The sequence below is a fragment of the Schistocerca americana genome, chromosome X (assembly GCF_021461395.2).
Source record: "Schistocerca americana isolate TAMUIC-IGC-003095 chromosome X, iqSchAmer2.1, whole genome shotgun sequence".
In the NCBI taxonomy this organism is placed as follows: Eukaryota; Metazoa; Arthropoda; class Insecta; order Orthoptera; family Acrididae; genus Schistocerca; species Schistocerca americana.
The window spans coordinates 17,065,279-17,209,457 of record NC_060130.1 but is presented as its reverse complement, the minus strand read 5'-3'; positions in this window follow the sequence as shown (position 1 = coordinate 17,209,457).

Sequence of the window (144,179 nt, the reverse complement as noted above, 5' to 3'; positions counted from 1 at the left end):
AGCATCGGAATCTATAACTAGTGTCACAGGGATGGTTCAAAACATAGACAGTAAGAAGAGTCAGTATTCTTGTACTTAGGTGGGCATTGTGCCTTTTGTATTTAATTCTGAAGCAACTACTGTGTTTCATCTTCAATAAGAAGGTCCAAGGGATACAACAAACCTGAAGTGAAGCATCAGAGTCTATAGCTAGTGTCACAGGAATGGTTCAAAACATAGTCAGTAAGAAAAGTCAGTCTTCTTGTACATAAGTCGGCATTGTGCCTTTTGTATTTAATTCCGATGCAATTTCTGTGTTTCATCGTCAATAAGAAGGTCCAAGGGATACAGTAAACCTGAAGTGAAGCATCGGAATCAATAACTAGTGTAACAGGAATGGTTCAAAACATAGACAGTGGGAAGAGTCAGTCTTCTTGTACTTAAGTCGGCAATGTGACTTTTGTATTTAATTCCGATGCAAATTCTGTGTTTCATCGTCAATACGAAGGTCAGAGGGATACAGTAAACCTGAACTGAAGCACCGGAATCTATAACTAGTGTCACAGGAATGGTTCAAAACATAGACAGTAGGAAGAGTCAGTCTGCTTGTACTTAAGTCGGCATTGTGCCTTTCCTATTTAATTCCTATGCAATTTCTGTGTTTACACGTCAATAAGAAGGTCCAAGGGATACAGTAAACATGAAGTGAAGCATCGGAATCTATAGCTAGTGTCACAGAAATGGTTCAAAACATAGATAGTAAGATGAGTCAGTCTTCTTGTACATAAGTCGGCATTGTTCCTTTTGTATTTAATTCCGATGCAATTTCTGTGTTTCATCGTCAATAAGATGGTCCAAAGGATACAGTGAACCTGAAGTGAAGCATCGGAATCTATAACTAGTGTCACATGAATGGTTCAAAACATAGACAGTAAGAAGAGTCAGTCTTCTTGTACGTAATTCGGAATTGTGCCTTTTGTACTTAATTCCGATGCAATTTCTGTGTTTCATCGTCAATAAGAAGGTCAGAGGGATACAGTAAACCTGGAGTGAAGCATCGAAATCTATAACTAGTGTCACAGGAATGGTTCAAAACATAGTCAGTAAGAAGAGTCAGTCTTCTTGTACTTAAGTCGGCATTGCGCCTTTTGTATTTAATTCCGATTCAATTTCTGTGTTTCATCGTCAATAAGAAGGTCCAAGGGATACAGTAAACCTGGAGTAAAGCATCGGAATCTATAACTAGTGACACAGGAATGGTTCAAAACATAGACAGTAGGAAGAGTCAGTCGTCTTGCACCTAAGTCGGCATTGTGCCTTTTCTATTTAATTCCGATGCAATTGCTGTTTTTCATCGTCAATAAGAAGGTCAGAGGGATACATTAAACCTGAACTGAAGCACCGGAATCTATAACTAGTGTCACTATAATGGTTAAAAGCATAGACAGTAGGAAGAGTCAGTCTTCTTGTACTTAAGTCGGCATTGTGCCTTTTCTATTTAATTCCTATGCAATTTCTGTGTTTCATCGTCAATAAGAAGGTACTAATGATATAGTAAACCTGGAGAGGAGCATCGGAATCTATAACTAGTGTCACAGGAATGGTTCAAAACATAGACAGTAAGTAGCGTCAGTCTTCTTGTACTTAAGTCGGCATTGTGCCTTTTTTATTTAATTCCGATGCAATTTCTGTGTTTCATCGTCAATAAGAAGGTCCAAGGGATACAGTAAACCTGAAGTAAAGCATCGGAATCTATTACTAATGTCACAGGAATGGTTCAAAACATCGAAAGTAAGAAGAGTCAGTCTTCTTGTACTTAATTTGGCATTGTGCCTTTAGTATTTAATTCCGATGCCATTTCTGTGTTTCATCGTGAATAAGAAGGTCAGAGGGATATAGTAAATCTGAAGTCAGGCATCGGAATCTGTAACTAGTGTCACAGGAATGGTTTAAAACATAGTCAGTAGGAAGAGTCAGTCTTCTTGTACTTAAGTCGGCTTTGTGCCTTTTGTATTTAATTCCGATGCAATTTCTGTGTTTTATCGTCAATAAGAAGGTCCAAGGGATACAGTAAACCTGAAGTGAAGCATCAGAATCTATAATTAGTGTCACAGGAATGGTTCAAAACATAGTCAGTAAGAAGAGTCAGTCTTCTTGTACTTAAGTCGGCATTGTGCCTTTTGTATTTATTTCCGATGCAATTTCTGTATTTCATCGTCAACAAGAAGGTCAAAGGGATACAGTAAACCTGAAGTGAAGCACCGGAATTTATAACTAGTGTCACATGAATGGTTCAAATCATAGTCAGTAAGAAGTGTCTGACATCTTGTACTTAAGTCGCCATTGTTCTTTTTGTATTTAATTCCGATGCAATTCCTGTGTTTTATCGTCAATAAGAAGGTCCAAGGGATACAGTAAACCTGGAGTGAAACATCGGAATCTATAACTAGTGCCACATGAATGGTTCAAAACATAGACAGTAAGAAGAGTAGGTCTTCTTGTACTTAATTCGGAATTGTGCCTTTTGTATTTAATTCCGATGCAATTTCTGTGCTTCATCGTCAATAAGAAGGTCAGAGGGATACAGTAAACCTGAAGTGAAGCATCGGAATCTATAACTAGTGTCACAGGAATGGTTCAAAACATAGTCAGTAAGAAGAGTCAGTCTTCTTGTACTTAAGTCGGCATTGTGCCTTTTGTATTGATTTCCGATGCAACTACTATGTTTCATCGTCAGTAAGAAGGTCCAAGGGATACAGTAAACCTGGAGTGAAGCATCGGAATCTATAACTAGTGTCACAGGAATGAATCAAAACATAGTCAGTAAGAAGAGTCAGTCTTCTTGTACTAAAGTCGGCATTGTGCCTTTTGTATTTAATTCCGATGCAATTTCAGTGTTTCATCGTCAATAAGATAGTCCAAGGGATACAGTAAACCAGAAGTGAAGCATCGGAATCTATAACTAGTGTCACAGGGATGGTTCAAAACATAGACAGTAAGAAGAGTCAGTATTCTTGTACTTAGGGGGGCATTGTGCCTTTTGTATTTAATTCTGAAGCAACTACTGTGTTTCATCTTCAATAAGAAGGTCCAAGGGATACAACAAACCTGAAGTGAAGCATCAGAGTCTATAGCTAGTGTCACAGGAATGGTTCAAAACATAGTCAGTAAGAAAAGTCAGTCTTCTTGTACATAAGTCGGCATTGTGCCTTTTGTATTTAATTCCGATGCAATTTCTGTGTTTCATCGTCAATAAGAAGGTCCAAGGGATACAGTAAACCTGAAGTGAAGCACCGGAATCTATAACTAGTGTCACAGGAATGGTTCAAAACATAGACAGTAGGAAGAGTCAGTCTGCTTGTACTTAAGTCGGCATTGTGCCTTTTCTATTTAATTCCTATGCAATTTCTGTGTTTACACGTCAATAAGAAGGTCCAAGGGATACAGTAAACCTGAAGTGAAGCATCGGAATCTATAGCTAGTGTCACAGAAATTGTTCAAAATATAGATAGTGAGATGAGTCAGTCTTCTTGTACATAAGTCGGCATTGTTCCTTTTGAATTTAATTCCGATGCAATTTCTGTGTTTCATCGTCAATAAGATGGTCCAAAGGATACAGTGAACCTGAAGTGAAGCATCGGAATCTATAACTAGTGTCACAGGGATGGTTCAAAACATAGTCAGTAAGAAGTGTCAGTCTTGTTGTACTTAAGTCGGCTTTGTGCCTTTTGTATATATTTCCGATGCAATTTCTGTTTTTCATTGTCAATAAGAAGGTCCAAGGGATACAGTAAACCTGAAGTGAAGCACCGGAATCTATAACTAGTGTCACTATAATAGTTCAAAACATAGACAGTAGGAAGAGTCAGTCTTCTTGTACTTAAATAGGCATTGTGCCTTTTCTATTTAATTCCTATGCAATTTCTGTGTTTCATCGTCAATAAGAAGGTCCTAGGGATATAGTAAACCTGGAGTGAAGCATCGGAATCTATAACTAGAGTCACAGGAATGGTACAAACCATAGACAGTAAGTAGCGTCAGTCTTCTTGTACTTAAGTCGGCATTGTGCCTTTTTTATTTAATTCCGATGCAATTTCTGTGTTTCATCGTCAATAAGAAGGTCCAAGGGATACAGTAAACCTGGAGTGAAGCATCGGAATCTATAACAAGTGTCACAGGAATGGTTCAAAACATCGACATCAAGAAGAGTCAGTCTTCTTGTACTTAATTCGGCATTGTGCCTTTAGTATTATATTCCGATGCCATTTCTGTGTTTCATCGTGAATAAAAAGGTCAGAGGGATACAGTAAATCTGAAGTCAAGCATCGGAATCTATAACTAGTGTCACAGGAATGTTCAAAACATAGTCAGTAAGAAGAGTCAGTCTTCTTGTACTTAAGTCGGCTTTGTGCCTTTTGTATTTAATTCCGATGCAATTTCTGTGTTTCATCGTCAATTAGAAGGTCCAAGGGATACAGTAAACCATAAGTGAAGCATCAGAATCTATAACTAGTGTCACAGGAATGGTTCAAAACATAGTCAGTAAGAAGAGTCAGTCTTCTTGTACTTAAGTCGGCTTTGTGCCTTTTGTATATATTTCCGATGCAATTTCTGTGTTTCATCGTCAATAAGAAGGTCCAAGGGATACAGTAAACCTGAAGTGAAGCACCGGAATCTATAACTAGTGTCACGTGAATGGTTCAAATCATAGTCAGTAAGAAGAGTCAGACATCTTGTACTTAAGGCGCCATTGTGCCTTTTGTATTTAATTCCGATGCAATTTCTGTGTTTCATCATCAATAAGAAGGTCCAAGGGATACAGTAAACCTGGAGTGAAGCATCGGAATCTATAACTAGTGTCACATGAACGATTCAAAACATTGACAGTAAGAAGAGTCAGTCTTCTTGTACTTAATTCGGAATTGTGCCTTTTGTATTTAATTCCGATGCAATTTCTGTGTTTCATCGTCAATAAGAAGGTCAGAGGGATACAGTAAACCTGAAGTGAAGCATCGGAATCTATAACTAGTGTCACAGGAATGGTTCAAAACATAGTAAGTAAGAAGAGTCAGTCTTCTTGTATTTAAGTCGGCATTGTGGCTTTTGTATTTAATTCCGATGCAATTTCTGTGTTTCATCGTCAACAAGAAGGTCCAAGGGATACAGTAAACCTGGAGTGAAGCATCGGAATCTATAACTAGTGACACAGGAATGGTTCTAAACATAGACAGTAGGAAGAGTCAGTCTTCTTGCACTTAAGTCGGCATTGTGCCTTTTGTATTTAATTCTGATGCAATTTCAGTGTTTCATCGTCAATAAGAAGGTCCAAGGGATACAGTAATCCAGAAGTGAAGCATCGGAATCTATAGCTAGTGTCACAGGGATGGTTCAAAGCATTGACAGTAAGAAGAGTCAGTATTCTTGTACTCAAGTGGGCATTGTGCCTATTGTATTTCATTCCGAAGCAATTTCCGTTATTCATCTTCAATAAAAAGGTCCAAGGGATACAATAAACCTGAAGTGAAGCATCAGAGTCTATAACTAGTGACACAGGAATGGTTCAAGACATAGACAGTAGGAAGTGTCAGTCTTCTTGCACTTAAGTCGGCATTGTGCCTTTTCTATTTAATTCCGATGCAATTGCTGTGTTTCCTCGTCAATAAGAAGGTCCAAGGGATACATTAAACCTGAAGTGAAACATCGGAATCTATAACTAGTGTCACAGGAATGGTCCAAACGTAGTCAGTAAGAAGAGTCAGTCTTCTTGTACTTAAGTCGGCATTGTGCCTTTTGTATTTAATTCCGATGCAATTTCTATGTTCCATCGTCAATAAGAAGGTCAGAGGGATACAGTTAACGTGAAGTGAAGCATCGGAATCTATAGCTAGTGTCACAGGAATGGTTCAAAACATTGTCAGTAAGAAGAGTTAGTCTTCTTGTACATAAGTAGGCATTGTGCCTTTTGTATTTAATTCCGATGCAATCTCTGTGTTTCATCGTCAATAAGAAGGTCCAAGGGATACAGTAAGCCTGAAGTGAAGCATCGGCATCTATAACTAGTGTAACAGGAATGGTTTAAGACATAGACAGTGGGAAGAGTCAGTCTTCTTGTACTTAAGTCGGCATTGTGACTTTTGTATTTAATTCCGATGCAATTTCTGTGTTTCATCGTCAATAGAAGGTCAGAGGGATACAGTAAACCTGAAGTGAAGCATCGGAATCTATAACTAATGTCACAGGAATGGTTCAAAACATAGACAGTAGGAAGAGTCAGTCTTCTTGTACTTAATTCGGCATTGTGCCTTTTCTATTTAATTCCTATGCAATTTCTATGTTTCATCGTCAATACGAAGGTCCAAGGGATATAGTGAACCTGGAGTGAAGCATCGGAATCTGTAACTAGTGACACAGGAATGGTTCAAAACATAGATAGTAGGAAGAGTCAGTCTTCTTGCACTTAAGTCGGCATTGTGCTTTTTCTATTTAATTCCGATGCAATTTTTGTGTTTCATCGTTAATAAGAAGGTCCAAGGGATACAGTAAACCGGGAGTGAAGCACCGGAATCTATAACTAGTGTCACAAAGGTGGTTCAAAACGTAGTCAGTAAGAAGAGTCAGTCTTCTTGTACTTAAGTCGGCATTGTGCCTTTTGTATGTAATTCCGATGCAATTTCTATGTTTCATCGTCAATAAGAAGGTCCAAGGGATATAGAAAACCTGGAGTGAAGCATCGGAATCTATAACTAGTGTCACAGGAATGGTTCAAACATAGACAGTAAGCAGCGTCTGTCTTCTTGTACTTATGTCGGCATTGTGCCTTTTTTATTTAATTCCGATGCAATTTCTGTGTTTCATCGTCAATAAGATGGTCCAAGGGATACAGTAAACCTGGAGTGAGGCATCGGAATCTATAACTAGTGTCACAGGAATGGTTCAAAGCATCGACAGTAAGAAGAGTCAGTCTACTTGTACTTAAGTCGGCATTGTGCCTTTTGTATTTATTTCCAATGGAATTTCTGTGTTCCATCGTCAACAAAAAGGTCAGAGGGATGCAGTAAACCTGAAGTGAAGCATCGGAATCTATAACTAGTGTCACAGGAATGGTTCAAAGCATAGACAGTAGGAAGTGTCAGTCTATTTGTACCTAAGTCGGCATTCTGCCTTTTCTATTTAACTCCGATGCAATTTCTGTGTTTCATCGTCAATAAGAAGGTTTAAGGGATACAGTATACCTGGACTGAAGCATCGGAATCTAGAACTAGTGACACAGGGATGGGTCAGAACATAGTCAGTAAGAAGAGTCAGTAATCATGTACTTAAGTCGGCAATGTGCCCTTTGTATTTAATTCCGATGAAATTTTTGTTTCTTCGTCAATAAGAAGGTCCAAGGGATACAGTAAACCTGAAGTGATGCACCGGAATCTATAACTAGTGTCACAGGAATGGTTCAAAACATCGTCAGTAAGAAGAGTCAGTCTTCTTGTACTTAAGTCGGAATTGTGCCTTTTGTATTTAATTCCAATGCAATTTCTGTGTTTCATCGTCAATTAGGAGGTCCAAGAGATACAGCAAACCTGAAGTGAAGCATCGGAATCTAAAATTAGTGTCACAGGAATGGTTCAAAGCATAGTCAGTAAGAAGAGTCAGTCCTCTTGTACTTAAGTCGGCATTGTGCCTTTTGTATTTAATTCCGATGCAATTTGTGTGTTTCATCGTCAATAAGAAGGTCCAAGGGATACAGTAAACCTGGAGTGAAGCATCGGAATCTATAATTAGTGTCACAGGAATGGTTCAAAACATAGACAGTAGGAAGAGTCAGTCTTCTTGCACTTAAATCGGCATTGTGCCTTTTCTATTTAATTCCGATGCAATTTCTATGTTTCCATGTCAATAAGAAGGTCCAAGGGATATAGAAAACCTGGAGTGAAGCATCGGAATCTATAACTAGTGTCACAGGAATGGTTCAAACATAGACAGTAAGTAGCGTCAGTCTTCTTGTACTTAAGTCGGCATTGTGCCTTTTTTATTTAATTCCGATGCAATTTCTGTGTTTCATCGTCAATAAGAAGGTCCAAGGGATACAGTAAACCTGGAGTGAGGCATCGGAATCTATAACTAGTGTCACAGGAATGGTTCAAACATCGACAGTAAGAAGAGTCAGTCTTCTTGTACTTAATTCGGCATTGTGCCATTAGTATTTAATTCCGATGCAATTTCAGTGTTTCATCGTCAATGAGACGGTCCATGGGATACAGTAAACCTGAAGTGAAGCATCGGAATCTATAACTAGTGTCACATGAATGGTTCAAATCATAGTCAGTGAGAAGAGTCAGACTTCTTGTACTTATGTCGCCATTGTGCCATTTGAATTTAATCCCGATTCAATTTCTGTGTTTCATCGTCAATAAGGAGGTCCAAGGGATACAGTAAACCTGGAGTGAAGCATCGGAATCTACAACTAGTGTCACAGGAATGGTTCAAAACATCGACAGTAAGATGGGTCAGTCTTCTTGTACTTAATTCGGCATTGTGCCATTAGTATTTAATTCCGATGCAATTTCAGTGTTTCATCGTCAATATGAAGGTCCATGGGGTACAGTAAACCTGGAGTGAAGCATCGGAATCTATAACTAGTATCACAGGAATGGTTCAAAACATAGTCAGTAAGAAGAGTCAGTCCTCTTGTACTTAAGTCGGCATTGTGCCTTTTGTATTTAATTCCGATGCAACTTGTGTGTTTCATCGTCAATAAGAAGGTCCAAGGGATACAGTAAACCTGGAGTGAAGCATCGGAATCTATAACTAGTGACACAGGAATGGTTCAGAACATAGACAGTAGGAATAGTCAGTCTTCATGCACTTAAGCCGGCATTGTGCCTTTTCTATTTAATTTCGATGCAATTGCTGTGTTTCATCGTCAATAAGAAGGTCCAAGGGATACAGTAAACCTGAAGTGAAGCATCGGCATCTATAACTAGTGTCACGGAAATGGTTCAAAGCATAGTCAGTAAGAAGAGTCAGTCTTCATGTACTTAAGTCGGCATTGTGCCTTTTGTATTCAATTCCGATGCAATTTCTGTGTTTCATCGTCAATAAGAAGGTCCAAGAGATACAGTAAGCCTGATGTGAAGCATCGGAATCAATAACTAGTGTCACAGGAATGGTTTAAAGCATAGACAGTGGGAAGAATCAGTCTTCCTGTACTTAAGTCGGCATTGTGCCTTTTGTATTTAATTCCGATGCAATTTCTGTGTTCCATCGTCAACAAAAAGGTCAGAGGGATGCAGTAAACCTGAAGTGAAGCATCGGAATCTATAACTAGTGTCACAGGAATGGTTCAAAGCATAGACAGTAGGCAGAGTCAGTCTATTTGTACTTATGTCGGCATTCTGCCTTTTCTATTTAACTCCGATGCAATTTCTGTGTTTCATCGTCAATAAGAAGGTCCAAGGGATATAGTAAACCTGGAGTGAAGCATCGGAATCCATAACTAGTGTCACAGGAATGGTTCAAGACATAGGCAGTAAGATGAGTCAGTCTTCTTGTACTAGAATCGGCATTGTGCCTTTTTTATTTAATTCCGTTGCAATTTCTGTATTTCATCGTCAATAAGAAGGTTTAAGGGATACAGTAAACCTGGAGTGAAGCATCGGAATCTATAACTAGTGTCACAGGAATGGTTCAAAACATCGGCAGTATGAAGAGACAGTCTTCTTGTACTTGATTCGGCATTGTGCCTTTAGTATTTAATTCTGATGCAATTTCTGTGTTTCATCGTCAATAAGAGGGCCAGAGGGATACAGTAAATCTGATGTGAAGCATCGGAATCTATAACTAGTGTCACAGGAATGGTTCAAAACATAGTCACTAAGAAGAGTCCGTCTTCTTGTACTTAAGTCGGCATTGCGCATTTTGTATTCAATTCCGATGCAATTTCTGTGTTACATCGCCAATAAGAAGGTCTGGGGGATACAGTAAACCTGAAGTGAAGCAACAGAATCTATAACTAGTGTCACAGAAATGGTTCAGAACATACTCAGTAAGAAGAGTTAGTTTTCTTGTACTTAAGTCGGCATTGTGCCTTTTGTTTTTAATTCCGATGCTATTTCTGTGTTTCATCGTCAATAAGAAGGTCCAAGGGATACAGTAAACCTGAAGTGAAGCATCGGAATCTATAACTAGTGTTACATGAGTGGTTCAAAACATAGTCAGTTAGAAGAGTCAGTCTTCTTGTACATAAGTCGGCATTGTGCATTTTGTATTTAATTCCGATGCAATTTCTGCCTTTCGTCGTCAAAAAGAAGGTCCAAGGGATACAGTAAACCTAGACTGAAGCATCGGAATCTAGAACTAGTGACACAGGGATGGGTCAGAACATACACAGTAAGAAGAGTCAGTAATCTTGTTCTTAAGTCGGCATGGTGCCCTTTGTATTTAACTCCGATGAAATTTTTGTTTCTTCGTCAATAAGAAGGTCCAAGGGATACAGTAAACCTGAAGTGATGCACCGGAATCTATAACTAGTGTCACAGGAATGGTTCAAAACATAGTCAGTAAGAAGAGTCAGTCTTCTTGTACTTAAGTCGGAATTGTGCCTTTTGTATTTAATTCCGATGCAATTTCTGTGTTTCATCGTCAATAAGGAGGTCCAAGAGATACAGCAAACCTGAAGTGAAGCATCGGAATCTATAATTACTGTCACAGGAATGGTTCAAAGCATAGTCAGTAAGAAGAGTCAGTCCTCATGTACTTAAGTCGGCATTGTGCCTTTTGTATTTAATTCCGATGCAATTTGTGTGTTTCATCGTCAATAAGAAGGTCCAAGGGATACAGTAAACCTGGAGCGAAGCATCGGAATCAATAATTAGTGTCACAGGAATGGTTCAAAACATAGTCAGTAAGAAGAGTCAGTCCTCTTGCACTTAAGTCGGCATTGTGCCTTTTGTATTTAATTCCGATGCAATTTCTGTGTTTCATCGTCAATAAGAAGGTCCATGGGATACAGTAAACCTGGAGTGAAGCATCGGAATCTATAACTAGTGACACAGGAATGGTTCAGACCATAAACAGTAGGAAGAGTCAGTCTTCTTGCACTTAAATCGGCATTGTGCCTTTTCTATTTAATTCCGATGCAATTGCTGTGTTTCATCGTCAATAAGAAGGTCCAAGGGATACAGTGGACCTGAAGTGAAGCATCGGCATCTATAACTAGTGTCACGGAAATGGTTCAAAGCATAGTCAGTAAGAAAACTCAGTCTTCATGTACTTAAGTCGGCATTGTGCCTTTTGTATTTAATTCCGGTGCAATTTCTGTGTTTCATCGTGAATAAGAAGGTCCACGAGATACAGTAAGCATGATGTGAAGCAAGGGAATCAATAACTAGTGTCACAGGAATGTTTTAAAACATAGACAGTGGGAAGAATCAGTTCTCTTGTACTTAAGTCGGCATTGTGCCTTTTGTATTTAATTCCGATGCAATATCTGTGTTCCATCGTCAACAAAAAGGTCAGAGGGATGCAGTAAACCTGAAGTGAAGCATCGGAATCTATAACTAGTGCCACAGGAATGGTTCAAAGCATAGACAGTAGGAAGAGTCAGTCTATTTGTACTTATGTCGGCATTCTGCCTTTTCAATTTAACTCCGATGCAATTTCTGTATTTCATCGTCAATAAGAAGGTTCAAGGGATACAGTAAACCTGGAGTGAAGCATCGGAATCTATAACTAGTGTCACAGGAATGGTTCAAAACATCGACAGTATGAAGAGACAGTCTTCTTGTACTTAATTCGGCATTGTGCCTTTAGTATTTAATTCCGATGCAATTTCTGTGTTTCATCATCAATAAGAAGGTCAGAGGGATACGGTAACTCTGATGTGAAGCATCGGAATCTATAACTAGTGTCACAGGAATGGTTCAAAACATAGTCAGTAAGAAGAGTCAGTCTTCTTGTACTTAAGTCGGCATTGCGCATTTCATATTCAATTCCGATGCAATTTCTGTGTTTCATCGTCAATAAGAAAGTCTAGGGGATACAGTAAACCTGAAGTGAAGCAACAGAATCTATAACAAGTGTCACAGGAATGGTTCAAAACATAGTCAGTAAGAAGAGTCAGTCTTCTTGTACTTAAGTCGGCATTGTGCCTTTTGTATTTAATTCCGATGCAATTTCTGTGTTTCATCGTCAATTAGAAGGTCCAAGGGATACAGTAAACCTGAAGTGAAGCATCGGAATCTATAACTAGTGATACATGAATGGTTCAAAACATAGTCAGTAAGAAGAGTCAGTCTTCTTGTACTTAAGTCGGCATTGTGCCTTTTGTATTTAATTCCGATGCAATTTCTGTCTTTCGTCGTCAATAAGAAGGTCCAAGGGATACAGTAAACCTTCAGTGAACCATCGGAATCTAGAACTAGTGACTCAGGGATGGTTCAAAACATAGACAGTAAGAAGAGTCAGTATTCTTGTACTTAAGTCGGCATTGTGCCCTTTGTATTTAATTCCGATGAAATTTTTGTTTCTTCGTCAATAAGAAGGTCCAAGGGATACAGTAAACCTGAAGTGATGCACCGGAATCTATAACTAGTGCCACAGGAATGGTTCAAACATAGTCAGTAAGAAGAGTCAGTCTTCTTGTACTTAAGTCGGCATTGTGCCTTTTGTATTTAATTCCGATGCAATTTCTGTGTTTCATCGTCAATAAGGAGGTCCAGGGGATACAGAAAACCTGGAGTGAAGCATCGGAATCTATAATTAGTGTCACAGGAATGGTTCAAGGCACAGTCAGTAAGAAGAGTCAGGCTTCTTGTACTTAAGTCGGCATTGTGCCTTTTGTATTTAATTCCGATGCAATTTTTGTGTTTCATCGTTAATAAGAAGGTCCAAGGGATACAGTAAACTTGGAGTGAAGCATCGGAATCTATAACTAGTGTCACATGAATGGTTCAAAGCATAGTCAGTAAGAAGAGTCAGTCTTCTTGTACTTAAGTCGGCATTGTGTCTTTTGTATTTAATTCCGAAGCAATTTCTGTGATTCATCGTCAATAAGAAGGTCCAAGGGATACAGTAAACCTGGAGTGAAGCATCGGAATCTATAACTAGTGTCACAGGAATGAATCAAAACATAGTCCGTGAGATGAGTCAGTCTTCTTGTACTAAAGTCGGCATTCTGCCTTTTGTATTTAATTCCGATGCAATTTCAGTGTTTCATCGTCAATAAGAAGGTCAAAGGGATACAGTAAACCCGGAGTGAAGCATCGGAATCTATAACTAGTGTCACAGGGATGGTTCAAAACATAGACAGTAAGAAGAGTCAGTATTCTTGTACTTAAGTCGGCAATGTGCCTTTTATATTTAATTCCGATGCAATTTCTGTGTTTCATCGTCAATAAGGAGGTCCAAGGGATACAGTAAACCTGGAGTGAAGCATCGGAATCTATGATTAGTGTCACAGGAATGGTTCAAAACATAGTCAGTAAGAAGAGTCAGTCTTCTTGTACTGAAGTCGGCATTGTGGCTTTTGTATTTAATTCCGATGCAATTTTTGTAATTCATTGTTAATAAGTAGGTCCAAGTTATACAGTATACCGGGAGTGAAGCATCGGAATCTATAACTAGTGTCACAAAAATGGTTCAAAGCATAGTCAGTAAGAAGAGTCAGTCTTCTTGTACTTAAGTCGGCATTGTGTCCTTTGTATTTAATTCCGAAGCAATTTCTGTGTTTCATCGTCAATAAGAAGGTCCAAGGGATACAGTAAACCTGGAGTGAAGCATCGGAATCTATAACTAGTGTCACAGGAATGAATCAAAAGCATAGTCAGTAAGAAGAGTCAGTCTTCTTGTACTAAAGTCGGCATTGTGCTTCTTGTATTTAATTCCGATGCATTTTCAGTGTTTCATCGTCAATAAGAAGGTCCAAGGGATACAGTAAACCTGAAGTGAAGCATCAGAATCTATAACTAGTGTCACAGGAATGGTTCAAAACATAGACAGTGTGCTCCCTGCCGCCGTTGGATAAGCAGCTGCAGCAGCAAGTCGTATACTCCTAGCTCACTCATTTGCTACATAGTTTAATTTTTAATTTCTTTGCGTGTTTTTGGTACTTGCATTGTTTAATTCATAAATTTCGGGCGTATTATAGTATTTGAGAGTGTAGCATCGTGTTTTAGTACCTGAATAGTGTTATTTCGCTTAGTCTCTTTCCGCCGCCGAGCAGTGTCAGCAGTGCGCTAGTAGCAGCATTACTGCATTAACTAGGCAATCTTGTATTTTAATAACCATTTAAATTTTGTCGATTTGTTTGAGCTCTCTGTAGATTAGTTCAGACGTTCTTTGCAAAACTGTTTTTAGCATAGATAGGGACTGCAACTGCTGTGTTCGGATGCAGGCTGAGTTGGCATCCCTTCGCTCCCTGCTTCAGGCAGTGTTGGCTTCGGTCACACAGCTTGAGGCTGTGGCCAATGGGCATCACTGTGGGGGACCGGATGGGGGTTTGTCGGGGACGGCCAGCTCGTCCCACGCATCCCCTGATCGGACTAAGACTGTGGTTGCCCGGGATACTGCCTGCATTGAGGCTGATCCCTCACCTGTGGTAGAGTGGGAGGTCGTTTCAAGGTGTGGCAGGGGGCGAAAGACATTCCGGAGGGCTGAACGGAAAGCCTCTCCAGTTTGTCTGACGAACCGGTTTCAGGCTCTGTCTCAGGCTGATACTGATCTTCGGCCTGACATGGCTGCTTGTCCTGTTCCAGAGGTTGCCCCTCAGTCTGCAAGATCCGGGCAGTCGCAGAGGGTGGGCTTACTGGTAGTTGGGAGCTCCAACGTCAGGCGCGTAATGGGGCCCCTTAGGGAAATGGCAGCAAGAGAGGGGAAGAAAACCAATGTGCACTCCGTGTGCATACCGGGGGGAGTCATTCCACATGTGGAAAGGGTCCTTCCGGATGCCATGGAGGGTACAGGGTGCACCCATCTGCAGGTGGTCGCTCATGTCGGCACCAATGATGTGTGTCGCTATGGATCGGAGGAAATCCTCTCTGGCTTCTGGCGGCTATCTGATTTGGTGAAGACTGCCAGTCTCGCTAGTGGGATGAAAGCAGAGCTCACCATCTGCAGCATCGTCGGCAGGACTGACTGCGGACCTTTGGTACAGAGCCGAGTGGAGGGTCTGAATCAGAGGCTGAGACGGTTCTGCGACCGTGTGGGCTGCAGATTCCTCGACTTGCACCATAGGGTGGTGGGGTTTCGGGTTCCGCTGGATAGGTCAGGAGTCCACTACACGCAACAAGTGGCTACACGGGTAGCAGGGGTTGTGTGGCGTGGGCTGGGCGGTTTTTTAGGTTAGATGGCCTTGGGCAAGTACAGAAAGGGGAACAGCCTCAGCGGGTGTGGGGCAAAGTCAGGACATGCGGGGACCAAGCAGCAATCGGTATTGTAATTGTCAACTGTCGAAGCTGCGTTGGTAAAGTACCGGAACTTCAAGCGCTGATAGAAAGCACCGAAGCTGAAATCGTTATAGGTACAGAAAGCTGGCTTAAGCCAGAGATAAATTCTGCCGAAATTTTTACAAAGGTACAGACGGTGTTTAGGAAGGATAGATTGCATGCAACCGGTGGTGGAGTGTTCGTCGCTGTTAGTAGTAGTTTATCCTGTAGTGAAGTAGAAGTGGATAGTTCCTGTGAATTATTATGGGTGGAGGTTACACTAAACAACCGAACTAGGTTAATAATTGGCTCCTTTTACCGACCTCCCGACTCAGCAGCATTAGTGGCAGAACAACTGAGAGAAAATTTGGAATATATTTCACATAAATTTTCTCAGCATGTTATAGTCTTAGGTGGAGATATCAATTTACCAGATATAGACTGGGACACTCAGATGTTTAGGACGGGTGGTAGGGACAGAGCATCGAGTGACATTATACTGAGTGCACTATCCGAAAATTACCTCGAGCAATTAAACAGAGAACCGACTCGTGGAGATAACATCTTGGACCTACTGATAACAAACAGACCCGAACTTTTCGACTCTGTATGTACAGAACAGGGAATCAGTGATCATAAGGCCGTTGCAGCATCCCTGAATATGGAAGTTAATAGGAATATAAAAAAAGGGAGGAAGGTTTATCTGTTTAGCAAGAGTAATAGAAGGCAGATTTCAGACTACCTAACAGATCAAAACGAAAATTTCTGTTCCGACTCTGACAATGTTGAGTGTTTATGGAAAAAGTTCAAGGCAATCGTAAAATGCGTTTTAGACAGGTACGTGCCGAGTAAAACTGTGAGGGACGGGAAAAACCCACCGTGGTACAACAACAAAGTTAGGAAACTACTGCGAAAGCAAAGAGAGCTCCACTCCAAGTTTAAACGCAGCCAAAACCTCTCAGACAAACAGAAGCTAAACGATGTGAAAGTTAGCGTAAGGAGGGCTATGCGTGAAGCGTTCATTGAATTCGAAAGTAAAATTTTATGTACCGACTTGACAGAAAATCCTAGGAAGTTCTGGTATTACGTTAAATCAGTAAGTGGCTCGAAACAGCATATCCAGACACTACGGGATGATGATGGCATTGAAACAGAGGAAGACACGCGTAAACCTGAAATACTAAACACCTTTCTCCAAAGCTGTTTCACAGAGGAAGACCGCACTGGAGTTCCTTCTCTAAATCCTCGCACAAACGAAAAAATGGCTGACATCGAAATAAGTGTCCAAGGAATAGAAAAGCAACTGGAATCACTCAATAGAGGAAAGTCCACTGGACCTGACGGGATACCAATTCGATTCTACACAGAGTACGCGAAAGAACTTGCCCCCCTTCTAACAGCCGTGTACCGCAAGTCTCTAGAGGAACGGAGGGTTCCAAATGATTGGAAAAGAGCACAGATAGTCCCAGTCTTCAAGAAGGGTCGTCGAGCAGATGCGCAAAACTATAGACCTATATCTCTTACGTCCATCTCTTGTAGAATTTTAGAACATGTTTTTTGCTCGCGTATCATGTCATTTCTGGAAACCCAGAATCTACTATGTAGGAATCAACATGGATTCCGGAAACAGCGATCGTGTGAGACCCAACTCGCCTTATTTGTTCATGAGACCCAGAAAATATTAGATACAGGCTCCCAGGTAGATGCTATTTTTCTTGACTTCCGGAAGGCGTTCGATACAGTTCCGCACTGTCGCCTGATAAACAAAGTAAGAGCCTACGGAATATCAGACCAGCTGTGTGGCTGGATTGAAGAGTTTTTAGCAAACAGAACACAGCATGTTGTTATCAATGGAGAGACGTCTACAGACGTTAAAGTAACCTCTGGCGTGCCACAGGGGAGTGTTATGGGACCATTGCTTTTCACAATATATATAAATGACTTAGTAGATAGTGTCGGAAGTTCCATGCGGCTTTTCGCGGATGATGCTGTAGTATACAGAGAAGTTGCTGCATTAGAAAATTGTAGCGAAATACAGGAAGATCTGCAGCGGATAGGCACTTGGTGCAGGGAGTGGCAACTGACCCTTAACATAGACAAATGTAATGTATTGCGAATACATAGAAAGAAGGATCCTTTATTGTATGATTATATGGTAGCGGAACAAACACTGGTAGCAGTTACTTCTGTAAAATATCTGGGAGTATGCGTACGGAACGATTTGAAGTGGAATGATCATATAAAATTAATTGTTGGTAAGGCGGGTACCAGGTTGAGATTCCTTGGGAGAGTGCTTAGAAAATGTAGTCCATCAACAAAGGAGGTGGCTTACAAAACACTTGTTCGACCTATACTTGAGTATTGCTCATCAGTGTGGGATCCGTACCAGGTCGGGTTGACGGAGGAGATAGAAAAGATCCAAAGAAGAGCGGCGCGTTTCGTCACCGGGTTATTTGGTAACCGTGATAGCGTTACGGAGATGTTTAATAAACTCAAGTGGCAGACTCTGCAAGAGAGGCGCTCTGCATTGCGGTGTAGCTTGCTGTCCAGGTTTCGAGAGGGTGCGTTTCTGGATGAGGTATCGAATATATTGCTTCCCCCTACTTATACCTCCCGAGGAGATCACGAATGTAAAATTAGAGAGATTAGAGCGCGCACGGAGGCTTTCAGACAGTCGTTCTTCCCGCGAACCATACGCGACTGGAACAGGAAAGGGAGGTAATGACAGTGGCACGTAAAGTGCCCTCCGCCGCACACCGTTGGGTGGCTTGCGGAGTATCAATGTAGATGTAGATGTAGACAGTAAGTAGCGTCAGTTTTCTTGTACTTAAGTCGGCATTGTGCCTTTTGTATCTAATTCCGATGCAATTTCTGTGTTTCATCGTCAATAAGAAGGTCCAAGGGATACAGAAAACCTGAAGTAAAGCATCGGATCTATAACTAGTGTAACAGGAATGGTTCAAAACAAAGACTGTGGGAAGAGTCAGTCCTCTTGTACTTAAGTCAGCATTGTGACTTTCGTATTTAATTCCGATGCAATTTCTGTGTTTCATCGTCAATAAGCAGGTCAGAGGGATACAGTAAACCTGAAGTGAAGCATCGGAATCTATAACTAGTGTCACAGGAATGATTCAAAACATAGACAGTAGGAAGAGTCAGTCTTCTTGTATTAAGTCGGCATTGTGCCTTTTGTATTTAATTCCGATGCAATTTCTGTGTTTCATCGTCAATAAGAAGGTCCAAGAGATACAGTAAACCTGAAGTAAAGCATCGGATCTATAACTAGTGTAACAGGAATGGTTCAAAACAAAGACAGTGGGAAGAGTCAGTCTTCTTGTACTTAAGTCGGCATTGTGACTTTCGTATTTAATTCCGATGCAATTTCTGTGTTTCATCGTCAACAAGCAGGTCAGAGTGATACAGTAAACCTGAAGTGAAGCATCGGCATCTATTACTAGTGTCACAGGAATGGTTCAAAACATAGACAGTAGAAGAGTCAGTCTTCTTGTCCTTAAGTCGGCATTGTGCCTTTTCTATTTAATTCCTATGCAATTTCTGTGTTTCATCGTCAATAAGAAGGTCCAAGGGATATAGTAAACCTGGAGTGAAGCATCGGAATCTATAACTAGTGCCACAGGAATGGTTCAAAACATAGGCAGTAAGTAGCGTCAGTCTTCTTGTACGTAAGTCAGCATTGTGCCTTTTTTATTTAATTCCGATGCAATTTCTGTGTTTCATCGTCTATAAGAAGGTCCAAGGGATACAGTAAACCTGGAGTGAAGCATCGGAATCTATAACTAGTGTCACAGGAATGGTTCAAAAACATCGACAGTAAGAAGAGTCAGTCTTCTTGTACTTAATTCGGCATTGTGCTTTTAGTATTTAATTCCGATGCAATTTCTGTGTTTCATCGTCAATAAGAAGGTCCAAGGGATACAGTAAACCTGAAGTGAAGCATCAGAATCTATAACTAGTGTCACAGGAATGGTTCAAAACTTAGGCAGTAAGCAGCGTCAGTCTTCTCGTACTTAAGTCGGCATTGTGCCTTTTTTATTTAATTCCGATGCAATTTGTGTGTTTCATCGTCTATAAGAAGGTCCAAGGGATACAGTAAACCTGGAGTGAAGCATCGGAATCTATAACTAGTGTCACAGGAATGGTTCAAAAAAATCGACAGTAAGAAGAGTCAGTCTTCTTGTACATAATTCGGCATTGTGCTTTTAGTATTTAATTCCGATGCAATTTCTGTGTTTCATCGACAATAAGAAGGTCAGAGGGATACAGTAAACCTGAAGTCAAGCATCGGAATCTATAACTAGTGTCACAGGAATGGTTCAAAACATAGTCAGTAAGAAGAGTCAGTCTTCTTGCACTTAAGACGGCATTGTGCCTTTTGTATTTATTTCCCATGCAATTTCTGTGTTTAATCGTCAATAAGAAGGTCCAAGGGATACAGTAAACCTGAAGTGAAGCATCGGAATCTATAACTAGTGTCTGATGAATGGTTCAAATCATAGTCAGTAAGAAGAATCAGTCTTCTTGTGCTTCAGTAGGCATTGTGCCTTTTGTATTTAATTCCGATGCAATTTCTGTGTTTCATCGTCAATATGAAGGGCTAAGGGATACAGTAAACCTGGAGTGAAGCATCGGAATCTATAAGTAGTGTCACAGAATTGTTTCAAAACATAGACAGTAAGATGAGTCAGTCTTCTTGTACTTAAGTCGGCATTGTGCCTTTTGTATTTCTTTCCGATGCAATTTCTGTGTTTCATCGCCAATAAGAAGGTCCAAAGGATACAGTAAACCTGAAGTGAAGCATCAGAATCTATAACTAGTGTCACAGGAATGGTTGAAAACATAGTCAGTAAGAAGAGTCAGTCTTCTTGTACTTAATCTGGCATTGTGGCTTTTGTATTTATTTACGATGCAATTTCTGTGTTTCATCGTCAATAAGAAGGTCCAAGGGATACAATAAACCTGAAGTGAAGCATCGGAATCTATAACTAGTGTCACATGAATGGTTCAAATTATAGTCAGTAAGAAGAATCAGTCTTCTTGTACATAAGTCGGCATTGTGCCGTTTGTATTTAATTCCGATGTAATTTCTGTGTTTTATCGTCAATAAGAAGGTCAGAGGGATACAGTAAACCTGAAGTGAAGCATTGGAATCTATAACTATTGTCACAGGAATGGTTCAAAACATAGTCAGTAAGAAGAGTCAGTCTTCTTGTACTTCAGTAGGCATTGTGCCTTTTGTATTTAATTCCGATGCAATTTGTGTGTTTCATCGTCAATAAGAAGGTCCAAGGGATACAGTAAACCTGAAGTGAAGCATCGGAATCTATAACTAGGGTCACAGGAATGGTTCAAAACATAGACATTAGGAAGAGTCAGTCTTCTTGTACTTAAGTCGGTATTGTGCCTTTTCTATTTAACTCCGATGAAATTTCTGTGTTTCATTGTCAATACGAAGGTCAGAGGGATACAGTAAACCTGAAGTGAAGCATCGAAATCGGAACGAGTGTCACAGGAATGGTTCAAAACATACAGACTTGGAAGAGTCAGTCTACTTGTACATAAGTCGGCATTGTGCCTTTTGTATTTCATTCCGATGCAATTTCTGTGTTTCGTCGTCCATAAGAAGGTCCGAGGGATACAGTAAACCTCAAGTGAATCATCGGAATAAACAACTAGTGTCACAGGAAAGGTTAAAAACGTAGAGAGTAGGAAGAGTCAGTATTCTTGTTCTTAAGTCGGCATTGTACTTTTTCTATTTAATTCCGATGCGATTTCTGTGTCTCATCGTCAATAGGAAGGTCCAAGGGATACAGTAAACCTGAAGTGAAGCATCGGAATAAAAAACTAGTGTCACAGTTAAGGTTCAAAACATAGAGAGTAGGATGAGTCAGTCTTCTTGTACTTAAGTCGGCATTGTGCTTTTTCTATTTAATTCCGATGCGATTTCTGTGTCTCATCGTCAATAGGAAGGTCTAAGGGATACAGTAAACCTGAAGTGAAGCATCGGAATTTGTAACTAGTGTCACCGGAATGGTTCAAAACATAGTCAGTAAGAAGAGTCAGTCTTCTTGTGCGTAAGTCGGCATTTTGAATTTTGTAATTAATTCCGATACAATTTCTGTGTTTCATCGTCAATAAGAAGGTCCAAGAGATACAGTAAACCTGGAGTGAAGCATCGGAATCTATAACTAGTGTCACAGGGTTGGTTCAAAACATAGACAGTAAGAAGAGTCAGTCTTCTTGTACGTAAGTCGGCATTGTGCCTTTTGTATTTAATTCCGATGCAATTTCTGTGTTTCATCGTCAATAAGAAAGTCAGAGGGATACAGTAATCCTGAAGTTAAGCATCGGAATCTATGACTAGTGTCAATGGAATGGTTCAAAACATAGACAGTAGGAAGAGTCAGTCTTCTTGTACTTAAGTCATCATTGTGCATTTTCTATTTAATTCTGAAGCAATTTCTGTGATTCATCGTCAATAAGAGGGTCCAAGGGATACAGTAAACCTGGAGTGAAGTATCGGAATCTATAACTAGTTTCACAGGAATGGTTCAAAAGCACAGACAGTAAGATGAGTCAGACTTCTTTTACTTAAGTCGGCATTGTGCCTTTTGTATTTAATTCCGATGCAATTTCTGTGTTTCATCGTCAATAAGAAGGTCCAAGGGATACAGTAAACCTGGAGTGAAGCATCAGAGTCTACAACTATTGTCACAGGAATGGTTCAAAACATAGACAGTAAGAAGAGTCAGTCTTCTTGTACTTAATTCGGCATTGTGCCTTTTGTATTTAATTCCGATGCAATTTCTGTGTTTCATCGTCAATAAGAAGGTCCAAGGGATACAGTAAACCTGGAGTGAAGCATCGGAAACTATAACTAGTGTCAGAGGGACAGTTCAAAACATAGACGGTAACATGAGTCAGTATCCTTGTACTTAAGTCGGCATTGTGCTTTTTGTATTTAATTCCGATGCAATTTCTGTGTTTCATCGTCACTAAGAAGGTCAGTGGGATACTGTAATCCTGAAGTTAAGTATCGGAATATATAACTAGTGTCTCAGGAATGGTTCAAAACATAGTCAGTAAGAAGAGTCAGTCTTCCTGTAGTTAGGTCGGCATTATTCCTTCTCTATTTAATTCCGATGCAATTTCTGTGTTTCATCGTCAATAATAAGGTCAGAGGGATACAGTAAAGCTGAAGTGAAGCATCGGAATCTATAACTAGTGTCACAGGAATGGTTCAAAACATAGACAGTAGGTAGAGTCAGTCGTCTTGTACTTAAGTCGGCATTGTGCTTTTTTTATTTAATTCAGGTGCGATTTCTGTGTCTCATCGTCAATAGGAAGGTCCAAGGGATACAGTAAAGTTGAAGTGAAGCATCGGAATTTATAACTAGTGTCACAGGAATGGTTCAAAACATAGTCAGTATGAAGTGTCAGTCTTCTTGTACGTAAGTCGGCATTGTGAATTTTGTATTTAATTCCGATACAATTTCTGCCTTTCATCCTCAATAAGAAGGTCCAAGGGATACAGTAGACCTGGAGTGAAGCATCTGAATCTATAACTAGTGTCACAGGGATGGATCAAAACATAGACAGTAAGAAGAGTCAGTCTTCTTGTAGTTAAGTCGGCATTGTGCCTTTTGTATTTAATTCCGATGCAATTTCTGTGTTTCATCTTCACTAAGAAGGTCAGTGGGATACAGTAATCCTGAAGTTAATCTTCAGAATCTATAACTAGTTTCACAGGAATGGTTCAAAGCATAGTCAGTAAGAAGAGTCAGTCTTCTTGTACTTAAGTCGGCATTGTGCCTTTTGTATTTAATTCCGATGCAATTTGTGTGTCTCATCGTCAATAAGAAGGTCCAAGGGATACAGTAAACCTGAAGTGAAGCATCGGAATCTATAACTAGGGTCACAGAAATGGTTCAAAACATAGACATTAGGAAGAGTCAGTCTTCTTGTACTTACGTCGGTATTGTGCCTTTTCTATTTATTTCCGATGCAATTTCTGTGTTTCATTATCAATACGAAGGTCAGAGGGATACAGTAAACCTGAAGTGAAGCATCGGAATCTATAACTAGTGTCACAGGAATGGTTCAAAGCATAGAGACTTGGAAGAGTCAGTCTACTTGTACATAAGTCGGCATTGTGCCGTTTGTATTTCATTCCGATGCAATTTCTGTGTTTCATCGTCCATAAGAAGGTCCGAGGGATACAGTAAACCTCAAGTGAACCATCGAAAAAAAAACTAGTTTCACAGGAAAGGTTAAAAACATAGCGAGTAGGAAGAGTCAGTCTTCTTGTAGTTAAGTCGGCATTGTGCTTTTTCTATTTAATTCCGATGCGATTTCTGTGTCTCATCGTCAATAGGAAGGTCTAAGGGATACAGTAAACCTGAAGTGAAGCATCGGAATTTATAACTAGTGTCACAGGAATGGTTCAAAACATAGTCAGTAAGAAGAGTCAGTCTTCTTGTGCGTAAGTCGGCATTTTGAATTTTGTATTTAATTCCGATACAATTTCTGTGTTTCATCGTCAATAAGAAGGTCCAAGGGATACAGTAAACCTGGAGTGAAGCATCGGAATCAATAACTAGTGTCACAGGGTTGGTTCAAAACATAGGCAGTAAGAAGAGTCAGTCTTCTTGTACTTAAGTCGGCATTGTGCCTTTTGTATTTGATTCCGATGCAATTTCTGTGTTTCATCGTCAATAAGTAGGTAAGAGGCATTCAGTAATCCTGAAGTTAAGTATCGGAATCTAAGACTAGTATCAATGGAATGGTTCAAAACATAGACAGTAGGTAGAGTCAGTCGTCTTGTACTTAAGTCGGCATTGTGCTTTTTTTATTTAATTCCCGTGCGATTTCTGTGTCTCATCGTCAATAGGAAGGTCCAAGGGATACAGTAAAGCTGAAGTGAAGCATCGGAATTTATAACTAGTGTCACAGGAATGGTTCAAAACATAGTCAGTATGAAGTGTCAGTCTTCTTGTACGTAAGTCGGCATTGTGAATTTTGTATTTAATTCCGATACAATTTCTGCCTTTCATCGTCAATAAGAAGGTCCAAGGGATACAGTAGACCTGGAGTGAAGCATCTGAATCTATAACTAGTGTCACAGGGATGGATCAAAACATAGACAGTAAGAAGAGTCAGTCTTCTTGTAGTTAAGTCGGCATTGTGCCTTTTGTATTTAATTCCGATGCAATTTCTGTGTTTCATCTTCACTAAGAAGGTCAGTGGGATACAGTAATCCTGAAGTTAATCTTCAGAATCTATAACTAGTTTCACAGGAATGGTTCAAAGCATAGTCAGTAAGAAGAGTCAGTCTTCTTGTACTTAAGTCGGCATTGTGCCTTTTGTATTTAATTCCGATGCAATTTGTGTGTTTCATCGTCAATAAGAAGGTCCAAGGGATACAGTAAACCTGGAGTGAAGCATCGGAATCTATAACTAGTGTCAGAGGGACGGTTCAAAGCATAGACAGTTACATGAGTCAGTATTCTTGTACTTTAGTCGGCATTGTGCTTTTTGTATTTAATTCGGATGCAATTTCTGTGTTTCGTCGTCACTAAGAAGGTCAGTGGGATACAGTAATCCTGTAGTTAAGCTATCGGAATCTAGAACTAGTGTCACAGGAATGGTTCAAAACATAGTCAGTAAGAATAGTCAGTCTTCTTGTAGTTAAGTCGGCATTGTTCCTAATCTATTTAATTCCGATGCAATTTCTGTGTTTCATGGTCAATAAGAAGGTCAGAGGGATACAGTAAACCTGAAGTGAAGCATCGGAATATATAACTAGTGTCACACGAATGGTTCAAAACATAGACAGTAGGAAAAGTCAGTCTACATATACTTAAGTCGGCATTGTGGATTTCGTATTTAATTCCGATGCAACTTCTGTGTTTCATCGTCAATAAGAAGGTCAGAGGGATACAGTAAACCTGAAGTGAAGCATCGGAATCTATAACTAGTGTCACAGGAATGGTTTAAAACATAGTCAGTCTTCTTGTACTTACGTTGGCATTGTGCCTTTTGTAGTTGATTCCGATGCAATTAGTGTGTTTCATCGTCTATCAGAAGGTCCAAGGGATACAGTAATCCTGATGTGAAGCATCGGAATCTATAACTAGTGTCACAGGAATGGTTCAAATCATAGAGAGTTGGAATATTTAGTCTTCTTGTACTTAAGTCGGCATTGTGCCTCTTGTATTTCATTCCGATGCAATTTCTGTGTTTCATCGTCCATAAGAAGGTCCGAGGGAGACTGTAAACCTCAAGTGAAGCTTCGGAATAAAAAACTAGTGTCACAGGAATGGTTCAAACATAGAGAGTAGGAAGAGTCAGTCTTCTTGTACTTGAGTCTTCATTGTGCTCTTTCTATTTAATACCGATGCGATTTCTGTGTCTCATCGTCAATAGGAAGGTCCAAGGGATACAGTAAACCTGAAGTGAAGCATCGGAATCTATAACTAGTGTCACAGGAATGGTTCAAAACATGGTCAGTAAGAAGAGTCAGTCTTCTTGTAGTTAAGTCGGTATTGTGCCTTTTCTATTTAATTCCGATGCAATTTCTGTGTTTCATCGACAATAAGAAGGTCAGAGGGATACAGTAAACCTGAAGTGAAGCATCGGAATCTATAACTAGTGTCACAGGAATGGTTCAAAACATAGTCAGTAAGAAGAGTCAGCCTTCTTGTACTTAAGTCGGCATTGTGCCTTTTGTATTTAATTCCAATGCAATTTCTGTGTTTCATCGTCAATAAGAAGGTCCAAAGGATACAGTAAACCTGAAATGTACCATGGGAATCTATAACTAGTGTCACAGGAATGGTTCATAACATAGACAGTAGGAAATGTCAGTCTACACGTACTTAAGTCGGCATTGTGACTTTTGTATTTATTTCCCATGCAATTTCTGTGTTTCATCGTCAATAAGAAGGTCAGAATGATACAGTAAACCTCAAGTGAAGCATCGGAATCTATAACTAGTGTAACAGGAATGGTTCAAACATAGTCAGTAAGAAGAGTCAGTCCTCTTGTGCTTAAGTAGGCATTGTGCCTTTTCTATTTAATTCCGATGCAATTTCTGTGTTTCAACGTCAATATGAAGGTCCACGGGATATAGTAAACCTGGAGTGAAGCATCGGAATCTATAACTAGTGTCACCGGAATTGTTCAAAACAAAGTCAGTAAGAAGAGTCAATCTTCTTGTACTTATGTCGGCATTGTGCCTTTTGTATTTAATTCCGAAGCAATTTCTGTATGTTATCGTCAATAAGAAGGTCCGAGGGATACAGTAAACCTGAAGTGAAGCATCGGAATCTATAACTAGTGTCACAGGAATGGTTCAAAACATAGTCAGTAAGAAGAGTCCGTCTTCTTGTACTTAAGTCGGCATTGTGCTTTTGTATTTAATTCCGATGCAATTTTTTTGTTTCATCGTCTATAAGTAGGTCCAAGGTATACAGTAAACCTGGAGTGAAGCATTGGAGTCTATAACTAGTGTCACAGGAATGGTTCAAAACATAGACAGTAAGATGAGTCAGTCAACTTGTAGTTAAGTCGGCATTGTGCCTTTTGTATTTAATTCCAATGCAATTTCTGTGCTTCGTCGTCAATAAGAAGGTCCATGGGATACAGTAAACCTGAAGTGGAGCATCGAAATCTATAATTAGTATCATAGGAATGGTTCAAAACATAGACAATTAGCAGAGTCAGTCTTCTTGTACTTAAGTCGGCATTGTGCTTTTTTCATTTCATTCCCACGCAATGTCTGTGTTTAATCGTCAATAAGAAGGGCCAAGGGATACAGTAAACCTGGAGTGAAGCATCGGAATCTATAACTAGTGTCACAGGAATGGTTCGAAACATAGTCAGTAAGAAGAGTCAGTCTTCTTGTACTTCAGTCGGCATTGTGCCTTTTGTATTTAATTCCGATGCAATTTCCGTGTTTCATCGTCACTAAGAAGGTCAGTGGGATACAGTAATCCTGAAGTTAAGCATCGGAATCTATAACTAGTGTCACAGGAATGGTTCAAAGCATGGTCAGTAAGAAGTGTCAGTCTTCTTGTAGTTAAGTCTGTATTGTGCCTTTTCTATTTAATTCCGATGCAATTTCTGTGTTTCATCGTCAATAAGAAGGTCAGAGGGATACAGTAAACCTGAAGAGAAGCATCGGAATCTATAAACAGTGTCACAGGATAGGTTCAATACATAGTCAGTAAGAAGAGTCAGTCTTCTTGTACTTAAGTCGGCATTGTGCCTTTTGTATTTAATTCCGATGCAATTTCTGTGTTTCATCGTCAATATGAAGGTCCAAGGGATACAGCAAACCTGGAGTGAAGCATCGGAATCTAATACTAGTGTCACAGGAACGGTTCAAAACAAGGTCAGTAAGAAGAGTCAGTCATCTTGTAGTTAAGTCGGTATTGTGCCTTTTCTATTTAATTCCGATGTATTTTCTGTGTTTCATCGTCAATAAGAAGGTCAGAGGGATACCGTAAACCTGAAGTGAAGCATCGGAATCTATAACTAGTGTCATAGGAATGGTTCAAAGCATAGTCAGTAAGAAGAGTCAGTCTTCTTGTACTTAAGTCGGCATTGTGCTTTTTGTATTTAATTCCGATGCAATTTGTGTGTTTCATCGTCAATAAAAAGGTCCAAGGGATGCAGTAAACCTGAAGTGAAGCATCGTAATCTATAATTAGTGTCCCAGGAATGGTTCAAAACATAGACAGAAGGAAGAGTCTGTCTTCTTGTACTTATGTCGGTATTGTGCCTTTTCTATTTAATTCCGATGCAAATTCTGTGTTTCTTCGTCAATAAGGTCAGAGGGATACAGTAAACCTGATGTGAAGCATCGGAATCGAAACTAGTGTCACAGGAATGGTTCAAACCATAGAGAGATGGAAGAGTCAGTCTTCTTGTACTTAAGTCGGCATTGTGACTTTTATATTCCATTCCGATGCAATTTCTGTGTTTCTCCGTCCATAAGAAGGTCCGAAGGATATAATTAACCTCAAGTGAAGCATCGGAATAAAAAACTAGTGTCACAGGAATGGTTCAAAACATAGAGAGTAGGAAGAGTCAGTCTTCTTGTACTTAATTCGGCATTGTGCCTTTTGTATTTAATTCCGATGCAATTTCTGTGTTTCATCGTCAATAAGAAGGTCAGAGGGATACAGTAAACCTCAAGTGAAGCATCGGAATCTAGAACTAGTGTCACAGGAATGGATCAAACATAGTCAGTAAGAAGAGTCAGTCTTCTTGTATTTAAGTCGGCATTGTGCCTTTTGTATTTAATTCCGATGCAATTTCTGTGTTTCATCGTCAATAAGAAGGTCCAAGGGATACAGTAAACCTGGAGTGAAGCATCGGAATCTGTAACTAGTGTCACAGGAATGGTTCAAAACATAGACAGTAAGAAGAGTCAGTCTTCTTGTACTTAAGTCGGCATTGTGCATTTTGTATTTAATTCCGATGCAATTTCTGTGTTTCATCGGCAATAAGAAGGTCTAAGGGATACAGTAAACCTGAAGTGAAGCATCAGAATCTATAACTAGTGTCACAGGAATGGTTCAAAACATAGTCAGTAAGAAGAGTCAGTCTTCTTGTACTTAAGTCGGCATTGTGCCTTTTGTATTTAATTCCGATGCAATTTCTGTGTTTCATAGTCAATACGATGGTCCAAGGGATACAGTAAACCAGAAGTGAAGCACCGGAATCTATAATTAGTGTCACATGAATGGTTCAAAACATAGCCAGTAAGAAGAGCAGTCTTCTTGTACTTAAGTCGCCATTGTGCCTTTTGTATTTAATTCCGATGCAATTTCTGTGTATCATCGTCAATAAGAAGGTCCAAGGGATACAGTAAACCTGGAGTGATGCATCGGAATCTGTAACTAGTGTCACATGAATGGTTCAAATCATAGACAGTAAGAAGAATCAGACTTCTTGTACTTAATCCGGCATTGTGCCTTTTGTATTTAATTCCGATGCAATTTCTGTGTATCATCGTCCACACGAAGGTCAGAGGGATACAGTAAAGCTGAAGTGAAGCATCGGAATCTATAACTAGTGTCACAGGAATGGTTCAAAACATAGTCAGTAAGAAGAGTCAGTCTTGTTGTACTTAAGTCGGCAGTGTGCCATTTGTATTTAATTCCGATGCAATTTTTGTGTTTCATCGTCAATAAGAAGGTCCAAGGGATACAGTAAACCGGGAGTGAAGCATCGGAATCTCTAACTAGTGTCAAAAAAATGGTTCAAACATAGTCTGTAAGAGGAGTCAGTCTTCTTGTACATAAGTCTGCATTGTGCCTTTTGTATTTAATTCCGATGCAATTTCTGTGTTTCATCGTCAATAAGAAGGTCCAAGGGATACAGTAAACCTGGAGTGAAGCATCGGAATCTAGAACTAGTGTCATAGGAATGAATCATAACATAGTCTGTAAGAAGAGTCTGTCTTCTTGTACTACAGTCGGCATTGTGCCTTTTGTATTTAATTCCGATGCAATTTCAGTGTTTCATCGACAATAAGAAGGTCCAAGGGATACAGTAAACCAGAAGTGAAGCATCGGAATCTATAACTAGTGTCACAGGGATGGTTCAAAACATAGACAGTAAGAAGAGTCAGTATTCTTATACTTAATGCGGCATTGTGCCTTTTGTATTTAATTCCGATGCAATTTCTGTGTTTAATCGTCTATATGAAGGTCCAAGGGATACAGTAAACCTCGAGTGAAGCGTCGGAATCTATAACTACTGTGACAGGAATGGTTCAAATCATAGACAGTAAGATGAGTCACTCTTGTTGTAGTTAAGTCGGTATTGTGCCTTTTGTATTTAATTCCGATGCAATATATATGTTTCATCGCCAATAAGATGGTCCAAGGGATACAGTAAACCTGAAGCGAAGTATCAGAATCTATAACTAGTGTCACAGGAATCGTTCAAAACATAGTCAGTAAGAAGAGTCTGTCTTCTTGTACTTAAGTCGGCCTTGTGCCCTTTGTATTTAATTCCGATGCAATTTCTGTGCTTCATCGTCAATAAGAAGGTCCAAGGGACACAGTAAACCTGAAGTGACGCATCGAAATCTATAACTAGTGTCACATGAATGGTTCAAAACATAGACTGAAGAGGAGTGTGTCTTCTTGTACTTAAGTCGGCTTTGTGCCTTTTGTATTTAATTCCGATGCAATTGCTGTGTTTCATCGTCAATAAGAAGGTCTAAGGGATACATTAAACCTGAAGTGAAGCATCGGAATCTATAACTAGTGTCACAGGAATCGTTCAAAACATAGTCAGTAAGAAGAGTCTGACTTATTGTACTTAAGTCGGCCTTGTGCCCTTTGTATTTAATTCCCATGCAATTGCTGTGTTTCATCGTCAATAAGAAGGTCTAAGGGATACAGTAAACCTGAAGTGAAGCATCGGAATCTATAACTAGTGTCACAGGAATGGTTCAAAGCATAGTCAATAAGAAGAGTCAGTCTTCTTGTACTTAAATCGGTATTGTGCCTTTTGTTTTTAATTCCGATGCAATTGCTGTGTTTCATCGCCAATAAGAAGGTCCAAGGGATACAGTAAACCTGGAGTGAAGCATCGGAATCTGTAACTAGTGTCACAGGAATGGTTCAAAACATAGACAGTAAGCAGAGTCAGTCTTCTTGTACATAAGTCGGCATTGTGTCTTTTTTATTTAATTCCGATGCAATTTCTGTGTTTCAGCGTCAATATGAAGGTCCAAGGGATACAGTAAACCTAGAGTGAGCATCGGAAACTATAACTAGTGTTACAGGAATGGTTCAAAATATAGACAGTAAGAAGAGTCAGTCATCATGTACTTAATTCGGCATTGTGCGTTTTGTATTTAATTCCGTCGGAATTTCTGTGTTTCATCGTCAATAAGAACGTCACAGAGATACAGTAAACCTGGAGTGAAGCATCGGAAACCATAACTATGTCACAGGGATGGTTCAAAGCATAGACAGTAAGAAGAGTCAGTATTCTTGTACTTAATTCGGCACTGTGCCTTTTGGATTTAATTCCGATGCAATTTCTGGGTTTCATCGTCAATAAGGTCAGTGGGATACAGTAAACCTGAAGTGAAGTATCGGAATCTATAACTAGTGTCACAGGAATGGTTCAAAACATAGTCAGTAAGAAGAGTCAGTCTTCTTGTCCTTAAGTCGGCATTGTGCCTTTTGTATTTAATTCCGATGCAATTTCTGTGTTTCATCGTCAATAAGAAGGTCCAAGGGATACAGTAAACCTGAAGTGAAGGTTGTTGTTGTTGTTGTGGTCTTCAGTCCTGAGACTGGTTTGATGCAGCTCTCCATGCTACTCTATCCTGTGCAAGCTTTTTCATCTCCCAGTACCTACTGCAACCTACATCCGTCTGAATCTGCTTAGTGTATTCATCTCTTGGTCTCCCTCTACGATTTTTACCCTCCACGCTGCCCTCCAATACTAAATTGGTGATCCCTTGATGCCTCAGAACAAGTCCTACCAACCGATCCCTTCTTCTGGTCAAGTTGTGCCACAAACTTCTCTTCTCCCCAATCCTATTCAATACTTCCTCATTACTTATGTGATCTACCCATCTAATCTTCAGCATTCTTCTGTAGCACCACATTTCGAAAGCTTCTATTCTCTTCTTGTCCAAACTATTTATCGTCCATGTTTCACTTCCATACATGGCTACACTCCATACGAATACTTTCAGAAATGACTTCCTGACACTTAAATCTATACTGGATGTTAACAAATTTCTCTTCTTCAGAAACGCTTTCCTTGCCATTGCCAGCCTACATTTTATATCCTCTCTACTTCGACCATCATCAGTTATTTTGCTCCCCAAGTAGCAAAACTCCTTTACTACTTTAAGTGCCTCATTTCCTAATCTAATTCCCTCAGCATCACCCGACTTAATTAGACTACATTCCATTATCCTTGTTTTGCTTTTGTTGATGTTCATCTTATATCCTCCTTTCAAGACACTGTCCATTCCATTCAACTGCTCTTCCAAGTCCTTTGCTGTCTCTGACAGAATTACAATGTCATCGGCGAACCTCAAAGTTTTTATTTCTTCTCCATGAATTTTAATACCTACTCCGAATTTTTCTTTTGTTTCCTTTACTGCTTGCTCAATATACAGATTGAACAACATCGGGGAGAGGCTACAACCCTGTCTTACTCCCTTCCCAACCACTGCTTCCCTTTCATGTCCCTCGACTCTTATAACTGCCATCTGGTTTCTGTACAAATTGTAAATAGCCTTTCGCTCCCTGTATTTTACCCCTGCCACCTTTAGAATTTGAAAGAGAGTATTCCAATCAAGTGAAGCATAGGAATCTATAAATAGTGTCACAGGAATGGTTCAAACATAGACAGTGGGAAGAATCAGTCTTCTTGTACTTAAGTCGGTATTGTGCCTTTTGTATTTAATTCCAATGCAATTTCTTTGTTTCATCGTCAATAAGAAGGTCAGAGGGATGCAGCAAACCTGAAATGAAGCATCGGAATCTATAACTAGTGCCACAAAAATGATTCAAAACATAGACAGTAGGAAGAGTCAGTCTTCTAGTACTTAAGTCGGCATTGTGCCTTTTCTATTTATCTCCGATGCAATTTCTGTGTTTCATCGTCAATAAGAAGGTCCAAGGGATATAGTAAACCTGGAGTGAAGCATCCGAATCTATAACTAGTGTAACAGGAATGGTTCAAAACATAGGCAGTAAGAAGAGTCAGTCTTCTTGTACTTAAGTCGGCATTGTGCCTTTAATATTTACGTCCCATGCAATTTCGGTGTTTCATCGTCAATAAGAAGGTCAGAGGGATACAGTAAATCTCAAGTGAAGCATCGGAATCTATAACTAGCGTCACTGGAATGGTTCAAAACATAGTCAGTAAGAAGAGTCAGTCTTCTTGTACTTAAGTCGGCATTGTGCATTTTGTATTTAATTCCGATGCAATTTCTGTGTTTCATCGTCAATAAGAAGGTCTAAGGGATACAGTAAAAATGAAGTGTAGCATCAGAATCTATAACTAGTGTCACAGGAATGGTTCAAAACATAGTCAGTGAGAAGAGTCAGTCTTCTTGTACTTAAGTGGGCATTGTGCGATTTGTATTTAATTCCGATGCAATTTCTGTGTTTCATCGTCAATACGATGGTCCAAGGGATACAGTAAACCTGAAGTGAAGCACCGGAATCTATAATTAGTGTCACATGAATGGTTCAAAGCATAACCAGTAAGAAGAGGCAGTCTTCTTGTACTTAAGTCGGCATTGTGATTTTTGTATTTAATTCCGATGCAATTTCTGTGTATCGTCGTCAATAAGAAGGTCCAAGGGATACAGTAAACCTGGAGTGAAGCATCGGAATCTGTAACTAGTGTCACATGAATGGTTTAAATCATAGACAGTAAGAAGAGTCAGTCTTCTTGTACTTAATCCGGCATTGTGCCGTTTGTATTTAATTCCCATGCAATTTCTGTGTTTCATCGTCTATAAGAAGGTCAGAGGGATACAGTAAAGCTGAAGTGAAGCATCGGAATCAATAACTAGTGTCACAGGAATGGTTCAAAACATAGTCAGTAAGAAGAGTCAGTCTTCTTGTACTTAAGTCGGCAGTGTGCCATTTGTATTTAATTCCGATGCAATCTCTGTGTTTCATCGTCAATAAGTAGGTCCAAGGGATACAGTAAACCTGGAGTGAAGCATCGGAATCTATAACTAGTGACACAGGGTTGGTTCAAAACATAGACAGTAAGAAGAGTCAGTATTCTTGTACTTAACTCGGCATTGTGCCTTTTGTATTTAATTCCGATGCAAATTTTGTGTTTCATCGTTAATAAAAAGGTCCAAGGGATACAGTAAACCGGGAGTGAAGCATCGGAATCTATAACTAGTGTCACAAAAATGGTTCAAACATAGTCAGAAAGAAGAGTCAGTCTTCTTGTACCTAAGTCTGCATCGGGCCTTTTATATTTAATTCCGATGCAATTTCTGTGTTTCATCGTCAGTAAGAAGGTCCAAGGTATACAGTAAACCTGGAGTGAAGCATCGGAATCTATAACTAGAGTCATAGGAATGAATCATATCATAGTCTGTAAGAAGAGTCAGTCTTCTTGTACTAAAGTCGGCATTGTGCCTTTTGTATTTAATTCCGATGCAATTTCAGTGTTTCATCGTCAATAAGAAGGTCCAAGGGATACAGTAAACCAGAAGTGAAGCATCGGACTCTATAACTAGTGTCACAGGGATGGTTCAAACATAGACAGTAAGAAGTGTCAGTATTATTGTACTTAAGTCGACATTGTGCCTTTTGTTTTTAATTCCAATGCAATTTCTGTGTTTCATCGTCAATAATAAGGTCAGAGGGATACAGTAAACCTGAACTGAAGCACCAGAATCTATAACTAGTGTCAGTATAATGGTTCAAAACATAGACAGTAGGATGAGTCAGTCTTCTTGTACGTAAGTCGGCATTGTGCCTTTTCTATTTCATTCCCATGCAATTTCTGTGTTTCATCGCAAATAAGAAGGTCCTAGGGATATTGTAAACCTGGAGTGAAGCATCGGAATCTATAACTAGTGTCACAGGAATGGTTCAAAACATAGACAGTAAGTAGCGGCCGTCTTCTTGTACTTAAGTCGGCATTGTGCCTTTTTTATTTAATTCCGATGCAATTTCTGTGTTTCATCGTCAATAAGAAGGTCCAAGGGATACAGCAAACCGGGAGTGAAGCATCGGTATCTATGACTAGTGTCACAGGAATGGTTCAAAACATCGCCAGTAAGAAGAGTCAGTCTTCTTGTACTTAATTCGGCATTGTGCCTTTAGTATTTAATTCCGATGCAATTTCTGTGTTTCATCGTGAATAAGAAGGTCAGAGGGATACAGTAAATCTGAAGTCAAGCATCGGAATCTATAACTAGTGTCACAGGAATGGTTCAAAACATAGTCAGTAAGAAGAGTCAGTCTTCTTGTACTTAAGTCGGCTTTGTGCATTTTGTATTTCATTCCGATGCAATTTCTGTGTTTCATCGTCAATAAGAAGGTCCAAGGGATACAGTAAACCTGAAGTGAAGCATCAGAATCTATAACTAGTGTCACAGGAATGGTTCAAAACATAGTCAGTAAGAAGAGTCAGTCTTCTTGTACTTAAGTCGGCATTGTGCCTTTTGTATTTATTTCCGATGCAATTTCTGTGTTTCATCGTCAATAAGAAGGTCCAAGGGATACAGTATACCTAGAGTGAAGCATCGGAATCTATAACTAGTGTCATAGGAGAGGTTCAATACATAGACAGTAAGAAGAGTCAGTCTTCTTGTACTTCATTCGGCATTGTGCCTTTTGTATTTAATTCCGACGTAATTTCTGTGTTTCATCGTCAATAAGAACGTCAGAGGGATACAGTAAATCTGAAGTGAAGCATCGGAATCTATAACTAGTGTCACAGGAATGGTTCAAAACATAGACAGTAAGAAGAGTCGGTCTTCTTGTACTTAAGTCGGCATTGTGCCTTTTGAATTTAATTCCGATGTAATTTCTGTGTTTTATCGACATTACGAAGGTCAGAGGGATACAGTAAACCTGAAATGAAGCATCGGATTCTATAACTAGTGCCACAGGAATGATTCAAAACATGGACAGTAGGAAGAGTCAGTCTTCTTGTACTTAAGTCGGCATTGTGACTTTTCTATTTTTCTCCGATGCAATTTCTGTGTTTCATCGTCAATAAGAAGGTCGAAGGGATATAGTAAACCGGGAGTGAAGCATCCGAATCTATAACTAGTGTAACAGGAATGGTTCAAAACATAGGCAGTAAGAAGAGTCAGTCTTCTTGTACTTAAGTCGGCATTGTGCCTTTAGTATTTACTTCCCTTGCAATTTCTGTGTTTCACCGTCAATAAGAATGTCAGAGGGATACAGTAAATCAAAGTGAAGCATCGGAATCTGTAACTAGCGTCACAGGAATGGTTCAAAAAATTGTCAGTAAGAAGAGTCAGTCTTCTTGTACTTAAGTCGGCATTGTGCATGTTGTATTTAATTCCGATGCAATTTCTGTGTTTCATCGTCAATAAGAAGGTCTGAGGGATACAGTAAAAATTAAGTGAAGCATCAGAATCTATAACTAGTGTCACTATAATGGTTCAAAACATAGACAGTAGGAAGAGTCAGTCTTCTTGTACGTAAGTCGACATTGTGCCTTTTCTATTTAATTCCCATGCAATTTCTGTGTTTCATCGCAAATAAGAAGGTCCTAGGGATATAGTAAACCTGGAGTGAAGCATCGGAATCTATAACTACTGTGACAGGAATGGTTCAAATCATAGACAGTAAGATGAGTCACTCATGTTGTACTTAAGTCGGTATTGTGCCTTATGTATTTAATTCCGATGCAATTTCTGTGTTTCATCGTCAATAAGAAGGGCAGAGGGATACAGTAGACCTGGAGTGAAGCATCGGAATCTGTAACTAGTGCCACAGGATAGGTTCAAAACATAGACAGTAAGCAGTGTCAGTCTTCTTGTACTTAAGTCGGCATTGTGTCTTTTTTATTTAATTCCGATGCAATTTCTGTGTTTCATCGTCAATATGAAGGTCCAAGGGATACAGTAAACCTAGAGTGAGCATCGGAATCTATAACTAGTGTCACAGGAATGGTTCAAAATATAGACAGGAAGAATAGTCAATCTTCATGTACTTAATTCGGCATTGTGCGTTTTGTATTTAATTCCGTCGGAATTTCTGTGTATCATCGTCAATAAGAACGTCACAGGGATACAGTAAACCTGGAGTGAAGCATCGGATTTCATAACTAGTGTCACAGGGATGGTTCAAAGCATAGACAGTAAGAAGAGTCAGTATTCTTTTACTTAATTGGGCACTGTGCCTTTTGGATTTAATTCCGATGCAATTTCTGTGTTTCATCGTCAATATGGTCAGTGGGATACAGTAAACCTGAAGTGAAGTATCGGAATCTATAACTAGTGTCACAGGAATGATTTAAAACATAGTCAGTAAGAAGAGTCAGTCTTCTTGTTCTTAAGTCGGCATTGTGCCTTTTGTATTTAATTCCGATGCTATTTCTGTGTTTCATCGTCAATAAGAAGGTCCAAGGGATACAGTAAACCTGCAGTGAAGCATCGGAATCTATAAATAGTGTCACAGGAATGGTTCAAAACATAGACAGTGGGAAGAGTCAGTCTTCTTGTACTTAAATCGGTATTGTGCCTTTTGTATTTAATTCCGATGCAATTTCTTTGTTTCATCGTCAATAAGAAGGTCAGAGGGATGCAGCAAACCTGAAATGAAGCATCGGAATCTATAACTAGTGCCACAGGAATGATTCAAAACATAGACAGTAGGAAGAGTCAGTCTTCTTGTACTTAAGTCGGCATTGTGCCTTTTCTATTTATCTCCGATGCAATTTCTATGTTTCATCGTCAATAAGAAGGTCCAAGGGATATAGTAAACCTGGAGTGAAGCATCGGAATCTATAACTAGTGTCACAGGAATGGTTCAAAACATAGGCAGTAAGAAGAGTCAGTCTTCTTGTGCTTAAGTCGGCATTGTGCCTTTAGTATTTACTTCCCATGCAATATCTGTGTCTCATCGTCAATAAGAAGGTCAGAGGGATACAGTAAATCTCAAGTGAAGCATCGGAATCTATAACTAGCGTCACATGAATGGTTCAAAACATAGGCAGTAAGAAGAGTCAGTCTTCTTGTACTTAAGTCGGCATTGTGCATTTTGTATTTAATTCCGATGCAATTTCTGTGTTTCGCTGTCAATAAGATGGTCAGAGGGATACAGTAAACCTGAACTGAAGCACCGGAATCTATAACTAGTGTCACAGGAATGGTTCAAATCATAGACAGTAAGTAGCGGCAGTCTTCTTGTACTTAAGTCGGCATTGTGCCTTTTCTATTTAATTCCGATGTAATTTCTGTGTTTCATCGTCAATAATAAGGTCCAAGGGATACAGTAAACCTGGAGTGAAGAATCGGAGTCCTTAATTAGTGTCACAGGAATGGTTCAAAGCATCGACAGTAAGAGGAGTCAGTCTTCTTGTACGTAATTCGGCATTGTGCCTTTAGTATTTAATTCCGATGCAATTTCTGAGTTTCATCGTGAATAAGAAGGTCAGAGGGATATAGAAAATCTGAAGTCAGGCATCGGAATCTATAACTAGTGTCACAGGAATGGTTCAAACATAGTCAGTAAGATGAGTCAGTCTTCTTGTACTTAAGTCGGCTTTGTGCCTTTTGTATTTAATTCCGATGCAATTTCTGTGTTTCATCGTCAATAAGAAGGAACAAGGGGTACAGTAAACCTGAAGTGAAGCATCAGAATCTATAACTAGTGTCACAGGAATGGTTCAAAACATAGTCAGTAAGAAGAGCCAGTCTTCTTGTACTTAAGTCGGCATTGTGCCTTTTGCATTTATTTCCGATGCAATTTCTGTGCTTCATCGTCAATAAGAAGGTGCAAGGGATACAGTAAACCTGAAGTCAAGCACCGGAATCTATAACTAGTGTCACATGAATGGTTCAAATCACAGTAAGTAAGAAGAGTCAGACTTCTTGTACTTAAGTCGCCATTGTGCCGTTTGTATTTAATTCCGATGCAATTTCTGTGTTTCATCGTCAATAAGAAGGTCCAAGGGATACAATAAACCTGGAGTGAAGCATTGGAATCTATAACTAGTGTCACATGAATGGTTCCAATCATAGACAGTAAGAAGAGTCAGTCTTCTTGTACTTAATTCGGAATTGTGCCTTTTGTATTTAATTCCGATGCAATTTCTGTGTTTCATCGTCAGTAAGAATGTCAGAGGGATACAGTAAACCTGAAGTGAAGCATCGGAATCTATAACTAGTGTCACAGGAATGGTTCAAAACATAGTCAGTAAGAAGTGCCAGTGTTCCTGTACTTAAGTCGGCATTGTGACTTTTGTATTTAATTCCGATGCAATTTCTGTGTTTCATCGTCAATATGAACGTCCAAGGGATACAGTTAACCTGGAGTGAAGCATCGGAATCTATAAGTAGTGCCACAGGAATGGTTCAAAACATAGACGGTAGGAAGAGTCAGTCTTCTTGCACTTAAGTCGGCATTGTGCCTTTTCTATTAAATTCCGATCCAATTGCTGTGTTTCATCGTCAATAAGAAGATCCAAGGGATACAGTAAACCTGAAGTGAAGCATCCGAATCTATAACTAGTTCCACAGGAATGGTTCAAAGCATAGTCAGTAAGAAGAGTCAGTCTTCTTGTACTTAAGTCGGCATTGTGCCTTTTGTATTTAATTCCGATGCAATTTCTATGTTTCATCGTCAATAAGAAGGTCCAAGGGATACAGTAAACCTGAAGTGAAGCAGCGGAATCTATAACTAGTGTCACAGGAATGAATCAAACATACTCAGTAAGAAGAGTCAGTTTTCTTGTACTAAAGTCGGCATTGTGCCTTTTGTATTTAATTCCGATGCAATTTCAGTGTTTCATCGTCAATAAGAAGGTCCGAGGGATACAGTAAACCTGAAGTGAAGCAACGGAATCTATAACTAGTGTCACAGGGATGGTTCAAAACATAGACAGTAAGATGAGTCAGTATTCTTGTACTTAAGTCGGCATTGTGCCTTTTGTATTTAATTCCGAAGCAATTTCTGTGTTTCATCTTCAATAAGATGGTCCAAGGGAAACAATAAACCGAAAGTGAAGCATCAGAGTCTATAGCTAGTGTCACACGAATGGTTCAAAACATAGTCAGTAAGAAGAGTCAGTCTTCTTGTACATAAGTCGGAATTGTGCCTTTTGTATTTAATTCCGTTGCAATTTCTGTGTTTCATCGTCAATAAGAAGGTCCAAGGGATACAGTAAACCTGAAGTGAAGCATCGGAATCTATAACTAGTGTAACAGGAATGGTTCAAAACATAGACAGTGGGAAGAGTCAGTCTTCATGTACTTAAGTCGACATTGTGCTTTTTGTATTTAATTCCGATGCAATTTCTATGTTTCATCGTCAATAAAAAGGTCCGAGGGATACAGTAAACCTGCAGTGAAGCAGCGGAATCTATAACTAGTGTCACAGGAATGAATCAAAACATAGTCAGTAAGAAGAGTCAGTCTTCTTGTACTGAAATCGGCATTGTGCCTTTTGTATTTAATTCCGATGCAATTTCAGTGTTTCATCGTCAATAAGAAGGTCCAAGGGATACAGTAAACCTGAAGTGAAGCATCGGAATCTATAACTAGTGTCACAGGGATGGTTCAAAACATAGACAGTGAGAAGAGTCAGTATTCTTGTACTTAAGTCGGCATTGTGCCTTTTGTATTTAATTCCGAAGCAATTTCTGTGTTTCATCTTCAATAAGAAGGTTCAAGGGATACAATAAACCAAAAGTGAAGCATCAGAATCTATAACTAGTGTCACAGGAATGAATCAAAGCATAGTCAGTAAGAACAGTAAGTCTTCTTGTACTAAAGTTGGCATTGTGCCTTTTGTATTTAATTCCGATGCAATTTCAGTGTTACATCGTCAATAAGAAGGTCAGAGAGATACAGTAAACCTGAAGTGAAGCATCGGAATCTATAACTAGTGTCACAGGAATGGTTCAAAACATAGACAGTAGGAAGAGTCAGTCTTCTTGTACTCAAGTCGGCATTGTGCCTTTTCTATTTAATTCCTATGCAATTTCTGTGTTTCATCGTCAATAAGAAGGTCCAAGGGATATAGTAAACCTGGAGTGACGCATCGGAATCTGTAACTAGTGACACAGGAATGGTTCAAAACATAGACAGTAGGAAGAGTCAGTCTTCCAGCACTTAAGTCGGCATTGTGCCTTTTGTATTTAATTCCGAAGCAATTTCTGTGTTTCATCTTCAATAAGAAGGTTCAAGGGATACAATAAACCTAAAGTGAAGCATCAGAGTCTATAGCTAGTGTCACAGGAATGGTTCAAAACATGGTCAGTAAGAAGAGTCAGTCTTCTTGTACATAAGTCGGAATTGTGCCCTTTGTATTTAATTCCGATGCAATTTCTGTATTACATCGTCAATAAGAAGGTCCGAGGGATATAGTAAACCTGAAGTGAAGCATCGGAATCTATAACTAGTGTCACAGGAATGGTTCAAAACATGGTCAGTAAGAAGAGTCAGTCTTCTTGTAATTAAGTCGGCATTGTGCCTTTTGTATTTAATTCCGATGCAATTTCTATGTTTCATCGTTAATAAGAAGGTCCAAGGGATATAGTAAACTGGGAGTGAAGCATCGGAATCTATAACTAGTGTCACAAAAATGGTTCAAAACATAGTCAGTAAGTAGCGTCAGTCTTCTTGTACTTAAGTCGGCATTGTGCCTTTTTCATTTAATTCCGATGCAATTTCTGTGTTTCATCGTCAATACGAAGGTCAAAGGGATACAGTAAACCTCGAGTGAAGCATCGGAATCTATAACTAGTGTCACAGGAATGGTTCAAAACATCGACAGTAAGAAGAGTCAGTCTTCTTGTACTTATTTCGGCACTGTGCCTTTAATATTTACTTCCGATGCAATTTCAGTGTTTCATCGTCAATAAGAAGGTCGATGGGATACAGTAAACCTGAAGTGAAGCATCAGAATCTATAACTAGTGTCACTGGAATGGTTCAAAACATAGTCAGTAAGAAGAGCCAGTCTTCTTGTACTTAAGTCGGCATTGTGCCTTTTGTATTTATTTCCGATGCAATTTCTGTGTTTCATCGTCAATAAGAAGGTCCACGGGATACAGTAAACCTGAAGTCAAGCACCGGAATCTATAACTAGTGTCACAAGAATGGTTCAAATCATAGTAAGTAAGAAGAGTCAGAGTTCTTGTACTTAAGTCGCCATTGTGCCTTTTGTATTTAATTCCGATGCAATTTCTGTGTTTCATCGTCAATAAGAAGGTCCAAGGTATACAGTAAACCTGGAGTGAAGCATTTGATTATATAACTAGTGTCACATGAATGGTTCAAATCATATACAGTAAGAAGAGTCAGTCTTCTTGTACTTAATTCGGAATTGTGCCTTTTGTATTTAATTCCGATGCAATTTCTGTGTTTCATCGTCAGTAAGAAGGTCAGAGGGATACAGTAAACCTGAAGTGAAGCATCGGAATCTATAACTAGTGTCACAGGAATGGTTCAAAACATAGTCAGTAAGAAGAGTCAGTCTTCTTGTACTTAAGTCGGCATTGTGACCTTTGTATTTAATTCCGATGCAATTTCTGTGTTTCATCGTCAATAAGAAGGTCCAAGGGATACAGTTAACCTGGAGTGAAGCATTGGAATCTATAAGTAGTGCCACAGGAATGGTTCAAAACATAGACAGTAGGAAGAGTCAGTCTTCTTGCACTTAAGTCGGCATTGTGCCTTTTCTATTTAATTCCGATGCAATTGCTGTGTTTCATCGTCAATAAGAAGATCCAAGGGATACAGTTAACCTGAAGTGAAGCATCGGAATCTATACCTAGTGCCACAGGAATGGTTCAAAACTTAGTCAGTAAGAAGAGTCAGTCTTCTTGTACTTAAGTCGGCATTGTGCCTTTTGTATTTAATTCCGATGCAATTTCTATGTTTCATCGTCAATTAGAAGGTCCAAGGGATACAGTAAACGTGAAGTGAAGCAGCGGAATCTATAACTAGTGTCACAGGAATGAATCAAACATACTCAGTAAGAAGAGTCAGTCTTCTTGTACTAAAGTCGGCATTGTGCCTTTTGTATTTAATTCCGATGCAATTTCAGTGTTTCATCGTCAATAAGAAGGTCCAAGGGATACAGTAAACCTGAAGTGAAGCAACGGAATCTATAACTAGTGTCACAGGGATGGTGCAAAACATAGACAGTAAGAAGAGTCAGTATTCTTGTACTTAAGTCGGCATTGTGCCTTTTGTATTTAATTCCGAAGCAATTTCTGTGTTTCATCTTCAATAAGAAGGTCCAAGGGAGACAATAAACCTAATGTGAAGCATCAGAGTGTATAGCTAGTGTCACAGGAATGGTTCAAAGTATAGTCAGTAAGAAGAGTCAGTCTTCTTGTACATAAGTCGGAATTGTGCCTTTTGTATTTAATTCCGATGCAATTTCTGTGTTTCATCGTCAATATGAAGGTCCAAGGGATACAGTAAACCTGAAGTGAAGCATCGGAATCTATAACAAGTGTAACAGGAATGGTTCAAAACATAGACAGTGGGAAGAGTCAGTCTTCTAGTACTTAAGTCGGCATTGTGCCTTTTGTATTTAATTCCGATGCAATTTCTATGTTTCATCGTCAATACGAAGGTACAAGGGATACAGTAAATCTGAAGTGAAGCAGCGGAATCTATAACTAGTGTCACAGGAATGAATCAAAACATAGTCAGTAAGAAGAGTCAGTCTTCTTGTACTAAAATCGGCATTGTGCCTCTTGTATTTAATTCCGATGCAATTTCAGTGTTTCATCGTCAATAAGAAGGTCAGAGGGATACAGTAAACCTGAACTGAAGCACTGGAATCTATAAGTAGTGTCACAGGAATGGTTCAAAACAGAGACATTAGGAAGAGTCAGTCTTCTTGTACTTAAGTCGGCATTGTGCCTTTTCTATTTATTTCCTATGCAATTTCTGTGTTTCATCGTCAATAAGAAGGTCCAAGGGATACAGTAAACCAGGAGTAAAGCTCGGAATCTATAACTAGTGTCACAGGAATGGTTCAAAACATCGACAGTAAGAAGAGTCAGTCTTCTTGTACTTAATTCGTCATTGTGCCTTTAGTATTTAATTCCGATGCAATTTCTGTGTTTCATCGTGTATAAGATGGTCAGAGGCATACAGTAAATCTGAAGTCAAGCATCGGAATCTATAACTAGTGTCACAGGAATGGTTCAAAACATAGTCAGTAAGAAGAGTCAGTCTTATTGTACTTAAGTCGGCTTTGTGCCTTTTGTATTTAATTCCGATGCAATTTCTGTGTTTCATCGTCAATAAGAAGGTCCAAGGGACACAGTAAACCTGAAGTGAAGCATCAGAATCTATAACTAGTGTCACAGGAATGGTTCAAAACATAGTCAGTAAGAAGAGTCAGTCTTCTTGTACTTCAGTCGGCATTGTGCCTTTTGTATTTATTTCCGATGCAATTTCTGTGTTTCATCGTCAATAAGAAGGTCCAAGGGATACAGTAAACCTGAAGGGAAGCACCGGAATCTATAACTAGTGTCACATGAATGGTTCAAATCATAGTCAGTAAGAAGGGTCAGACTTCTTGTCCTAAAGTCGCCATTGTGCCTTTTGTATTTAATTCCGATGCAATTTCTGTGTTTCATCGTCAATAAGAAAGTCCAAGGGATACAGTAAACCTGGAGTGAAGCATCGGAATCTATAACTAGCGTCACATGAATGGTTCAAAACATAGACAGTAAGAAGAGTCAGTCATCTTGTACTTAATTCGGAATTGTGAACTTTGTATTTAATTCCGATGCAATTTCTGTGTTTCATCGTCAATAAGAAGGTCAGAGGGATACAGTAAACCTGAACTGAAGCACCGGAATCTATAACTAGAGTCACAGAAATGGTTCAAAACATAGACAGTAGGAAGAGTCAGTTTTCTTGTACTGAAGTCGGCATTGTGCCTTTTCTATTCAATTCCTATGCAATTTCTGTGTTTCATCGTCAATAAGAAGGTCCGAGGGATATAGTAAACCTGAAGTGAAGCATCGGAATCTATAACTAGTGTCACAGGAATGGTTCAAAACATGGTCAGTAAGAAGAGTCAGTCTTCTTGTATTTAAGTCGGCATTGTGCTTTTTGTTTTAAATTCCGATGCAATTTCTATGTTTCATCGTCAATAAGAAGGTCCATGGGATACAGTAAACCTGAAGTGAAGCATCAGAATCTATAACTAGTGTCACTGGAATGGTTCAAAACATAGTCAGTAAGAAGAGCCAGTCTTCTTGTACTCAAGTCGGCATTGAGCCTAGTGTATTTATTTCCGATGAAATTTCTGTGTTTCATCGTCAATAAGAAGGTCCACGGGATACAGTAAACCTGAAGTCAAGCACCGGAATCTATAACTAGTGTCACATGAATGGTTCAAATCATAGTAAGTAAGAAGAGTCAGACTTCTTGTACTTAAGTCGCCATTGTGCCTTTTGTATTTAATTCCGATGCAATTTCTGTGTTTCATCGTCAATAAGAAGGTCCAAGGGATACAGTAAACCTGGAGTGAAGCATTGGAATATATAACTAGTGTCACATGAATGGTTCAAATCATAGACAGTAAGAAGAGTCAGTCTTCTTGTACTTAATTCGGAATTGTGCCTTTTGCATTTAATTCCGATGCAATTTCTGTGTTTCATCGTCAATAAGAAGGTCAGAGGGATACAGTAAACCTGAACTGAAGCACCGGAATCTATAACTAGAGTCACAGAAATGGTTCAAAACATAGACAGTAGGAAGAGTCAGTCTTCTTGTACTTAAGTCGGCATTGTGCCTTTTCTATTTAATTCCTATGCAATTTCTGTGTTTCATCGTCAATAAGAAGGTCCGAGGGATATAGTAAACCTGAAGTGAAGCATCGGAATCTATAACTAGTGTCACAGGAATGGTTCAAAACATGGTCAGTAAGAAGAGTCAGTCTTCTTGTAATTAAGTCGGCATTGTGCTTTTTGTTTTAAATTCCGATGCAATTTCTATGTTTCATCGTCAATAAGAAGGTCCAAGGGATACAGTAAACCTGAAGTGAAGCATCGGAATCTATAACTAGTGTCACAGGAATGGTTCAAAACATAGTCAGTAAGAAGAGTCAGTCTTCTTGTACTTAAGTCGGCATTGTGACCTTTGTATTTAATTCCGATGCAATTTCTGTGTTTCATCGTCAATAAGAAGGTCCAAGGGATACAGTTAACCTGGAGTGAAGCATTGGAATCTATAAGTAGTGCCACAGGAATGGTTCAAAACATAGACAGTAGGAAGAGTCAGTCTTCTTGCACTTAAGTCGGCATTGTGCCTTTTCTATTTAATTCCGATGCAATTGCTGTGTTTCATCGTCAATAAGAAGATCCAAGGGATACAGTTAACCTGAAGTGAAGCATCGGAATCTATACCTAGTGCCACAGGAATGGTTCAAAACTTAGTCAGTAAGAAGAGTCAGTCTTCTTGTACTTAAGTCGGCATTGTGCCTTTTGTATTTAATTCCGAAGCAATTTCTGTGTTTCATCTTCAATAAGAAGGTCCAAGGGAGACAATAAACCTAATGTGAAGCATCAGAGTGTATAGCTAGTGTCACAGGAATGGTTCAAAGTATAGTCAGTAAGAAGAGTCAGTCTTCTTGTACATAAGTCGGCATTGTGCCTATTCTATTTAATTCCGATGCAATTTCTGTGTTTCATCGTCAATATGAAGGTCCAAGGGATACAGTAAACCTGAAGTGAAGCATCGGAATCTATAACAAGTGTAACAGGAATGGTTCAAAACATAGACAGTGGGAAGAGTCAGTCTTCTAGTACTTAAGTCGGCATTGTGCCTTTTGTATTTAATTCCGATGCAATTTCAGTGTTTCATCGTCAATAAGAAGGTCAGAGGGATACAGTAAACCTGAACTGAAGCACTGGAATCTATAAGTAGTGTCACAGGAATGGTTCAAAACAGAGACATTAGGAAGAGTCAGTCTTCTTGTACTTAAGTCGGCATTGTGCCTTTTCTATTTATTTCCTATGCAATTTCTGTGTTTCATCGTCAATAAGAAGGTCCAAGGGATACAGTAAACCAGGAGTAAAGCTCGGAATCTATAACTAGTGTCACAGGAATGGTTCAAAACATCGACAGTAAGAAGAGTCAGTCTTCTTGTACTTAATTCGTCATTGTGCCTTTAGTATTTAATTCCGATGCAATTTCTGTGTTTCATCGTGTATAAGATGGTCAGAGGCATACAGTAAATCTGAAGTCAAGCATCGGAATCTATAACTAGTGTCACAGGAATGGTTCAAAACATAGTCAGTAAGAAGAGTCAGTCTTATTGTACTTAAGTCGGCTTTGTGCCTTTTGTATTTAATTCCGATGCAATTTCTGTGTTTCATCGTCAATAAGAAGGTCCAAGGGACACAGTAAACCTGACGTGAAGCATCAGAATCTATAACTAGTGTCACAGGAATGGTTCAAAACATAGTCAGTAAGAAGAGTCAGTCTTCTTGTACTTCAGTCGGCATTGTGCCTTTTGTATTTATTTCCGATGCAATTTCTGTGTTTCATCGTCAATAAGAAGGTCCAAGGGATACAGTAAACCTGAAGGGAAGCACCGGAATCTATAACTAGTGTCACATGAATGGTTCAAATCATAGTCAGTAAGAAGAGTCAGACTTCTTGTCCTAAAGTCGCCATTGTGCCTTTTGTATTTAATTCCGATGCAATTTCTGTGTTTCATCGTCAATAAGAAAGTCCAAGGGATACAGTAAACCTGGAGTGAAGCATCGGAATCTATAACTAGCGTCACATGAATGGTTCAAAACATAGACAGTAAGAAGAGTCAGTCATCTTGTACTTAATTCGGAATTGTGAACTTTGTATTTAATTCCGATGCAATTTCTGTGTTTCATCGTCAATAAGAAGGTCAGAGGGATACAGTAAACCTGAACTGAAGCACCGGAATCTATAACTAGAGTCACAGAAATGGTTCAAAACATAGACAGTAGGAAGAGTCAGTTTTCTTGTACTTAAGTCGGCATTGTGCCTTTTCTATTTAATTCCTATGCAATTTCTGTGTTTCATCGTCAATAAGAAGGTCCGAGGGATATAGTAAACCTGAAGTGAAGCATCGGAATCTATAACTAGTGTCACAGGAATGGTTCAAAACATGGTCAGTAAGAAGAGTCAGTCTTCTTGTAATTAAGTCGGCATTGTGCTTTTTGTTTTAAATTCCGATGCAATTTCTATGTTTCATCGTCAATAAGAAAGTCCATGGGATACAGTAAACCTGAAGTGAAGCATCAGAATCTATAACTAGTGTCACTGGAATGGTTCAAAACATAGTCAGTAAGAAGAGCCAGTCTTCTTGTACTCAAGTCGGCATTGAGCCTTGTGTATTTATTTCCGATGCAATTTCTGTGTTTCATCGTCAATAAGAAGGTCCACGGGATACAGTAAACCTGAAGTCAAGCACCGGAATCTATAACTAGTGTCACATGAATGGTTCAAATCATAGTAAGTAAGAAGAGTCAGACTTCTTGTACTTATGTCGCCATTGTGCCTTTTGTATTTAATTCCGATGCAATTTCTGTGTTTCATCGTCAATAAGAAAGTCCAAGGGATACAGTAAACCTGGAGTGAAGCATTGGAATATATAACTAGTGTCACATGAATGGTTCAAATCATAGACAGTTAGAAGAGTCAGTCTTCTTGTACTTAATTCGGAATTGTGCCTTTTGCATTTAATTCCGATGCAATTTCTGTGTTTCATCGTCAATAAGAAGGTCAGAGGGATACAGTAAACCTGAACTGAAGCACCGGAATCTATAACTAGAGTCACAGAAATGGTTCAAAACATAGACAGTAGGAAGAGTCAGTCTTCTTGTACTTAAGTCGGCATTGTGCCTTTTCTATTTAATTCCTATGCAATTTCTGTGTTTCATCGTCAATAAGAAGGTCCGAGGGATATAGTAAACCTGAAGTGAAGCATCGGAATCTATAACTAGTGTCACAGGAATGGTTCAAAACATGGTCAGTAAGAAGAGTCAGTCTTCTTGTAATTAAGTCGGCATTGTGCTTTTTGTTTTAAATTCCGATGCAATTTCTATGTTTCATCGTCAATAAGAAGGTCCAAGGGATACAGTAAACCTGGAGTGAAGCAGCGGAATCTATATCTAGTGTCACAGGAATGAATCAAAACATAGTCAGTAAGAAGAGTCAGTCTCCTTGCACTAAAATCGGCATTGTGCCTTTTGTATTTAATTCCGATGCAATTTCAGTGTTTCATCGTCAATAAGAAGGACCAAGGGATACAGTAAACCTGATGTGAAGCATCGGAATCTATAACTAGTGTCACAGGGATGGTTCAAAACATAGACAGTAAGAAGGGTCAGTATTCTTGTACTTAAGTCGGCATTGTGCCTTTTGTATTTAATTCCGAAGCAATTTCTGTGTTTCATCCTCAATAAGAAGGTTCAAGGGATACAATAAATTTAAAGTGAAGCATCAGAGACTATAGCTAGTGTCACAGGAATGGTTCAAAGCATGGTCAGTAAGAAGAGTCAGTCTTCTTGTACATAAGTCGGAATTGTGTTTTTTCTATTTAATTCCGATGTAATTTTTGTGTTTCATCGTTAATAAGAAGGTCAAAGCGATACAGTAAACCCGGAGTGAAGCATCGGAATCTATAACTAGTGTCACAGGTATGGTTCAAAACTTAGACAGTAAGTAGCGTCAGTCTTCTTGTACTTAAGTCGGCATTGTGCCTTTTTTATTTAATTCCGATGCAATTTCTGTGTTTCATCGTCAATAAGAAGGTCAAAAGGATACAGTAAACATGGAGTGAAGCATCGGAATCTATAACTAGTGTCACAGGAATGGTTCAAAACATCGACAGTAACAAGAGTCAGTCTTCTTGTACTTAATTCGGCACTGTGCCTTTAATATTTAATTCCGATGCAATTTCAGTGTTTCATCGTCAATAAGAAGGTCCATGGGATACAGCAAACCTGAAGTGAAGCATCAGAATCTATAACTAGTGTCACTGGAATGGTTCAAAACATAGTCAGTAAGAAGAGCCAGTCTTCTTGTACTCAAGTCGGCATTGAGCCTTGTGTATTTATTTCCGATGCAATTTCTGTGTTTCATCGTCAATAAGAAGGTCCACGGGATACAGTAAACCTGAAGTCAAGCACCGGAATCTATAACTAGTGTCACATGAATGGTTCAAATCATAGTAAGTAAGAAGAGTCAGACTTCTTGTACTTATGTCGCCATTGTGCCTTTTGTATTTAATTCCGATGCAATTTCTGTGTTTCATCTTCAATAAGAAGTTTCAAGGGATACAATAAACCTAAAGTGAAGCATTAGAGTCTATAGCTAGTGTCACAGGAATGGTTCAAAGCATGGTCAGTAAGAAGAGTCAGTCTTCTTGTACATAAGTCGGAATTGTGCTTTTGTATTTAATTCCGATGCAATTTCTGGGTTTCATCGTCAATAAGAAGGTCCAAGGGACACAGTAAACCTGAAGTGAAGCATCGGAATCAATAACTAGTGTAACAGGAATGGTTCAAAACATAGACAGTGGGAAGAGTCAGTTTTCTTGTACTTAAGTCGGCATTGTGACTTTTGTATTTAATTCCGACGCAATTTCTGTGTTTCATCGTCAATAAGAAGGTCAGAGGGATACAGTAAACCTGAACTGAGGCACCGGAATCTATAACTAGTGTCACAGGAATGGTTCAAAACATAGACAGTAGGAAGAGTCAGTCTTCTTGTACTTAAGTCGGCATTGTGCTTTTTCTATTTATTTCCTATGCAATTTCTGTGTTTCATCGTCAATAAGAAGGTCCAAGGGATACAGTAAACCTGGAGTAAAGCTCGGAATCTATAACTAGTGTCACAGGAATGGTTCAAAACATCGACAGTAAGAAGAGTCAGTCTTCTTGTACTTAATTCAGCATTGTGCCTTTAGTATTTAATTCCGAAGCAATTTCTGTGTTTCATCGTGTATAAGATGGTCAGAGGCATACAGTAAATCTGAAGTCAAGCATCGGAATCTATAAGTAGTGTCACAGGAATGGTGCAAAACATAGTCAGTAAGAAGAGTCAGTCTTCTTGTACTTAAGTAGGCTTTGTGCCGTTTGTATTTAATTCCGATGCAATTTCTGTGTTTCATCGTCAATAAGAAGGTCCAAGGGACACAGTAAACCTGAAGTGAAGCATCAGAATCTATAACTAGTGTCACAGGAATGGTTCAAAACATAGTCAGTAAGAAGAGTCAGTCTTCTTGTACTTCAGACGGCATTGTGCCTTTTGTATTTATTTCCGATGCAATTTCTGTGTTTCATCGTCAATAAGAAGGTCCAAGGGATACAGTAAACCTGAAGTGAAGCACCGGAATCTATAACTAGTGTCACATGAATGGTTCAAATCATAGTCAGTAAGAAGAGTCAGACTTCTTGTACTTATGTCGCCATTGTGCCTTTTGTATTTAATTCCGATGCAATTTCTGTGTTTCATCGTCAATAAGAAGGTCCAAGGGATACAGTAAACCTGGAGTGAAGCATCGGAATCTATAACTAGCGTCACATGAATGGTTCAAAACATAGACAGTAAGAAGAGTACGTCATCTTGTACTTAATTCGGAATTGTGAATTTTGTATTTATTTCCGATGCAAATTCAGTGTTTCATCGTCAATAAGAAGGACCAAGGGATACAGTAAACCTGAAGTGAAGCATCGGAATCTATAACTAGTGTCACAGGGATGGTTCAAAACATAGACAGTAAGAAGAGTCAGTATTCTTGTACTTAAGTCGGCATTGTGACTTTTGTAGTTAATTCCGAAGCAATTTCTGTGTTTCATCTTCAATAAGAAGGTTCAAGGGATACAATAAACCTAAAGTGAAGCATCAGAGTCTATAGCTAGTGTCACAGGAATGGTTCAAAGAATGGTCAGTAAGAAGAGTCAGTCTTCTTGTACATAAGTCGGAATTGTGCCTTTTGTATTTAATTCCGATGCAATTTCTGTGTTTCATTGTCAATAAGAAGGTCCAAGGGATACAGTAAACCTGAAGTGAAGCATCGGAATCTGTAACTAGTATAACAGGAATGGTTCAAAACGTAGACAGTGGGAAGAGTCAGTCTTCTTGTACTTAAGTCGGCATTGTGACTTTTGTATTTAATTCCGACGCAATTTCTGTGTTTCATCGTCAATAAGAAGGTCAGAGGGATACAGTAAACCTGAACTGAAGCACCGGAATCTATAACTAGTGTCACAGGAATGGTTCAAAACATAGACAGTAGGAAGAGTCAGTCATCTTGTACTTAAGTCGGCATTGTGCCTTTTGTATTTAATTCCGATGCAAATTCAGTGTTACATCGTCAATAAGAAGGTCAGAGGGATACAGTAAACCTGAAGTGAAGCATCGTAATCTATAACTAGTGTCACAGGAATGGTTCAAAACATAGACAGTAGGAAGAGTCAGTCCTCTTGTACTTAAGTCGGCATTGTGCCTTTTCTATTTAATTCCGATGCAATTATTGTGTTTCATCGTTAATAAGAAGGTCCAAGGGATATAGTAAACCTGGAGTGACGCATCGGAATCTATAACTAGTGACACAGGATTGGTTCAAAACATAGACAGTAGGATGAGTCAGTCTTCTTGCACTTAAGTCGGCATTGTGCCTTTTCTATTTAATTCCGATGCAATTGCTGTGTTTCATCGTCAATAAGAAGATCCAAGGCATACAGTAAACCTGAAGTGAAGCATCGGAATCTATAACTAGTGCCACAGGATGGTTCAAAACACAGTCAGTAAGAAGAGTCAGTCTTCTTGTACTTAAGTCGTAATTGTGCCTTTTGTATTTAATTCCGATGTGATTTCTATGTTTCATCGTCAATAAGAAGGGCCAAGGGATACAGTAAACCTGAAGTGAAGCAGCGGAATCTATAACTAGTGTCACAGGAATGAATCAAACATACTCAGTAAGAAGAGTCAGTGTTCTTGTTCTAAAGTCGGCATTGGGCTTTTTGTATTTAATTCCGATGCAATTTCAGTGTTTCATTGTCAATAAGAAGGTCCAAGGGATACAGTAAACCTGAAGTGTAGCAACGGAATCTATAACTAGTGTCACAGGGATGGTTCAAAACATAGACAGTAAGAAGAGTCAGTATTCTTGTACTTAAGTCGGCATTGTGCATTTTGTATTTAATTCCGAAGCAATTTCTGTGTTTCATCTTCAATTAGAAGGTCCAAGGCATACAATAAACCTAAAGTGAAGCATCAGACTCTATAGCTAGTGTCACAGGAATGGTTCAAAACATAGTCAGTATGAAGAGTCAGGCTTCTTGTACATAAGTCGGAATTGTGCCTTTTGTATTTAATTCCGATGCAATATCTGTGTTTCATCGTCAAAAAGAAGGTCCAAGGGATACAGTAAACCTGAAGTGAAGCATCGGAATCTATAACTAGTGTAACAGGAATGGTTCACAACATAGACAGTGGGAAGAGTTAGTCTTCTTGTACTTAAGTCGGCATTGTGCCTTTTATATTTGATTCCGATGCAATTTCTATGTTTCATCGTCAATAAGAAGGTCCAAGGGATACAGTAAACCTGAAGTGAAGCAGCGGAATCTATAACTAGTGTCACAGGAATGAATCAAAACATAGTCAGTAAGAAGAGTCAGTCTTCTTGTACTAAAATCGGCATTGTGCCTTTTGTATTTAATTCCGATGCAATTTCAGTGTTTCATCGTCAACAAGAAGGACCAAGGGATACAGTAAACCTGAAGTGAAGCATCGGAATCTATAACTAGTGTCACAGGGATGGTTCAAAACATAGACAGTAAGAAGAGTCAGTATTCTTGTACTTAAGTCGGCATTGTGCCTTTTGTATTTAATTCCGAAGCAATTTCTGTGTTTCATCTTCAATAAGAAGGTTCAAGGGATACAATAAACCTAAAGTGAAGCATCAGAGTCTCTAGCTAGTGTCACAAGAATGGTTCAAAACATAGTCAGTAAGAAGAGTCAGTCTTCTTGTACATAAGTCGGGATTGTGCCTTTTGTATTTAATTCCGATGCAATTTCTGTGTTTCATCGGCAATAAGAAGGTCCAAGGGATACAGTAAACCTGAAGTGAAGCATCGGAATCTACAGGGCGTTTCAAAAAGAAAGAGCAGATTTCAAACATTTATTTCTCAAAAACTACAAATGATAGAAACACAATTCCAACGGTCCTTCACTCAATATGAGTACCAAATGTTACACAACAAATATCAAAACTGTACCTCAATATGAGCACCATTTGTTACACGACAAATATCAAACCGGTATCTCATTTCTTGCCACACACGACGCAACTGGTCTTTAGTTACCGAATTCACGGCCGCAACAATTCGATGTCGTACCTCTTGAAGAGTAGCGGGCATAGGTGGGACATAAACACAGTCCTTTATGTACCCCCACAAATAAAAATCGCAGGGAGTAAGGTCTGGTGACCTGGGAGGCCACAGACGATGACATTGATCTTGTGCTCCTGCTCTTCCAATCCACCGTCCTGGAATGGTGTTATTTAGGTACCGTCGTACAGGTTCAGAGAAGTGTGGTGGGGCGCCATCTTGCATGAAGATGAAGTGATTTGAATCTTCCTGAAGTTGAGGAAATAGCCAGTTTTCTAACATGTCCAGGTAAATGGTTCCTGTGATAGTTTTCTCCATGAAAAAGAAAGGTCCATAAACTTTGTTTACCGAAATTGCACAAAAGACGTTAACCTTTGGTGAGTCTCTTTCATGTTGAATAACGTCCCTCGGAGTTTCACTCGCCCAAATTCGTACGTTATGCCGATTAACTTTACCAGAAATGTGAAACGTTGATTCATCTGAAAAAATTAATCGTTCGGCAAAATTGTCCTCTTCCATGTCCTGTAGAATTGCAATTGAAAATTCGAACCTTTTGTTGTGGTCGTCAGGACGCAATGCTTGCAATAACTGCAGTTTGTACGGCTTCATGTGCAGACGCTTACTCAGAACGCGCCATACCGTTGTTTTAGACATGTTTAGTTCGTGACTTGCCCGTGTCGTGGATTTTCTAGGGCTCCTTTCGTAAGCTGCACGGACACGCTCGACATTTTCATCCGATGTGCGTGGACGACCCGTGCTTTTTCGCTTGCAGATGCAACCATCTTCTACGAATCTGTGATGCCACTCATAAATTTGCTTATGACGAGGCGGCTGTTTGTTGAATTGACGGCGGAATGCACGTTGCACACCAACAATGGATTCTAACTTTGCAAATTGCAGCACACAAAATGATCGTTCCAGTGGTGTCGTCGCCATTTTCCTACAAACAAACGCCAGCGCCACTGCGGATTTGCATGGAACTTCTGCGCGGACCATTGAAAAACTTTGAACCTTTCTCTGACAAGAAACGTTTGAATTGTGTTTCCATCATTTGTAGTTTTTGAGAAATAAATGTTTGAAATCTGCTCTTTCTTTTTGAAACGCCCTGTATAACTAGTGTAACAGGAATGGTTCAAAACATAGACAGTGGGAAGAGTCAGTCTTCTTGTACTTAAGTCGGCATTGTGCCTTTTGTATTTAATTCCGATGCAATTTCTATGTCTCATCGTCAATAAGAAGGTCCAAGGGATACAGTAAACCTGAAGTGAAGCAGCGGAATCTATAACTAGTGTCACAGGAATGAATCAAAACATAGTCAGTAAGAAGAGTCAGTCTTCTTGTACTAATATCGGCATTGTGCCTTTTGTATTTAATTCCGATGCAATTTCAGTGTTTCATCGTCAATAAGAAGGACCAAGGGATACAGTAAGCCTGAAGTGAAGCATCGGAATCTATAACTAGTGTCACAGGGATGGTTCAAAACATAGACAGTAAGAAGAGTCAGTATTCTTGTACTTATGTCGGCATTGTGCCTTTTTAATTTAATTCCGAAGCAATTTCTGTGTTTCATCTTCAATAAGAAGGTTCAAGGGATACAATAAACCTAAGGTGAAGCATCAGAGTCTATAGCTAGTGTCACAGGAATGGTTCAAAACATAGACAGTAGGAAGACTCAGTCTTCTTGTACTTAAGTCGGCATTGTGCCTTTTCTATATATTTCCTATGCTATTTCTGTGTTTCATCGTCAATAAGAAGGTCCAAGGGATACAGTAAACCTGGAGTAAAGCTCGGAATCTATAACTAGTGTCACAGGAATGGTTCAAAACATCGACAGTAAGAAGAGTCAGACTTCTTGTACTTAATTCGGCATTGTGCCTTTAGTATTTAATTCCGATGCAATTTCTGTGTTTCATCGTGTATAAGATGGTCAGAGGCATACAGTAAATCTGAAGTCAAGCATCGGAATCTATAACTAGTGTCACAGGAATGGTTCAAAACATAGTCAGTAAGAAGAGTCAGTCTTCTTGTACTTAAGTCGGCTTTGTGCCTTTTGTATTTAATACCGATGCAATTTCTGTGTTTCATCGTCAATAAGAAGGTCCAAGGGACACAGTAAACCTGAAGTGAAGCATCAGAATCTATAACTAGTGTCACAGGAATGGTTCAAAAGATAGTCAGTAAGAAGAGTCAGTCTTCTTGTACTTCAGTCGGCATTGTGCCTTTTGTATTTATTTCCGATGCAATTTCTGTGTTTCATCGTCAATAAGAAGGTCCAAGGGATACAGTAAACCTGAAGTGAAGCACCGGAATCTATAACTAGTGTCACATGAATGGTTCAAATCATAGTCAGTAAGAAGAGTCAATCTTCTTGACTAAAGTCGGCATTGTGCCTTTTGTATTTAATTCCGATGCAATTTCAGTGTTACATCGTCAATAAGAAGGTCAGAGGGATACAGTAAACCTTAAGTGAAGCATCGGAATCTATAACTAGTGTCACAGGAATGGTTCAAAACATAGACAGTAGGAAGAGTCAGTCTTCTTGTACTCAAGTCGGCATTGTGCCTATTCTATTTAATTCCTATGCAATTTCTGTGTTTCATCGTCAATAAGAAGGTCCAAGGCATATAGTAAACCTGGAGTGACGCATCGGAATCTATAACTAGTGACACAGGAATGGTTCAAAACATAGACAGTAGGAAAAGTCAGTCTTTTTGCATGTAAGTCGGCATTGTGCCTTTTCTATTTAATTCCGATGCAATTTTTGTGTTTCATCGTTAATAAGAAGGTCCAAGGGATACAGTAAACTGGGAGTGAAGCATCGGAATCTATAACTAGTGTCACAAAAATGGTTCAAAACATAGTCAGTAAGAAGAGTCAGTCCTCTTGTACTTAAGTCGGCATTGTGCCTTTTGTATTTAATTCCGTTGCAATTTCTATGTTTCATCGTCAATACGAAGGTCCAAGGGATATAGTAAACCTGGAGTGAAGCATCGGAATCTATAACTAGTGTCACAGGAATGGTTCAAAACTTAGACAGTAAGTAGCGTCAGTCTTCTTGTACTTAAGTCGGCATTGTGCCATTTTTTTTTAATTCCGATGCAATTTCTGTGTTTCATCGTCAATAAGAAGGTCAAAGGGATACAGTAAACCTGGAGTGAAGCATTGGAATCTCTAACTAGTGTCACAGGCATTTTTCAAAACATCGACAGTAAGAAGAGTCAGTCTTCTTGTACTTAATTCGGCATTGTGCAATTTTTATTTAATTCCGATGCAATTTCTGTTTTTCATTGTCAATAAGAAGGTCCAAGGGATACAGTAAACTTGGAGTGAAGCATCGGAATCTATAACTAGTGTCACAGGAATGGTTCAAACCATCGACAGTAAGTAGCGTCAGTCTTCTCGTACTTAAGTCGGCATTGTGCCATTTTTATTTAATTCCGATGCAATTTCTGTGTTTCATCGTCAATGAGAAGGTCAAAGGGATACAGTAAACCTGAAGTGAAGCATCGGAATCTATAACTAGTGTCACATGAATGGTTCAAATCATAGTCAGTAAGAAGAGTCAGACTTCTTGTACTTAAGTCACCATTGTGCCATTTGTATTTAATTCCGATGCAATTTCTGTGTTTCATCGTCAATAAGAAGGTCCAAGGGATACAGTAAACCTGAATTGAAGCAGCGGAATCTATAACTAGTGACACAGGAATGAATCAAACATACTCAGTAAGAAGAGTCAGTCCTCTTGTACTAAAGTAGGCATTGTGCCTTTTGTGTTTAATTCCGATGCAATTTCAGTGTTTCATCGTCAATAAGAAGGTCCAAGGGATACAGTAAACCTGAAGTGAAGCAACGGAATCTATTACTAGTGTCACAGGGATGATTCAAAACATAGACAGTAAGAAGAGTCAGTATTCTTGTACTTAAGTCGGCATTGTGCCTTTTGTATTTAATTCCGATGCAATTTCTGTGTTTCATCTTCAATAAGAAGGTTCAAGGGATGCAATAAGCCCAAAGTGAAGCATCAGAGTCTATAGCTAGTGTCACAGGAATGGTTCAAAACATAGACAGTAGGAAGAGTCAGTCTTCTTGTACTTAAGTCGGCATTGTGCCTTTTCTATTTATTTCCTATGCAATTTCTGTGTTTCATCGTCAATAAGAAGGTCCAAGGGATACAGTAAACCTGGAGTAAAGCTCGGAATCTATAACTAGTGTCACAGGAATGGTTCAAAACATCGACAGTAAGAAGAGTCAGACTTCTTGTACTTAATTCGGCATTGTGCCTTTAGTATTTCGTTCCGATGCAATTTCTGTGTTTCATCGTGTATAAGATGGTCAGAGGCATACAGTAAATCTGAAGTGAAGCATCGGAATCAATAACTAGTGTCACAGGAATGGTTCAAAACATAGACAGTAGGAAGAGTCAGCCTTCTTGTACTCAAATCGGCATTGTGCCTTTTCTATTTAATTCCTATGCAATTTCTGTGTTTCATCGTCAATAAGAAGGGCCAAGGGATACAGTAAACCTGGAGTGAAGCATTGGAATCTATAACTAGTGTCACATGAATGGTTCAAATCATAGACAGTAAGAAGAGTCAGTCTTCTTGTACTTAATTCTTAGTTGTGCCTTTTGTATTTAATTCCGATGGAATTTCTGTGTTTCATCGTCAATAAGAAGGGCCAAGGGATACAGTTAACCTGGAGTGAAGCATCGGAATCTATAAGTAGTGCCACAGGAATGGTTCAAATCATAGACAGTAGGAAGAGTCAGTCTTCTTGCACTTAAGTCGGCATTGTGCCTTTTCTATTTAATTCCGATGCAATTGCTGTGTTTCATCGTCAATAAGAAGATCCAAGGGATACAGTAAACCTGAAGTGAAGCATCGGAATCTATAACTAGTGCCACAGGAATGGTTCAAAGCATAGTCAGTAAGAAGAGTCAGTCTTCTTGTACTTAAGTCGGCATTGTGCCTTTTGTATTTAATTCCGATGCAATTTCTATGTTTCATCGTCAATAAGAAGGTCCGAGGGATACAGTATACCTGAAGTGAAGCAGCGGAATCTATAACTAGTGTCACAGGAATGAATCAAACATACTCAGTAAGAAGAGTCAGTCTTCTAGTACTAAAGTCTGCATTGTGCCTTTTGTATTTATTTCCGATGCAATTTCAGTGTTTCATCGTCAATAAGAAGGTCCAAGGGATACAGTAAACCTGAAGTGAAGCAGCGGAATCTATAACTAGTGTCACAGGAATGAATCAAAACATAGACAGTGGGAAGAGTCAGTCTTCTTGTACTTAAGTCGGCATTGTGCCTTTTGTATTTAATTCCGATGCAATTTCTATGTCTCATCGTCAATAAGAAGGTCCAAGGGATACAGTAAACCTGAAGTGAAGCAGCGGAATCTATAACTAGTGTCACAGGAATGAATCAAGACATAGACAGTGGGAAGAGTCAGTCTTCTTGTACTTAAGTCGGCATTGTGCCTTTTGTATTTAATTCCGATGCAATTTCTATGTCTCATCGTCAATAAGAAGGTCCAAGGGATACAGTAAACCTGAAGTGAAGCAGCGGAATCTATAACTAGTGTCACAGGAATGAATCAAAACATAGTCAGTAAGAAGAGTCACTCTTCTTGTACTACAATCGGCATTGTGCCTTTTGTATTTAATTCCGATGCAATTTCAGTGTTTCATCGTCAATAAGAAGGACCAAGGGATACAGTAAACCTGAAGTGAAGCATCGGAATCTATAACTAGTGTCACAGGGATGGTTCAAAGCATAGACAGTAAGAAGAGTCAGTATTCTTGTACTTAAGTCTGCAATGTGCCCTTTGTATTTAATTCCGACGCAATTTCTGTGTTTCATCTTCAATAAGAAGGTTCAGGGGATACAATAAACCTAAAGTGAAGCATCAGAGTCTATAGCTAGTGTCACAGGAATGGTTCAAAACATAGACAGTAGGAAGAGTCAGTCTCCTTGTACTTAAGTCGGCATTGTGCCTTTTCTATTTATTTCCTATGCAATTTCTGTGTTTCATCGTCAATAAGAAGGTCCAAGGGATACAGTAAACCTGGAGTAAAGCTCGGAATCTATAACTAGTGTCACAGGAATGGTTCAAAACATCGACAGTAAGAAGAGTCAGTATTCTTGTACTTCAGTCGGCATTGTGCCTTTTGTATTTATTTCCGATGCAATTTCTGTGTTTCATTGTCAATAAGAAGGTCCAAGGGATACAGTAAACCTGAAGTGAAACACCGGAATCTATAACTAGTGTCACATGATTGGTTCAAAACATAGTCAGTAAGAAGAGTCAGACTTCTTGTACTTAAGTCGCCATTGTGCCTTTTGTATTTAATTCCGATGCAATTTCTGTGTTTCATCGTCAATAAGAAGGTCCAAGAGATACAGTAAACCTGACGTGAAGCATCGGAATCTATAACTATCTTAACAGGAATGGTTCAAAACATAGACAGTGGGAAGAGTCAGTCTTCCTGTACTTAAGTCGGCATTGTGCCTTTTGTATTTAATTCCGATGCAATTTCTATGTCTCATCGTCAATAAGAAGGTCCAAGGGATACAGTAAACCTGAAGTGAAGCAGCGGAATCTATAACTAGTGTCACAGGAATGAATCAAAACATAGTCAGTAAGAAGAGTCAGTCTCTTTGTACTAAAATCGGCATTGTGCCTTTTGTATTTAATTCCGATGCAATTTCTGTGTTTCATCGTCAATAAGAAGGACCAAGGGATACAGTAAACCTGAAGTGAAGCATCGGAATCTACAACTAGTGTCACAGGGATGGTTCAAAACATAGACAGTAAGAAGAGTCAGTATTCTTGTACTTAAGTCGGCATTGTGCCATTTGTATTTAATTCCGAAGCAATTTCTGTGATCCATCTTCAATAAGGAGGTTCAAGGGATACAATAAACCTTAGGTGAAGCATCAGAGTCTATAGCTAGTGTCAAAGGAATGGTACAAAACATAGACAGTAGGAAGAGTCAGTCTTCTTGTACTTAAGTCGGCATCGTGCCTTTTCTATTTATTTCCTATGCTACTTCTGTGTTTCATCGTCAATAAGAAGGTCCAAGGGATACAGTAAACCTGGAGTAAAGCTCGGAATCTATAACTAGTGTCACAGGAATGGTTCAAAACATCGACAGTAAGAAGAGTCAGACTTCTTGTACTTAATTTGGCATTGTGCCTTTAGTATTTAATTCCGATGCAATTTCTGTGTTTCATCGTGTATAAGATGGTCAGAGGCATACAGTAAATCTGAAGTCAAGCATCGGAATCTATAACTAGTGTCACAGGAATGGTTCAAAACATAGTCAGTAAGAAGAGTCAGTCTTCTTGTACTTAAGTCGGCTTTGTGCCTTTTGTATTTAATACCGATGCAATTTCTGTGTTTCATCGTCAATAAGAAGGTCCAAGGGACACAGTAAACCTGAAGTGAAGCATCAGAATCTATAACTAGTGTCACAGGAATGGTTCAAAAGATAGTCAGTAAGAAGAGTCAGTCTTCTTGTACTTCAGTCGGCATTGTGCCTTTGTATTTATTTCCGATGCAATTTCTGTGTTTCATCGTCAATAAGAAGGTCCAAGGGATACAGTAAACCTGAAGTGAAGCACCGGAACCTATAACTAGTGTCACATGAGTGGTTCAAATCATAGACAGTAAGGAGAGTCAATCTTCTTGTACTAAAGTCGGCATTGTGCCTTTTGTATTTAATTCCGATCCAATTTCAGTGTTACATCGTCAATAAGAAGGTCAGAGGGATACAGTAAACCTGAAGTGAAGCATCGGAATCTATAACTAGTGTCACAGGAATGGTTCAAAACATAGACAGTAGGAAGAGTCAGTCTTCTTGTACTCAAGTCGGCAATGTGCCTATTCTATTTAATTCCTATGCAATTTCTGTGTTTCATCGTCAATAAGAAGGTCCAAGGCATATAGTAAACCTGGAGTGACGCATCGGAATATATAACTAGTGACACAGGAATGGTTCAAGTCATAGACAGTAGGAAGAGTCAGTCTTTTTGCATTTAAGTCGGCATTGTGCCTTTTCTATTTAATTCCGATGCAATTTTTGTGTTTCATCGTTAATAAGAAGGTCCAAGGGATACAGTAAACTGGGAGTGAAGCATCGAAATCTATAACTAGTGTCACAAAAATGGTTCAAAACATAGTCAGTAAGAAGAGTCAGTCCTCTTGTACTTAAGTCGGCATTGTGCCTTTTGTATTTACTTCCGTTGCAATTTCTATGTTTCATCGTCAATAAGAAGGTCCAAGGGATATAGTAAACCTGGAGTGAAGCATCGGAATCTATAACTAGTGTCACAGGAATGGTTCAAAACTTAGACAGTAAGTAGCGTCAGTCTTCTTGTACTTAAGTGGGCATTGTGCCATTTTTATTTAATTCCGATGCAATTTCTGTGTTTCATCGTCAATAAGAAGGTCAAAGGGATACAGTAAACCTGGAGTGAAGCATTGGAATCTCTAACTAGTGTCACAGGCATTTTTCAAAACATCGACAGTAAGAAGAGTAAGTCTTCTTGTACTTAATTCGGCATTGTGCCTTTAATATTTAATTCCGATGCAATTTCAGTGTTTCATCGTCAATAAGAAGGTCCATGGGATACAGTAAACCTGAAGTGAAGCATCGGAATCTATAACTAGTGTCACATGAATGGTTCAAATCATAGTCAGTAAGAAGAGTCAGACTTCTTGTACTTAAGTCACCATTGTGCCATTTGTATTTAATTCCGATGCAATTTCTTTGTTTCATCGTCAATAAGAAGGTCCAAGGGATACAGTAAACCTGGAGTGAAGCATCGGAATCTATAACTAGTGTCACAAGAATGGCTCAAAACATAGTCAGTAAGAAGAGTCAGTCTTCTTGTACTTAAGTCGGCATTCTGCCTTTTGTATTTAATTCCGATGCAATTTCTGTAGTTCATCGTCGATAAGAAGGTCCAAGTTATACAGTAAACCTGAAGTGAAGGATCAGAATCTATAACTAGTGTCACAGGAATAGTTCAAAACATAGTCAGTAAGAAGAGCCAGTCTTCTTGTACTTAAGTCGGCTTTGTGCCTTTTGTATTTATTTCCGATGCAATTTCTGTGTTTCATCGTCAATAAGAAGGTCCAAGGGATACAGTAAACCCGAAGTCAAGCACCGGAATCTATAACTAGTGTCACATGAATGGTTCAAATCATAGTAAGTAAGAAGAGTCAGACTTCTTGTACTTAAGTCGCCATTGTGCCTTTTGTATTTAATTCCGATGCAATTTCTGTGTTTCATCGTCAATAAGAAGGTCCAAGGGATACAGTAAACCTGGAGTGAAGCATTGGAATCTGTAACTAGTGTCACATGAATGGTTCAAATCATAGACAGTAAGAAGAGTCAGTCTTCTTGTACTTAATTCGGAATTGTGCCTTTTGTATTTAATTCCGATGCAATTTCTGTGTTTCATCGTCAGTAAGAAGGTCAGAGGGATACAGTAAACCTGAAGTGAAGCATCGGAATCTATAACTAGTGTCACAGGAATGGTTCAGAACATAGTCAGTAAGAAGAGTCAGTCTTCTTGTACTTAAGTCGGCTTTGTGACTTTTGTATTTAATTCCGATGCAATTTTTGTGTTTCATCGTCAATAAGAAGGTCCAAGGGATACAGTAAACCTGAAGTGAAGCAACTGAATCTATAACTAGTGTCACAGGGATGGTTCAAAACATAGACAGTAAGAAGAGTCAGTATTCTTGTACTTAAGTCGGCATTGTGCCTTTTGTATTTAATTCCGATGCAATTTCTGTGTTTCACCTTCAATAAGAAGGTTCAAAGGATACAATAAGCCCAAAGTGAAGCATCAGAGTCTATAGCTAGTGTCACAGGAATGGTTCAAAACATAGACAGTAGGAAGAGTCAGTCTTCTTGTACTTAAGTCGGCATTGTGCCTTTTCTATTTATTTCCTATGCAATTTCTGTGTTTCATCGTCAATAAGAAGGTCCAAGGGATACAGTAAACCTGGAGTAAAGCTCGGAATCTATAACTACTGTCACAGGAATGGTTCAAAACATCGACAGTAAGAAGAGTCAGACTTCTTGTACTTAATTCGGCATTGTGCCTTTAGTATTTCGTTCCGATGCAATTTCTGTGTTTCATCGTGTATAAGATGGTCAGAGGCATACAGTAAATCTGAAGTGAAGCATCGGAATCAATAACTAGTGTCACAGGAATGGTTCAAAACATAGACAGTAGGAAGAGTCAGCCTTCTTGTACTCAAGTCGGCATTGTGCCTTTTCTATTTAATTCCTATGCAATTTCTGTGTTTCATCGACAATAAGAAGGTCCAAGGGATATAGTAAACCTGGAGTGACGCATCGGAGTCTATTACTAGTGACACAGGAGTGGTTCAAAACATAGACAGTAGGAAGAGTCAGTCTTCTTGCACTTAAGTCGGCATTGTGCCTTTTCTATTTAATTCCGATGCAATTTTTGTGTTTCATCGTTAATAAGAAGGTCCAAGGGATACAGTAAACTGGGACTGAAGCATCGGAATTTATAACTAGTGTCACAAAAATGGTTCAAAACATAGTCAGTAAGAAGAGTCAGTCCTCTTGTACTTAAGTCGGAATTGTGCCTTTTGTATTTAATTCCGATGCAATTTCTATGTTTAATCGTCAATAAGAAGGTCCAAGGGATATAGTAAACCTGGAGTGAAGCATCGGAATCTATAACTAGTGTCACAGGAATGGTTCAAAACTTAGACAGTAAGTAGCGTCAGTCTTCTTGTACTTAAGACGGCATTGTGCCATTTGTATTTAATTCCGATGCAATTTCTGTGTTTCATCGTCAATAAGAAGGTCAAAGGGATACAGTAAACCTGGAGTGAAGCATCGGAATCTATAACTAGTGTCACAGGAATTTTTCAAAACATCGACAGTAAGAATAGTCAGTCTTCTTGTTCTTAATTCGGCATTGTGCCTTTAATATTTAATTCCGATGCAATTTCAGTGTTTCATCGTCAATAAGAAGGTCCATGGGATACAGTGAACCTGAAGTGAAGCATCGGAATCTATAACTAGTGTCACATGAATGGTTCAAATCATAGTCAGTAAGAAGAGTCAGACTTCTTGTACTTAAGTCACCATTGTGCCATTTGTATTTAATTCCGATGCAACTTCTGTGTTTCATCGTCAATAAGAAGGTCCAAGGGATACAGTAAACCTGGCGTGAAGCATCGGAATCTATAACTAGTGTCACAAGAATGGCTCAAAACATAGTCAGTAAGAAGAGTCAGTCTTCTTGTACTTAAGTCGGCTATGTGCCTTTTGTATTTAATTCCGATGCAAATTCTGTCTTTCATCTTTAATAAAATGGTCCAAGGGATACAGTAAACCTGAAGTGAAGCATCAGACTCTATAACTAGTGCCACAGGAATGGTTCAAAACATAGTCAGTAAGATGAGCCAGTCTTCTTGTACTTAAGTCGGCATTGTGCATTTTTGTATTTATTTCCGATGCAATTTCTGTGTTTCATCGTCAATAAGAAGGTCCAAGGGATACAGTAAACCTGAAGTCAAGCACCGGAAACTATAACTAGTGTCACATGAATGGTTCAAATCATAGTAAGGAAGAAGAGTCAGACTTCTTGTACTTATGTCGCCATTGTGCCTTTTGTATTTAATTCCGATGCAATTTCTGTGTTTCATCGTCAATAAGAAGGGCCAAGGGATACAGTAAACCTGGAATGAAGCATTGGAATCTATAACTAGTGTCACATGAATGGTTCAAATCATAGACAGTAAGAAGAGTCAGTCTTCTTGTACTTAATTCGGAGTTGTGCCTTTTGTATTTAATTCCGATGCAATTTCTGTGTTTCATCGTCAGTAAGAAGGTCAGAGGGATACAGTAAACCTGAAGTGAAGCATCGGAATCTATAACTAGTGTCACAGGAATGGTTCAAAACATAGTCAGTAAGAAGAGTCAGTCTTCTTGTACTTAAGTCGGCATTGTGACTTTTGTATTTAATTCCGATGCAATTTCTGTGTTTCATCGTCAATAAGAAGGTCCAAGGGATACGGTTAACCTGGAGTGAAGCATCGGAATCTATAAGTAGTGCCACAGGAATGGTTCAAAACATAGACAGTAGGAAGAGTCAGTCTTCTTGCACTTAAGTCGGCATTGTGCCTTTTCTATTTAATTCCGATGCAATTGCTGTGTTTCATCGTCAATAAGAAGATCCAAGGGATACAGTAAACCTGAAGTGAAGCATCGGAATCTATAACTAGTGCCACAGGAATGGTTCAAAACATAGTCAGTAAGAAGAGTCAGTCTTCTTGTACTTAAGTCGGCATTGTGCCTTTTGTATTTAATTCCGATGCAATTTCTATGTTTCATCGTCAATAAGAAGGTCCAAGGGATACAGTAAACCTGAAGTGAAGCAGCGGAATCTATAAATATTGTCACAGGAATGAATCAATCATTCTCAGTAAGGAGAGTCAGTCTTCTAGTACTAAAGTCGGCATTGTGCCTTTTGTAATTAATTCCGATGCAATTTCAGTGTTTCATCGTCAATAAGAAGGTCCAAGGGATACAGTAAACCTGAAGTGAAGCAACGGAATCTATAACTAGTGTAACAGGAATGGTTCAAAACATAGACAGTGGGAAGAGTCAGTCTTCTTGTACTTAAGTCGGCATTGTGCCTTTTGTATTTAATTCCGATGCAATTTCTATGTCTCATCGTCAATAAGAAGGTCCCAGGGATACAGTAAACCTGAAGTGAAGCAGCGGAATCTATAACTAGTGTCACAGGAATGAATCAAAACATAGACAGTCGGAAGAGTCAGTCTTCTTGTACTTAAGTCGGCATTGTGCCTTTTGTATTTAATTCCGATGCAATTTCAGTGTTTCATCGTCAATAAGAAGGACCAAGGGATACAGTAATCCTGAAGTGAAGCATCGGAATCTATAACTAGTGTCACAGGGATGGTTCAAAGCATAGACAGTAAGAAGAGTCAGTATTCTTGTACTCAAGTCGGCAATGTGCCTTTTGTATTTAATTCCGAAGCAATTTCTGTGTTTCATCTTCAATAAGAAGGTTCAGGGGATACAATAAACCTAAAGTGAAGCATCAGAGTCTATAGCTAGTGTCACAGGAATGGTTCAAAACATAGCCAGTAGGAAGAGTCAGTCTCCTTGTACTTAAGTCGGCATTGTGCCTTTTCTATTTATTTCCTATGCAATTTCTGTGTTTCATCGTCAATAAGAAGGTCCAAGGGATACAGTAAACCTGGAGTAAAGCTCGGAATCTATAACTAGTGTCACAGGAATGGTACAAAACATCGACAGTAAGAAGAGTCAGACTTCTTATACTTAATTCGGCATTGTGCCTTTAGTATTTAATTCCGATGCAATTTCTGTGTTTCATCGTGTATAAGATGGTCAGAGGCATACAGTAAATCTGAAGTCAAGCATCGGAATCTATAACTAGTGTCACAAGAATGGCTCAAAACATAGTCAGTAAGAAGAGTCAGTCTTCTTGTACTTAAGTCGGCATTCTGCCTTTTGTATTTAATTCCGATGCAATTTCTGTAGTTCATCGTCAATAAGAAGGTCCAAGTTATACAGTAAACCTGAAGTGAAGGATCAGAATCTATAACTAGTGTCACAGGAATAGTTCAAAACATAGTCAGTAAGAAGAGCCAGTCTTCTTGTACTTAAGTCGGCTTTGTGCCTTTTGTATTTATTTCCGATGCAATTTCTGTGTTTCATCGTCAATAAGAAGGTCCAAGGGATACAGTAAACCCGAAGTCAAGCACCGGAATCTATAACTAGTGTCACATGAATGGTTCAAATCATAGTAAGTAAGAAGAGTCAGACTTCTTGTACTTAAGTCGCCATTGTGCCTTTTGTATTTAATTCCGATGCAATTTCTGTGTTTCATCGTCAATAAGAAGGTCCAAGGGATACAGTAAACCTGGAGTGAAGCATTGGAATCTGTAACTAGTGTCACATGAATGGTTCAAATCATAGACAGTAAGAAGAGTCAGTCTTCTTGTACTTAATTCGGAATTGTGCCTTTTGTATTTAATTCCGATGCAATTTCTGTGTTTCATCGTCAGTAAGAAGGTCAGAGGGATACAGTAAACCTGAAGTGAAGCATCGGAATCTATAACTAGTGTCACAGGAATGGTTCAGAACATAGTCAGTAAGAAGAGTCAGTCTTCTTGTACTTAAGTCGGCTTTGTGACTTTTGTATTTAATTCCGATGCAATTTTTGTGTTTCATCGTCAATAAGAAGGTCCAAGGGATACAGTAAACCTGAAGTGAAGCAACTGAATCTATAACTAGTGTCACAGGGATGGTTCAAATCATAGACAGTAAGAAGAGTCAGTATTCTTGTACTTAAGTCGGCATTGTGCTTTTGTATTTAATTCCGATGCAATTTCTGTGTTTCACCTTCAATAAGAAGGTTCAAGGGATACAATAAGCCCAAAGTGAAGCATCAGAGTCTATAGCTAGTGTCACAGGAATGGTTCAAAACATAGACAGTAGGAAGAGTCAGTCTTCTTGTACTTAAGTCGGCATTGTGCCTTTTCTATTTATTTCCTATGCAATTTCTGTGTTTCATCGTCAATAAGAAGGTCCAAGGGATACAGTAAACCTGGAGTAAAGCTCGGAATCTATAACTACTGTCACAGGAATGGTTCAAAACATCGACAGTAAGAAGAGTCAGACTTCTTGTACTTAATTCGGCATTGTGCCTTTAGTATTTCGTTCCGATGCAATTTCTGTGTTTCATCGTGTATAAGATGGTCAGAGGCATACAGTAAATCTGAAGTGAAGCATCGGAATCAATAACTAGTGTCACAGGAATGGTTCAAAACATAGACAGTAGGAAGAGTCAGCCTTCTTGTACTCAAGTCGGCATTGTGCCTTTTCTATTTAATTCCTATGCAATTTCTGTGTTTCATCGACAATAAGAAGGTCCAAGGGATATAGTAAACCTGGAGTGACGCATCGGAGTCTATTACTAGTGACACAGGAGTGGTTCAAAACATAGACAGTAGGAAGAGTCAGTCTTCTTGCACTTAAGTCGGCATTGTGCCTTTTCTATTTAATTCCGATGCAATTTTTGTGTTTCATCGTTAATAAGAAGGTCCAAGGGATACAGTAAACTGGGACTGAAGCATCGGAATTTATAACTAATGTCACAAAAATGGTTCAAAACATAGTCAGTAAGAAGAGTCAGTCCTCTTGTACTTAAGTCGGCATTGTGCCTTTTGTATTTAATTCCGATGCAATTTCTATGTTTCATCGTCAATAAGAAGGTCCAAGGGATATAGTAAACCTGGAGTGAAGCATCGGAATCTATAACTAGTGTCACAGGAATGGTTCAAAACTTAGACAGTAAGTAGCGTCAGTCTTCTTGTACTTAAGACGGCATTGTGCCATTTGTATTTAATTCCGATGCAATTTCTGTGTTTCATCGTCAATAAGAAGGTCAAAGGGATACAGTAAACCTGGAGTGAAGCATCGGAATCTATAACTAGTGTCACAGGAATTTTTCAAAACATCGACAGTAAGAATAGTCAGTCTTCTTGTACTTAATTCGGCATTGTGCCTTTAATATTTAATTCCGATGCAATTTCAGTGTTTCATCGTCAATAAGAAGGTCCATGGGATACAGTGAACCTGAAGTGAAGCATCGGAATCTATAACTAGTGTCACATGAATGGTTCAAATCATAGTCAGTAAGAAGAGTCAGACTTCTTGTACTTAAGTCACCATTGTGCCATTTGTATTTAATTCCGATGCAATTTCTGTGTTTCATCGTCAATAAGAAGGTCCAAGGGATACAGTAAACCTGGCGTGAAGCATCGGAATCTATAACTAGTGTCACAAGAATGGCTCAAAACATAGTCAGGAAGAAGCGTCAGTCTTCTTGTACTTAAGTCGGCTTTGTGCCTTTTGTATTTAATTCCGATGCAAATTCTGTCTTTCATCTTTAATAAAATGGTCCAAGGGATACAGTAAACCTGAAGTGAAGCATCAGACTCTATAACTAGTGCCACAGGAATGGTTCAAAACATAGTCAGTAAGATGAGCCAGTCTTCTTGTACTTAAGTCGGCATTGTGCATTTTTGTATTTATTTCCGATGCAATTTCTGTGTTTCATCGTCAATAAGAAGGTCCAAGGGATACAGTAAACCTGAAGTCAAGCACCGGAATCTATAACTAGTGTCACATGAATGGTTCAAATCATAGTAAGGAAGAAGAGTCAGACTTCTTGTACTTATGTCGCCATTGTGCCTTTTGTATTTAATTCCGATGCAATTTCTGTGTTTCATCGTCAATAAGAAGGGCCAAGGGATACAGTAAACCTGGAATGAAGCATTGGAATCTATAACTAGTGTCACATGAATGGTTCAAATCATAGACAGTAAGAAGAGTCAGTCTTCTTGTACTTAATTCGGAGTTGTGCCTTTTGTATTTAATTCCGATGCAATTTCTGTGTTTCATCGTCAGTAAGAAGGTCAGAGGGATACAGTAAACCTGAAGTGAAGCATCGGAATCTATAACTAGTGTCACAGGAATGGTTCAAAACATAGTCAGTAAGAAGAGTCAGTCTTCTTGTACTTAAGTCGGCATTGTGACTTTTGTATTTAATTCCGATGCAATTTCTGTGTTTCATCGTCAATAAGAAGTTCCAAGGGATACGGTTAACCTGGAGTGAAGCATCGGAATCTATAAGTAGTGCCACAGGAATGGTTCAAAACATAGACGGTAGGAAGAGTCAGTCTTCTTGCACTTAAGTCGGCATTGTGCCTTTTCTATTTAATTCCGATGCAATTGCTGTGTTTCATCGTCAATAAGAAGATCCAAGGGATACAGTAAACCTGAAGTGAAGCATCGGAATCTATAGCTAGTGCCACAGGAATGGTTCAAAACATAGTCAGTAAGAAGAGTCAGTCTTCTTGTACTTAAGTCGGCATTGTGCCTTTTGTATTTAATTCCGATGCAATTTCTATGTTTCATCGTCAATAAGAAGGTCCAAGGGATACAGTAAACCTGAAGTGAAGCAACGGAATCTATAACTAGTGTAACAGGAATGGTTCAAAACATAGACAGTGGGAAGAGTCAGTCTTCTTGTACTTAAGTCGGCATTGTGCCTTTTGTATTTAATTCCGATGCAATTTCTATGTCTCATCGTCAATAAGAAGGTCCCAGGGATACAGTAAACCTGAAGTGAAGCAGCGGAATCTATAACTAGTGTCACAGGAATGAATCAAAACATAGACAGTCGGAAGAGTCAGTCTTCTTGTACTTAAGTCGGCATTGTGCCTTTTGTATTTAATTCCGATGCAATTTCAGTGTTTCATCGTCAATAAGAAGGACCAAGGGATACAGTAATCCTGAAGTGAAGCATCGGAATCTATAACTAGTGTCACAGGGATGGTTCAAAGCATAGACAGTAAGAAGAGTCAGTATTCTTGTACTCAAGTCGGCAATGTGCCTTTTGTATTTAATTCCGAAGCAATTTCTGTGTTTCATCTTCAATAAGAAGGTTCAGGGGATACAATAAACCTAAAGTGAAGCATCAGAGTCTATAGCTAGTGTCACAGGAATGGTTCAAAACATAGCCAGTAGGAAGAGTCAGTCTCCTTGTACTTAAGTCGGCATTGTGCCTTTTCTATTTATTTCCTATGCAATTTCTGTGTTTCATCGTCAATAAGAAGGTCCAAGGGATACAGTAAACCTGGAGTAAAGCTCGGAATCTATAACTAGTGTCACAGGAATGGTACAAAACATCGACAGTAAGAAGAGTCAGACTTCTTATACTTAATTCGGCATTGTGCCTTTAGTATTTAATTCCGATGCAATTTCTGTGTTTCATCGTGTATAAGATGGTCAGAGGCATACAGTAAATCTGAAGTCAAGCATCGGAATCTATAACTAGTGTCACAGGAATGGTTCAAAACATAGTCAGTAAGAAGTGTCAGTCTTCTTGTACTTAAGTCGGCTTTGTGCCTTTTGTATTTAATTCCGATGCAATTTCTGTGTTTCATCGTCAATAAGAAGGTCCAAGGGACACAGTAAAAGTGAAGTGAAGCATCAGAGTCTATAACTAGTGTCACAGGAATGGTTCAAAACATAGTCAGTAAGAAGAGTCAGTATTCTTGTACTTCAGTCGGCATTGTGCCTTTTGTATTTATTTCCGATGCAATATCTGTGTTTCATCGTCAATAAGAAGGTCCAAGGGATACAGTAAACCTGAAGTGAAGCACCGGAATCTATAACTAGTGTCACATGATTGGTTCAAAACATAGTCAGTAAGAAGAGTCAGACTTCTTGTACTTAAGTCGCCATTGTGCCTTTTGTATTTACTTCCGATGCAATTTCTGTGTTTCATCGTCAATAAGAAGGTCCAAGGGATACAGTAAACCTGGAGTGAAGCATCGGAATCTATAACTAGCGTCACATGAATGGTTCAAAACATAGACAGTAAGAAGAGTCAGTCTTCTTGTACTTAATTCCGAATTGTGAATTTTGTATTTAATTCCGATGCAATTTCTGTGTTTCATCGTCAATAAGAAGGTCAGAGGGATACAGTAAACCTGAACTGAAGCACCGGAATCTATAACTAGAGTCACAGAAATGGTTCGAAACATAGACAGTAGGAAGAGTCAGTCTTCTTGTACTTAAGTCGGCATTGTGCCTTTTGTATTTAATTCCGATGCAATTTCTGTGTTTCATCGTCAATAAGAAGGTCCGAGGGATATAGTAAACCTGAAGTGAAGCATCGGAATCTATAACTAGTGTCACAGGAATTTTTCAAAACATCGACAGTAAGAAGAGTCAGTCTTTTTGTACATAATTCGGCATTGTGCCTTTAATATTTAATTCCGATGCAATTTCAGTGTTTCATCGTCAATAAGAAGGTCCAAGGGATACGGTTAACCTGGAGTGAAGCATCGGAATCTATAAGTAGTGCCACAGGAATGGTTCAAAACATAGACAGTAGGAAGAGTCAGTCTTCTTGCACTTAAGTCGGCATTGTGCCTTTTCTATTTAATTACGATGCAATTGCTGTGTTTCATCGTCAATAAGAAGATCCAAGGGATACAGTAAACCTGAAGTGAAGCATCGGAATCTATAACTAGTGCCACAGGAATGGTTCAAAACATAGTCAGTAAGAAGAGTCAGTCTTCTTGTACTTAAGTCGGCATTGTGCCTTTTGTATTTAATTCCGATGCAATTTCTATGTTTCATCGTCAATAAGAAGGTCCAAGGGATACAGTAAACCTGAAGTGAAGCAGCGGAATCTATAACTATTGTCACAGGAATGAATCAATCATACTCAGTAAGAAGAGTCAGTCTTCTAGTACTAAAGTCGGCATTGTGCCTTTTGTATTTAATTCCGATGCAATTTCAGTGTTTCATCGTCAATAAGAAGGTCCAAGGGATACAGTAAACCTGGAGTAAAGCTCGGAATCTATAACTAGTGTCACAGGAATGGTTAAAAACATCGACAGTAAGAAGAGTCAGACTTCTTATACTTAATTCGGCATTGTGCCTTTAGTATTTAATTCCGATGCAATTTCTGTGTTTCATCGTGTATAAGATGGTCAGAGGCATACAGTAAATCTGAAGTCAAGCATCGGAATCTATAACTAGTGTCACAGGAATGGTTCAAAACATAGTCATTAAGAAGTGTCAGTCTTCTTGTACTTAAGTCGGCTTTGTGCCTTTTGTATTTAATTCCGATGCAATTTCTGTGTTTCATCGTCAATAAGAAGGTCCAAGGGACACAGTAAACCTGAAGTGAAGCATCAGAGTCTATAACTAGTGTCACAGGAATGGTTCAAAACATAGTCAGTAAGAAGAGTCAGTATTCTTGTACTTCAGTCGGCATTGTGCCTTTTGTATTTATTTCCGATGCAATATCTGTGTTTCATCGTCAATAAGAAGGTCCAAGGGATACAGTAAACCTGAAGTGAAGCACCGGAATCTATAACTAGTGTCACATGATTGGTTCAAAACATAGTCAGTAAGAAGAGTCAGACTTCTTGTACTTAAGTCGCCATTGTGCCTTTTGTATTTAATTCCGATGCAATTTCTGTGTTTCATCGTCAATAAGAAGGTCCAAGGGATACAGTAAACCTGGAGTGAAGCATCGGAATCTATAACTAGCGTCACATGAATGGTTCAAAACATAGACAGTAAGAAGAGTCAGTCTTCTTGTACTTAATTCCGATTTGTGAATTTTGTATTTAATTCCGATGCAATTTCTGTGTTTTATCGTCAATAAGAAGGTCAGAGGGATACAGTAAACCTGAACTGAAGCACCGGAATCTATAACTAGAGTCACAGAAATGGTTCAAAACATAGACAGTAGGAAGAGTCAGTCTTCTTGTACTTAAGTCGGCATTGTGCCTTTTGTATTTAATTCCGATGCAATTTCTGTGTTTCATCGTCAATAAGAAGGTCCGAGGGATATAGTAAACCTGAAGTGAAGCATCGGAATCTATAACTAGTGTCACAGGAATGGTTCAAACATGGTCAGTAGGAAGAGTCAGTCTTCTCGTACTCAAATCGGCATTGTGCGTTTTCTATTTAATTCCTATGCAATTTCTGTGTTTCACCGTCAATAAGAAGGTCCAAGGGATATAGTAAACTTGGAGTGACGCATCGGAATCTATAACTAGTGACACAGGAATGGTTCAAAACATAGACAGTAGGAAGAGTCAGTCTTCTTGCCCTTAAGTCGGCATTGTGCCTTTTCTATTTAATTCCGATGCAATTTTTGTGTTTCATCGTTAATAAGAAGGTCCAAGGGATACAGTAAACTGGGAGTGAAGCATCGGAATCTATAACTAGTGTCACAAAAATGGTTCAAAACATTGTCAGTAAGAAGAGTGAGTCCTCTTGTACTTAAGTCGGCATTGTACCTTTTGTATTAAATTCCGATGCAATTTCTATGTTTCATCGTCAATAAGAAGGTCCAAGGGATATAGTAAACCTGGAGTGAAGCATCGGAATCTATAACTAGTGTCACAGGAATGGTTCAAAACTTAGACAGTAAGTAGCGTCAGTCTTCTTGTACTTAAGTCGGCATTGTGCATCTTTTATTTAATTCCGATGCAATTTCTGTGTTTCATCGTCAATAAGAAGGTCAAAGTGTTACAGTAAACCTGGAGTGAAGCATCGGAATCTATAAATAGTGTCACATGAATGGTTCAAATCATTGTCAATAAGAAAAGTCAGACTTCTTGTACTTAAGTCACCACTGTGCCATTTGTATTTAATTCCGATGCAATTTCTGTGTATCATCGTCAATAAGAAGGTCCAAGGGATACAGTTAACCTGGAGTGAAGCATCGGAATCTATAACTAGTGTCACAAGAATGGCTCAAAACATAGTCAGTAAGAAGAGTCAGTCTTCTTGTACTTAAGTCGGCTTTGTGCCTTTTGTATTTAATTCCGATGCAATTTCTATGTCTCATCGTCAATAAGAAGGTCCAAGGGATACAGTAAACCTGAAGTGAAGCAGCGGAATCTATAACTAGTGTCACAGGGATGGTTCAAAGCATAGACAGTAAGAAGAGTCAGTATGCTTGTACTTAGGTCGGCAATGTGCCTTTTGTATTTAATTCCGAAGCAATTTCTGTGTTTCATCTTCAATAAGAAGGTTCAGGGGATACAATCAACCTAAAGTGAAGCATCAGAGTCTATAGCTAGTGTCACAGGAATGGTTCAAAACATAGACAGTAGGAAGAGTCAGTCTCCTTGTACTTAAGTCGGCATTGTGCCTTTTCTATTTATTTCCTATGCAATTACTGTGTTTCATCGTCAATAAGAAGGTCCAAGGGATACAGTAAACCTGGAGTAAAGCTCGGAATCTATAACTAGTGTCACAGGAATGGTTCAAAACATCGACAGTAAGAAGAGTCAGACTTCTTATACTTAATTCGGCATTGTGCCTTTAGTATTTAATTCCGATGCAATTTCTGTGTTTCATCGTGTATAAGATGGTCAGAGGCATACAGTAAATCTGAAGTCAAGCATCGGAATCTATAACTAGTGTCACAGGAATGGTTCAAAACATAGTCAGTAAGAAGTGTCAGTCTTCTTGTACTTAAGTCGGCTTTGTGCCTTTTGTATTTAATTCCGATGCAATTTCTGTGTTTCATCGTCAATAAGAAGGTCCAAGGGACACAGTAAACCTGAAGTGAAGCATCAGAGTCTATAACTAGTGTCACAGGAATGGTTCAAAACATAGTCAGTAAGAATGGTCAGTATTCTTGTACTTCAGTCGGCATTGTGCCTTTTGTATTTATTTCCGATGCAATATCTGTGTTTCATCGTCAATAAGAAGGTCCAAGGGATACAGTAAACCTGAAGTGAAGCACCGGAATCTATAACTAGTGTCACATGATTGGTTCAAAACATAGTCAGTAAGAAGAGTCAGACTTCTTGTACTTAAGTCGCCATTGTGCCTTTTGTATTTAATTCCGATGCAATTTCTGTGTTTCATCGTCAATAAGAAGGTCCAAGGGATACAGTAAACCTGGAGTGAAGCATCGGAATCTATAACTAGCGTCACATGAATGGTTCAAAACATAGACAGTAAGAAGAGTCAGTCTTCTTGTACTTAATTCCGAATTGTGAATTTTGTATTTAATTCCGATGCAATTTCTGTGTTTCATCGTCAATAAGAAGGTCAGAGGGATACAGTAAACCTGAACTGAAGCACCGGAATCTATAACTAGAGTCACAGAAATGGTTCAAAACATAGACAGTAGGAAGAGTCAGTCTTCTTGTACTTAAGTCGGCATTGTGCCTTTTGTATTTAATTCCGATGCAATTTCTGTGTTTCATCGTCAATAAGAAGGTCCGAGGGATATAGTAAACCTGAAGTGAAGCATCGGAATCTATAACTAGTGTCACAGGAATGGTTCAAAACATGGTCAGTAGGAAGAGTCAGTCTTCTTGTACTCAAATCGGCATTGTGCGTTTTCTATTTAATTCCTATGCAATTTCTGTGTTTCACCGTCAATAAGAAGGTCCAAGGGATATAGTAAACTTGGAGTGACGCATCGGAATCTATAACTAGTGACACAGGAATGGTTCAAAACATAGACAGTAGGAAGAGTCAGTCTTCTTGCCCTTAAGTCGGCATTGTGCCTTTTCTATTTAATTCCGATGCAATTTTTGTGTTTCATCGTTAATAAGAAGGTCCAAGGGATACAGTAAACTGGGAGTGAAGCATCGGAATCTATAACTAGTGTCACAAAAATGGTTCAAAACATTGTCAGTAAGAAGAGTGAGTCCTCTTGTACTTAAGTCGGCATTGTACCTTTTGTATTTAATTCCGATGCAATTTCTATGTTTCATCGTCAATAAGAAGGTCCAAGGGATATAGTAAACCTGGAGTGAAGTATCGGAATCTATAACTAGTGTCACAGGAATGGTTCAAAACTTAGACAGTAAGTAGCGTCAGTCTTCTTGTACTTAAGTCGGCATTGTGCATCTTTTATTTAATTCCGATGCAATTTCTGTGTTTCATCGTCAATAAGAAGGTCAAAGTGATACAGTAAACCTGGAGTGAAGCATCGGAATCTATAAATAGTGTCACATGAATGGTTCAAATCATTGTCAATAAGAAAAGTCAGACTTCTTGTACTTAAGTCACCACTGTGCCATTTGTATTTAATTCCGATGCAATTTCTGTGTATCATCGTCAATAAGAAGGTCCAAGGGATACAGTTAACCTGGAGTGAAGCATCGGAATCTATAACTAGTGTCACAAGAATGGCTCAAAACATAGTCAGTAAGAAGAGTCAGTCTTCTTGTACTTAAGTCGGCTTTGTGCCTTTTGTATTTAATTCCGATGCAATTTCTGTGTTTCATCGTCAATAAGAAGATCCAAGGGATACAGTAAACCTGAAGTAAAGCATCGGAATCTATAACTAGTGCCACAGGAATGGTTCAAAACATATTCAGTAAGAAGAGTCAGTCTTCTTGTACTTAAGTCGGCATTGTGCCTTTTGTATTTAATTCCGATGCAATTTCTATGTTTCATCGTCAATAAGAAGGTCCAAGGGATACAGTAAACCTGAAGTGAAGCAGCGGAATCTATAACTAGTGTCACAGGAATGAATCAAAACATAGTCAGTAAGATGAGTCAGTCTCCTTGTACTAAAATCGGCATTGTGCCTTTTGTATTTAATTCCGACGCAATTTCTGTGTTTCATCGTCAATAAGAAGGTCCAAGGGATACAGTAAAACTGAAGTGAAGCATCGGAATCTATAACTAGTGTCACAGGGATGGTTCAAAACATAGACAGTAAGAAGAGTCAGTATTCTTGTACTGAAGTCGGCATTGTGCCTTTTGTATTTAATTCCGAAGCAATTTCTGTGTTTCATCTTCAATAAGAAGGTTCAAGGGATACAATAAACCTAAAGTGAAGCATCAGAGTCTATAGCTAGTGTCACAGGAATGGTTCAAAACATGGTCAGTAAGAAGAGTCAGTCTTCTTGTACATAAGTCGGAATTGTGCCTTTTGTATTTAATTCCGATGCAATTTCTGTGTTTCATCGTCAATAAGAAGGTCCAAGGGATACAGTAAACCTGAAGTGAAGCATCGGAATCTATAACTAGTGTAACAGGAATGGTTCAAAACATAGACAGTGGGAAGAGTCAGTCTTCTTGTACTTAAGTCGGCATTGTGACTTTTGTATTTAATTCCGACGCAATTTCTGTGTTTCATCCTCAATAAGAAGGTCAGAGGGATACAGTAAACCTGAACTGAAGCACCGGAATCTATAACTAGTGTCACAGGAATGTTTCAAAACATAGACAGTAGGAAGAGTCAGTCTTCTTGAACTTAAGCCGCGCATTGTGCCTTTTCTAATTATTTCCTATTCAATTTCTGTGTTTCATCGTCAATAAGAAGGTCCAAGGGATACAGCAAACCTGGAGTAAAGCTCGGAATCTATAACTAGTGCCACAGGAATGGTTCAAAACATCGACAGTAAGAAGAGTCAGTCTTCTTGTATTTAAGTCGGCTTTGTGCCTTTTGTATTTAATTCCGATGCAATTTCTGTGTTTCATCGTCAATAAGAAGGTCCAAGGGACACAGTAAACCTGAAGTGAAGCATCAGAATCTGTAACTAGTGTCACAGGAATGGCTCAAAACATAGTCAGTAAGAAGAGTCAGTCTTCTTGTACTTCAGTCGGCATTGTGGCTTTTGTATTTATTTCCGATGCAATTTCTGTGTTTCATCGTCAATAAGATGGTCCAAGGGATGCAGTAAACCTGAAGTGAAGCACCAGAATCTATAACTAGTGTCACATGAATGGTTCAAATCATAGTCAGTAAGAAGAGTCAGTCTTCTTGTACTTAAGTCGGCATTGTGCCTTTTCTATTTAATTCCTATGCAATTTCTGTGTTTCATCGTCAATAAGAAGGTCCGAGGGATATAGTAAACCTGAAGTGAAGCATCGGAATCTATAACTAGTGTCACAGGAATGGTTCAAAACATGGTCAGTAAGAAGAGTCAGTCTTCTTGTAATTAAATCGGCAATGTGCCTTTTGTATTTAATTCCGATGCAATTTCTATGTTTCATCGTCAATAAGAAGGTCCAAGGGATACAGTAAACCTGGAGTGAAGCAGCGGAATCTATAACTAGTGTCACACGAATGAATCAAAACATAGTCAGTAAGAAGAGTCAGTCTTCTTGTATTAAAGTCGGCATTGTGCCTTTTGTATTTAATTCCGATGCAATTTCAGTGTTACATCGTCAATAAGAAGGTCAGAGGGATACAGTAAACCTGAAGTGAAGCATCGGAATCTATAACTAGTGTTACAGGAATGGTTCAAAACATAGTCAGTAGGAAGAGTCAGTCTTCTTTTACTCAAGTCGGCATTGTGCCTTTTCTATTTAATTACTAAGCAATTTCTGTGTTTCATCGTTAATAAGAAGGTCCAAGGGATATAGTAAACCTGGAGTGACGCATCGGAATCTATAACTAGTGTCACAGGAATGGTTGAAAACTTAGACAGTAAGTAGCGTCAGTCTTCTTGTACTTAAGTCGGCATTGTGCCTTTTTTATTTAATTCCGATGCAATTTCTGTGTTTCATCGTCAATAAGTAGGTCAAAGGGATACAGTAAACCTGGAGTGAAGCATCGGAATCTATAACTAGTGTCACAGGAATGGTTCAAAACATCGACAGTAAGAAGAGTCAGTCTTCTTGTACTTAATTCGGCATTGTGCCTTTAATATTTAATTCCGATGCAATTTCAGTGTTTCATCGTCAATACGAAGGTCCATGGGAACAGTAAACCTGAAGTGAAGCATCGCAATCTATAACTTGTGTCACATGAATGGTTCAAATCATAGTCAGTAAGAAGAGTCAGACTTCTTGTACTTAAGTCACCATTGTGCCATTTGTATTTAATTCCTATGCAATTTCCGTGTTTCATCGTCAATAAGAAGGTCCAAGGGATACAGTAAACCTGGAGTGAAGCATCGGAATCTATAACTAGTGTCACAAGAATGGATCAAAACATAGTCAGTAAGAAGAGTCAGTCTTCTTGCACTTAAGTCGGCATTGTGCCATTTCTATTTACTTCCGATGCAATTGCTGTGTTTCATCGTCAACAAGAAGGTCAGAGGGATACAGTAAACCTGAAGTGAAGCATTGGAATCCATAACTAGTGTCACAGGAATGGTTCAAAACATAGACAGTAGGAAGAGTCAGTCTATTTGTACTTAAGTCGGCAATCTGAATTTTCTATTTAACTCCGATGCAATTTCTGTGTTTCATCGTCAATAAGAAGGTCCAAGGGATATAGTAAACCTGGAGTGAAGCATCGGAATCTATAATTAGTGTCACAGGAATGGTTCAAGTCATAGGCAGTAAGATGAGTCAGTCTTCTTGTACTTAAGTCGGCCTTGTGTCTTTTTTATTTAATTCCGATGCAATTTCTGTATTTCATGGCCAATAAGAAGGTCTAGGGGATATAGTAAACCTGAAGTGAAGCATCAGAATCTATAACTAGTGTCACAGGAATGGTTCAAAACATAGTCAGTAAGAAGAGACAGTCTTCTTGTACTTATGTCGGCATTGTGCCTTTTGTATTAAATTCCGATGCAATTTCTGTGTTTCATCGTCAATAAGAAGGTCCAAGGGATACAGTAATTCTGACGTGAAGCATCGGAATCTATAATTAGTGTCACATGAATGGTTCAAAACATAGTCAGTAAGAAGAGTCAGTCTTCTTGTACTTAAGTCGGCATTGTGACTTTTGTATTTAATTCCGATGCAATTTCTGTCTTTCATCGTCAATAAGAAGGTCCAAGGGATACAGTAAACCTGGAGTGAAGCATCGGAATCTATAACTAGTGTCACAGGAATGAATCAAAACATAGTCAGTAAGAAGAGTCAGTCTTCCTGTACTTAAGTCGGCATTGTGCCTTTTGTATTTAATTCCGATGCAATTTCTGTGTTTCATCGTCAACAAGAAGGTCAGAGGGATACAGTAAACCTGAAGTGAAGCATCGGAATCTATAACTAGTGTCACAGGAATTTTTCAAAACATAGTCAGTAAGAAGAGTCAGTCTTCTTGTACTTAAGTCGGCATTGTGCCTTTTGTATTACATTCCGATGCAATTTCTGTGCTTCTTCGTCAATAAGAAGGTCCAAGGGATACAGTAAACCTGGAGTGAAGCATCGGAATCTATAACCAGTGTCACATGAAAGGTTCAAAACATAGACAGTAAGAAGGGTCAATCTTCTTGTACTTAATTTGGCATTGTGCCGTTTGTATTTAATTCCGATGCAAATTGTGTGTTTCATCGTCAAAAAGATGATCAGAGGGATACAGTAAACCTCAAGTGAAGCATCGGAATCTATAATTAGTGTCACATGAATGGTTCAAAACATAGTCAGTAAGAAGAGTCAGTCTTCTTGTACTTAAGTCGGCATTGTGCCCTTTGTATTTAATTCCGATGCAATTTCTGTCTTTCATCGTCAATAAGAAGGTCCAAGGGATACAGTAAACCTGGAGTGAAGCATCGGAATCTATAACTAGTGTCACAGGAATGAATCAAAACATAGCCAGTAAGAAGAGTCAGTCTTCCTGTACTTAATTCGGCATTGTGCCTTTTGTATTTAATTCCGGTGCAATTTCTGTGTTTCGTTGTCAATAAGAAGATCAGAGGGATACAGTAAACCTGAACTCAAGCACCGTAATCTATAACTAGCGTCACAGGAATGGTTCAAAACATGGACGGTAAGTAGCGGCAGTCTTCTTGTACTTAAGTCGGCATTGTCCCTTTTTTATTTAATTCCGATGCAATTTCTGTGTTTCATCGTCAATAACAAGGTCCAAGGGATACAGTAAAGCTGGAGTGAAGAATCGGAATCCATAACTAGTGTCACAGGAATGGTTCAAAGCATCGACAGTAAGAAGAGTCAGTCTTCTTGTATGTAATTCGGCATTGTGCATTTAGTATTTAATTCCGATGCAATTTCTGAGTTTCATCGTGAATAAGAAGGTCAGAGGGATACAGTAAATCTGAAGTCAGGCATCGGAATCTATAACTAGTGTCACAGGAATGGTTCAAAACATAGTCAATAAGATGAGTCAGTCTTCTTGTACTTAAGTCGGCTTTGTGCCTTTTGTATTTAATTCCGATGCAATTTCTGTGTTTCATCGTCAATAAGAAGGTCCAAGGGATACAGTAAACCTGAAGTGAAGCATCAGAATCTATAACTAGTGTCACAGGAATGGTTCAAAACATAGTCAGTAAGAAGAGCCAGTCTTCTTGTACTTAAGTCGGCATTGTGCCTTTTGTATTTATTTCCGATGCAATTTCTGTGTTTCATCGTCAATAAGAAGGTCCAAGGGATACAGAAAACCTGAAGTCAAGCATCGGAATCTATAAGTAGTGCCACAGGAATGGTTCAAAACATAGATAGTAGGAAGAGTCAGTCTTCTTGCACTTAAGTCGGCATTGTGCCTTTTCCATTTAATTCCGATGCAATTGCTGTGTTTCATCGTCAATAAGAAGATCCAAGGGATACAGTAAACCTGAAGTGAAGCATCGGAATCTATAACTAGTGCCACAGGAATGGTTCAAAACATAGTCAGTAAGAAGAGTCAGTCTTCTTGTACTTAAGTCGGCATTGTGCCTTTTGTATTTAATTCCGATGCAATTTCTATGTTTCATCGTCAATAAGAAGGACCAAGGGATACAGTAAACCTGAAGTGAAGCTGCGGAATCTATAACTAGTGTCACAGGAATGATTCAAACATACTTAGTAAGAAGAGTCAGTCTTCTTGTACTAAAGTCGGCATTGTGCCTTTTGTATTTAATTCCGATGCAATTTCTATGTTTCATCGTCAATAAGAAGGTCCAAGGGATACAGAAAACCTGAAGTCAAGCACCGGAATCTATAACTAGTGTCACATGAATGGTTCAAATCATAGTAAGTAAGAAGAGTCAGACTTCTTGTACTTAAGTCGCCATTGTGCCTTTTGTATTTAATTCCGTTGCAATTTCTGTGTTTCATCGTCAATAAGAAGGTCCAAGTGATACAGTAAACCTGGAGTGAAGCATTGAAATCTATAACTAGTGTCACATGAATAGTTCAAATCATAGACAGTAAGAAGAGTCAGTCTTCTTGTACTTAATTCGGAATTGTGCCTTTTGTATTTAATTCCGATGCAGTTTCTGTGTTTCATCGTCAGTAAGAAGGTCAGAGGGATACAGTAAACCTGAAGTGAAGCATCGGAATCTATAACTAGTGTCACAGGAATGGTTCAAAACATAGTCAGTAAGAAGAGTCAGTCTTCTTGTACTTAAGTCGGCATTGTGACTTTTGCATTTAATTCCGATGCAATTTCTGTGTTTCATCGTCAATAAGAAAGTCCAAGGGATACAGTTAACGTGGAGTGAAGCATCGGAATCTATAAGTAGTGCCACAGGAATGGTTCAAAACATAGAAAGTAGGAAGAGTCAGTCTTCTTGCACTTAAGTCGGCATTGTGCCTTTTCCATTTAATTCCGATGCAATTGCTGTGTTTCATCGTCAATAAGAAGTTCCAAGGGATACAGTAAACCTGAAGTGAAGCATCGGAATCTATAACTAGTGCCACTGGAATGGTTCAAAACATAGTCAGTAAGAAGAGTCAGTCTTCTTGTACTTAAGTCGGCATTGTGCCTTTTGTGTTTAATTCCGATGCAATTTCTATGTTTCATCGTCAATAAGAAGGTCCAAGGGATACAGTAAACCTGAAGTGAAGCAGCGGAATCTATAACTAGTGTCACAGGAATGAATCAAACACACTCAGTAAGAAGAGTCAGTCTTCTTGCACTAAAGTCGGCATTGTGATTTTTGTATTTAATTCCGATGCAATTTCAGTGTTTCATCGTCAATAAGAAGGTCCAAGGGATACAGTAAACCTGAAGTGAAGCAACGGAATCTATAACTAGTGTCACAGGGATGGTTCAAAACATAGACAGTAAGAAGAGTCAGTCTTCTTGTACTTAAGTCGGCATTGTGCCTTTTGTATTTGATTCCGAAGCAATGTCTGTGTTTCATCTTCAATAAGAAGGTCCAAGGGATACAATAAACCTAAAGTGAAGCATCAGAGTCTATAGCTAGTGTCACAGGAATGGTTCAAAACATAGTCAGTAAGAAGAGTCAGTCTTCTTGTACATAAGTCGGAGTTGTGCCTTTTGTATTTAATTCCGATGCAATTTCTGTGTTTCATCGTCAATAAGAAGGTCCAAGGGATACAGTAAACCTGAAGTGAAGCATCGGAATCTATAACTAGTGTAACAGGAATTGTTCAAAACATAGACAGTGGGAAGAGTCAGTCTTCTTGTACTTAATTCGGCATTGTGCTTTTGTATTTAATTCCGATGCAATATCTATGTTTCATCGTCAATAAGAAGGTCCAAGGGATACAGTAAACCTGAAGTGAAGCAGCGGAATCTATAACTAGTGTCACAGGAATGAATCAAAACATAGTCAGTGAGAAGAGTCAGTCTTCTTGTACTAAAATTGGCATTGTGCCCTTTGTGTTTAATTCCGATGCTATTTCAGTGTTTCATCGTCAAAAAGAAGGTCCAAATGATACAGTAAACCTGAAGTGAAGCATCGGAATCTATAACTAGTGTCACATGGATGGTTCAAAACATAGACAGTAAGAAGAGTCAGTATTCTTGTACTTAAGTCGGCATTGTGCCTTTTGTATTTAATTCCGAAGCAATTTCTGTGTTTCATCTTCAATAAGAAGGTTCAAGGGATACAATAAACCTAAAGAGAAGCATCAGAGTCTATAGCTAGTGTCACAGGAATGGTTCATAACATGGTCAGTAAGAAGAGTCAGTCTTCTTGTACATAAGTCGGAATTGTGCCTTTTGTATTTAATTCCGATGCAATTTCTGATTTTCATCGTCAATAAGAAGGTCCAAGGGATACAGTAAACCTGAAGTGAAGCAGCGGAATCTATAACTAGTGTCACAGGGATGGTTCAAAACATAGACAGTAAGAAGAGTCAGTATTCTTGTACTTAAGTCGGCATTGTGCCTTTTGTATTTGATTCCGAAGCAATGTCTGTGTTTCATCTTCAATAACGAGGTCCAAGGGATACAATAAACCTAAAGTGAAGCATCAGAGTCTATAGCTAGTGTCACAGGAATGGTTCAAAACATAGTCAGTAAGAAGAGTCAGTCTTCTTGTACATAAGTCGGAATTGTGCCTTTTGTATTTAATTCCGATTCAATTTCTGTGTTTCATCGTCAATAAGAAGGTCCAAGGGATACAGTAAACCTGAAGTAAAGCATCGGAATCTATAACTAGTGTAACAGGAATGGTTTAAAACATAGACAGTGGGAAGAGTCAGTCTTCTTGTACTTATGTCGGCATTGTGCCTTTTGTATTTAACTCCGATGCAATTTCTATGTTTCATCGTCAATAAGAAGGTCAGAGGGATACAGTAATCCTGAAGTGAAGCATCGGAATCTATAACTAGTGTAACAGGAATGGTTCAAAACATAGACAGTGGGAAGAGACAGTCTTCTTGTACTTAAGTCGGCATTGTGCCTTTTGTATTTAATTCCGATGCAATTTCTATGTTTCATCGTCAATAAGAAGGTCCAAGGGATACAGAAAACCTGAAGTCAAGCACCGGAATCTATAACTAGTGTCACATGAATGGTTCAAATCATAGTAAGTAAGAAGAGTCAGACTTCTTGTACTTAAGTCGCCATTGTGCCTTTTGTATTTAATTCCGATGCAATTTCTGTGTTTCATCGTCAATAAGAAGGTCCAAGTGATACAGTAAACCTGGAGTGAAGCATTGGAATCTATAACTAGTGTCACATGAATGGTTCAAATCATAGACAGTAAGAAGAGTCAGTCTTCTTGTACTTAATTCGGAATTGTGCCTTTTGTATTTAATTCCGATGCAGTTTCTGTGTTTCATCGTCAGTAAGAAGGTCAGAGGGATACAGTAAACCTGAAGTGAAGCATCGGAATCTATAACTAGTGTCACAGGAATGGTTCAAAACACAGTCAGTAAGAAGAGTCAGTCTTCTTGTACTTAAGTCGGCATTGTGACTTTTGTATTTAATTCCGATGCAATTTCTGTGTTTCATCGTCAATAAGAAAGTCCAAGGGATACAGTTAACCTGGAGTGAAGCATCGGAATCTATAAGTAGTGCCACAGGAATGGTTCAAAACATAGACAGTAGGAAGAGTCAGTCTTCTTGCACTTAAGTCGGCATTGTGCCTTTTCCATTTAATTCCGATGCAATTGCTGTGTTTCATCGTCAATAAGAAGATCCAAGGGATACAGTAAACCTGAAGTGAAGCATCGGAATCTATAACTAGTGCCACTGGAATGGTTCAAAACATAGTCAGTAAGAAGAGTCAGTCTTCTTGTACTTAAGTCGGCATTGTGCCTTTTGTATTTAATTCCGATGCAATTTCTATGTTTCATCGTCAATAAGAAGGTCCAAGGGATACAGTAAACCTGAAGTGAAGCAGCGGAATCCATAACTAGTGTCACAGGAATGAATCAAACATACTCAGTAAGAAGAGTCAGTCTTCTTGCACTAAAGTCGGCATTGTGCCTTTTGTATTTAATTCCGATGCAATTTCAGTTTTTCATCGTCAATAAGAAGGTCCAAGGGATACAGTAAACCTGAAGTGAAGCAACGGAATCTATAACTAGTGTCACAGGGATGGTTCAAAACATAGACAGTAAGAAGAGTCAGTATTCTTGTACTTAAGTCGGCATTGTGCCTTTTGTATTTGATTCCGAAGCAATGTCTGTGTTTCATCTTCAATAAGAAGGTCCAAGGGATATAATAAACCTAAAGTGAAGCATCAGAGTCTATAGCTAGTGTCACAGGAATGGTTCAAAACATAGTCAGTAAGAAGAGTCAGTCTTCTTGTACATAAGTCGGAGTTGTGACTTTTGTATTTAATTCCGATGCAATTTCTGTGTTTCATCGTCAATAAGAAGGTCCAAGGGATACAGTAAACCTGAAGTGAAGCATCGGAATCTATAACTAGTGTAACAGGAATTGTTCAAAACATAGACAGTGGGAAGAGTCAGTCTTCTTGTACTTAAGTCGGCATTGTGCCTTTTGTATTTAATTCCGATGCAATTTCTATGTTTCATCGTCAATAAGAAGGTCCAAGGGATACAGTAAACCTGAAGTGAAGCAGCGGAATCTATAACTAGTGTCACAGGAATGAATCAAAACATAGTCAGTAAGAAGAGTCAGTCTTCTTGTACTAAAATTGGCATTGTGCCCTTTGTGTTTAATTCCGATGCTATTTCAGTGTTTCATCGTCAAAAAGAAGGTCCAAATGATACAGTAAACCTGAAGTGAAGCATCGGAATCTATAACTAGTGTCACAGGGATGGTTCAAAACATAGACAGTAAGAAGAGTCAGTATTCTTGTACTTAAGTCGGCATTGTGCCTTTTGTATTTAATTCCGAAGCAATTTCTGTGTTTCATCTTCAATAAGAAGGTTCAAGGGATACAATAAACCTAAAGTGAAGCATCAGAGTCTATAGCTAGTGTCACAGGAATGGTTCATAACATGGTCAGTAAGAAGAGTCAGTCTTCTTGTACATAAGTCGGAATTGTGCCTTTTGTATTTAATTCCGATGCAATTTCTGATTTTCATCGTCAATAAGAAGGTCCAAGGGATACAGTAAACCTGAAGTGAGGCAGCGGAATCTATAACTAGTGTCACAGGGATGGTTCAAAACATAGACAGTAAGAAGAGTCAGTATTCTTGTACTTAAGTCGGCATTGTGCCTTTTGTATTTGATTCCGAAGCAATGTCTGTGTTTCATCTTCAATAAGGAGGTCCAAGGGATACAATAAACCTAAAGTGAAGCATCAGAGTCTATAGCTAGTGTCACAGGAATGGTTCAAAACATAGTCAGTAAGAAGAGTCAGTCTTCTTGTACATAAGTTGGAATTGTGCCTTTTGTATTTAATTCCGATTCAATTTCTGTGTTTCATCGTCAATAAGAAGGTCCAAGGGATACAGTAAACCTGAAGTAAAGCATCGGAATCTATAACTAGTGTAACAGGAATGGTTCAAAACATAGACAGTGGGAAGAGTCAGTCTTCTAGTACTTATGTCGGCATTGTGCCTTTTGTATTTAACTCCGATGCAATTTCTATGTTTCATCGTCAATAAGAAGGTCAGAGGGATACAGTAATCCTGAAGTGAAGCATCGGAATCTATAACTAGTGTAACAGGAATGGTTCAAAACATAGACAGTGGGAAGAGTCAGTCTTCTTGTACTTAAGTCGGCATTGTGCCTTTTGTATTTAATTCCGATGCAATTTCTATGTTTCATCGTCAATAAGAAGGTCCAAGGGATACAGAAAACCTGAAGTCAAGCACCGGAATCTATAACTAGTGTCACATGAATGGTTCAAATCATAGTAAGTAAGAAGAGTCAGACTTCTTGTACTTAAGTCGCCATTGTTCCTTTTGTATTTAATTCCGATGCAATTTCTGTGTTTCATCGTCAATAAGAAGGTCCAAGTGATACAGTAAACCTGGAGTGAAGCATTGGAATCTATAACTAGTGTCACATGAATGGTTCAAATCATAGACAGTAAGAAGAGTCAGTCTTCTTGTACTTAATTCGGAATTGTGCCTTTTGTATTTAATTCCGATGCAGTTTCTGTGTTTCATCGTCAGTAAGAAGGTCAGAGGGATACAGTAAACCTGAAGTGAAGCATCGGAATCTATAACTAGTGTCACAGGAATGGTTCAAAACATAGTCAGTAAGAAGAGTCAGTCTTCTTGTACTTAAGTCGGAATTGTGACTGTTGTATTTAATTCCGATGCAATTTCTGTGTTTCATCGTCAATAAGAAAGTCCAAGGGATACAGTTAACCTGGAGTGAAGCATCGGAATCTATAAGTAGTGCCACGGGAATGGTTCAAAACATAGACAGTAGGAAGAGTCAGTCTTCTTGCACTTAAGTCGGCATTGTGCCTTTTCCATTTAATTCCGATGCAATTTCTATGTTTCATCGTCAATAAGAAGGTCCAAGGGATACAGTAAACCTGAAGTGAAGCAGCGGAATCTATAACTAGTGTCACAGGAATGAATCAAACATACTCAGTAAGAAGAGTCAGTCTTCTTGCACTAAAGTCGGCATTGTGCCTTTTGTATTTAATTCCGATGCAATTTCAGTGTTTCATCGTCAATAAGAAGGTCCAAGGGATACAGTAAACCTGAAGTGAAGCAACGGAATCTATACCTAGTGTCACAGGGATGGTTCAAAACATAGACAGTAAGAAGAGTCAGTATTCTTGTACTTAAGTCGGCATTGTGCCTTTTGTATTTGATTCCGAAGCAATGTCTGTGTTTCATCGTCAATAAGAAGGTCCAAGGGATACAGTAAACCTGAAGTGAAGCAGCGGAATCTATAACTAGTGTAACAGGAATTGTTCAAAACATAGACAGTGGGAAGAGTCAGTCTTCTTGTACTTAAGTCGGCATTGTGCCTTTTGTATCTAATTCCGATGCAATTTATATGTTTCATCGTCAATAAGAAGGTCCAAGGGATACAGTAAACCTGAAGTGAAGCAGCGGAATCTATAACTAGTGTCACAGGAATGAATCAAAACATAGTCAGTAAGAAGAGTCAGTCTTCTTGTACTAAAATTGGCATTGTGCCCTTTGTGTTTAATTCCGATGCTATTTCAGTGTTTCATCGTCAAAAAGAAGGTCCAAATGATACAGTAAACCTGAAGTGAAGCATCGGAATCTATAACTAGTGTCACAGGGATGGTTCAAATCATAGACAGTAAGAAGAGTCAGTATTCTTGTACTTAAGTCGGCATTGTGCCTTTTGTATTTAATTCCGAAGCAATTTCTGTGTTTCATCTTCAATAAGATGGTTCAAGGGATACAATAAACCTGAAGTGAAGCATCAGAGTCTATAGCTAGTGTCACAGGAATGGTTCATGACATGGTCAGTAAGAAGAGTCAGTCTTCTTGTACATAAGTCGGAATTGTGCCTTTTGTATTTAATTCCGATGCAATTTCTGTGTTTCATCGTCAATAAGAAGGTCCAAGGGATACAGTAAACCTGAAGTGAAGCATCGGAATCTATAACTAGTGTAACAGGAATGGTTCAAGACATAGACAGTGGCAAGAGTCAGTCTTCTTGTACTTAAGTCGGCATTGTGACTTTTGTATTTAATTCCGACGCAATTTCTGTCTTTCATCGTCAATAAGAAGGTCAGAGGGATACAGTAAACCTGAACTGAAGCACCGGAATCTATAACTAGTGTCACAGGAGTGGTTCAAAACATAGACAGTAGGAAGAGTCAGTCTTCTTGTACTTAAGTCGGCATTGTGCCTTTTCTATTTATTTCCTATGCAATTTCTGTGTTTCATCACCAATAAGAAGGTCCAAGGGATGCAGTAAACCTGGAGTAAAGCTCGGAATCTATAACTAGTGTCACAGGAATGGTTCAAAACATCGACAGTAAGAAGAGTCAGTCTTCTTGTACTTAATTCGGCATTGTGCCTTTAGTATTTAATTCCGATGCAATTTCTATGTTTCATCGTGTATAAGAAGGTCAGAGGCATACAGTAAATCTGAAGTCAAGCATCGGAATCTATAACTAGTGTCACAGGAATGGTTCAAAACATAGTCAGTAAGAAGAGTCAGTCTTCTTGTACTTAAGTCGGCTTTGTGCCTTTTGTATTTAATTCCGATGCAAATTCTGTGTTTCATCGTCAATAAGCAGGACATAGGGATACAGTAAACGTGAAGTGAAGCATCGGAATCTATAACTACTGTCACAGGAATGGTTCAAACATAGTCAGTAGGAAGAGTCAGTCTTTTTGTACTTAAGTCGGTATTGTGCCTTTACTATTTAATTCCTATGCAATTTCTGTGTTTCTTCGTCAATAAGAAGGTCCAATTGATACAGTAAACCTGGAGTGAAGCATCGGAATCTATAACTAGTGTCACAGGAATGGTTCAAAAACATCGACAGTAAGAAGAGTCAGTCTTCTTGTACTTAATTCGGCATTGTGCCTTTAGTATTTAATTCCGATGCAATTTCTGTGTTTCATCGTCAATAAGAAGGTCAGAGGAATACAGTAAATCTGAAGTCAAGCGTCTGAATCTATAACTAGTGTCACAGGAATGGTTCAAAGCATAGTCAGTAAGAAGAGTCAGTCCTCTTGTACTTAAGTCGGCATTGTGCCTTTTGTATTTAATTCCGATGCAATTTCTATGTTTCATCGTCAATAAGAAGGTCCAAGGGATATAGTAAACCCGGAGTGAAGCATCGGAATCTATAACTAGTGTCACAGGAATGGTTCAAAACTTAGACAGTAAGTAGCGTCAGTCTTCTTGTACTTAAGACGGCATTGTGCCTTTAGTATTTAATTCCGATGCAATTTATGTGTTTCATCGTTAAAATGAAGGTCAGAGGGATACAGTAAATCTGAAGTCAAGCATCGGAAACTATAACTAGTGTCACAGGAATGGTTCAAAACATAGTCAGTAAGAAGAGTCAGTCTTCTTGTACTGAAGTCGGCATTGTGCCTTTTGTATTTAATTCCGATGCAATTTCAGTGTTACATCGTCAATAAGAAGGTCAGAGGGATAGAGTAAATCTGACGTGAAGCATCGGAAACTATAACTAGTGTCACAGGAATGGTTCAAAACATAGACAGTAGGAAGAGTCAGTCTTCTTGTACTCGAGTCGACATTGTGCCTTTTCTATTTAATTCCTATGCAATTTCTGTGTTACATCGTCAATAAGAAGGTCCAAGGGATATAGTAAACCTGGAGTGACGCATCGGAATCTATAACTAGTGACACAGGAATGGTTCAAAACATAGACAGTAGAAAGAGTCAGTCTTCTTGCAATTATGTCGGCATTGTGCCTTTTCTATTTAATTCCGATGCAATTTTTGTGTTTCATCGTTAATAAGAAGGTCCAAGGGATACAGTAAACTGGGAGTGAAGCATCGCAATCTATAACTAGTGTCACATGAATGGTTCAAATCATAGTCAGTAAGAAGAGTCAGACTTCTTGTACTTAAGTCACCATTGTGCCATTTGTATTTAATTCCGATGCAATTTCTGTGTTTCATCGTCAATAAGAAGGTCCATGGGATACAGTAAAACTGGAGTGAAGCATCGGAATCAATAACTAGTGTCACAAGAATGGCTCAAAACATAGTCAGTAAGAAGAGTCAGTCTTCATGTACTTAATTCGGCATTGTGCCTTTTGTATTTAATTCCGATGCAATGTCTGTGTTTCATCGTCAATAAGAAGGTCAGAGGGATACAGTAAACCTGAAGTGAAGCATCGGAATCTATAACTAGTGTAACAGGAATGGTTCAAAACATAGTCAGTAAGAAGAGTCAGTCATATTGTACTTAAGTCGGCATTGAGCATTTTGTATTTAATTCCGATGCAATTTGTGTGTTTCATCCTCAATAAGAAGGTCCAAGGGATACAGTAAACCTGGAGTGAAGCATCGGAATCTATAACTAGTGACACTGGAATGGTTCAGCACATAGACAGTAGGAAGAGTCAGTCTTCTTGCACTTAAGTCGGCATTGTGCCTTTTCTATTTACTTCCGATGCAATTGCTGTGTTTCATCGTCAACAAGAAGGTCAGAGAGATACAGTAAACCCGAAGTGAAGCATCGGAATCTATAACTAGTGTCACAGGAATGGTTCAAACATAGTCAGTAGGAAGAGTCAGTCTTCTTTTACTTAAGTCGGTATTGTGCCTTTACTATTTAATTCCGATGCAATTTCTATGATTCATCGTCAATAAGAAGGTCCAAGGGATATAGTAAACCTGGAGTGAAGCATCGGAATCTATAACTAGTGTCACAGGAATGGAACAGAACATAGACAGTAGGAAGAGTCAGTCTTCTTGCACTTAAGTCGGCATTGTGCCTTTTCTATTTACTTCCGATGCAATTGCTGTGTTTCATCGTCAACAAGAAGGTCAGAGAGATACAGTAAACCTGAAGTGATGCATCGGAATCTATAACTAGTGTCACAGGAAAGGTTCAAAACATAGACAGTAGGAAGAGTCAGTCTATTTGTACTTAAATCGTCATTCTGAATTTTCTATTTAACTCCGATGCAATTTTTTTGTTTCATCGTCATTAAGAAGGTCCAAGGGATACAGTAAACCTGAAGTGAAGCATCGGAATCTATAACTAGTGTCACAGGAATGGTTCAAAGCATAGTCAGTAAGAAGAGTAAGTCTTCTTGTACTTAAGTCGGCATTGTGCCTTTTGTATTTAATTCCGATGCAATTACTGTGTTTCATCGTGAATACGAAGGTCCAAGGGATACAGTAAACCTGATGTGAAGCATCAGAATCTATGACTAGTGTCACAGGAATGGTTCAAAACATAGTCAGTAAGAAGAGTCAGTCTTCTTGTACTTAAGCCGGCATTGTGCCTTTTGTATTTATTTACGATGCAATTTCTGTGTTTCATCGTCAATAAGAAGGTCCAAGGGATACTGTAAACCTGAAGTGAAGCATCGGAATGTATAACTAGTGTCACATGAATGGTTCAAGTCATAGTCAGTAAGAAGAATCAGTTTTCTTGTACTTAAGACGCCATTGTGCCTTTTGTATTTAATTCCAATGCAATTTCTGTGTTTCATCGTCAATAAGAAGATCCATGGGATACAGTAAACCTGGAGTGAAGCATCGGAATCTATAACCAGTGTCACATGAAAGGTTCAAAACATAGACAGTAAGAAGGGTCAATCTTCTTGTACTTACTTTGGCATTGGGCCTTTTGTATTTAATTCCGATGCAATTTCTGTCTTTCATCGTCAATAAGTAGGTCCAAGGGATACAGTAAACCTGGAGTGAAGCAGCGGAATCTATAACTAGTGTCACAGGAATGAATCAAAACATAGTCAGTAAGAAGAGTCAGTCTTCCTGTACTTAATTCGGCATTGTGCCTTTTGTATTTTATTCCGATGCAATTTCTGTGTTTCATCGTCAACAAGAAGGTCAGAGGGATACAGTAAACCTGAAGTGAAGCATCGGAATCTATATCTAGTGTCACAGGAATGTTTCAAAACATAGTCAGTAAGAAGAGTCAGTCTTCTTGTACTTATGTTGGCATTGTGCTTTTTGTATTAAATTCCGATACAATTTCTGTGTTTCTTCGTCAATAAGAAGGTCCAAGGGATACAGTTAACCTGGAGTGAAGCATCGGAATCTATAACTAGTGCCACTAGAATGGTTCAAATACAACGACAGCAAGAAGAGTCAGTCTTCTTGTACTTAAGTCGGTATTGTGACTTTCGTATTTAATTCCGATGCAATTTCTGTGTTTCATCGTCAATAAGCAGGTCAGAGGGATACAGTAAACCAGAAGTGAAGCATCGGAATCTATAACTAGTGTCACAGGAATGGTTCAAAACATAATCAGTAGGAAGAGTCAGTCTTCTTGTACTTAAGTCGGTATTGTGCCTTTTCTATTTAATTCCTATGCAATTTCTGTGTTTCATCGTCAATAAGAAGGTCCAATTGATATAGTAAACCTGGAGTGAAGCATCGGAATCTATAACTAGTGTCACAGCAATGGTTCAAAACATAGACAGTAAGTAGCGTCAGTCTTCTTGTACTTAAGTCGGCATTGTGACTTTTGTATTTAATTCCGATGCAATTTCTGTCTTTCATCGTCAATAAGAAGGTCCAAGGGATACAGTAAACCTGGAGTGAAGCATCGGAATCTGTAACTAGTATTACAGGAATGGTTCAAATCATAGACAGTAAGATGAGTCAGTCTTCTTGTACTGAAGTCGGAATTGTGCCTTTTTTATTTAATTCCGATGCCATTTCTGTGTTTTATCGTCAATAAGAAGGTCCGAGGGATACAATAAACCTAGAGTGAAGCATCGGAATCTATAACTAGTGTCACAGGGATGGTTCAAAGCATAGACAGTAAGAAGAGTCATTATTCTTTTACTTAAGTCGGCATTGTGCCTTATGTATTTAATTCCGATGCAATTTCTGTGTTTCATCTTCAATAAGAAGGTCCAAGGAATACAGTAAACCTGAAGTGAAGCATCAGAGTCTATAACTAGTTTCACAGGAGTGGTTCAAAACATAGTCAGTAAGAAGAGTCAGTCTTTATGTACATAAGTGGGCATTGTGCCTTTTGTATATAATTCCGATGCAATTTCTGTCTTTCATCGTCAATAAGAAGGTCCAAGGGATACAGTAAACCTGGAGTGAAGCATCGGAATCTGTAACTAGCGTCACAGGAATGAATCAAAACATAGTCAGTAAGAAGAGTCAGTCTTCCTGTACTTAATTCGGCATTGTGCCTTTTGTATTTTATTCCGATGCAATTTCTGTGTTTCATCGTCAACAAGAAGGTCAGAGGGATACAGTAAACCTGAAGTGAAGCATCGGAATCTATAACTAGTGTCACAGGAATTTTTCATAACATAGTCTGTAAGAAGAGTCAGTCATCTTGTACTTATGTCGGCATTGTGCTTTTTGTATTAAATTCCGATGCAATTTCTGTGTTTCTTCGTCAATAAGAAGGTCCAAGGGATACAGTAAACCTGGAGTGAAGCATCGGAATCTATAACTAGTGCCACAGGAATGGTTCAAATACAACGACAGTAAGAAGAGTCAGTCTTCTTGTACTTATGTTGGCATTGTGACTTTCGTATTTAATTCCGATGCTATTTCTGTGTTTCATCGTCAATAAGCAGGTCAGAGGGATACAGTAAACCAGAAGTGAAGCATCGGAATCTATAACTAGTGTCACAGGAATGGTTCAAAACATAATCAGTAGGAAGAGTCAGTCTTCTTGTACTTAAGTCGGTATTGTGCCTTTTCTATTTAATTCCTATGCAATTTCTGTGTTTCAGTGTCAATAAGAAGGTCCAATTGATCTAGTAAACCTGGAGTGAAGCATCGGAATCTATAACTAGTGTCACAGGAATGGTTCAAAACATAGACAGTAAGTAGCGTCAGTCTTCTTGTACTTAAGTCGGCATTGTGCCTTTTTTATTTAATTCCGATGCAATTTCTTTGTTTCATAGTCTATAAGAAAGCCCAAGAGATGCAGTAAACCTGGAGTGAAGCATCGGAATCTATAACTAGTGTCACAGGAATGGTTCAAAAACATCGACAGTAAGAAGAGTCAGTCTTCTTGTACTTAATTCGGCATTGTGCCGTTAGTATTTAATTCCGATGCAATTTCTGTGTTTCATCGTCAATAAGAAGGTCAGAGGGATACAGTAAATCTGAAGTCAAGCATCGGAATCTATAACTAGTGTCACAGGAATGGTTCAAAGCATAGTCAGTAAGAAGAGTAAGTCTTCTTGTACTTAAGTCGGCATTGTGCCTTTTGTATTTAATTCCGATGCAATTTCTGTGTTTCATCGTGAATATGAAGGTCCAAGGGATACAGTAAACCTGATGTGAAGCATCAGAATCTATAACTAGTGACACAGGAATGGTTCAAAACATAGTCAGTAAGAAGAGTCAGTCTTCTTGTACTTAAGCCGGCATTGTGCCTTTTGTATTTATTTACGATGCAATTTCTGTGTTTCATCGTCAATAAGAAGGTCCAAGGGATACTGTAAACCTGAAGTGAAGCATCGGAATGTATAACTAGTGTCACATGAATGGTTCAAGTCATAGTCAGTAAGAAGAATCAGTCTTCCTGTACTTAAGACGCCATTGTGCCTTTTGTATTTAATTCCAATGCAATTTCTGTGTTTCATCGTCAATAAGAAGGTGCATGGGATACAGTAAACCTGGAGTGAAGCATCGGAATCTATAACCAGTGTCACACGAAAGGTTCAAAACATAGACAGTAAGAAGGGTCAATCTTCTTGTACTTAATTTGGCATTGGGCCTTTTGTATTTAATTCCGATGCAATTTCTGTCTTTCATCGTCAATAAGATGGTCCAAGGGATACAGTAAACCTGGAGTGAAGCATCGGAATCTATAACTAGTTTCACAGAAATGAATCAAAGCATAGTCAGTAAGAAGAGTCAGTCTTCTTGTACTTATGTCGGCATTGTGCTTTTTGTATTAAATTCCGATGCAATTTCTGTGTTTCTTCGTCAATAAGAAGGTCCAAGGGATACAGTAAACCTGGAGTGAAGCATCGGAATCTATAACTAGTGCCACAGGAATGGTTCAAATACAACGACAGTAAGAAGAGTCAGTCTTCTTGTACTTAAGTCGGCATTGTGACTTTCGTATTTAATTCCGATGCTATTTCTGTGTTTCATCGTCAATAAGCAGGTCAGAGGGATACAGTAAACCAGAAGTGAAGCATCGGAATCTATAACTAGTGTCACAGGAATGGTTCAAAACATAATCAGTAGGAAGAGTCAGTCTTCTTGTACTTAAGTCGGTATTGTGCCTTTTCTATTTAATTCCTATGCAATTTCTGTGTTTCATCGTCAATAAGAAGGTCCAATTGATATAGTAAACCTGGAGTGAAGCATCGGAATCTATAACTAGTGTCACAGCAATGGTTCAAAACATAGACAGTAAGTAGCGTCAGTCTTCTTGTACTTAAGTCCTGATTGTGCCTTTTTTATTTAATTCCGATGCAATTTCTTTGTTTCATCGTCTATAAGAAGGCCCAAGAGATACAGTAAACCTGGAGTGAAGCATCGGAATCTATAACTAGTGCCACAGGAATGGTTCAAAAACAACGACAGTAAGAAGAGTCAGTCTTCTTGTACTTAATTCGGCATTGTGCCTTTAGTATTTAATTCCGATGCAATTTCTGTGTTTCATCGTCAATAAGAAGGTCCAAGGGATACAGTAAACCTGAAGTGAAGCATCGGAATCTATAACTAGTGTCACATAAATGGTTCAAAGCATAGTCAGTGAGAAGAGTCAGTCTTCTTGTACTTAAGTCGGCATTTTGCCGTTTCTATTTATTTCCCATGCAATTTCTGTGTTTCATCGTCAATAAGAAGGTCCAAGGGATACAGTAAACCTGGAGTGAAGCATCGGAATCTGTAACTAGTATTACAGGAATGGTTCAAATCATAGACAGTAAGATGAGTCAGTCTTCTTGTACTTAAGTCGGAATTGTGCCTTTTTTATTTAATTCCGATGCCATTTCTGTGTTTTATTGTCAATAAGAAGGTCCGAGGGATACAATAAACCGAGAGTGAAGCATCGGAATCTATAACTAGTGTCACAGGGATGGTTCCAAACATAGACAGTAAGAAGAGTCATTATTCTTTTACTTAAGTCGGCATTGTGCCTTATGTATTTAATTCCGATGCAATTTCTGTGTTTCATCTTCAACAAGAAGGTCCAAGGAATACAGTAAACCTGAAGTGAAGCATCAGAGTCTATAACTAGTTTCACAGGAATGGTTCAAAACATAGTCAGTAAGATAAGTCAGTCTTTATGTACATAAGTGGGCATTGTGCCTTTTGTATTTAATTCCGATGCAATTTCTGTGTTTCATCGTCAATAAGAAGGTCCAAGTGATACAGTAAACCTGAAGTGAAGCATCGGAATCTAGAACTAGTTACACAGGGATGGTTCAAAACACAGACAATAAGAAGAGTCAGTATTCTTGTACTTAAGTCGGCATTGTGCCCTTTGTATTTAATTCCGATGAAATTTCTGTGTTTCATCGTCAATAAGAAGGTCCAAGGGATACAGTAAACCTGACGTAAAGCATCGGATCTATAACTAGTGTAACAGGAATGGTTCAAAATAAAGACAGTGGGAAGAGTCAGACTTCTTGTACTTAAGTCGGCACTGTGACTTTCGTATTTAATTCCGATGCAATTTCTGTGTTTCATCGTCAATAAGCAGGTCAGAGGGATACAGTAAACCTGAAGTGAAGCATCGGAATCTATAACTAGTGTCACAGGAATGGTTCAAAACATAGACAGTAGGAAGAGTCAGTCTTCTTGTACCTAAGTCGGTATTGTGCATTTTCTATTTAATTCCTATGCAATTTCTGTTTTTCATCATCAATAAGAAGGTCCAATTGATATAGTAAACCTGGAGTGAAGCATCGGAATCTATAACTAGTGTCACAGAAATGGTTCAAACCATAGACAGTAAGTAGCGTCAGTCTTCTTGTACTTAAGTCGGCATTGTGCCTTTTTTATTTAATCCCGATGCAATTTCTTTGTTTCATCGTCTATAAGAAGGCCCAAGGGATACAGTAAACCTGGAGTGAAGCATTTGAATCTGTAACTGGTGTCACAGGAATGGTTCACAAACATCGACAGTAAGAAGTGTCAATCTTCTTGTACTTAATTCAGCATTGTGCCTTTAGTATTTAGTTCCGATCCAATTTCTGTGTTTCATCGCCAATACGAAGGTCAGAGGAATACAGTAAATCTGAAGTCAAGCATCGGAATCTATAACTAGTGTCACAGGAATGGTTCAAAGCATAGTCAGTAAGAAGAGTCAGTCTTCTTGTACTTAATTTGGCATTGTACCTTTTGTATTTAATTCCGATGCAATTTCTGTGTTTCATCTTCAATAACAAGGTCCAAGGGATACAGCAAACCTGAAGTGAAGCATCAGAGTCTATAACTAGTGTCACAGGAATGGTTCAAAACATAGTCAGTAAGAAAAGTCAGTCTTTATGTACATAAGTCGGCATTGTGCCTTTTGTATTTAATTCCGATGCAATTTCTGTGTTTCATCGACAATAAGAAGGTCCAAGGGATACAGTAAACCTATACTGAAGCATCGGAATCTATAACTAGTGTCACAGGAATGTTTCAAAGCATCGACAGTAAGAAAAGTCAGTCTTCTTGTACGTAATTCGGCATTGTGCCTTTAGTATTTAATTCCGATGCAAATTCTGTGTTTCATCGTCAATAAGAAGGTCAGAGGGATACAGTAAACCTGAAGTGAAGCATGGGAATCTATAACTAGTGTCTCAGGAATGGTTCAAATCATAGAGAGTTGGAAGATTCAGTCTTCTTGTACTTAATTCGGCATTGTGCCTTTTGTATTTCATTCCGATGCAATTTCTGTGTTTCATCGTCCATAAGAAGGTCCGAGGGATACAGTAAACCTCAAGTGAAGCATCGGAATAAATAACTAGTATCACAGGAATGGTTCAAAACATAGAGTGTAGGAAGAGTCAGTCTTCTTGTACTTAAGTCGGCATTGTGCTTATTCTATTTAATACCGAAGCGATTTCTGTGTCTCATCCTCAATAGGAAGGTCCAAGGGATACAGTAAACCTGAAGTGAAGCATCGGAATCTATAACTAGTGTCACAGGAATGGTTCAAAACATAGTCAGTAAGAAGAGTCAGTCTTCTTGTACTTAAGTCGGCAATGTGCCTTTTGTATTTAATTCCGATGCCAAATCTGTGTTTCATCGCCAATACGAAGGTCCAAGGGATATAGTAAACCTGAAGTGAAGCATCAGAATCTATAACTAGTGTCACAGGAATCGTTCAAAACATAATCAGTAAGAAGAGTCAGTCTTCTTGTACTTAAGTCGGTATTGTGCCTTTTCTCTTTAATTCCTATGCAATTTCTGTGTTTCATCGTCAATAAGAAGGTCCAATTGATATAGTAAACCTGGAGTGAAGCATCGGAATCTATAACTAGTGTCACAGCAATGGTTCAAAACATAGACGGTAAGTAGCGTCAGTCTTCTTGTACTTAAGTCGGGATTGTGCCTTTTTTATTTAATTCCGATGCAATTTCTTTGTTTCATCGTCTATAAGAAGGCCCAAGAGATACAGTAAACCTGGAGTGAAGCATCGGAATCTATAACTAGTGCCACAGGAATGGTTCAAAATAACGACAGTAAGAAGAGTCAGTCTTCTTGTACTTAATTCGGCATTGTGCCTTTAGTATTTAATTCCGATGCAATTTCTGTGTTTCATCGTCAATAAGAAGGTCCAAGGGATACAGTAAACCTGAAGTGAAGCATCGGAATCTATAACTAGTGTCACATAAATGGTTCAAAGCATAGTCAGTAAGAAGAGTCAGTCTTCTTGTACTTAAGTCGGCATTTTGCCGTTTCTATTTATTTCCCATGCAATTTCTGTGTTTCATCGTCAATAAGAAGGTCCAAGGGATACAGTAAACCTGGAGTGAAGCATCGGAATCTGTAACTAGTATTACAGGAATGGTTCAAATCATAGACAGTAAGATGAGTCAGTCTTCTTGTACTTAAGTCGGAATTGTGGCTTTTTTATTTAATTCCGATGCCATTTCTGTGTTTTATCGTCAATAAGAAGGTCCGAGGGATACAATAAACCTAGAGTGAAGCATCGGAATCTATAACTAGTGTCACAGGGATGGTTCCAAACATAGACAGTAAGAAGAGTCATTATTCTTTTACTTAAGTCGGCATTGTGCCTTATGTATTTAATTCCGATGCAATTTCTGTGTTTCATCTTCAACAAGAAGGTCCAAGGAATACAGTAAACCTGAAGTGAAGCATCAGAGTCTATAACTAGTTTCACAGGAATGGTTCAAAACATAGTCAGTAAGAAGAGTCAGTCTTTATGTACATAAGTGGGCATTGTGCCTTTTGTATTTAATTCCGATGCAATTTCTGTCTTTCATCGTCAATAAGAAGGTCCAAGGGATACAGTAAACCTGAAGTGAAGCATCGGAATCTATAACTAGTGTCACAGGAATGAATCAAAACATAGTCAGTAAGAAGAGTCAGTCTTCCTGTACTTAAGTCGGCATTGTGACTTTCGTATTTAATTCCAATGCTATTTCTGTGTTTCATCGTCAATAAGCAGGTCAGAGGGATACAGTAAACCAGAAGTGAAGCATCGGAATCTATAACTAGTGTCACAGGAATGGTTCAAAACATAATCAGTAGGAAGAGTCAGTCTTCTTGTACTTAAGTCGGCATTGTGCCTTTTTTATTTAATTCCGATGCAATTTCTTTGTTTCATCTCCTATAAGAAGTCCCAAGAGATACAGTAAACCTGGAGTGAAGCATCGGAATCTATAACTAGTGCCACAGGAATGGTTCAAAACCAACGACAGTAAGAAGGGTCAGTCTTCTTGTACTTAATTCGGCATTGTGCCTTTAGTATTTAATTCCGATGCAATTTCTCTGTTTCATCGTCAATAAGAAGGTCCAAGGGATACAGTAAACCTGAAGTGAAGCATCGGAATCTATAACTAGTGTCACATAAATGGTTCAAAGCATAGTCAGTAAGAAGAGTCAGTCTTCTTGTACTTAAGTCGGCATTGTGCCGTTTCTATTTATTTCCCATGCAATTTCTGTGTTTCATTGTCAATAAGAACGTCCAAGGGATACAGTAAACCTGGAGTGAAGCATCGGAATCTGTAACTAGTGTTACAGGAATGGTTCAAATCACAGACAGTAAGATGAGTCAGTCTTCTTGTACTTCAGTCGGAATTGTGCCTTTTTTATTTAATTCCGATGCCATTTCTGTGTTTTATCGTCAATAAGAAGGTCCGAGGGATACAATAAACCTAGAGTGAAGCATCGGAATCTATAACTAGTGTCACAGGGATGGTTCAAAACATAGACAGTAAGAAGAGTCATTATTCTTTTACTTAAGTCGGCATTGTGCCTTATGTATTTAATTCCGATGCAATTTCTGTGTTTCATCTTCAACAAGAAGGTCCAAGGAATACAGTAAACCTGAAGTGAAGCATCAGAGTCTATAACTAGTTTCACAGGAATGGTTCAAAACATAGTCAGTAAGATAAGTCAGTCTTTATGTACATAAGTGGGCATTGTGCCTTTTGTATTTAATTCCGATGCAATTTCTGTGTTTCATCGTCAATAAGAAGGTCCAAGTGATACAGTAAACCTGAAGTGAAGCATCGGAATCTAGAACTAGTTACACAGGGATGGTTCAAAACACAGACAATAAGAAGAGTCAGTATTCTTGTACTTAAGTCGGCATTGTGCCCTTTGTATTTAATTCCGATGAAATTTCTGTGTTTCATCGTCAATAAGAAGGTCCAAGGGATACAGTAAACCTGACGTAAAGCATCGGATCTATAACTAGTGTAACAGGAATGGTTCAAAATAAAGACAGTGGGAAGAGTCAGACTTCTTGTACTTAAGTCGGCATTGTGACTTTCGTATTTAATTCCGATGCAATTTCTGTGTTTCATCGTCAATAAGCAGGTCAGAGGGATACAGTAAACCTGAAGTGAAGCATCGGAATCTATAACTAGTGTCACAGGAATGGTTCAAAACATAGACAGTAGGAAGAGTCAGTCTTCTTGTACTTAAGTCGGTATTGTGCATTTTCTATTTATTTCCTATGCAATTTCTGTGTTTCATCATCAATAAGAAGGTCCAATTGATATAGTAAACCTGGAGTGAAGCATCGGAATCTATAACTAGTGTCACAGAAATGGTTCAAACCATAGACAGTAAGTAGCGTCAGTCTTCTTGTACTTAAGTCGGCATTGTGCCTTTTTTATTTAATCCCGATGCAATTTCTTTGTTTCATCGTCTATAAGAAGGCCCAAGGGATACAGTAAACCTGGAGTGAAGCATTTGAATCTGTAACTAGTGTCACAGGAATGGTTCACAAACATCGACAGTAAGAAGTGTCAGTCTTCTTGTACTTAATTCAGCATTGTGCCTTTAGTATTTAGTTCCGATCCAATTTCTGTGTTTCATCGCCAATACGAAGGTCAGAGGAATACAGTAAATCTGAAGTCAAGCATCGGAATCTATAACTAGTGTCACAGGAATGGTTCAAAGAATAGTCAGTAAGAAGAGTCAGTCTTCTTGTACTTAATTTGGCATTATACCTTTTGTATTTAATTCCGATGCAATTTCTGTGTTTCATCTTCAATAAGAAGGTCCAAGGGATACAGTAAACCTGAAGTGAAGCATCAGAGTCTATAACTAGTGTCACAGGAATGGTTCAAAACATAGTCAGTAAGAAAAGTCAGTCTTTATGTACATAAGTCGGCATTGTGCCTTTTGTATTTAATTCCGATGCAATTTCTGTGTTTCATCGACAATAAGAAGGTCCAAGGGATACAGTAAACCTATACTGAAGCATCGGAATCTATAACTAGTGTCACAGGAATGTTTCAAAGCATCGACAGTAAGAAGAGTCAGTCTTCTTGTACGTAATTCGGCATTGTGCCTTTAGTATTTAATTCCGATGCAATTTCTGTGTTTCATCGTCAATAAGAAGGTCAGAGGGATACAGTAAACCAGAAGTGAAGCATGGGAATCTATAACTAGTGTCACAGGAATGGTTCAAATCATAGGGAGTTGGAAGATTCAGTCTTCTTGTACTTAATTCGGCATTGTGCCTTTTGTATTTCATTCCGATGCAATTTCTGTGTTTCATCGTCCATAAGAAGGTCCGAGGGATACAGTAAACCTCAAGTGAAGCATCGGAATAAAAAACTAGTGTCACAGGAATGGTTCAAAACATAGTCAGTAAGAAGAGTCAGTCCTCTTGTACTTAAGTAGGCATTGTGCCATTTGTATTTAATTCCGATGCAATTTCTGTGTCTAATCGTCAATATGAAGGTCCTAGGGATACAGTAAACCTGAAGTGAAGCAACGGAATCTATAACTAGTGTCACAGGAATGGTTCAAAACATAGTCAGTAAGAAGAGTCAGTCTTCTTGTACTTAAGTAGGCATTGTGCCATTTGTATTTAATTCCGATGCAATTTCTGTGTCTAATCGTCAATATGAAGGTCCTAGGGATACAGTAAACCGGGAGTGAAGCATCGGAATCTGTAACTAGTGTCACAGGATTGGTTCAAAACATAGACAGTAAGATGAGTCAGTCTTGTTGTACTTAAGTCGGCAATGTGCCTTTTGTATTTAATTCCGATGCCAAATCTGTGTTTCATCGCCAATAAGAAGGTCCAAGGGATATAGTAAACCTGAAGTGAAGCATCAGAATCTATAACTAGTGTCACAGGAATCGTTCAAAACATAGTCAGTAAGAAGAGTCAGTCTTCTTGTACTTAAGTCGTCCTTGTGCCTTTTGTATTTAATTCCGATGCAATTTCTGTGTTTCATCGTCAATAAGAAGGTCCAAGGCATACAGTAAACCTGAAGTGAAGCATCAAAATCTATAACTAGTGTCACAGGAATGGTTCAAAACATAGACAGAAGAAGAGTCAGTCTTCTTGTACTTAAGTCGGCATTGTGCCTTTTGTATTTAATTCCGATGCAATTTCTGTGTTTCATCGTCCATAAGAAGGGCAGAGGGGTACAGTAAACCTGGAGTGAAGCATCGGAATCTATAACTAGTGTCACAGGAATGGTTCAAATCATAGACAGTAGGAAAGGTCAGTCTTCTTATACTTAAGTCGGCATTGTGCCTTTTCTATTTAATTCCGATTCAATTGCTGTGTTTCCTCGTCAATAAGAAGGTCCTAGGGATACAGTAAACCTGAGGTGAAGCATCGGTATCTATAACTAGTGTCACAGGAATCGTTCAAACATAGTCAGTAAGCGGAGTCAGTCTTCTTGTACTTAAGTCGGCATTGTGCCTTTTGTATTTAATTACGATGCAATTTTTGTGTTTCATCGTCAATAAGAAGGTCCAAGGGATACAATAAACCTGGAGTGAAGTATCGGAACCTGTAACTAGTGTCACAGGAATGGTTCAAAACATAGACAGTAAGAAGAGTCAGTCTTCTTGTACTTAATTCGGCATTGTGCGTTTTGTATTTAATTCCGACGCAATTTCTGTGTTTCATCGTCAATAAGAACGTCAAAGGCATACAGTAAACCTGGAGTGAAGCATCGGAATCTATAACTAGTGTCATAGGGGTGGTTCAAAACATAGACAGTAAGAAGAGTAAGTATTCTTGTACTTAATTCGGCACTGTGCGTTTTGGATTTAATTCCGATGCAATTTCTGTCTTTCATCGTCAGTAAGAAGGTCTAAGGGATACAGTAAACCTGAAGTGAAGCATCAGAATCTATAACTAGTGGCACAGGAATGGTTCCAAACATAGTCAGTAAGAAGAGTCAGTCTTCTTGTACTTAATCCGGCATTGTGCCTTTTGTATTTAATTCCGATGCAAATTCTGTGCTTCATCGTCAAAAAGAAGGTCAGTGGGATACATTAATCCTGAAGTGAAGCATCGGAATCTATAACTAGTGCCACAGGAATGGTTCAAAACATAGTAAGTAAGAAGAGTCAGCCTTCTTGTACTTAAGTCGGCATTGTGCCTTTTGTATTTAATTCCGATGCAATTTCTGTGTTTCATCGTCATAAGAAGGTCCAAGGGATACAGTAAACCTGAACTGAAGCACCCGAATCTATAACTAGTGTCACAGGAATGGTTCAAAACATAGTCAGTAAGAAGAGTCAGTCTTCTTGTACTTAAGTCGGCATTGTGCCTTTTGTACTTAATTAAGATGCAATTTCTGTGTTTCATCGTCAATAAGGAGGTCCAAGGGATAGAGTAAACCTGGAGTGAAGCATCGGAATCTATAACTAGTGTCACAGGAATTTTTCAAAACATAGTCAGTAAGAAGAGTCAGTCTTCTTGTACTTAAGTCGGCATTGTGCCTTTTGTATTTAATTCCGATGCAATTTCTGTGTTTCATCGTCAATAAGAAGGTCCTAGGGATACAGTAAACCTGAGGTAAGGCATCGGTATCTATAACTAATGTCACAGGAATGGTTCAAAGCATAGTCATTAAGAAGAGTCAGTCTTCTTGTACATAAGTAGTCTTTGTGCCTTTTGTATTTAATTCCGATGCAATTTCTGTGTTTCATCGTCAATAAGAAGGTCCAAGAGATACAGTAAACCTGGAGTGAAGCTTCGGAATCTGTAACTAGTGTCACAGGAATGGTTCAAAACATAGTCAGTAAGAAGAGTCAGTCTTCTTGTACTTAAGTTGCCATTGTGCATTTTGTATTTAATTCCGATGCAATTAGTGTGTTTCATCGTCAATAAGAAGGTCCAAGGGATACAGTAAACCAGAAGTGAAGCATCGGAATCTATAACTAGTGTCACAGGAATGGCTCAAAACATAGACAGTAGGAAGAGTCAGTCTTCCTGTTCTTAAGTCGGTTTTGTGCCTTTTCTATTTAATCCCGATGCAATTTCTGTGATTCATCGTCAATAAGAAGGTCAGAGGGATACAGTAAACCTGAAGTGAAGCATGGGAATCTATAACTAGTATCACAGGAATGGTTCAAATCATAGAGAGTTGGAAGATTCAGTCTTCTTGTACTTAAGTCGGCATTGTGCTTTTGTATTTCATTCCGATGCAATTTCTGTGTTTCATCGTCAATAAGAAGGTCCGAGGGATATAGTAAACCTCAAGTGAAGCATCGGAATGAAAAACTAGTGTCACAGGAATGGTTCAAAGCATAGAGAGTAGGAAGAGTCAGTCTTCTTGTACTTAAGTCGGCATTGTGCTTATTCTATTTAATACCGATGCGATTTCTGTGTCTCATCGTCAATAAGAAGGTCCTAGGGATACAGTAAACCTGAAGTGAAACATCGGAATCTGTAACTTGTGTCACAGGAATGGTTCAAAACATAGTCAGTAAGAAGAGTCAGTCTTCTTGTACTTAAGTCGGCATTGTGCCTTTGTATTTAATTCAGATGAAATTTCTGAGTTACAACGTCCATAAGAAGGGCAGAGGGATACAGTAAACCTGAAGTGAAGCATCGGAATCTAAACTAGTGTCACAGCAATCGTTCAAAACATAGTCAGTAAGAACAGTCAGTCTTCCTGTAGATAAGTCGGCCATGTGCCTTTTGTATTAAATTCCGATGCAATTTCTGTGTTTCATCGTCAATAAGAAGGTCCAAGAGATACAGTAAAGCTGGAGTGAAGCATCGGAATCTGTAACTAGTGTCACAGGAATGGTTCAATCATAGACAGTAAGCAGAGTCAGTCTTCCTGTACTAAATTCGGCATTGTGCCTTTGCATTTAATTCCGATGCAATTTCTGTGTTTCATCGTCGATAAGAAGGTCCAGGGGATACAGTAAACCTAGAGTGAACCCTCGGAATCTATGACTAGTGTCACAGGAATGAATCAAACATAGTCAGTAAGAAGAGTCAGTCTTCTTGTACTAAATTCGGCATTGTGCCTTTGTATTTAATTCCGATGCAATATCTGTGTTTCATCGTCGATAAGAAGGTCCAGGGGATACAGTAAACCTGGAGTGAAGCATCGGAATCTATAACTAGTGTCACAGGGATGGTTCAAACATAGACAGTAAGAAGAGTCAGTATTCTTTTACTTAAGTCGGCATTGTGCCTTTTGTATTTAATTCCGATGCAATTTCTGTGTTTCATCTTCAATAAGAAGGTCCAAGGGATACAGTAAACCTGAAGTGAAGCATCAGAGTCGATAACTAGTGTCACAGGAATGGTTCAAAACATAGTCAGTAAGAAGAGTCAGTCTTTTTGTACATACTTCGGCATTGTGCCTTTTGTATTTAATTCCGATGCAATTTCTGTGTTTCACGGTCAATAACAAGGTCCAAGGGATACAGTAAACCTGTAGTGAAGCATCGGAATCTATAACTAGTGTCACAGGAATGGTTCAAAGCATCGACAGTAAGAAGTGTCAGTCTTCTTGTACTTAATTCGGCATTGTGCCTTTAGTATTTAATTCCGATGCAATTTCTGTGTTTTATCGTCAATAAGAAGGTCAGAGGGATACAGTAAATCTGAAGTCAAGCATCGGAATCTATAACTAGTGTCACAGGAATGGTTCAACACATAGACAGTAGGAAAAGTCAGTCTACATGTACTTAAGTCGGCATTGTGCCGTTTGTATTAATTTCCGATGCAATTCTGTGTTTCGGAATCTTTAACTAGTGTCACAGGAATGGTTCAAAACATAGTCAGTAAGAAGAGTCAGTCTTCTTGTACTTAAGTTGGCCTTGTGCCTTTTGTATTTAATTCCGATGCAATAAGTGTGTTTCATCGTCAATAAGTAGGTCCAAGGGATACAGTAAACCAGAAGTGAAGCATCGGAATCTATAACTAGTGTCACAGGAATGGCTCAAAACATAGACAGTAGGAAGAGTCAGTCTTCCTGTACTTAAGTCGGTTTTGTGCCTTTTCTATTTAATTCCGATGCAATTTCTGCGTTTCATCGTCAATAAGTAGGTCAGAGGGATACAGTAAACCTGAAGTGAAGCATGGGAATCTATAACTAGTGTCACAGGATTGGTTCAAATCATAGAGAGTTGGAAGATTCAGTCTTCTTGTACTTAAGTCGGCATTGTGCCTTTTGTATTTCATTCCGATGCAATTTCTGTGTTTCATCGTCAATAAGAAGGTCCGAGGGATATAGAAAAACCTCACGTAAAGCATCGGAATAAAAAACTAGTGTCACACGAATGGTTCAAAGCATAGAGAGTAGGAAGAGTCAGTCTTCTTGTACTTAAGTCGGCATTGTGCTTATTCTATTTAATACCGATGCGATTTCTGTGTCTCATCGTCAATAAGAATGGCCTAGGGATACAGTAAACCTGAAGTGAAGCATCGGAATCTATAACTTGTGTCACAGGAATGGTTCCAAACATAGTCAGTAAGAAGAGTCAGTCTTCTTGTACTTAATCCGGCATTGTTGCTTTTGTATTTCATTCCGATGCAATTTCTGTGTTTCATCGTCAATAAGAAGGTCAGAGGGATACAGTAAACCTGAAGTGAAGCATCGGACTCTATAACTAGTGTCACAGGAATGGTTCAAAACATAGTCAGTAAGAACAGTCAGTCTTCTTGTACTTAAGTCGGCCTTGTGCCTTTTGTATTAAATTCCGATGCAATTTCTGTGTTTCATCGTCAATAAGAAGGTCCAAGGGATACAGTAAACCTGGAGTGAAGCATCGGAATCTGTAACTAGTGTCACAGGAATGGTTCAATCATAGACAGTAAGCAGTGTCAGTCTTCCTGTACTAAATTCGGCATTGTGCCTTTGCATTTAATTCCGATGCAATTTCTGTGTTTCATCGTCGATAAGAAGGTCCAGGGGATACAGTAAACCTAGAGTGAACCCTCGGAATCTATGACTAGTGTCACAGGAATGAATCAAACATAGTCAGTAAGAAGAGTCAGTCTTTTTGTACTAAATTCGGCATTGTGCCTTTGTATTTAATTCCGATGCAATATCTGTGTTTCATCGTCGATAAGAAGGTCCAGGGGATACAGTAAACCTGGAGTGAAGCATCGGAATCTATAACTAGTGTCACAGGGATGGTTCAAACATAGACAGTAAGAAGAGTCAGTATTCTTTTACTTAAGTCGGCATTGTGCCTTTTGTATTTAATTCCGATGCAATTTCTGTGTTTCACCTTCAATAAGAAGGTCCAAGGGATACAGTAAACCTGAAGTGAAGCATCAGAGTCTATAACTAGTGTCACAGGGATGTTTCAAAACATAGACAGTAAGAAGAGAAAGTATTCTTGTACTTAATTCGGCACTGTGCCTTTTGGATTTAATTCCGATGCAATTTCTGTGTTTCATCGTCAATAAGAAGGTCTAAGGGATACAGTAAACCTGAAGTGTAACATCGGAATCTATAACTAGTGTCACAGGAATGGTTCAAAGCATAGTCTGTAAGAAGAGTCAGTCTTCTTGTACTTAATCCGGCATTGTTGCTTTTGTATTTCATTCCGATGCAATTACTGTGTTTCATCGTCAATAAGAAGGTCAGAGGGATACAGTAAACCTGAAGTGAAGCATCGGACTCTATAACTAGTGTCACAGGAATGGTTCAAAACATAGTCAGTAAGAACAGTCAGTCTTCTTGTACTTAAGTCGGCCTTGTGCCTTTTGTATTAAATTCCGATGCAATTTCTGTGTTTCATCGTCAATAAGAAGGTCCAAGGGATACAGTAAACCTGGAGTGAAGTATCGGAATCTGTAACTAGTGTCACAGGAATGGTTCAACACATAGACAGTAGGAAAATTCAGTATACATGTACTTAAGTCGGCATTGTGCCGTTTGTATTAATTTCCGATGCAATTTCTGTGTTTCATCGTCAATAAGAAGGTCAGAGGGATACAGTAAACCTGAAGTGAAGCATCGGAAGCTACAACTAGTGTCACAGGAATGGTTCAAAACATAGTCAGTAAGAAGAGTCAGTCTTCTTGTACTTAAGTTGCCATTGTGCATTTTGTATTTAATTCCGATGCAATTAGTGTGTTTCATCGTCAATAAGAAGGTCCAAGGGATACAGTAAACCAGAAGTGAAGCATCGGAATCTATAACTAGTGTCACAGGAATGGCTCAAAACATAGACAGTAGGAAGAGTCAGTCTTCCTGTTCTTAAGTCGGTTTTGTGCCTTTTCTATTTAATCCCGATGCAATTTCTGTGATTCATCGTCAATAAGAAGGTCAGAGGGATACAGTAAACCTGAAGTGAAGCATGGGAATCTATAACTAGTATCACAGGAATGGTTCAAATCATAGAGAGTTGGAAGATTCAGTCTTCTTGTACTTAAGTCGGCATTGTGCTTTTGTATTTCATTCCGATGCAATTTCTGTGTTTCATCGTCAATAAGAAGGTCCGAGGGATATAGTAAACCTCAAGTGAAGCATCGGAATGAAAAACTAGTGTCACAGGAATGGTTCAAAGCATAGAGAGTAGGAAGAGTCAGTCTTCTTGTACTTAAGTCGGCATTGTGCTTATTCTATTTAATACCGATGCGATTTCTGTGTCTCATCGTCAATAAGAAGGTCCTAGGGATACAGTAAACCTGAAGTGAAACATCGGAATCTGTAACTTGTGTGACAGGAATGGTTCAAAACATAGTCAGTAAGAAGAGTCAGTCTTCTTGTACTTAAGTCGGCATTGTGCCTTTGTATTTAATTCAGATGAAATTTCTGAGTTACAACGTCCATAAGAAGGGCAGAGGGATACAGTAAACCTGAAGTGAAGCATCGGAATCTAAACTAGTGTCACAGCAATCGTTCAAAACATAGTCAGTAAGAACAGTCAGTCTTCCCGTAGATAAGTCGGCCATGTGCCTTTTGTATTAAATTCCGATGCAATTTCTGTGTTTCATCGTCAATAAGAAGGTCCAAGAGATACAGTAAAGCTGGAGTGAAGCATCGGAATCTGTAACTAGTGTCACAGGAATGGTTCAATCATAGACAGTAAGCAGAGTCAGTCTTCCTGTACTAAATTCGGCATTGTGCCTTTGCATTTAATTCCGATGCAATTTCTGTGTTTCATCGTCGATAAGAAGGTCCAGGGGATACAGTAAACCTAGAGTGAACCCTCGGAATCTATGACTAGTGTCACAGGAATGAATCAAACATAGTCAGTAAGAAGAGTCAGTCTTCTTGTACTAAATTCGGCATTGTGCCTTTGTATTTAATTCCGATGCAATATCTGTGTTTCATCGTCGATAAGAAGGTCCAGGGGATACAGTAAACCTGGAGTGAAGCATCGGAATCTATAACTAGTGTCACAGGGATGGTTCAAACATAGACAGTAAGAAGAGTCAGTATTCTTTTACTTAAGTCGGCATTGTGCCTTTTGTATTTAATTCCGATGCAATTTCTGTGTTTCATCTTCAATAAGAAGGTCCAAGGGATACAGTAAACCTGAAGTGAAGCATCAGAGTCGATAACTAGTGTCACAGGAATGGTTCAAAACATAGTCAGTAAGAAGAGTCAGTCTTTTTGTACATACTTCGGCATTGTGCCTTTTGTATTTAATTCCGATGCAATTTCTGTGTTTCACGGTCAATAACAAGGTCCAAGGGATACAGTAAACCTGTAGTGAAGCATCGGAATCTATAACTAGTGTCACAGGAATGGTTCAAAGCATCGACAGTAAGAAGTGTCAGTCTTCTTGTACTTAATTCGGCATTGTGCCTTTAGTATTTAATTCCGATGCAATTTCTGTGTTTTATCGTCAATAAGAAGGTCAGAAGGATACAGTAAATCTGAAGTCAAGCATCGGAATCTATAACTAGTGTCACAGGAATGGTTCAACACATAGACAGTAGGAAAAGTCAGTCTACATGTACTTAAGTCGGCATTGTGCCGTTTGTATTAATTTCCGATGCAATTCTGTGTTTCGGAATCTTTAACTAGTGTCACAGGAATGGTTCAAAACATAGTCAGTAAGAAGAGTCAGTCTTCTTGTACTTAAGTTGGCCTTGTGCCTTTTGTATTTAATTCCGATGCAATAAGTGTGTTTCATCGTCAATAAGTAGGTCCAAGGGATACAGTAAACCAGAAGTGAAGCATCGGAATCTATAACTAGTGTCACAGGAATGGCTCAAAACATAGACAGTAGGAAGAGTCAGTCTTCCTGTACTTAAGTCGGTTTTGTGCCTTTTCTATTTAATTCCGATGCAATTTCTGCGTTTCATCGTCAATAAGTAGGTCAGAGGGATACAGTAAACCTGAAGTGAAGCATGGGAATCTATAACTAGTGTCACAGGATTGGTTCAAATCATAGAGAGTTGGAAGATTCAGTCTTCTTGTACTTAAGTCGGCATTGTGCCTTTTGTATTTCATTCCGATGCAATTTCTGTGTTTCATCGTCAATAAGAAGGTCCGAGGGATATAGAAAAACCTCACGTAAAGCATCGGAATAAAAAACTAGTGTCACACGAATGGTTCAAAGCATAGAGAGTAGGAAGAGTCAGTCTTCTTGTACTTAAGTCGGCATTGTGCTTATTCTATTTAATACCGATGCGATTTCTGTGTCTCATCGTCAATAAGAATGGCCTAGGGATACAGTAAACCTGAAGTGAAGCATCGGAATCTATAACTTGTGTCACAGGAATGGTTCCAAACATAGTCAGTAAGAAGAGTCAGTCTTCTTGTACTTAATCCGGCATTGTTGCTTTTGTATTTCATTCCGATGCAATTTCTGTGTTTCATCGTCAATAAGAAGGTCAGAGGGATACAGTAAACCTGAAGTGAAGCATCGGACTCTATAACTAGTGTCACAGGAATGGTTCAAAACATAGTCAGTAAGAACAGTCAGTCTTCTTGTACTTAAGTCGGCCTTGTGCCTTTTGTATTAAATTCCGATGCAATTTCTGTGTTTCATCGTCAATAAGAAGGTCCAAGGGATACAGTAAACCTGGAGTGAAGCATCGGAATCTGTAACTAGTGTCACAGGAATGGTTCAATCATAGACAGTAAGCAGTGTCAGTCTTCCTGTACTAAATTCGGCATTGTGCCTTTGCATTTAATTCCGATGCAATTTCTGTGTTTCATCGTCGATAAGAAGGTCCAGGGGATACAGTAAACCTAGAGTGAACCCTCGGAATCTATGACTAGTGTCACAGGAATGAATCAAACATAGTCAGTAAGAAGAGTCAGTCTTTTTGTACTAAATTCGGCATTGTGCCTTTGTATTTAATTCCGATGCAATATCTGTGTTTCATCGTCGATAAGAAGGTCCAGGGGATACAGTAAACCTGGAGTGAAGCATCGGAATCTATAACTAGTGTCACAGGGATGGTTCAAACATAGACAGTAAGAAGAGTCAGTATTCTTTTACTTAAGTCGGCATTGTGCCTTTTGTATTTAATTCCGATGCAATTTCTGTGTTTCACCTTCAATAAGAAGGTCCAAGGGATACAGTAAACCTGAAGTGAAGCATCAGAGTCTATAACTAGTGTCACAGGGATGTTTCAAAACATAGACAGTAAGAAGAGAAAGTATTCTTGTACTTAATTCGGCACTGTGCCTTTTGGATTTAATTCCGATGCAATTTCTGTGTTTCATCGTCAATAAGAAGGTCTAAGGGATACAGTAAACCTGAAGTGTAACATCGGAATCTATAACTAGTGTCACAGGAATGGTTCAAAGCATAGTCTGTAAGAAGAGTCAGTCTTCTTGTACTTAATCCGGCATTGTTGCTTTTGTATTTCATTCCGATGCAATTACTGTGTTTCATCGTCAATAAGAAGGTCAGAGGGATACAGTAAACCTGAAGTGAAGCATCGGACTCTATAACTAGTGTCACAGGAATGGTTCAAAACATAGTCAGTAAGAACAGTCAGTCTTCTTGTACTTAAGTCGGCCTTGTGCCTTTTGTATTAAATTCCGATGCAATTTCTGTGTTTCATCGTCAATAAGAATGTCCAAGGGATACAGTAAACCTGGAGTGAAGTATCGGAATCTGTAACTAGTGTCACAGGAATGGTTCATCACATAGACAGTAGGAAAATTCAGTATACATGTACTTAAGTCGGCATTGTGCCGTTTGTATTAATTTCCGATGCAATTTCTGTGTTTCATCGTCAATAAGAAGGTCAGAGGGATACAGTAAACCTGAAGTGAAGCATCGGAAGCTACAACTAGTGTCACAGGAATGGTTCAAAACATAGTCAGTAAGAAGAGTCAGTCTTCTTGTACTTAAGTTGCCATTGTGCATTTTGTATTTAATTCCGATGCAATTAGTGTGTTTCATCGTCAATAAGAAGGTCCAAGGGATACAGTAAACCAGAAGTGAAGCATCGGAATCTATAACTAGTGTCACAGGAATGGCTCAAAACATAGACAGTAGGAAGAGTCAGTCTTCCTGTTCTTAAGTCGGTTTTGTGCCTTTTCTATTTAATCCCGATGCAATTTCTGTGATTCATCGTCAATAAGAAGGTCAGAGGGATACAGTAAACCTGAAGTGAAGCATGGGAATCTATAACTAGTATCACAGGAATGGTTCAAATCATAGAGAGTTGGAAGATTCAGTCTTCTTGTACTTAAGTCGGCATTGTGCTTTTGTATTTCATTCCGATGCAATTTCTGTGTTTCATCGTCAATAAGAAGGTCCGAGGGATATAGTAAACCTCAAGTGAAGCATCGGAATGAAAAACTAGTGTCACAGGAATGGTTCAAAGCATAGAGAGTAGGAAGAGTCAGTCTTCTTGTACTTAAGTCGGCATTGTGCTTATTCTATTTAATACCGATGCGATTTCTGTGTCTCATCGTCAATAAGAAGGTCCTAGGGATACAGTAAACCTGAAGTGAAACATCGGAATCTGTAACTTGTGTCACAGGAATGGTTCAAAACATAGTCAGTAAGAAGAGTCAGTCTTCTTGTACTTAAGTCGGCATTGTGCCTTTGTATTTAATTCAGATGAAATTTCTGAGTTACAACGTCCATAAGAAGGGCAGAGGGATACAGTAAACCTGAAGTGAAGCATCGGAATCTAAACTAGTGTCACAGCAATCGTTCAAAACATAGTCAGTAAGAACAGTCAGTCTTCCTGTAGATAAGTCGGCCATGTGCCTTTTGTATTAAATTCCGATGCAATTTCTGTGTTTCATCGTCAATAAGAAGGTCCAAGAGATACAGTAAAGCTGGAGTGAAGCATCGGAATCTGTAACTAGTGTCACAGGAATGGTTCAATCATAGACAGTAAGCAGAGTCAGTCTTCCTGTACTAAATTCGGCATTGTGCCTTTGCATTTAATTCCGATGCAATTTCTGTGTTTCATCGTCGATAAGAAGGTCCAGGGGATACAGTAAACCTAGAGTGAACCCTCGGAATCTATGACTAGTGTCACAGGAATGAATCAAACATAGTCAGTAAGAAGAGTCAGTCTTCTTGTACTAAATTCGGCATTGTGCCTTTGTATTTAATTCCGATGCAATATCTGTGTTTCATCGTCGATAAGAAGGTCCAGGGGATACAGTAAACCTGGAGTGAAGCATCGGAATCTATATCTAGTGTCACAGGGATGGTTCAAACATAGACAGTAAGAAGAGTCAGTATTCTTTTACTTAAGTCGGCATTGTGCCTTTTGTATTTAATTCCGATGCAATTTCTGTGTTTCATCTTCAATAAGAAGGTCCAAGGGATACAGTAAACCTGAAGTGAAGCATCAGAGTCGATAACTAGTGTCACAGGAATGGTTCAAAACATAGTCAGTAAGAAGAGTCAGTCTTTTTGTACATACTTCGGCATTGTGCCTTTTGTATTTAATTCCGATGCAATTTCTGTGTTTCACGGTCAATAACAAGGTCCAAGGGATACAGTAAACCTGTAGTGAAGCATCGGAATCTATAACTAGTGTCACAGGAATGGTTCAAAGCATCGACAGTAAGAAGTGTCAGTCTTCTTGTACTTAATTCGGCATTGTGCCTTTAGTATTTAATTCCGATGCAATTTCTGTGTTTTATCGTCAATAAGAAGGTCAGAGGGATACAGTAAATCTGAAGTCAAGCATCGGAATCTATAACTAGTGTCACAGGAATGGTTCAACACATAGACAGTAGGAAAAGTCAGTCTACATGTACTTAAGTCGGCATTGTGCCGTTTGTATTAATTTCCGATGCAATTCTGTGTTTCGGAATCTTTAACTAGTGTCACAGGAATGGTTCAAAACATAGTCAGTAAGAAGAGTCAGTCTTCTTGTACTTAAGTTGGCCTTGTGCCTTTTGTATTTAATTCCGATGCAATAAGTGTGTTTCATCGTCAATAAGTAGGTCCAAGGGATACAGTAAACCAGAAGTGAAGCATCGGAATCTATAACTAGTGTCACAGGAATGGCTCAAAACATAGACAGTAGGAAGAGTCAGTCTTCCTGTACTTAAGTCGGTTTTGTGCCTTTTCTATTTAATTCCGATGCAATTTCTGCGTTTCATCGTCAATAAGTAGGTCAGAGGGATACAGTAAACCTGAAGTGAAGCATGGGAATCTATAACTAGTGTCACAGGATTGGTTCAAATCATAGAGAGTTGGAAGATTCAGTCTTCTTGTACTTAAGTCGGCATTGTGCTTATTCTATTTAATACCGATGCGATTTCTGTGTCTCATCGTCAATAAGAATGGCCTAGGGATACAGTAAACCTGAAGTGAAGCATCGGAATCTATAACTTGTGTCACAGGAATGGTTCCAAACATAGTCAGTAAGAAGAGTCAGTCTTCTTGTACTTAATCCGGCATTGTTGCTTTTGTATTTCATTCCGATGCAATTTCTGTGTTTCATCGTCAATAAGAAGGTCAGAGGGATACAGTAAACCTGAAGTGAAGCATCGGACTCTATAACTAGTGTCACAGGAATGGTTCAAAACATAGTCAGTAAGAACAGTCAGTCTTCTTGTACTTAAGTCGGCCTTGTGCCTTTTGTATTAAATTCCGATGCAATTTCTGTGTTTCATCGTCAATAAGAAGGTCCAAGGGATACAGTAAACCTGGAGTGAAGCATCGGAATCTGTAACTAGTGTCACAGGAATGGTTCAATCATAGACAGTAAGCAGTGTCAGTCTTCCTGTACTAAATTCGGCATTGTGCCTTTGCATTTAATTCCGATGCAATTTCTGTGTTTCATCGTCGATAAGAAGGTCCAGGGGATACAGTAAACCTAGAGTGAACCCTCGGAATCTATGACTAGTGTCACAGGAATGAATCAAACATAGTCAGTAAGAAGAGTCAGTCTTTTTGTACTAAATTCGGCATTGTGCCTTTGTATTTAATTCCGATGCAATATCTGTGTTTCATCGTCGATAAGAAGGTCCAGGGGATACAGTAAACCTGGAGTGAAGCATCGGAATCTATAACTAGTGTCACAGGGATGGTTCAAACATAGACAGTAAGAAGAGTCAGTATTCTTTTACTTAAGTCGGCATTGTGCCTTTTGTATTTAATTCCGATGCAATTTCTGTGTTTCACCTTCAATAAGAAGGTCCAAGGGATACAGTAAACCTGAAGTGAAGCATCAGAGTCTATAACTAGTGTCACAGGGATGTTTCAAAACATAGACAGTAAGAAGAGAAAGTATTCTTGTACTTAATTCGGCACTGTGCCTTTTGGATTTAATTCCGATGCAATTTCTGTGTTTCATCGTCAATAAGAAGGTCTAAGGGATACAGTAAACCTGAAGTGTAACATCGGAATCTATAACTAGTGTCACAGGAATGGTTCAAAGCATAGTCTGTAAGAAGAGTCAGTCTTCTTGTACTTAATCCGGCATTGTTGCTTTTGTATTTCATTCCGATGCAATTTCTGTGTTTCATCGTCAATAAGAAGGTCAGAGGGATACAGTAAACCTGAAGTGAAGCATCGGACTCTATAACTAGTGTCACAGGAATGGTTCAAAACATAGTCAGTAAGAACAGTCAGTCTTCTTGTACTTAAGTCGGCCTTGTGCCTTTTGTATTAAATTCCGATGCAATTTCTGTGTTTCATCGTCAATAAGAAGGTCCAAGGGATACAGTAAACCTGGAGTGAAGTATCGGAATCTGTAACTAGTGTCACAGGAATGGTTCAATCATAGACAGTAAGCAGTGTCAGTCTTCCTGTACTAAATTCGGCATTGTGCCTTTGCATTTAATTCCGATGCAATTTCTGTGTTTCATCGTCGATAAGAAGGTCCAGGGGATACAGTAAACCTAGAGTGAACCCTCGGAATCTATGACTAGTGTCACAGGAATGAATCAAACATAGTCAGTAAGAAGAGTCAGCCTTCTTGTACTAAATTCGGCATTGTGCCTTTGTATTTAATTCCGATGCAATATCTGTGTTTCATCGTCGATAAGAAGGTCCAGGGGATACAGTAAACCTGGAGTGAAGCATCGGAATCTATAACTAGTGTCACAGGGATGGTTCAAACATAGACAGTAAGAAGAGTCAGTATTCTTTTACTTAAGTCGGCATTGTGCCTTTTGTATTTAATTCCGATGCAATTTCTGTGTTTCATCTTCAATAAGAAGGTCCAAGGGATACAGTAAACCTGAAGTGAAGCATCAGAGTCGATAACTAGTGTCACAGGAATGGTTCAAAACATAGTCAGTAAGAAGAGTCAGTCTTTTTGTACATAAGTCGGCATTGTGCCTTTTGTATTTAATCCCGATGCAATTTCTGTGTTTCACGGTCAATAACAAGGACCAAGGGATACAGTAAACCTGTAGTGAAGCATCGGAATCTATAACTAGTGTCACAGGAATGGTTCAAAGCATCGACAGTAAGAAGTGTCAGTCTTCTTGTACTTGATTCGGCATTGTGCTTTAGTATTTAATTCCGATGCAATTTCTGTGTTTTATCGTCAATAAGAAGGTCAGAGGGATACAGTAAATCTGAAGTCAAGCATCGGAATCTATAACTAGTGTCACAGGAATGGTTCAACACATAGACAGTAGGAAAAGTCAGTCTACATGTACTTAAGTCGGCATTGTGCCGTTTGTATTAATTTCCGATGCAATTCTGTGTTTCGGAATCTTTAACTAGTGTCACAGGAATGGTTCAAAACATAGTCAGTAAGAAGAGTCAGTCTTCTTGTACTTAAGTTGGCCTTGTGCCTTTTGTATTTAATTCCGATGCAATAAGTGTGTTTCATCGTCAATAAGTAGGTCCAAGGGATACAGTAAACCAGAAGTGAAGCATCGGAATCTATAACTAGTGTCACAGGAATGGCTCAAAACATAGACAGTAGGAAGAGTCAGTCTTCCTGTACTTAAGTCGGTTTTGTGCCTTTTCTATTTAATTCCGATGCAATTTCTGTGTTTCATCGTCAATAAGTAGGTCAGAGGGATACAGTAAACCTGAAGTGAAGCATGGGAATCTATAACTAGTGTCACAGGATTGGTTCAAATCATAGAGAGTTGGAAGATTCAGTCTTCTTGTACTTAAGTCGGCATTGTGGCTTTTGTATTTCATTCCGATGCAATTTCTGTGTTTCATCGTCAATAAGAAGGTCCGAGGGATATAGAAAAACCTCAAGTAAAGCATCGGAATAAAAAACTAGTGTCACACGAATGGTTCAAAGCATAGAGAGTAGGAAGAGTCAGTCTTCTTGTACTTAAGTCGGCATTGTGCTTATTCTATTTAATACCGATGCGATTTCTGTGTCTCATCGTCAACAAGAATGGCCTAGGGATACAGTAAACCTGAAGTGAAGCATCGGAATCTATAACTTGTGTCACAGGAATGGTTCCAAACATAGTCAGTAAGAAGAGTCAGTCTTCTTGTACTTAAGTCGGCATTGTGCCTTTTGTATTTAATTCCGATGCAAAATCTGTGTCTCATCGCCAATAAGAAGGTCCAAGGGATACAGTAAACCTGAAGTGAAGCATCAGAATTTATAACTAGTGTCACAGCAATCGTTCAAAACATAGTCAGTAAGAACAGTCAGTCTTCTTGTACTTAAGTCACCCTTGTGCCTTTTGTATTTAATTCCGATGCAATATCTGTGTTTCATCGTCAATAAGAAGGTCCAAGGGATACAGTAAACATGAAGTGAAGCATCGAAATCTACAACTAGTGTCACAGGAATGGTTCAAAACATAGACAGAAGAAGAGACAGCCTTCTTGTACTTAAGTCGGCATTGTGCCTTTTGTACTTAATTCAGATGCAATTTCTGAGTTTCATCGTCCATAAGAAGGGCAGAGGGATACAGTAAACCTGAAGAGAAGCATCGGAATCTTCAACTAGTGTCACAGCAATCGTTCAAAACATAGTCAGTAAGAACAGTCAGTCTTCTTGTACTTAAGTCGGCATTGTGACTTTCGTATTTAATTCCAATGCTATTTCTGTGTTTCATCGTCAATAAGCAGGTCAGAGGGATACAGTAAACCAGAAGTGAAGCATCGGAATCTATAACTAGTGTCACAGGAATGGTTCAAAACATAATCAGTAGGAAGAGTCAGTCTTCTTGTACTTAAGTCGGTATTGTGCCTTTTCTATTTAATTCCTATGCAATTTCTGTGTTTCAGTGTCAATAAGAAGGTCCAATTGATATAGTAAACCTGGAGTGAAGCATCGGAATCTGTAACTAGTGTCACAGCAATGGTTCAAAACATAGACAGTAAGTAGCGTCAGTCTTCTTGTACTTAAGTCGGCATTGTGCCTTTTTTATTTAATTCCGATGCAATTTCTTTGTTTCATCTCCTATAAGAAGTCCCAAGAGATACAGTAAACCTGGAGTGAAGCATCGGAATCTATAACTAGTGCCACAGGAATGGTTCAAAACCAACGACAGTAAGAAGGGTCAGTCTTCTTGTACTTAATTCGGCATTGTGCCTTTAGTATTTAATTCCGATGCAATTTCTCTGTTTCATCGTCAATAAGAAGGTCCAAGGGATACAGTAAACCTGAAGTGAAGCATCGGAATCTATAACTAGTGTCACATAAATGGTTCAAAGCATAGTTAGTAAGAAGAGTCAGTCTTCTTGTACTTAAGTCGGCATTGTGCCGTTTCTATTTATTTCCCATGCAATTTCTGTGTTTCATTGTCAATAAGAACGTCCAAGGGATACAGTAAACCTGGAGTGAAGCATCGGAATCTGTAACTAGTGTTACAGGAATGGTTCAAATCACAGACAGTAAGATGAGTCAGTCTTCTTGTACTTCAGTCGGAATTGTGCCTTTTTTATTTAATTCCGATGCCATTTCTGTGTTTTATCGTCAATAAGAAGGTCCGAGGGATACAATAAACCTAGAGTGAAGCATCGGAATCTATAACTAGTGTCACAGGGATGGTTCAAAACATAGACAGTAAGAAGAGTCATTATTCTTTTACTTAAGTCGGCATTGTGCCTTATGTATTTAATTCCGATGCAATTTCTGTGTTTCATCTTCAACAAGAAGGTCCAAGGAATACAGTAAACCTGAAGTGAAGCATCAGAGTCTATAACTAGTTTCACAGGAATGGTTCAAAGCATAGTCAGTAAGATAAGTCAGTCTTTATGTACATAAGTGGGCATTGTGCCTTTTGTATTTAATTCCGATGCAATTTCTGTGTTTCATCGTCAATAAGAAGGTCCAAGTGATACAGTAAACCTGAAGTGAAGCATCGGAATCTAGAACTAGTTACACAGGGATGGTTCAAAACACAGACAATAAGAAGAGTCAGTATTCTTGTACTTAAGTCGGCATTGTGCCCTTTGTATTTAATTCCGATGAAATTTCTGTGTTTCATCGTCAATAAGAAGGTCCAAGGGATACAGTAAACCTGACGTAAAGCATCGGATCTATAACTAGTGTAACAGGAATGGTTCAAAATAAAGACAGTGGGAAGAGTCAGACTTCTTGTACTTAAGTCGGCATTGTGACTTTCGTATTTAATTCCGATGCAATTTCTGTGTTTCATCGTCAATAAGCAGGTCAGAGGGATACAGTAAACCTGAAGTGAAGCATCGGAATCTATAACTAGTGTCACAGGAATGGTTCAAAACATAGACAGTAGTAAGAGTCAGTCTTCTTGTACTTAAGTCGGTATTGTGCATTTTCTATTTATTTCCTATGCAATTTCTGTGTTTCATCATCAATAAGAAGGTCCAATTGATATAGTAAACCTGGAGTGAAGCATCGGAATCTATAACTAGTGTCACAGAAATGGTTCAAACCATAGACAGTAAGTAGCGTCAGTCTTCTTGTACTTAAGTCGGCATTGTGCCTTTTTTATTTAATCCCGATGCAATTTCTTTGTTTCATCGTCTATAAGAAGGCCCAAGGGATACAGTAAACCTGGAGTGAAGCATTTGAATCTGTAACTAGTGTCACAGGAATGGTTCACAAACATCGACAGTAAGAAGTGTCAGTCTTCTTGTACTTAATTCAGCATTGTGCCTTTAGTATTTAGTTCCGATCCAATTTCTGTGTTTCATCGCCAATACGAAGGTCAGAGGAATACAGTAAATCTGAAGTCAAGCATCGGAATCTATAACTAGTGTCACAGGAATGGTTCAAAGAATAGTCAGTAAGAAGAGTCAGTCTTCTTGTACTTAATTTGGCATTATACCTTTTGTATTTAATTCCGATGCAATTTCTGTGTTTCATCTTCAATAAGAAGGTCCAAGGGATACAGTAAACCTGAAGTGAAGCATCAGAGTCTATAACTAGTGTCACAGGAATGGTTCAAAACATAGTCAGTAAGAAAAGTCAGTCTTTATGTACATAAGTCGGCATTGTGCCTTTTGTATTTAATTCCGATGCAATTTCTGTGTTTCATCGACAATAAGAAGGTCCAAGGGATACAGTAAACCTATACTGAAGCATCGGAATCTATAACTAGTGTCACAGGAATGTTTCAAAGCATCGACAGTAAGAAGAGTCAGTCTTCTTGTACGTAATTCGGCATTGTGCCTTTAGTATTTAATTCCGATGCAATTTCTGTGTTTCATCGTCAATAAGAAGGTCAGAGGGATACAGTAAACCTGAAGTGAAGCGTGGGAATCTATAACTAGTGTCACAGGAATGGTTCAAATCATAGAGAGTTGGAAGATTCAGTCTTCTTGTACTTAATTCGGCATTGTGCCTTATGTATTTCATTCCGATGCAATTTCTGTGTTTCATCGTCCATAAGAAGGTCCGAGGGATACAGTAAACCTCAAGTGAAGCATCGGAATAAAAACCTAGTGTCACAGGAATGGTTCAAAACATAGTCAGTAAGAAGAGTCAGTTTTCTTGTACTTAAGTAGGCATTGTGCCATTTGTATTTAATTCCGATGCAATTTCTGTGTCTAATCGTCAATATGAAGGTCCTAGGGATACAGTAAACCTGAAGTGAAGCATCGGAATCTATAACTAGTGTCACAGGAATGGTTCAAAACATAGTCAGTAAGAAGAGTCAGTCTTCTTGTACTTAAGTAGGCATTGTGCCATTTGTATTTAATTCCGATGCAATTTCTGTGTCTAATCGTCAATATGAAGGTCCTAGGGATACAGTAAACCGGGAGTGAAGCATCGGAATCTGTAACTAGTGTCACAGGATTGGTTCAAAACATAGACAGTAAGATGAGTCAGTCTTGTTGTACTTAAGTCGCCAATGTGCCTTTTGTATTTAATTCCGATGCCAAATCTGTGTTTCATCGCCAATAAGAAGGTCCAAGGGATATAGTAAACCTGAAGTGAAGCATCAGAATCTATAACTAGTGTCACAGGAATCGTTCAAAACATAGTCAGTAAGAAGAGTCAGTCTTCTTGTACTTAAGTCGTCCTTGTGCCTTTTGTATTTAATTCCGATGCAATTTCTGTGTTTCATCGTCAATAAGAAGGTCCAAGGCATACAGTAAACCTGAAGTGAAGCATCAAAATCTATAACTAGTGTCACAGGAATGGTTCAAAACATAGACAGAAGAAGAGTCAGTCTTCTTGTACTTAAGTCGGCATTGTGCCTTTTGTATTTAATTCCGATGCAATTTCTGTGTTTCATCGTCCATAAGAAGGGCAGAGGGGTACAGTAAACCTGGAGTGAAGCATCGGAATCTATAACTAGTGTCACAGGAATGGTTCAAATCATAGACAGTAGGAAAGGTCAGTCTTCTTATACTTATGTCGGCATTGTGCCTTTTCTATTTAATTCCGATTCAATTGCTGTGTTTCCTCGTCAATAAGAAGGTCCTAGGGATACAGTAAACCTGAGGTGAAGCATCGGTATCTATAACTAGTGTCACAGGAATCGTTCAAACATAGTCAGTAAGCGGAGTCAGTCTTCTTGTACTTAAGTCGGCATTGTGCCTTTTGTATTTAATTACGATGCAATTTTTGTGTTTCATCGTCAATAAGAACGTCAAAGGCATACAGTAAACCTGGAGTGAAGCATCGGAATCTATAACTAGTGTCATAGGGGTGGTTCAAAACATAGACAGTAAGAAGAGTAAGTATTCTTGTACTTAATTCGGCACTGTGCGTTTTGGATTTAATTCCGATGCAATTTCTGTCTTTCATCGTCAGTAAGAAGGTCTAAGGGATACAGTAAACCTGAAGTGAAGCATCAGAATCTATAACTAGTGGCACAGGAATGGTTCCAAACATAGTCAGTAAGAAGAGTCAGTCTTCTTGTACTTAATCCGGCATTGTGCCTTTTGTATTTAATTCCGATGCAAATTCTGTGCTTCATCGTCAAAAAGAAGGTCAGTGGGATACATTAATCCTGAAGTGAAGCATCTGAATCTATAACTAGTGCCACAGGAATGGTTCAAAACATAGTAAGTAAGAAGAGTCAGCCTTCTTGTACTTAAGTCGGCATTGTGCCTTTTGTATTTAATTCCGATGCAATTTCTGTGTTTCATCGTCATAAGAAGGTCCAAGGGATACAGTAAACCTGAAGTGAAGCACCCGAATCTATAACTAGTGTCACAGGAATGGTTCAAAACATAGTCAGTAAGAAGAGTCAGTCTTCTTGTACTTAAGTCGGCATTGTGCCTTTTGTATTTAATTAAGATGCAATTTCTGTGTTTCATCGTCAATAAGGAGGTCCAAGGGATAGAGTAAACCTAGAGTGAAGCATCGGAATCTATAACTAGTGTCACAGGAATTTTTCAAAACATAGTCAGTAAGAAGAGTCAGTCTTCTTGTACTTAAGTCGGCATTGTGCCTTTTGTATTTAATTCCGATGCAATTTCTGTGTTTCATCGTCAATAAGAAGGTCCTAGGGATACAGTAAACCTGAGGTAAGGCATCGGTATCTATAACTAATGTCACAGGAATGGTTCAAAGCATAGTCATTAAGAAGAGTCAGTCTTCTTGTACATAAGTAGTCTTTGTGCCTTTTGTATTTAATTCCGATGCAATTTCTGTGTTTCATCGTCAATAAGAAGGTCCAAGAGATACAGTAAACCTGGAGTGAAGCTTCGGAATCTGTAACTAGTGTCACAGGAATGGTTCAAACATAGACTGTAAGCAGAGTCCGTCTTCTTGTACTTAAGTCGGCATTGTGCCTTTTTTATTTAATTCCGATGCAATTTCTGTGTTTAACCGTCAATAAGAAGGTCCAAGGAATACTGTAAACGTAGAGTGAAGCATCGGAAACTATAACTAGTGTCACAGGAATGGTTCAAAACATAGACAGTAAGAAGAGTCAGTCTTCTTGTACTTAATTCGGCATTGTGCCTTTTGTATTTAATTCCGATGCAATTTCTGTGTTTCACGGTCAATAACAAGGTCCAAGGGATACAGTAAACCTGTAGTGAAGCATCGGAATCTATAACTAGTGTCACAGGAATGGTTCAAAGCATCGACAGTAAGAAGTGTCAGTCTTCTTGTACTTAATTCGGCATTGTGCCTTTAGTATTTAATTCCGATGCAATTTCTGTGTTTTATCGTCAATAAGAAGGTCAGAGGGATACAGTAAATCTGAAGTCAAGCATCGGAATCTATAACTAGTGTCACAGGAATGGTTCAACACATAGACAGTAGGAAAAGTCAGTCTACATGTACTTAAGTCGGCATTGTGCCGTTTGTATTAATTTCCGATGCAATTCTGTGTTTCGGAATCTTTAACTAGTGTCACAGGAATGGTTCAAAACATAGTCAGTAAGAAGAGTCAGTCTTCTTGTACTTAAGTTGGCCTTGTGCCTTTTGTATTTAATTCCGATGCAATAAGTGTGTTTCATCGTCAATAAGTAGGTCCAAGGGATACAGTAAACCAGAAGTGAAGCATCGGAATCTATAACTAGTGTCACAGGAATGGCTCAAAACATAGACAGTAGGAAGAGTCAGTCTTCCTGTACTTAAGTCGGTTTTGTGCCTTTTCTATTTAATTCCGATGCAATTTCTGTGTTTCATCGTCAATAAGTAGGTCGGAGGGATACAGTAAACCTGAAGTGAAGCATGGGAATCTATAACTAGTGTCACAGGATTGGTTCAAATCATAGAGAGTTGGAAGATTCAGTCTTCTTGTACTTAAGTCGGCATTGTGCCTTTTGTATTTCATTCCGATGCAATTTCTGTGTTTCATCGTCAATAAGAAGGTCCGAGGGATATAGAAAAACCTCACGTAAAGCATCGGAATAAAAAACTAGTGTCACACGAATGGTTCAAAGCATAGAGAGTAGGAAGAGTCAGCCTTCTTGTACTTAAGTCGGCATTGTGCTTATTCTATTTAATACCGATGCGATTTCTGTGTCTCATCGTCAATAAGAATGGCCTAGGGATACAGTAAACCTGAAGTGAAGCATCGGAATCTATAACTTGTGTCACAGGAATGGTTCCAATCATAGTCAGTAAGAAGAGTCAGTCTTCTTGTACTTAATCCGGCATTGTTGCTTTTGTATTTCATTCCGATGCAATTTCTGTGTTTCATCGTCAATAAGAAGGTCAGAGGGATACAGTAAACCTGAAGTGAAGCATCGGACTCTATAACTAGTGTCACAGGAATGGTTCAAAACATAGTCAGTAAGAACAGTCAGTCTTCTTGTACTTAAGTCGGCCTTGTGCCTTTTGTATTAAATTCCGATGCAATTTCTGTGTTTCATCGTCAATAAGAAGGTCCAAGGGATACAGTAAACCTGGAGTGAAGCATCGGAATCTGTAACTAGTGTCACAGGAATGGTTCAATCATAGACAGTAAGCAGTGTCAGTCTTCCTGTACTAAATTCGGCATTGTGCCTTTGCATTTAATTCCGATGCAATTTCTGTGTTTCATCGTCGATAAGAAGGTCCAGGGGATACAGTAAACCTAGAGTGAACCCTCGGAATCTATGACTAGTGTCACAGGAATGAATCAAACATAGTCAGTAAGAAGAGTCAGTCTTCTTGTACTAAATTCGGCATTGTGCCTTTGTATTTAATTCCGATGCAATATCTGTGTTTCATCGTCGATAAGAAGGTCCAGGGGATACAGTAAACCTGGAGTGAAGCATCGGAATCTATAACTAGTGTCACAGGGATGGTTCAAACATAGACAGTAAGAAGAGTCAGTATTCTTTTACTTAAGTCGGCATTGTGCCTTTTGTATTTAATTCCGATGCAATTTCTGTGTTTCATCTTCAATAAGAAGGTCCAAGGGAGACAGTAAACCTGAAGTGAAGCATCAGAGTCTATAACTAGTGTCACAGGGATGGTTCAAAACATAGACAGTAAGAAGAGAAAGTATTCTTGTACTTAATTCGGCACTGTGCCTTTTGGATTTAATTCCGATGCAATTTCTGAGTTTCATCGTCAATAAGAAGGTCTAAGGGATACAGTAAACCTGAAGTGTAACATCGGAATCTATAACTAGTGTCACAGGAATGGTTCAAAGCATAGTCTGTAAGAAGAGTCAGTCTTCTTGTACTTAATCCGGCATTGTTGCTTTTGTATTTCATTCCGATGCAATTTCTGTGTTTCATCGTCAATAAGAAGGTCAGAGGGATACAGTAAACCTGAAGTGAAGCATCGGACTCTATAACTAGTGTCACAGGAATGGTTCAAAACATAGTCAGTAAGAACAGTCAGTCTTCTTGTACTTAAGTCGGCCTTGTGCCTTTTGTATTAAATTCCGATGCAATTTCTGTGTTTCATCGTCAATAAGAAGGTCCAAGGGATACAGTAAACCTGGAGTGAAGCATCGGAATCTGTAACTAGTGTCACAGGAATGGTTCAATCATAGACAGTAAGCAGTGTCAGTCTTCCTGTACTAAATTCGGCATTGTGCCTTTGCATTTAATTCCGATGCAATTTCTGTGTTTCATCGTCGATAAGAAGGTCCAGGGGATACAGTAAACCTAGAGTGAACCCTCGGAATCTATGACTAGTGTCACAGGAATGAATCAAACATAGTCAGTAAGAAGAGTCAGCCTTCTTGTACTAAATTCGGCATTGTGCCTTTGTATTTAATTCCGATGCAATATCTGTGTTTCATCGTCGATAAGAAGGTCCAGGGGATACAGTAAACCTGGAGTGAAGCATCGGAATCTATAACTAGTGTCACAGTGATGGTTCAAACATAGACAGTAAGAAGAGTCAGTATTCTTTTACTTAAGTCGGCATTGTGCCTTTTGTATTTAATTCCGATGCAATTTCTGTGTTTCATCTTCAATAAGAAGGTCCAAGGGATACAGTAAACCTGAAGTGAAGCATCAGAGTCGATAACTAGTGTCACAGGAATGGTTCAAAACATAGTCAGTAAGAAGAGTCAGTCTTTTTGTACATAAGTCGGCATTGTGCCTTTTGTATTTAATTCCGATGCAATTTCTGTGTTTCACGGTCAATAACAAGGACCAAGGGATACAGTAAACCTGTAGTGAAGCATCGGAATCTATAACTAGTGTCACAGGAATGGTTCAAAGCATCGACAGTAAGAAGTGTCAGTCTTCTTGTACTTAATTCGGCATTGTGCCTTTAGTATTTAATTCCGATGCAATTTCTGTGTTTTATCGTCAATAAGAAGGTCAGAGGGATACAGTAAATCTGAAGTCAAGCATCGGAATCTATAACTAGTGTCACAGGAATGGTTCAACACATAGACAGTAGGAAAAGTCAGTCTACATGTACTTAAGTCGGCATTGTGCCGTTTGTATTAATTTCCGATGCAATTCTGTGTTTCGGAATCTTTAACTAGTGTCACAGGAATGGTTCAAAACATAGTCAGTAAGAAGAGTCAGTCTTCTTGTACTTAAGTTGGCCATGTGCCTTTTGTATTTAATTCCGATGCAATAAGTGTGTTTCATCGTCAATAAGTAGGTCCAAGGGATACAGTAAACCAGAAGTGAAGCATCGGAATCTATAACTAGTGTCACAGGAATGGCTCAAAACATAGACAGTAGGAAGAGTCAGTCTTCCTGTACTTAAGTCGGTTTTGTGCCTTTTCTATTTAATTCCGATGCAATTTCTGTGTTTCATCGTCAATAAGTAGGTCAGAGGGATACAGTAAACCTGAAGTGAAGCATGGGAATCTATAACTAGTGTCACAGGATTGGTTCAAATCATAGAGAGTTGGAAGATTCAGTCTTCTTGTACTTAAGTCGGCATTGTGCCTTTTGTATTTCATTCCGATGCAATTTCTGTGTTTCATCGTCAATAAGAAGGTCCGAGGGATATAGAAAAACCTCAAGTAAAGCATCGGAATAAAAAACTAGTGTCACACGAATGGTTCAAAGCATAGAGAGTAGGAAGAGTCAGTCTTCTTGTACTTAAGTCGGCATTGTGCTTATTCTATTTAATACCGATGCGATTTCTGTGTCTCATCGTCAATAAGAATGGCCTAGGGATACAGTAAACCTGAAGTGAAGCATCGGAATCTATAACTTGTGTCACAGGAATGGTTCCAAACATAGTCAGTAAGAAGAGTCAGTCTTCTTGTACTTAAGTCGGCATTGTGCCTTTTGTATTTAATTCCGATGCAAAATCTGTGTTTCATCGCCAATAAGAAGGTCCAAGGGATACAGTAAACCTGAAGTGAAGCATCAGAATTTATAACTAGTGTCACAGCAATCGTTCAAAACATAGTCAGTAAGAACAGTCAGTCTTCTTGTACTTAAGTCACCCTTGTGCCTTTTGTATTTAATTCCGATGCAATATCTGTGTTTCATCGTCAATAAGAAGGTCCAAGGGATACAGTAAACATGAAGTGAAGCATCGAAATCTACAACTAGTGTCACAGGAATGGTTCAAAACATAGACAGAAGAAGAGACAGCCTTCTTGTACTTAAGTCGGCATTGTGCCTTTTGTACTTAATTCAGATGCAATTTCTGAGTTTCATCGTCCATAAGAAGGGCAGAGGGATACAGTAAACCTGAAGAGAAGCATCGGAATCTTCAACTAGTGTCACAGCAATCGTTCAAAACATAGTCAGTAAGGACAGTCAGTCTTCTTGTACTTAAGTCGGCCTTGTGCCTTTTGTATTAAATTCCGATGCAATTTCTGTGTTTCATCGTCAATAAGAAGGTCCAAGGGGTACAGTAAACCTGGAGTGAAGCATCGGAATCTGTAACTAGTGTCACAGGAATGGTTCAATCATAGACAGTAAGCAGAGACAGTCTTCCTGTACTAAAGTTGGCATTGTGCCTTTGTATTTAATTCCGATGCAATTTCTGTGTTTCATCGACAATAAGATCGTCCAAGGGATACTGTAAACCTAGAGTGAAGCATCGGAATCTATAACTAGTGTCACAGGAATGGTTCAAAACATAGACAGTAAGAAGAGTCAGTCTTCTTGTACTTAATTCGGCATTGTGCGTTTTGTATTTAATTCCGACGCAATTTCTGTGTTTCATCGTCAATACGAAGGTCAGAGGGATACAGTAAACCTGAAGTGAAGCATCGGAATCTATAACTAGTGTCACAGGAATGGTTCGAGTCATAGACAGTAGGGAGAGTCATCCTTCTTGTACTTAAGTCGGCATTGTGCCCTTTGTATTTAATTCCGATGCTATTTTTGTGTTTCATCGTCAATAAGAAGGTCCAAGGGATACAGTAAACCTGAAGTGAAGCATCGTAAACTATAACTAGTGTCACAGGAATGGTTCAAAACTTAGACAGTAGGAAGAGACAGTCTTCTTGTACTTAAGTCGGCATTGTGCCTTTTTTATTTAATTCTGATGCAATTTTTGTGTTTCATCGTCAATAAGAAGCTCCAAGGGATACAGTAAACCTGGAGTGAAGCATCGGAATCTATGACTACTGTCATAGGGATGGTTCAAAACATAGTCAGTAAAAAGAGTCAGTCTTCTTGTACTTAAGTTGGCATTGCGCCTTTTGTATTTAATTCCGATGCAATTAGTGTGTTTCATCGTCAATAAGAAAGTCCAAGGGATACTGTAAACCCGAAGTGAAGCATCGGAATCTATAACTAGTGTCACAGGAATGGCTCAAAACATAGACAGTAGGAAGAGTCAGTCTTCCTGTACTTAAGTCGGTATTGAGCCTTTTCTATTTAATTCCGATGCAATTTCTGTGTTTCATCGTCAATAAGAAGGTCAGAGGGATACAGTAAAACAGAAGTGAAGCATGGGATTCTATAACTAGAGTCAAAGGAATGGTTCAAATCATAGAGAGTTGGAAGATTCAGTCTTCTTGTACTTAAGTCGGCATTGTGCCATTTGTATTTCATTCCGATGCAATTTCTGAGTTTCATCGTCAATAAGGAGGTCCAAGAAATAGAGTAATCCTGGAGTGAAGCATCGGAATCTATAACTAGTGTCAAAGAAATGGTTGAAAACATAGTCAGTAAGAAGAGTCAGTCTTCTTGTACTTAAGTCGGCATTGTGCCTTTTGTATTTAATTCCGATGCTATTTTTGTGTTTCATCGTCAATAAGAAGGTCCAAGGGATACAGTAAACCTGAAGTGAAGCATCGTAATCTATAACTAGTGTCACAGGAATGGTTCAAAACTTAGACAGTAGGAAGAGACAGTCTTCTTGTACTTAAGTCTCCATTGTGCCATTTGTATTTCATTCCGACGCAATTTCTGAGTTTCATCGTCAATAAGGAGGTCCAAGAAATAGAGTAATCCTGGAGTGAAGCATCGGAATCTATAACTAGTGTCACAGGAATGGTTCTAAACATAGTCAGTAAGAAGAGTCAGTCTTCTTGTACTTAAGTCGGCATTGTTGCTTTTGTATTTCATTCCGATGCAATTTCTGTGTTTCATCGTCAATAAGAAGGTCCAAGGGATACAGTAAACCTGGAGTGAAGAATCGGAATCTATAACTAGTGTCACAGGAGTGAATCAAAGCATAGTCAGTGAGAAGAGTCAGTCTTCTTGGACTAAAGTTGGCATTGTGTATTTTGTATTTAATTCCGATGCAATTTCTGTGTTTCGTCGTCAATAAGAAGCTCCAAGGGATACAGTAAACCTGGAGTGAAGCATCGGAATCTATGACTAGTGTCATAGGGATGGTTCAAAACATAGTCAGTAAAAAGAGTCAGTCTTCTTGTACTTAAGTTGGCATTGCGCCTTTTGTATTTAATTCCGATGCAATTAGTGTGTTTCATCGTCAATAAGAAAGTCCAAGGGATACAGTAAACCAGAAGTGAAGCATCGGAATCTATAACTAGTGTCACAGGAATGGCTCAAATCATAGACAGTAGGAAGAGTCAGTCTTCCTGTACTTAAGTCGGTATTGAGCCTTTTCTATTTAATTCCGATGCAATTTCTGTGTTTCATCGTCAATAAGAAGGTCAGAGGAATACAGTAAAACAGAAGTGAAGCATGGGATTCTATAACTAGAGTCAAAGGAATGGTTCAAATCATACAGAGTTGGAAGATTCAGTCTTCTTGTACTTAAGTCGGCATTGTGCCATTTGTATTTCATTCCGATGCAATTTCTGAGTTTCATCGTCAATAAGGAGGTCCAAGAAATAGAGTAATCCTGGAGTGAAGCATCGGAATCTATAACTAGTGTCACAGGAATGGTTCAAAACATAGTCAGTAAGAAGAGTCAGTCTTCTTGTACTTAAGTCGGCATTGTGCCTTTTGTATTTAATTCCGATGCTATTTTTGTGTTTCATCGTCAACATGAAGGTCCAAGGGATACAGTAAACATGGAGTGAGGCATCGGAATCCATAACTACTGTCACAGGAATGGTTCAAATCGCCGACAGTTACAAGAGTCAGTCATCTTGTACTTAATTCGGCATTGTGCCATTTGTATTTAATTCCTATGCAATTTCTGTGTTTCGTCGTCTATAAGAAGGTCAGAGGGATCTAGTAAATCAGAAGTCTAGCATCGGAATCTATAACTAGTGTCACAGGAATGGTTCAAAACATAGACAGTAAGAAGAGTCAGTCTTCTTGTACTTACGTCGGACTTGTGCCTTTTTTATTTAATTCCGATGCAATTTCTGTGTTTCATCGTCAATAAGAAGGCCCAAGGGATACAGTAAACCTGGAGTGAAGTATCGGCATCTATAACTACTATCACAGGAATCGTTCAAAGCATCGACAGTAAGAAGAGACAGTCTTCTTGTACTTAATTCGGCATTGTGCCTTTAGTATTTAATTCCGATGCAATTTCTGTGTTTCATCGTCAATAAGAAGGTCAGAGGGATACAGTAAATCTGAAGTGAAGCATCGGAATCTATAACAAGTGTCACAGGAATGGTTCAAAACATAGTCAGTGTGAAGAGTCAGTCTTCTTGTACTTAAGTCGGCATTGTGCCTTTTTTATTTAATTCTGATGCAATTTCTGTGTTTCATCGTTAATAAGCAGGTCCAAGGGATACAGTAAACCTGAAGGAAAGCATCGGAATCTATAACTAGTGTCACAGGAATGGTTCATATCATAGACAGTGGGATGAGTCAGTCTTCTTGTACTTAAGTCGGCAATGTGCCTTTTTTATTTAATTCCGATGCAATTTCTGTGTTTCATCGTCAATAAGAAGGTCAGAGGGATGCAGTAAACCTGAAGTGAAGCATCGGAATCTATAACTAGTGTCACAGGAATGGTTCAAAACATAGACAGTAGGAAGAGTCAGTCTTCTTGTACTTAAGTCTTCATTGTGCCTTTTCTATTTAACTCCGATTCAATTTCTGTGTTTCATCGTCAATAAGAAGGTCTAAGGGATACAGTTAACCTGAAGTGAAGCATCAGAATCTCTAACTAGTGTCACAGGAATGGTTCAGAACATAGTCAGTAAGAAGAGTCAGTCTTCCTGTACTTAAGTCGGCATTGTGCCTTTTGTATTTAATTCCGATGCAATTTCTGTGTTTGATCGTCAATAGGAAGGTCCAAGGGATACAGTAAACCTGAAGCGAAGCACCGGAATCTATAACTAGTGTCACATGAATGGTTCAAAACATAGTCAGTAAGAAGAGACAGTCTTCTTGTACTTAAGTCGCCATTGTGCCTTTTGTATTTAATTCCGATGCAATTTCTGTGTTTCATCGTCAATAAGAAGGTCCAAGGGATACAGTAATCCTGGAGGGAAGCATCGGAATCTATAACTAGTGTCACAGTAATGGTTCAAAACATAGACAGTAAGAAGAGTCAGTCTTCTTGTACTTAATCCGGCATTGTGCCTTTTGTATTTAATTCCGATGCAATTTCCGTTGTTTCATCGTCAATAAGAATGTCAGAGGGATACAGTAAACTTGAAGTGAAGAATCGGAATCTATAACTAGTATCACAGGAATGGTTCAAAGCATAGTCAGTAAGAAGAGTCAGTATTCTTTTACTTAAGTCGGCATTGTGCCTTTTGTATTTAATTCCGAAGCAATTTCTGTGTTTCATCGTCAATAAGAAGGTCCAAGGGATACAGTAAACCTGGAGTGAAGCAACGGAATCTATAACTAGTGTCGCAGGAATGAATCAAAACATAGTCATTAAGAAGAGTCAGTCTTCTTGTACTAAAGTCGGCATTGTGTGTTTTGTATTTAATTCCGATGCAATTTCTGTGTTTCATCGTCAATAAGAAGGTCCAAGGGATACAGCAAACCTGGAGTGAAGCATCGGAATCTATGACTAGTGTCACACGGATGGTTCAAAATATAGTCAGTAAGAAGAGTCAGTCTTCTTGTACTAAAGTCGGCATTGTGCCTTTTGTATTGATTTCCGATGCAATTTCTGTGCTTCATCGTCAATAAGAAGGTCCAAAGGATACAGTAAACCTGGAGTGAACCATCGGAAACTATAACTAGTGTCACAGGAATGAAACAAAGCATAGTCAGTAAGAAGATTCAGTCTTCTTGTACTAAAGTCGGCATTGTGCCTTTTGTATTTAATTCCGATGCAATTAGTGTGTTTCATCGTCAATAAGAAAGTCCAAAGGATACAGTAAACCAGAAGTGAAGCATCGGAATCTATAACTAGTGTCACAGGAATGGCTTAAAACATACACAGTAGGAAGAGTCAGTCTTCCTGTACTTAAGCTGGTATTGAGACTTTTCTATTTAATTCCGATGCAATTTCTGTGTTTCATCGTCAATAAGAAGGTCAGAGGGATACAGTAAACCTGAAGTGAAGCATGGGAATCTATAACTAGTGTCACAGGAATGGTTCAAATCATAGAGAGTTGGAAGATTCAGTCTTCTTGTACTTAATTCGGCATTGTGCCTTTTGTATTTCATTCCGATGCAATTTCTGAATTTCATCGTCCATAAGAAGATCCAAGGGATACAGTAATCCTCAAGTGTAGCATCGGAATAAAAAACTAGTGTCACAGGAATGGTTCAAAACATAGAGAGTAGGAAGAGTCAGTCTTCTTGTACTTAAGTCGGCATTGTGCATATTCTATTTAATACCGATGCGATTTCTGAGTCTCATCGTCAATAGGAAGATCCAAGCGACACAGTGAACCTGAAATGAAGCATCGGAATCTATAACTAGTGTCACAGGAATGGTTCAAAACATAGTCAGTAAGAAGAGTCAGTCTTCTTGTACTTAAGACGGCATTGTGCCATTTGTATTTAATTTCGATGCAATTTCTGTGTTTAATCGTCAATATGAAGGGCCAAGGGATACAGTAAACCTGGAGTGAATCATCGGAATCTATAACTAGTGTCACAGGAATGGTTCAAATCATAGACAGTAAGATGAGTCAGTCTTGTTGTACTTAAGTCGGCATTGTGCCCTTTGGTGTTTAATTCCGATGTAAAATCTGTGTTTCATCGCCAATAAGAAGGTCCAAGGGATACAGTAAACCTGAAGTGAAGCATCAGAATCTATAACTAGTGTCACAGGAATGGTTCAAAACATAGACAGAAGAAGAGTCAGTCTTCCTGTACTTAAGTCGGCATTGTGCCTTTTGTATTTAATTCAGATGCATTTTCTGTGTTTCATCGTCCATAAGAAGGGCAGAGGGATACAGTAAACCTGAAGTGAAGCATCGGAATCTATAACTAGTGTCACAGGAATGTTTCATACCATAGTCAGTAAGAAGAGTCAGTCTTCTTGTACTTAAGTTGGCATTCTGCCTTTTGTATTTAATTCCGATGCAATTTCTGTGTTTCATCGTCAATATGGAGGTCCAAGGAATAGAGTAATCCTGGAGTGAAGCATCGGAATCTATAACTAGTGTTACAGGAATGGTTCAAAACATAGTCAGTAAGAAGAGTCAGTCTTCTTGTACTTAAGTCGGCATTGTGCCTTTTGTATTTAATTCCGATGCTATTTTTGTGTTTCATCGTCAAAAAGAAGGTCCAAGGGATACAGTAAACCTGAAGTGAAGCATCGTAATCTATAACTAGTGTCACAGGAATGGTTCAAATCATAGACAGTAGAAAGAGACAGTCTTCTTGTACTTAAGTCGGCATTGTACCTTTTTTATTTAATTCTGATGCAATTTCTATGTTTCATCGTCAATAAGAAGGTCCAAGGGATACAGTAAACCTGGAGTGAGGCATCGGAATCCATAACTACTGTCACAGGAATGGTTCAAAACACCGACAGTACTAAGAGTCAGTCATCTTGTACTTAATTCGGCATTGTGCCTTTAGTATATAATTCCTATTCAATTTCTGTGTTTCATCGTCAATAAGAAGGTCTGAGGGATACAGTAAATCAGAAGTCTAGCATCGGAATCTATAAGTAGTGTCACAGGAATGGTTCAAAACATAGTCAGTAAGAAGAGTCAGTCTTCTTGTACTTACGTCGGCATTGTGCCTTTTTTATTTAATTCCGATGCAATTTCTGTGTTTCATCGTCAATAAGAAGGTCCAAGGGATACAGTAAACCTGAAGTGAAGCATCGGAATCTATAACTAGTGTCACAGGAACGGTTCAACTCATAGTCAGTAAGAAGAGTCAGTCTTCTTGTACTTAAGTCGGCATTGTGCCTTTTCTATTTAACTCGGATGCAATTTCTGTGTATCATCGTCAATAAGAAGGTCCAAGGGATATAGTAAACCTGGAGGGAAGCATCGGAACCTATAACTAGTGTCACAGGAATGGTTCAAAACATAGACAGTAAGAAGAGTCAGTCTTCTTGTACTTAAGTCTTCATTGTGCCTTTAGTATTTAATTCCGATTCAATTTCTGTGTTTCATCGTCAATAAGAATGTAAGAGGGATACAGTAAATCTGAAGTGAAGCATCGGAATCTATAACTAGTGTCACAGGAATGGTTCAAAACATAGTCAGTGAGAAGAGTCAGTCTTCTTGTACTTAAGTCGGCATTGTGCCATTTTTATTTAATTCCGATGCAATTTCTGTGTTTCATCGTCAATACGAATGTCCAAGGGACACAGTGAACCTGGAGTGAAGCATCGGAATCTATAACTAGAGTCACAGGAATGGTTCAAAACATAGACAGTAAGAAGAGTCTGTTTTCTTGTACTTAATTCGGCATTGTGCCTTTAGTATTTAATTCCGATGCAATTTCTGTTGTTTCATCGTCAATAAGAAGGTCAGAGGGATACAGTAAATCTGAAGTGAAGCATCGGAATCTATAACTAGTGTCACAGGAATGGTTCAAAACATAGTCAGTGAGAAGAGTCAGTCTTCTTGTACTTAAGTCTGCATTGTGCATTTTGTATTTAATGCCGACGCAATTTCTGTGTTTCATCGTCAATAAGAAGGTCTAAGGGATGCAGTAAACCTTAAGTGAGGCATCAGAATCTATAACTAGTGTAACCGGAATGGTTCAAAACACAGTCCATAAGAAGAGTCAGTCTTCTTGTACTTAAGTCGGCATTTTTCCTTTTGTGTTTAATACCGATGCAATTTCTGTGTTTCATCGTCAGTAAGAATTTCCAAGGGATACAGTAAACCTGGAGTGAAGCATCGGAATCTATAACTAGTGTCACATGAATGGTTCAAAACATAGACAGTAAGAATAGTCTGTCTTCTTGTACTTAATCCGGCATTGTGTCTTTTGTATTTAATTCAGATGCAATTTCTGTGTTTCATCGTCAATAAGAATGTCACAGGGATACAGTAAACCTGAAGTGAAGCATCGGAATCTATAACTAGTGTCACAGGAATGGTTCAAAATATAGTCAGTAAGAAGAATCAGTCTTCTTGTACTTAAGTCGGCATTGTGCCTTTTGTATTTCATTCCGATGCAATTTCTGTGTTTCATCGTGAATAAGAAGGTCCAAGGCATACAGTAAACCTGGAGAGAAGCATCGGAATCTATAACTAGTGACATTGGGATGGTTCAAAACATCGACAGTAAGATGAGTCAGTATTCTTGTACTTAAGTCGGCATTGTGTCTTTTGTATTTAATTCCGATGCAATTTCTGTGTTTCATCGTCAATACGAAGGTCCAAGGGAGACAGTAAACCTGAAGTGAAGCACCGGAATCTATAACTAGTGTCACAGGAAGGGTTCAAAGCATAGACAGTGGAAGGAGTCAGTCTTCTTGTACTTAAGTCGGTATTGTGCCTTTTGTATTTATTTCCGATGCAATTTCTGTGTTTCATCGTCAATAAGAAGGTCAGAGGGATACAGTAAACCTGAAGTAAAACATCGGAATCTATAACTAGTGTCACAGGAATGGTTCAAAACATAGACAGTAAGTAGGGTCAGTCTTCTTGTACTTAAGTCGGCATTGTGCCTTTTTTATTTAATTCCGATGCTATTTCTGTGTTTCATCGTCAATAAGAAGGTCCAAGTGATACAGTAAACCTGAAGTGAAGCATCGGAATCTATAACTACTGTCACAGGAATGGTTCTAATCATCGACAGTAAGAAGAGTCAGTCTTCTTGTACTTAATTCGGCATTGTGCCTTTAGTATTTAATTCCGATGCAATTTCTGTGTTTCATCGTTAATAAGAAGGTCAGAGGTATACAGTAAATCTGAAGTCAAGCATCGGAATCTATAACTAGTGTCACAGGAATGGTTCAAAACATAGTCAGTAAGAAGAGTCAGTCTACTTGTACTTCAGTCGGCTTTGTACCTTTTGTATTTAATACCGATGCAAGTTCTGTGTTTCATCGTCAATAAGAAGGTCCAAGGGATACAATACACCTGGAGTGAATCATCGGAATCTATAACTAGTGACACAGGGATCGTTCAAAACATAGACAGTAAGAAGAGTCAGTATTCTTGTACTTAAGTCGGCATTGTGCCTATTGTATTTAATTCCGATGCAATTTCTGTGTTTCATCGTCAATAAGAAGGTCCAAGGGATACAGCAAACCGGGAGTGAAGCATCGGAAACAATAAGTAGTGTCACAGAAACGGTTCAAACATAGTCACTAAGAAGAGTCAGTGTTCTTGTACTTAAGTCGGCATTGTGCCATTTGTATTTAATTCCGATGCAATTTCTGTGTTTCATCGTCAATACGAAGGTCCAAGGGATACAGTAAACCTGGAGTGAAGCATCGGAATAAATAACTAGTGTCACAGGAATGAATCAAAACATAGTCAGTAAGAAGAGTCAGTCTTCTTGTACTAAAGTCGGCTTTGTGCCTTTTGTATTTAATTCCGATGCAATTTCTGTATTTCATCGTCAATAAGAAGGTCTAAGGGATACAGTAAACCTGAAGTGAAGCATTAGAGTATATAACTAGTGTCACAGGAATGAATCAAAACATAGTCAGTAAGAAGAGTCAGTATTCTTGTACTTAAGTCGGCATTGTGCCTATTGTATTTAATTCCGATGCAATTTCTGTGTTTCATCGTCAATGAGAAGGTCCAAGGGATACAGTAAACCAGGAGTGAAGCATCGGAATCTATAACTGGTGTCACAGGGATGGTTCAAATCATAGACAGTAAGAAGAGTCAGTATTCTTGTACTTAAGTCGGCATTGTGCCTTTTGTATTTAATTCCGATGCAATTTCTTTGTTTCATCGTCAATACGAAGGTCCAAGGGATACAGTAAACCTGAAGTGAAGCATCGGAATCTATAACTAGTGTCACAGGAATGGTTCAAAACATAGTCAGTAAGAAGAGTCAGTTTTCTTGTACTTAGGTCGGCTTTGTGCCTTTTCTATTTAACTCCGATGCAATTTCTGTGTATCATCGTCAATAAGAATGTCCAAGGGATGTAGTAAACCTGGAGTGAAGCATCGGAATCTATAACTGGTGTCACAGGAATGGTTCAAAACATAGACAGTAAGAAGAGTCAGTCTTCTTGTACTTAAGTCGGCATTGTGCCTTTTTTATTTAATTCCGATGCAATTTCTGTGTTTCATCGTCAATAAGAGGGTCCAAGGGATACAGTAAACGTGGAGTGAAGCATCGGAATCTATAAGTAGTGTCACAGGGATGGTTCAAATCACAGACAGTGAGAAGAGTCAGTATACTTGTACTTAAGTCGGCACTGTGCCTTTTGTATTTAATTCCGTTGCAATTTCTGTGTTTCATCTTCAATAAGAAGGTCCAAGGGATACAGTAAACCTGGAGTGAAGCATCGGAATAAATAACTAGTGTCACAGGAAAGAATCAAAACATAGTCAGTAAGAAGAGTCAGTCTTCTTGTACTAAAGTCGGCTTTGTGCCTTTTGTATTTAATTCCGATGCAATTTCTGTATTTCATCGTCAATAAGAAGGTCTAAGGGATACAGTAAACCTGAAGTGAAGCATTAGAGTATATAACTAGTGTCAAAGGAATGGTTCAAAACATAGTCAGTAAGAAGAGTCACTCTTCTTGTACATAAGTCGGCATTGTGGATTTTGTATTTAATTCCGATGCAATTTCTGTGCTTCATCGTCAATGAGAAGGTCAGAGGGATACACTAAATCTGAAGTCAAGCATCGGAATCTGTAACTAGTGTCACAGGAATGGTTCAAAACATAGTCAGTAAGAAGAGTCAGTCTTCTTGTACTTAAGTCGGCATTGTGCTTTTTGTATTTAATTTCGATGCACGTTCTGTGTTTCATCGTCAATAAGAAGGTCCAAGGGATACAGTAAACCTGGAGTGAAGCATCGGAATCTATAACTAGTGACACAGGGATGGTTCAAAACATAGACAGTAAGAAGAGTTTGTATTCTTGTACTTAAGTCGCCATTGTGCCTTTTGTATTTAATTCCGATGCAATTTCTGTGTTTCAACGACAATAAAAAGGTCCAAGGGGTACAGTACACCGGGAGTGAAGCATCGGAATCTATAACTAGTGGCACAGAAATGGTACAAAACATAGTAAGAAGAGTCAGTCTTCTTGTACTTAAGTCGGCATTGTGCCTTTTGTATTTAATTCCGATGCAATTTCTGTGCTTCCTCGTAATTAAGAAGGTGCAAGGGATACAGTAAACCTGGAGTGAAGCATCGGAATCAATAACTAGTGTCACAGGAATGAATAAAACATAGTCAGTAAGAAGAGTCAGTCTTCTTGTACTAAAGTCGGCATGGTGCCATTTGTATTTAATTCCGATGCAATTTCTGTGTTTCATCGTCAATGAGAAGGTCCAAGGGATACAGTAAACCAGGAGTGAAGCATCGGAATCTATAACTAGTGTCACAGGGATGGTTCAAATCATAGACAGTAAGAAGAGTCAGTATTCTTGTACTTAAGTCGGCATTGTGCCTTTTGTATTTAATTCCGATGCAATTTCTGTGTTTCATCGTCAATACGAAGGTCCAAGGGATACAGTAAACCTGAAGTGAAGCATCGGAATCTATAACTAGTGTCACAGGAATGGTTCA